The following is a 121896-nucleotide window of genomic DNA, read 5'->3' on the forward strand; positions in this document are numbered from 1 at the left end:
TATAACAATTTCGCGTTTCATGTTTCAAAAGACACTCAACTTTGTACTTTGGGTCGCTCCACTGAACATGACGTGAAAGCCTTGTCACCCGCAATGTTCTTGTTTGAAAGAATAAAGGAGTAACTTTTACATTTTAATACGTCTTGGTAATAAAAGCTTTGATGAACAATTCAGGCTGCGCTTTTTTATCGTAGTTTCTACGCCCACTATGCCAACATTCGTCTGACTGTGATAATTTACAAATGCAAAAATCTTTGAAAATGGTATTTTTTAACACATACTGGTATCTGATCTCCTACCTTCTCTAAGGTGATATCTGTGTAATGCAGAAAACAACATCAATATAGGGCTAGTACTCTCGTATTTTTGAAAACATAAATATAGTACTTAGATTTAAAGGAAAGATATTACATAAAAATCTTGTCTTGATTTTGTCTGTCTTCGTTATTTTTATCCGGTCTTGAATTCTTTTATTTAAACATGTTGGTGCAGGGGCTCCTATAATTCTTAGATGATACTACGAAGTATGAAAATACTACTAAAAAAAATTTAACAAAACAGAACCTACTTTAAAGAGACAAGAAATAAATTGAGTCGAAGACAAATATTTCTTCATTCAAATAGGCACATAGGTGGCACTTTTGATGCGTAAATTACATTACAAATATGTTCATACAAGTGAGACGATGGCGATAACTACATTCGTAAACTTTAAACAAAAGCTACGGGGGTTCCAATTGGCCCTCGTCTAAGAAGAAGCAATGTAAAATTTTGAAGGTCGGTGCTAAGTAAAATGTAAGATTTCTGAACTAGACATTCTTACCACCCGAATCACCTAGCGGTGCAACTTACCATGGCTGAAGTGGTTCGCAGATTAAAAAGACGGCATATATTAGATAGCCAAATGTGACACATGGGGGATCTTCCCAATGAGGAAGCAATCTTACCTTATCGCCATAACCACTTACAAAACATCTGCTCATAGTCCACCGACTGATTGCATGATCAACACAAAAATTTAAAAATAAAATATATTAAACTTATAAACGTTAAATTAGTTTTTGTTATGTCACTATTTTGAGATTTCGACCGTAAAGATGTCACGAAGCTTCTGTACACTGCAGAAGTTACCGGGTGCTATAAAATAAATCAGCTTCATTTACTATCCGTCATTTGCCACTTAGATACCTAATTAAATTAATTTCACGTTTACCTTCCATATTGGAGAAAAAGTAAAACACATTTTACTATTTAATTAAACTAGTAACAAATAAAGAATTTATTTTTAAACGGTCTGGAACTATGTACCTACCCGCCCGATTAGAAAAATATTATTATTCTGTGATTACAGAGGCAGATTTGGTGCCGAGCAAACGAATAACGCGGCGGCAGGCGGGCGATGCGACACGGGAGTATCGGAGTATTAGAAGTTTTACTTCCCGGGCATCTAGTAAAGCCATCGAGAGGGTCATGCCGTGGTGGTTTTTAGTTCGGGTGTATGACGAGTTGCATATAACCTCCGTCCTGCCCAAAAGGATGGAAGTTGCCATATAGCTTACTCTAAAAGGTAAAGGTGCGGGCGTGCAATGTGATACGGTGAGTCGGTTTATATAGTTGGATGGGTCAAGTTGTACGCAGGTCACGGAGAACAACTAGTATTTTATATAATAAAGCTAAAAGCTCTACTTTTAGCTTTATTATATAAAATACTACTTGTTCAAAATTCTAATTCAAATTCAAAATTTCTTTATGTAGGCCTATCACAGGCACTTATGAAGCGTTGAACATATATGTATATGTTTACATTATTGTAAGAGGATGGAGATAACTTCGTTCGCCAACTCAAACCTAAAGCTGCGAGGGTTCCAAACGCGCCCTGGTCAAAGCCAAAAACAAACTTAGCCGGGTAATTTTTTTTTATCACCATCTCACAGTTAATTAATATTAAGCTATGAAGTCAGGGTTATTTAAAAAAATCTCAGGTTTAATAAAATCATAAAATAGATTAATCTTTAAATAAGTATTATTAATAAGTTATTTTTATACGATATTTACCATCACCCATTTATTTGTTTAATTCTATTTTAGCAAAAGAAGGAATATTTAGTAAATGGAAAAGTGCTTTGAGCGGCCACATAATTTTAGCTCGTGTTTTGGATAGCATCGTTTCTGAAATCAAATTCGGTCATGTCACGCACTCATGTTACGATTTCTGGTTCACTATATAAAATCAAGCATTAACAAAATAATCAGTGATTTTTTATTTTATTACATCTAAAAATGATAACAGATAACAAAGAACAAGAAAACAATACTGTAAATTTGCATTAGAGATAATTTTGTTTTCGTGATATTTTCCGTCGAGATAACTTTTTTAATCGTGTACAGGGGATAACCACTTATTCCGAAATATGTTCAAGAATAACATATAATATGTTTTTCACCATGGAGAATAACGTAAATAGTTAATGTTTATGTTTAAAAAAAATATTCCACTATAAGTTAGCCCTTGACTGCAGTCTCGCCTGGTGGTAAAGGATGCTTCCTAAGATGGTAGCGGGCTAACCTGTTAGGGAGTGTTGCAATTATATTCAGCCTTTTATGCGTGATTGAGTAACAAACATCTACACATTCACAATATTAGAGGGATAGTAGAATCAACATTTAACGCTGACTTAGCGTAACCGCCCAAAAATGAAAAAAATGAAGATCTTCGTTTCAAAGCATTTTTTTTTTAAATATTTAAGCAGATTATTTTCTATGATTAAGTTAAATTATTATTTATTTAAATTTATGTAAAAGCAAAACTATTAGTGAAAGGATAAGAAGCCGCCTAAGAACCTACTGCCCTAGACTAATTGTTTCATGAATCAAACATACTTTTAAGCCTGATCAAAACCGTAGGGAGCCAATGTGCTGCAAAGATTCAGTTATTTATAGACGTGCCAAGTCTTTTATCCCCTCAAATTCGGTGAGACTTTCAATTCTACCGTCAATTATCATTTTGACTTACATTTTGTCTCATGATTATGATGAAATTGTATATTAATATTTATTATTATAATACTGAGTGTGTTTATACACATCAGCACGATCTGAGAGGATCTATTTATCTATGTCCATACAAGTGAATACAATATAAGGGTATGTCTGTGATTTAAAAGCATTGTAGCATTGTAGGTATACCTACACACTAACTTTGTGTTAAAATAAAACTTATAACTAGACTAATACTGCAAAGGTCATGCCCGCGTGCATATGCTGGCTGAATTTCGACGCTGCACAGCCAGGCTGATTCTTTGCTCAAAAAATGAGCCAACCCTTCTGTCACCAGACGAGGCAAGCAAGAATAATAGTATACTATAAAAGTTAGAAGAAAGTTTAAAAATAGTAAAGTAAGCGGTGATAGCAGTAATGGCTTCCTAGCCACTTCAGCCTGCCTTTTGGAACCGAGTTTGATCCCCGATACGCACCTCTGTCATTTCAAAGCTGTAATGTGCATTATATGCAATGAAATATTCCTAAATTAAGGATTAAGGAAAACATAGTAAGGAAACCTGCAGATTCCTTATCAAATTTGCATATCGCACTGTCTACGGTTTCTCATTATCCTTAGCCTATCCAAATTGTTATCGATCTGCTGAACACAGGGATTTGTCGGTCTTGCTTCACTTGGGTCCAGCACATACGACTCGTTTGATGTTGTCTGTTCACTTACTTCTATTAAGAGTTTTGCGTTAATGTGTATTTTTTACATTCCATGTTATAGGAAGGAGGATTTGACGATGAGGAAAATAAGGGGCTGGCTGAAAACCAGTGCTACATTGACTACTGAGGCCGCTCAATATTATATGAATGTGTGCCAATAAAAATGATTTTTCTTCCGTTCTTTATTTTTGCTCTAGGGTTACAAAAGCTACATTTACCGTTGTGAGGTCGCTACTCTATCCGTTTTTTTCCTTTTTATTATAATTGACTTTTTCTCGAAGTCATAACGTTCTTTATTCAAATTTACCTATACCGGGCTCTTTTAATGAGTGCGTATCGAGTGGAGATAATTTTCCATATTTATTAACTTGAAATTAAAGGTACTGAGATACTCAAATTTTCATTTTAGTTTATTGCATAAATGTCAACAATACGTTACCTTATGAAGAACCTAGCGACTTATCTGTTGCGATAACGTGAACGTTCGCCGAAGCCCGCATCATAACACTCAAGTGCCGCTTAGACTACAGGAAATATAGGGCATTGAATAGGACTGTAGCTAATGCCAGAGAAATAGTATTCAGTGTGAACTACACTAACTGAATTTACACTTCACTAATTTAGGGTCCTGAGGTTTTCCTCTTTATATCGGGTTGTCTAATCGGCACTGATGTCCTGTCTACACTTGGCCCGAATTATCTAATCTTTGCGTACCGTTTGCAGTCCGCGTGCCTGGGCGGGCGTCGGGCAAGGGGGGGACGCTTACGATTGGCCCGGTTCACCTCAGCTAAAGCCTTCAGTCTGCCTCCGACCGCCGTAGGGGGAGATTGCATGTCGCCCCGGCGCTGCACCATCCGTGTGACCTAACAACGCAAAATCTTCAATAAAATCGTGTGTGAAACCCAAATTTTCCCCATGTGTTTTGTTTATCCTCACCTGTGACGTCACTTTGCCTCGGCAACGCTGCAAATTACAACCGAAAAGTAACGAGGAACGCAATATTTGTGAATACATATTTTTCGGGAGAAGTAAGTACCTACGTAGAGTAAGATGTTTAATGTATTTGCGGTGGAACTAAGTTAAGCTTTGCATTATGTAATTGCTTTTATGTTATAACACTGTGACCCGTGTATGTCGTGTGATAAACATGCAAAAACGATCTATGTGATGCGTGAAGACTTATAATCAAAGTTATTCCGGTTGCACTCTTTTGCATACGGCTTCATCAGCCAGAATTCACTAATCCCTTTAACGAACAAAGAAACAAATACGTACTACTAACGACACCACATAAAGTACTAACCGTTCCGTAGTTTAAGAGTGACGAGCCCGCTAAACGTTTTCCGGTGAACAATTTTCTTGTACCTATGACTATAAAGTTGCAGATCGCTTCAACACGCAATATCTCCCGCGTTTATAAAATTCTTAAGAATTCGTAAAATAAAATAAATAACCACCTTTGAATCTCTCTATATATATACATTATGTTCAATGACTAGAACTTCGGTATAGCAAAAATATCTAAGATCAGAAGTGGGATGCCCTTTTGAATTTAGAACATCTTTACTTCAGCTCCAAACTTTTTGTTATTCTTACAAAAGTTTAAATTAAAAGCTGACCTTTACACTTTTAACGAAATATAAGATCAGTCGATTACGCTAGTAACGTTGTCGCATATCGGAAGCTAGCTTCTATATATATATATAATATATATTCTATTCTATAGCTCTATTCTGGCCTCGGTGAGTATTATTGTTGGAGAGTTGCAATATTTACGTAATTTAATTTGTATCATAAAAACGCTCGGGTATTAATTTCTCTGACTGATAACAAAAATAATACTCACCCAGGTAAGTTTGTTATGGGTTTTTTTACTTATCACCATTACTTTACAATAATGCGGAACATATTGGTAAGTATTAACACCTCAATAGTAGCCTTTAACCTAATTGAGTATAGAAGTTTTGAGTCATTTATCTTTAATTAATTACCCAAAATAATGATAAAAACCGCGCACTGGGCCAGCGTGGTGGACTATGGCCTTAACCTCTTCTCATTGTAGGAGGAGACCCGTGCTCTGTAGTGGACTGGTAATCGGATGATGTGATGATGATAATTAATGATAAAAAAGAAGTGCTGATACAACTTCCAAAGAAGGTTATTGCATTTTTTTAAAACACTTTTCAATGGTATTTTAAGAGGACACTTCCCACAGCTATGGAAAGTGTCACAAATCATAATGACACTGAAACCTGGCAAACCTCCTAATGACGTCATTCGTATAGGCCCATAAGCATACAACCAGCTGCATCAGAATTATTTTTCTGACAAGTTCTCATTTGACTAGCTACCTGTGTAACAGGACCTTATTACTAGGAATGTGAAGTTCATAATTTGATACTATTACACACTTACTGCATAGCTTTTGACGACCCCCTGTCGCAGCAGTGAGCGGTGGGTTTTAAGTGGGAGATCCCGGGTTCGATTCCCGGCGGGAGCAATTTGGGAACTTTATCTGAATATTTATACGCATCAAAAGTGCCACCTATGGGCCTACTTGAATAAAGATATTTTTGACTTTGACTTTATATTATTTCTGAATTTTCTCTGATCTGGTCGGTTGAGACGCTTCCGCCGTGTTTAGTTACCACCCGTTAAAGACGTGAACTAAGCAATTTTGTATTCCGGCGCGATGTCGCGTGGAAACCGATTAGTTGTATGACTACCGTACTCCCTAACAGGTTAGCCCGCTACCATCTTCGACTGCATAATAACTTACCACCAGGTGAGATTGCAGTCACGGGCTAACTTGTAGATGAATACAAATAAAAAAAAGATACGATGTCGCGTCGGAACCAAAATTCAAAATTGAAAATGCATTTATTTGAAACTGCACTTATAAGCACTTTTAAAACGTCAAGTATGTCTGTTTGAAGTGACTCTATCATCAGTCTGGAAAGCAGATTCTACCGAGAAGAGCCGGCAAGAAACTCAGTAATTGCTCTTTCCAACATCAACATTTACAATCATTTTTTTCTATCTAGCGGGAGATGAGAGTCATTAACAAATTCATCATATGCAGTAACCCCGCTGTATCAAATGTGTTAAATTGTTTCAATTTCTGCATTGATAGGTCCAGAATTACCTTAGGAATCATGTTGCAAAAGCGAAGCTAAACCGACGATATGCAGATATCACTAATTTATGTAATTTTCTAGTTAGTAGATAGTAAATATCTGCTTTTTGTTTATAAAAAGTAACTAATTATAAAGGTATTGCGAAGTAAGTAAACCTATTTGTTTAAACTTTTCACGAAGCGATTCGCGAGATCCAAGTTTAAATCTCGACAGTACAGCTCTTTTCTGTAGTATAAATTTCCTTTCAATATCTGAACCGATTAGGGCTATGTTTTATATCCATACTCCCTAACAGGTTACCCCACTGCCATCTGAGAAGGCAACATCATATACCGTATATTCATTTATAGGTGAAATTGCAGTCAAGGCCAACTTGTAGTGGAAAAAAGGGCCAGCTACATATACGACTTGTCGATAAGAGTTTTTAGTCATGTTTCTCTACCAAAACAAACAACTGATCGACGTGTAGGTAGTTACCTACGTAGGTACTTATTGTTTTTCCTTATATAATATCGGCTACCGGTCATTGTCCATTGTTTGGATTATGAAGACTCCTGCCATGAACTTGTTGGCTCTAGGTCCTTGTTCTTTTGACCTCGAAATCTTAATTACGCACGACATAAATTCATGCTCGTTTTCACTAAACCAAGGCATGGCCTAAATCGAACGCCTAATAATTTAGGCGATGCCTATCCTCCTTTCCTTTCCTTCCTTTAATATTATAAATGTGAATGTAAGTTTGTTTGTTACGCTTTCACGCAAACACTACTTAACCGATCCTCATGAAACTTTGTACAGATTTTCTTGGAAGTGTTAGAAGTAATATAGGATAGCTTAATGTCAGGATATTTATCCTGACATTAAGCTCGGTTCCTTTGGGAGAGGGGATGAAAGTTCTTGACGATTTTACATCATAACTCCGACAAATTATAACCGATTTAAATATTTTTGTACTATAGAGGTTATAATATGTGTTTAATTTATCCCAAACTTTGTGTAGATTTGAATGTGGCTGGAGATAGAGGACAGAACTCGTCGTTTAAGGCTTAGCGATACTGAATACTTTAATTTTTTTTAGAACTACAACTAAATTGAATGCCACATCAAAAAACAAAATCAAACGCAGACGAAGTCGCGGGCAACAGCTAGTAGAAAATAAAACGTTTCACAAAGTAAAGGTGATAACTATTGGTGGCAAGTTGTGTTGGATTTATTGTTCCGGGGCGATGTCGCGTTGAAACCATACTCCTTAACAGGGTAGCCCGCTACCATCTTAGACTGCATCATCACTTACCACATGGTGAGTTTATAGTCAAGGAATAGCTTTTAGTGAAATAAAAAAAAATGTATGCTTGGGAATCGTTGTAACTTAGTAGAACAAGGCAATGTCTAAATAAATCACGCCCAATCTCAAGGAGATTCCTTGGCATACATCAACCGTTCACCAATACTTGGTTATCAACCAAGATTTGGTGAAACGTGTTTGAAGTTATACTTCTTTTGGCGCGTTAGGGAAAAACGATGAGAGTAAATTTTTACGATGCGCGCGCATACCGTCACAAAAAACCGACACCCTGAAGTTAGCTATAAGGTTTGACAGTGTACACTTTAAATTGTCAAAGTCTGCGGGCGCATTCCGGTGATATAATTAATTCAATTTTATCAACTTTCTTCTACTATACAGTGCGGTATAATAAAATTTCAATGTATGAAATATCTTTTTTCTCTTAGTTTAGTTTTTTCTACAAACGTAGAATAAGGCGAGAGGTAAAATTTTCGAAAAGATTTTTATTTTGTTACGCCAAAGTATAACTTCTAACGCGTGTTAAAGTTCACACACGTTTTTTTTTCTATAGACAGGGTTTAGGCTGTAGTTCTTCATGCTTGCTTAGTGCGGATTGTTAGACTTCACACAACTTTCTAGGACGCTATGGAAAGACAAGCAGGTTTCCTCATATCTTTCTTCACCGTTAAAGTAATTGATATTTTTGATGAAATAAATATATTTTTTAAGATTCATTACCATCATAGGTCAGACATAGGTCTTTTGTAGAGAGTTCCAAAATCCACGGTCCTGGGCCGCTTGTTTCCAGATGCTCCCAGCGACTCGTTTGGTGTCTGTCCTCCTCGCTGGGGGCCGACCAACCCTGCGTTTACCTGTGCGGGGTCGCCATTCCAACACCTTTGAACCCCAACGTCCATAAGTTCTCCGAGCTATGTGCCCCGTCCATTTCCACTTCAGCTTTGCAAATAGCTGAGCTATGTCGGTAACTCTGGTTCTTCTACGGATCTCCTCATTTCTGATTTGATCACGTAGAGATACTCCCAACAATTAATTAATAAATAATATTTTTTTTAAGATTAGTGTTATAATATAGAATGCATATCGTCTGCGAGAAGATGGTACGTAAATCCTTTGTGGGCTAGAGTTTTAGTAGGCTCTCATAACACCTTAAGACTTATCCACGGGGTCCGGACACATTCCTCTGAACGGATTCGAATACCTTATGAGTAATTCTGCCTCGCCAATGAATCAATGTTATTCAGAGGGGAACGCTATCTAAAATGTTTATCACATTTTGGTGGAATGTGTCAGAAATAAATAAGAAAGACTTTTGTTTTCGCCCCATTACATTGTTCATTTGAGGGAATTAGGTATCTGTAACAATATAGTGGCTATCTAAGGAGGCTAGAAAACTTTATTTTATTTTATTTTTTCTTTAATTGGAAAACCAACAGTTGTAGATACTAAATAGTTAACAAATCGGTTGACTTAAAACTAATAACAGGTTTCCACAGATAAGTCTTATATAAACAAGTTTGTATTGTTCCCATTAAATATTAGAAGAATAAGAAGAAGCAACACTTCATTCAATCACTTCAGGAAAAGAAACATTAAGGAGTATAAAGTAAACAATGTAGACATGCAAAGGCGGCCAATCTCTTACAGGCAACATTTGTAGAAAGGACTTACAGCAAGAGAACGGGATAGTGCCAAGAGTGTTTTAATATTGTTATACATAAAAACCAAAAATGTACATAGATAATTTAAATAAATAAACGTAATATATATCTGTATATCTACGAAATATCAGTCTTCGTTCATGGAGTATTTTAAATCTTTCTCGAACGTAAGCCATTTTAAAACGAGGAATAAAATTCGGCTGTGCAAAAATATAAATTAAAACAAACCGCAAAATCCCCCTTTGCTATGTGCGTTAAAATATATAATAAATTAGATGCAGGTCTAAAAAAATCAACCAACGCGTTTTTTTTAAGAGAAATCTGGCGCATTAGCTGTGTACAAAATGTTTCTAGACAATATCCGAGTATCTGAATTCGAATTAAAATGATAGTATTTTGAAATTATTATGATAACATTGATATTAGCTGTATAATTTAATTAATAACTTTTCAATGCTTGCTCAGCAAGATTTTGCGGACATGCGTAATGATTGTTCTTGTTGTGCACTTTACATTTCGCTTGTTTAATAGTAGGAATATGGAGGAATGTTATTTTATAATAAGACCCTATGAAAGCTCATATTCAGCGAATAAAATTTCATTTCATTATATAAATATAAGATAAACATAATATATATTCGGCCATCCAAAGGGTCAATGCTGATGCATCTTAGGAACTGTGCCTCGCTGCGGTGGTTTCGAGGACGTTTTAGATTTTATTTAGTTTTTAAATAGTTTATTTTAGGTTATATTTATAATTTTATTTCAAACTGTTCTAAATAAATAAATACTCAGTATAAAAGTTTACCTATAAATATATAACATACGTAATATATAAAAGTAGATTTTAATACATAATTTACAAACTTTTAGGCTTTCAGTAACAAAGCTCGTCTAAAGAAGAACTGCCACAACGCTGAATGCCGTTAAGCAGAATAGACAGCTATGAAGGTCCGGTCTGAAAGGCGTGGGTGCCGGTGTATTTAGAGGTACATGCGGCTTATCGGCTACGCTTCAGATTAATGGGCACATGGTGGCACTTTATAGGAATTGTTTTTTGCATGCCCTACGAAGCCTTTCCCTGTTTAAAGGCGATATGGGCCTCCGTCAAATATTATTATTAATTTATTTATTATTAATCGAACAGCGTTACAAATTATTTGTGCTAAGAGTTTATCTTATTACTAAAATAAGGCCAAATCTAGATGACAAATCTATACTGTGACAATTAAGTAATATGTGCAAGTACAAAATACACAAAACAATCAGTTACGATATTCACAACAGCAAGAGTGTGAGTGGGTGTGTGTGTGCGTAAGTGTGTGCGTGTGTGTATGAGTGTGAAAATTATAAAATACATAAAATATGCATTAAACGTATAGGCTACAGACAACAGCCAAGTAAATGAATGTAGCTCCAACCCATAGATTATAGATTCAAACAACGTGTATAAACTCATTTATTAAGTTGTGGTCACAGTTGCTATGACATTGATCAAATCGTTCGTATACAGTTGTTTGGAAGCAATAAGCACCGCTTTCATTGACGGCCGACTGGCGCAGTGGGCAGCGACCCTACTTTTTGCCTCCAAGGTCGTGGGTTCGATGCCCACAACTGGAAAATGTTTGTGTGATGAACATAACTATTTTTCAGTTTCCAGGTGTTTATTTGTGGTATTTATGTATATTATTAATAAAAATGATCATCAATCATCTTAGTGCCCACAACACAAGCTACACTTACATTGTGATAGATGGGGATGTTTGTATTGTCCTAGTATATTTATATTTATATATATATGTATTTATATATATTTTTTTTATTGGATCATTAAACTGGTAACAACCAATGACGTTATCATGCGAATAACATAAATAAAAGAGAAAGACAGGAGATTGAAACCTACTAGAAATTACCATAGCATGCTTAATTAAAATAATCTAAAAGCTAATCAAATAACGAAGCAAAATTTAAAACTGAATACCTGCAATACTATACAAATAAAAGTGATGCTATAAAATTAAAACGGAAAATAAATTTATTTAAGCCATGTATTGCCATGTTTTTTGAATTTTCACAGTTGTTTCTGTAAGCATATATTTGCTTACACGAAAAATAGAACCATAGTTTTAGGTTTAAAGACATTTATTCCCATAAAAAGACCTAAGTCACTTACACAGGAAACTTAATTTTCTATAATAAATTAATACACTTCGCCATTAGATTAAACTAAATTCAATTTTCAAAACTATTATCTACTCATTCAATGTATTCGTCTTTAAATTTGTTGGTATTACTTAATATTTAAGAAGCTAATTTAGTTTTGAATAAATTGAATGAGTTTACATTTTTTATAAGTATAGGTATTTTATTATAAAATTTGACGCCTTCAAAGGTAAGGGATTTTTTACCATAATTTGGTCTAGTTCTAGGTAAGATAAGGAAACTGGCTCGACGAGTTTTATTTTCCTTTTTTGTGAAAGTGATATTTCTGTGGATTGTTTTGTTTATTGATTTTCTAATATATATATATAAATAAATAAATAAAATAAATATACTACGACAATACACACATCGCAACCTAGCCCCAAAGTTAGCGTAGCTTGTGTTATGGGTACTAAGATGACTGATAAACATTTTTATCAATTATATATACATAAATACTTAGAAAATACATATAAACACCCGGACACTGTAAAACATTCGTGTTCATCACACAAACATTTTCCGGTTGCGGGAATCGAACCCTCGGCCTTCGACTCAGAAAGCAGGGTCGCTGCCCACTGCGCCAATCGACCGTCCAATTAGTTGATAAAGAAACCCAACATTATTATTCTTTGGCTCAACACGGTCTCGAACTGTGGAGCTCTTGATCTGCATTTAATGCTTACAAACACACCAAAGTAGTATCGTAAGTTAGTTGAAATAACTTACGTTACTACGACCTAATTGATTTAGCACAAGCGCGGCGTTCGATGTTGACTTGACCTTTGCGAATTAATAAGAGGCAACGCGTCTGAGACGGGCAGGTAGCTACGAGTACGTACTCTGATTAATTGGTCTCATGCATTGCACGAGTAGGGTTGCCAATATCCGATTTCAAAGGGTTTCTAGCTTATAAGAGTGAATGAATGTATGACTATACTTTTATTGTACACCCCAGAAAAATATGGAAATTACTAATTCTATATATAGTTATATTATAAATGCGAAATTGTGTTTGTTTGTCTCGTTACTACTAAATTAATGAATGAATGAATACATTTTATTGTACACCCAAAAAAATATGGAAATTACTTATCCTATTTAACTAATATTATAAATGTGAAAGTGTGTGTGTTTGTCTTGTTACAGTGAAGGAATGAATGAATACATTTTTATTGTACACCCCAAAAATCCTAATTCTAACTAATATTATAAATGCGAAAGTGTGTTATATGTGATAAAGGAAGATCGACCAAACCTTCCTTTACGCCTTAACTAAGGAACCAATCGACATAGAGACATGACATAGAGTTAGGTGAATAGATGAAGAGTAACATAGACCTAATTAATTTTGCACTGATTAATTGGTATCATGCATTGCACGTGTAGGGTTGTCAATTACGATTTCAAAAGGTTTTTAGCTCGTTAGAGTGAATGAATGAACAGACTTTAATTGTACACCACATGACATACAGAAAATAGAATATAAACACGCTAACACAATGTATGCAAAGGTAGCCGGTTTATTATTGCTATAAAAAAGAAGTGAATCATTTCGAATGAGACACAAGGATTATGTGTAGATGATTAATCATTGTGGTTGTAACAGCGTAAGCCAGGCTTGTTAGCGAGCCTCGGTCCGAGGCTCTTCCCGAAAGAGTTTGAAACCTAGGGATCGATGAGGCGATGGGCTTGAAGGAACCTTGGCTCAGGCGACTATTGGAGTGACTGGGTTTCGGACAGTGATTAGTCCCCACGCCTCCGAGGTCGTGGTGTGTGCCCACGACCGGGTGATGTCGGAAGTCGCGGACCTCGTCTTCGCCGGCGAAGACGCTGTGCAGAGGTTGATTGTGTGTTCTGATAGGGAGCATTGTCAGTAGTAATCTGATCGTCAGGGTCATGAAGGACATGTTTAGGCGTCCTGTCAATGATAGTCGCGGGTTTGGTAAAAAAATGCCGCAACTATGAGGGGGTTTGGGGTGTCAGATGGACTAGTGTGCAAGTGTCAGTAACACAGTATAAAATTAAGGCAAGGCATGGGCCCATTGTTTAATAATAATAATAATAAATGCTTTCAATTCAGGCCAATAACCCATATGACAAAAATGACAAAAATGAAAACAAAAATACAAAAAATCCTGTGAAAGTAATACAAAAAAAAAAAAAAAAACAATAGTAAATTTAAAATTTAAATAAATATCCAACTACAATTACAAATTTCAAAAACTAAAAAATAAAATAATTAAGCTAAATCGCTTGGCGGCAGGTATTTTTCGTTATGGTATCTAGCCACGGCCGAAGCCTCCCACCAGACCTGACTATACAAAATTCAGAAATAATAAATTTTCAAAGTGCCTTGCTGGGGATCGAACACGGGACCTCCCTAAACCACAGCGCTCCCCGCTGAGCAAGGAAGGTCACAAAAATAAATATTATGAAGTAAGTAGATACGGAGAAATACTTTTTACGATCCACTCTATGTCGTATTGTTTCTATTCTATTGATTTTAACTGATACCATATCACCACTTGAGTCACAAGAACATCGTATTTATCTATAACTAAACATATATATGCCTGTATGAACACTGTTATCTAAAGACGTGAGTTTTTTGACCGAGCAAAGCGAGGTTTCCGTCTTTATCTGGTGAAATTTACACTATGAGAAATAAATTACGATATCAAGTTCACGAAAAATTTAAACCTTTTAACACCTATCCCATGACGGAAACAAAGTTATCTAGCATTCCCGTGGAGGAACCTACGAATACGAATATACGAATGAATAATTTTCCTGATCTGAAATAACACCGCAGAAAAGATAGCTAGAATAGATAGACAGATAGCCCAGTGCGGATTGGTGGACTCCACACACCTTTGAGAACATTATGGAGAGCTCTCAGGCATGCAGGTTTCCTCGCGAGGTTTTCCTTTAGCGTTAAAGCAAATGATATTTTAATTGCTTAAAACGCATGCATAACTTAGAAAAGCTAGAAGTTCGTGCTGGGATTCGAACTCGACCCCACGAAAGTGAAGTCGAGGTCCTACCTACTGTGCCATCACCGCTTCATAACCGTGACCGTTTCACAAAACTGCCATAGTCCCAGTGGCGTGCACTTCATACTAGATGCTCAAAAGAACTGCCTACCCTAAAATTTATATATAGCTCGTATAGGAGAAGATTTTTTGCCGTTTTATGCAATTATCCTGCTGTTTGCGCTGGCAAGAAACCCACTGCATAGTCCCTAACAGGTTCGCCCGTTACCATCTTAGACTGCATTATCGCTTACTTCCAGATAAAAATGCAGTCAAGGGTTAACTTGTAGGTGAACTGTTGAATTTCAACAGTTTTTGTCAAATTCTACTTGCCAGATTACAGTGACTTTCGAGCCGGTGGTAGAGTTACTAAAAATAGACAGTAGGTATGTTTTTTCGAAAGATGTTTTACACATACTTTTTACACGTAAATGACTGATATGATACTTCCAGATGAGAATGCAGTCAAAGGTTAACTTGTAGGAGAACTGTTGAATCTGACTTTCGAGCCGGTGGTAGAGTTACTAAAAATATATAGAATGTATTTTCTAAAGATGTTTTACACATACTTTTTATACGTAAATGACTGATATGATACTTCCAGATGAGAATGCAGTCAAAGGTTAACTTGTAGAAGAACTGTTGAATCTGACTTTCGAGCCGGTGGTAGAGTTACTAAAAATATATAGAATGTATTTTCTAAAGATGTTTTACACATACTTTTTATACGTAAATGACTGATATGATACTTCCAGATAAGAATGCAGTCAAAGGTTAACTTGTAGGAGAACTGTTGAATCTGACTTTCGAGCCGGTGGTAGAGTTACTAAAAATATATAGAATGTATTTTCTAAAGATGTTTTACACATACTTTTTATACGTAAATGACTGATATGATACTTCCAGATAAGAATGCAGTCAAAGGTTAACTTGTAGGAGAACTGTTGAATCTGACTTTCGAGCCGGTGGTAGAGTTACTAAAAATATATAGTATGTATTTTCTAAAGATGTTTTAAACATACTTTTTATACGTAAATGACTGATATGATACTTCCAGATGAGAATGCAGTCAAAGGTTAACTTGTAGGAGAACTGTTGAATCTGACTTTCGAGCCGGTGGTAGAGTTACTAAAAATAGACAGTATGTTTTTTCTAAAGATGTTTTACACATACTTTTTATACGTAAATGACTGATATGATACTTCCAGATGAGAATGTAGTTAAAAGTTAACTTGTAGGAGACCTGTTCAATTTCTTGTTCAATATAGATTACATTATAATAATAATATTATCTTTATTAAACAAAACATAAGTAATTATAAACAAAAAGTCGATATAAACAGTCGACTAACTAGAAACGGACGTAAATTAGTGATATCTGCATATCGTCTGAGAAAAGTACAGAAATCCTTTGTGGGGATGGGGATATGCTTTTATAACATGATACCGAAGGTAATATTAGATCTACCTTTACCTAAGTTTAAACAATATATTAATACACATTTAATAAATCGTGGTTACTACACGATTGATGAATTCCTAAACGACAAGGCTGCTTGGAAGCAGGCCACTCCGCTCCCATCTCTCAGAAAAATTCTAAAGATTGTTAAACTTTAAAATGATGTTGGAAAAGAGCAATCTGCTGAGTTTCTTGCCGGCTCTTCTCAGTGGAATCTGCCTTCCGAACCGGTGGTAGAGTCACTACAAACAGACTTGACGTTTCAAAAGTGCTTATTAATTAGGCTTACTTGAAATAAATGAATTTTGAATTTTGAATTTTTTGAATTACTGTAATCTGGCAAGTAGAATCTGACTTTCGAGCCAGCGGTAGAGTCACTAAAAATAGATAGTATGTTTTTCTGAAAGATGTTTTACACATACTTTTTATATGTAAATGACAATTAGAAGTACCTACCTTGTACTCACTTGTCCATTGTCGACGAACTTGTATCATTTCTTAGAGCTAATTCTCAAACGATTTACCTTGAGGAAATAAAAGGTAAAGTCAATTGATCCACATGGCACGTATGTAGTACAGTGTACAATCAAATTTGAACCTAGTGCTTTTAAAAAGAAACGTTAAATTCGCTCAGCTGTCGCCATGCTTCGTTTTGTTTTATATATTAACCAGCTTCAAATAAAAGAGGAGGTTTTATTCCTCGCTAAACCTAATGCCTAATGAAGCGGTGATAGCGCAGTGGGTAGCGGCTCGACTTCACTTTCGGGGGGCCAAGTTCGAATCCCAGCACGAAATTCTAACTTTTCTAAGTTATGTGCGTTTTAAGAATTTAAACATCTTTTGCTTTAACAGTGAAGGAAAACATCCTCAGGAAACCAGCATACCTGAGAGTTCTACATAATGTTTGTTGTATGTGGGGTCCACCAATCTCTACTGGGCCAACGTGGTGGACCAAGACCCTAACCCCTTCTCATTTTGGGAGGACCCGTGCCTTATAGTGGGCCTGTGGCGGCAAGAAACTCAGCAGTTTCTCTTTTCTTCAGGTTGGTGAGCTTTAACTACTACTTTACACCAGTGACAGTAACCGTGATCGATGGCTTAACGTGCTCTCTGAGGCAAGGTGGTTGGCACCACCGATTCCGTAACTCCGATCTGGTATTGAAAATTTCTTTACAGAGAATACACAATACCTATAATTTTAGCCCAACCCATGGTTCGAGTCCAGGACCCCGTGGTCCGTAGTTAAACATGCCAACCATCAAGACACATCTTTCTTACGTTCTTTATTTCTATCAATGTTAGCCGAATCGAGACGTGCCAAGGCAGGCCCCAAGCGTGACGTGTTCGCGCGCATCACATATTTATGATGCGTTTATGTGGATTTTATCGCTATCATGAGCTATAAACGTTTGTGCCAGATGCACGGAGCAGACTCATCGAATTATTCGATATATTACAGTTTAGATAAATATATATATATATATATATATATATATATACATACTCTAACGGCATCTAGCCCCAAAGTGGCTTGTGATGGTTAATAAGATGACTGGTGAATATTTTTATGAATAATATACATAAATACTTATAATACGCATATAAACACTCAGACACTGAAAAACAATCATGTTCATCACACAAACATTTTCCAGTTGTGGGAATCGAACCCACGGCCTTGGACTCAGAGAGCAGGGTCGCTGCCGACTGCGCCAATCGGTCGTCGATATAAAATTATTTTAGTAGTATATGTTATCTTCATAACAAGGCAAGAAAGATATTTCTATATCAAATTCCATTAAAATTCATTCACCTATTTTAGAAAATTTCATCAAGATCGGTTCAACGGTTGACCTGAATATAGGTAACTAACGAAGAAACCAACAAACAGACATATTTTCGTATTTATATTATTGTTATGGCCTAGATTTGCGGTTTCACCAGCTTTAACTAAGTGTCGCAACGAAATTTTATACGATTACGTAATTCATATTCGTTAACTCCCTTAACTTATATTTTTCATATCTTTTAAAGTATGCGTCCAAAGAACATGAAATAAAGTATTTTCTAGAAAATAAAATGAAATGTTCTGTAAAGATTAATATTTTATATGTCTAACAATGATGATTGAAAATCATCTTTTATTTAAAAAAAAATCGTTTGAAACTATTAAACGCGTTATTGTGGCTTTTTAGACCGGCTTCGCAAACTTTTTTTTTTTTTAATAAACTAAAGATTTTATTAGGCTTTAAAAACAGCTAGATCCGAGATAAAAAATAGCTTATGATCTAGTCCATAAACTATCTCTATGCAGAAAATCATACCAATCTGTTGGTTTGTTGCTGCGTGTTTGATAGACAAACCCGCTTTCGTTTTATTATATTAATAATTATCATAATATACCTAACATGAGGTTTCCTTATATTGATAGAATTCAGTGATAACATGTATTATACTTCGATAATATATATATATATATTCAATATATATTAAGGTATACTTTAAATATTTTAATATTAATTTAACGGCCCACTCTCAATAAAATCAATAAAATTAATTATTTTTTTGAATAAATTCTATACACGTGCTCGCCTAAGCTTCCGCGGGGCAAATACTAGAATATATTATTTGGAACAACATGAATATTTCTTCATCATCTTTCATCTCGTATGTCACCGAAGCCTATCTCTTAGGAGATAAATATTTAGAGCGTAGACCCCCTAATGCTGTTTAAATTAGGTTGGCGGGCTTAAACGATTAACGATAAACTACATTATTATCTGTGACGATTAGCGAAACCGACAGCTTAAAGTGCTCAAGACTTGGAGGTGGATACTGGGAAACGGCATTTTTTTTGTTTATTTGTTTATTGTTATTAGGTACACAAAACAGGTAATAACTAAAAGTAGATCTAAATATAATTAATAACAAGTTTTGTTCTAAGCTACAACCCAAAGTATGTGTACACAACTTGGAATTAAATTTAAAAAAAAGTAAAGATAAAATTAAAGTTGAAACAAAAAAGAAACACTTAAAAAATAATATATATATGATTTTCCTAAAGATTACTTATGTGGAATAGTGTCGTAGTAGTTATCCTTTTGTTAAAAATGTCCGTATTACGATTACTACTACTTAGTTATTATTTTCCGGAGTAGTCACCCTGCTCTGCCTAATCACGAACCTAGCTAGTCCAGAATCTGTCCAGTACCAAACAAAGACCTAATAAAATAATATAAGTAGTAATAGGAGTACCTAAGATTTCATAATAGAAGTCACTTAAATTTTGCATCCTACGTCCCCCCTTTGGGGCAACTCTCACACAACTCTTCTCCATTGCGACCTGTCTGTGGCCACGCGCTTATCTTCCGTTACACTCCAGGTATGGCCAATCTTATGCGCCTCTACTACGGTAGTTCGCCGCCAGGTTTGTTTTGGTCTTCCCCTTTAGAAGTCACTACTTTGTATAAAACATAGTCGCTTCCCCCTTTGTCTGTATATCCCTATATATACTTCCGTCTTTAAAACTAAGCAACGCATCTTGATTTTTTAAGTAGAAGGAATGATTCAAGAGTAAAGTTTATATGTATAAAACATGTATACTATAGTAGAGTATCACTAATCATATTTATTTATTTATTTCGTTAGATATATTAACGATACACTGTATTATCATTAAACATTTTAGATTATAGTTTATTGTCCGAGTACAGTTATCACTTACATGTATACACATCATTGAAGTAAGTCCGGTTAAAAATAATTAAATTAAGTTAAAAGCAAAAATAGTAAGAATAAAAAAAAAAAAAATTAAACAAATGAAAATAACGATTATAATTTAAAAAAATAATTTAAAAAATATTACTCTAAGTTCAATTTTGCCTTAAAGCTAAATAAAGTAAGGTATTAGAGGATACTAATGGTGTGACGTAAACGCCTTCTATATTGTTACTTGTGGCCAATACTTGGACCATCAAAGAGGATCTCGGGAAACGTCTAGAAGCATTCGAGATGTGGGCCTATCGAAATGCTGAAAATCAGTTGGTTGCAAGAGGAAGTCTTGGTTACAACATTAGAGAGTGGGCTGGGATCGCGAGTGCCGCCCAGCTGTTTAGCCTGGCGAGAGAAAAGGAAAATTATTAAAAAATGACGGCCAACCTATAGTTGGAGAGGCACCTAAAGAAGAAGAAGAAGAATGAGATGTCGTAAATAAACACATTTATTTTGCGCTAACATCGCAAACGCTGGCTGAATCCTACGAGATACACCAAATAATTGGCTACAAAGGCACACTACATGTAATAAGGCTCAGAGTCACTCAGCGGGCGATTGAAAGATGTAGGAGTATCTCTACGTGATCAAATCAGAAATGAGGAGATCCGTAGAAGAACTAGAGTTAATGAAATAGCTCAATGAGTCGCGAAGCTGAAGTGGGCAGGGCACATAGCTCGGAGTACTTGTGGATGTTGGAGTTCCAAGGAGTTGGAGTGGCAACCCCGCACCGACCGGCCAGGTGGACAGACGATATCAAACGAGTCGCGGAGAGTCGCTGGATACAAGCGGACCAGAATCGTGGAGTTTGGGGCGCCCTACAAAAGACCTCCAGTCCAGCGGTGGACGTCAATCGGTTGAATTGTTGTACTACAGTATTTTAGACCTCAAAAATATCTACAACAAAATCTGCGATGGTGTGTGTTTATCTCTTGGGAAAATTCACAATACACATTTTTTATCCTTTACTTTTTGCTCATTTACGAGTCGATTACAAGCAACACAGCTATGAAGAAAATTAAATATATTGTGCATTTAATAAAGATCAATACGGCTCTAGCATGTTATTTAAATGAATATAAGCGGTTGCAGCGGTACCGGCTGGGGGGCCGGCTGCGCGTGTTTATAAAAAACCATTGCACCCATGCGAAGCCGGGGCGGGTCGCTAATTAGTTATTAAAGTGAACCATGATTCCTTCTGTTCGGATTGTCCTCGAATCACTTCGGGGCTATGTGCGTTTTAATTGTGAAAACATTGTGAGGCTACCTGCATATCTGAGAGTGCCCCCAAATGTTTTCAAAGGCGAATCAGTCTAGCAATTCCCATTTGGCCAGCGTGGTGGACTGCGGCCAAAACCCTTCCCATTCAAAGATACATTTGCCCTGTCGTCGGCCGGAAATGGTCTCGTAATGATGAACGTCGATATAACAGGTTAACAAGCGTCAAAAAAAGGATAACTATTCATTCCACGTTATGCAACATTTATTAATAATACCCGTTTAGTACAACAATACGTTTGCATCGCTTGATATTGACCACTTTACTAATAAAAGTACGTACAGTGATTGCTTTTAAATATTTGATTCGTATCACGTTTAGATGCTCACGTGTGTACTCGTAGATTTGACTTTACGTGACCTCGAGTTGTGATCATATCTCGACAAGATATACAGACGGGATTACCCTCTATCTATATAGCTATCTGTGTACTTTGTGTGTCCTACTTTTGTAGTTTTCTATGCCGAAGACAATTTTTATTCATCCTATAGCCTATAACCGTTATAGGCTATAGGCCTCTCCCAATGGGAGAGTTTGCCCATAATCGCCGCGCTAGCTAGCTTGCTAGCGCGGCGATTATGGGCAAACGGGTTTGTGATCGTAGTTGAGTATATACAATGCTGGCCGCTTTCCGTTATTTAATCGCCTCGTATGACACCCGAGAGAAGAGGTGGTATGGACACCGGGCAGTTGTGTCCTTCGTGCTATACAAATGGGTTATAGATGAATGAATACTTTATAGTGTCTTTATAGACCGGTTTTTTAAATAAATTTATATCATTCGTCACAAAAAAAAAGTTACATAAAACATTTTAAATGCTTGTAGGTCAAACTCTTTAAATGACTATTTTTTATACAGAATTCGATAACGCACGTGCGCGAATAACCGGTAATTTTTTTTTTAAATAAAGGAAGGCTTTTTCAAATAAATAACTGACCGTATTGTGTGTAATTTTTTCGCATACCTTTACCATATTATTAGCTATCATTGCCCCGTGACTTGATCTGCTTCTGCAAGGACATATAATTTACCCCGTTGGTCTATTGGTTCGAAAGCATGTTCGATTATATATGGATCACGAGGTCCTAGAATCGATTCCCGGGTTGAGCTAAAAATTATTAGTTTAATTTTTTTTCTCTTTATATTACTCTTTAATGAGGTACAACAAATACATATGGCTTTTGTAGCTTTAAAAATTCATTTATTTCTTATACTTTTTAAACGTCGAGTCTGTGTGTTTGTAGTGACTCCACCACCGGTTTACAAGGTAGAATCTACCGAGAAGAACCCGGTCAGAAACTCAGTAGGACAAATCCGATTTTTTTTATACTAATAATTAACGGGCCAAGCCGGGATACGGTCTAGCTCACCTGATGATATGTGGAACACCGTCACCTATTAACAGAGAAAAACTTCGCAGGGTATTCGAAGTGTTGCTCTGGAAAGTGGCGCACTATGTCCATAAATCTGAGGCGTACGTGTTAAGCCTCATCATATCGACCCACTACAGGGCAAGGGTCTCCTCCCACAATGAGAAGAGATTAAGGCCGTAGTTCACCACGTTGGCTCAATGCGGATTGGTGGACACATACCTTTGAGAACATTATGTAGAACTCTTAGGCAAGTTTTACGATGTTTACCGTCCGTCGAAGCAAGTGAAATTTTTAATTTCTTAAAACGCACATAACTTAGAAAGGTTGCATGCTGGGATTGGAACTCGGCCCCCCGAACTCCTAGCCACTGTGCTATTACCGCTTCACCGCAGGTGCTAAGCCTCATGTGTCTGTTATAACACCGGCAACCACGTCCTCCAGATTTTAACCACACTAAATATATTAAATATGTATGGACACTACAAACAAACGTTCAAAACGGCACACGAAGACTGATATGAAAGCAGTATCGAAACTACAAATAATCGTATGAAACGGTGAAAATCCTGCGAGAATAGCTTAGGGGCCTCGTCGGTTCGTGCATCTGTGCGAGTTTATTATATATACTTGGTTTTTTGGTATTCTTAAATATCTTTTCCTACAAACGTAGAAAAAGGCGAGAAATGAAATTTTTAAAAAGATTTTTCTCTTGTTACGCCAATGCAGTATACACACACGTTTTTTTTAAATTATATTATTCATGTCATCTTAGTACCCATAACACAAGCTACACTTACTTTGGAGCTAGATGGCGATGTGTGTATCGTTGTGTATATTGTATTGTAGTATATTTAATTATTTTTATCATCTTTATCATGTCGGTCTCATCTACTTGAGCGTTTGAGTCCCCTTTGCTTTAATTTTGCACGTATAAGCCCACTCACGTTATTTCCGCTTACTGGTAAACCAGTAATGGGAATTTTTCCGCGATAGTTAGTTGCACTACAATGAATCAGACTAATGTTTAAGAATATGAGGAAAACGAATTGTGCCTAATATTCATTTATTATGACGGCACTGTGGCACATTGGGCAGCGACCCTGCTTTCTGAGTCCAAGGCCGTGGGTTCGATTCCCACAACTAAATAAATATACTACGACAATACACACATTGCCATCTAGCACTAAAGTAAGCGTAGCTTGTGTTATGGGTACTAAGATGACTGATGAATATTTTAATGAATAATAAACATAAATACTCAGAATATACATTTAACACACAGCCACTGAAAAACATTCATGCTCATCACACAAACATTTTCCAGTAGTGGGAATTGTACCCACGGCCTTGGGCTCAGAAAGCAGGACCCTGCTTACTGCGCCAGTCGGCCGTCAAATGTTTGTGTGATGAACATGAATGTTTTTCAGTGTCTCGGTGTTCATCTTTATATTATAAGTGTTTATGTATATTATTCATAAAAATATTAAAGAGGATGGATGAAAAAGTGAGGATGGATGGATGTATGTATGTATGTATCAAGTAAAATAATGACAACTTACTAACTCTGTATACCACGTAAAATAATAGTATGTACATAGCTAGCCTCGATGATTTAAATTATTTTAGCATCAGATCTATTCTAGCTTCTCGATTGACTCATACGCGGACGGAGTCGCGAGGGTCTGCTAGTTAATATATATAACATCGAGACTGTAGTCTTACAAGTGACATGGTGTTAGGAACAAGTACGTCGTCCAAATACGGATGAGGTAATCAGTATAATAGGCGGCCCGAGATGGCAATGCATATTGATAGCGGTTCACACGCCGTATCGTCTACATTATTTGTCTGCACACTTGTGCACTTTCGACTTATTGCGTGTGTTTAACAGATAGATAGATAGAAAGATAGATCTTTATTCGCATAATACACACGTTTACATAGATGTCATTTAAATATAAATTACGAAGTCACAGTGTATTGCCATTAGCCGGCGTACAAATATTACAAACAAATATATACATAGAATAAATTTCAACATCATCATCATCATTTTTAACCAATTGAGGTCCACTGCTGGACATAGGTCTTTTGTTGGGAGTTCCACAATATACGATCCTGGGCTCCAGCGGCTCCCAGCGACTCGCCTGATGTCAACCTCGTTGGGGGCCAACCTACGCTGCGTTTACCGGTGCGAGGTCACCATTCCAGCCCCTAAGACCCCAACGTCCAACGGTTCTCCGAGCTATGTGCCCTACCCATTGCCACTTCAGTATCGCGACTCGCTGAGCTGTGTCGGTAACTCTAGGTCTTCTACTAATCTCCTCATTTCTGATTTGATCACGTAGAGATACTCCTAGCATAGCTCTTTCCATCTCCCGCTGAGTGACTCTGAGCCTTCTCATGAGGCCTATAGAATAAATTTAAAAACATGCAATTTTAATACATTACAATAATACAATAAGGGACTACCCTTATTGTATTTTTTTACTCTAGTTATTACTAAATAACTAGAGTAAAAAAATATTAAAAAAAAACATAACATAAGTCAGAATAAAATAAAAATGATACAATTGTTTTTTGTCACATTGTCATCATCATCATCATATCAACCCATTACTGGCCCACTGCTGGGCATGGGTCTGCTCCCACAATGAGAAAGGGTTAGGACCGTAGTCCACCACGCTGACCTAGTGTGGATTAGTTGAAAGCTGCTTGTCAGAACTCTGTCACTTGAAAGCAGTACTCACAAATTGGATCAGTGCTTGCTAACGTGACAAATTAGATATAAGTTTTAATTAGATTAAGTTTACAATTAACGAAAGAACCGATGGCAAGATCGCTATTCCATTTTAAAGTATTCTTTGGTAACTCTGGCACCTGTGCATAACTCCTCATTTCAATTTGATCACGTAAAGATAAATATATAAATTTACAACGACAACACACACATCTAGCCTCACAGTAAGCGTAGCTCGCGTTATGGGTACTAAGATGACTGATGAATATTTTTATGAATAATGTACACAAATACTTATGATAATCATATGAACACCCAGACAATGAAAAACATACATGTTCATCGCACAAACATTTTCCAGTGGTGGGAATCGAACCCACGGCCTTGGACTCAGAAAGCAAGATTGGCCCACTGCGCCAATTAGCCGTGAAAGATACTCTGAGCATAGCTCTCTTTAACTTACAGCTTTATTATCAGGTTTTCGACTATATTTTAAATCCATATGTCATCACTGGCAACATACAGAATTTAAGACTTGGGTATTCAGTATTGCGTGTTGCCAGTAGGGTAGTTATAAGCTGAGAGTTGAGACCCACCTCACCGCTCCAAAGCAGGCTTGCGTTTGTTTTTGGGCATGTGTTGTTGTATTTGTGAGTATTTCTTAAGTGTCTTTACGAAGTTTCGAGTAAGATCGAACGATTTGATTTCGTTAAACAGTAATCCTGTCATCAGTTTATCATGATTTATTTATCTTTTTTTAGTGAATTTCGGCGCAATCGATATTATACGATACGACAATACGATATACGAGTACGATGTGGATACGATACGACGATACGATATACGTGTACGATGTGGCATAGTATGTATACACGATGACTTTTTTTTTCATCTTGCAATAATGGCCTAGTTAATCTGTCCAATGTTTCTACTCGTACTCGTTAAGTTAATTGTTTGGAGCTTAAGAGGCATCCTATATCGAGTGTAAGCGGCGCGGTGCGTGCTGGGGATCGAAACCGGTCCCCCGGAAAAGGAAGCCGGGGCCTTACCCACTAGCTAATCGCCACAACTCCAGCAGACATACATTCATTTTTTATCTTCATCTCACGAGGTTTTCAATTATAGATTAATTTTCCCGCGTTCAAACTCAACTTAATTCTGAATTCAGCATTTATTTAAAGTTGTGGTAAAGCGACTCGTCTCTGGAGATTTTATCGTTCCATTCATACTAAAGTGGCTAACTTACCATTTAAATTAAAGTGATATAGTTTTCAGTATTTTGACGGCGCTGTTTGGCGCAGTGGGCAGCGACCCTGCTTTCTGAGTCGAGGTTGTGGGTTCGATTCCCACAACTGGAAAATGTTTGTGTGATGAACATGCCTGTTTTTCAGTGTATGGGTGTTTATTTGTTTATTATAAGTATTTATGTATATTAAGTATATTTAAGGTCATAGTTACCAAATAAAGAATTATTTTTATTATTTTTATATACATATTTTGAAGTAAAAAGTTTTATCACCAAGGGTATTTGTATTTATATAGCAGTAAAATACTTTTGTGATTCATTCCAATTGGACATAATTTAAAAGTTATTGCGAGTTTGAAAAGTGTAAGGATTTTTTTTTATTGTTATTAGGTACACATAACAGGTAATAACTAAAAGTAGATCTAAATATAAGTATTAAAATGTTTTTTTTTTTTTTTGTTTTTATTACACCTAAACAAAACAGTTATTTTTAGAGATAACCTAAATCGAAAAGTTCTTTTTAAAAACTACATCATCATCATCATCACATCAACCCATTACCGGCCCACTACGTGGGAAGTGGTTAACGCCACCACGCTGGCCCAGTGCGGATTTGTGGACTCCACACTTCTTTGAAAACACTTCGTAGCACTATCAGGCATGCAGTTTTCCTCACGATGTCTTCCTTCACCGTCGAAGAAAGTGATATTTGGATTACTTAAAACGCACGTAACTTAGAAAAGTTAGAGATGCGTGCTGGGATTCGAACTTGGCCCCACGAAAGTAAGTCGAGCTCCCACCCAATGCGCTATCACTGATTCTATCACTGCTTAAAAACTACACCTGATAAAAAGTCAGAACTTTAAATATTATCTGTTGAAATGCACCTTAATTGAATTCCATTCATCTCCCGAATAAACTTTTCCTACAGGATAAACAAAAACAAACGCGGACGAAGCCAAGGGCCACCATTAGTACATATATATAAAAAGTAGGAATGAATAAATGAATGAATAAATAATTACACTTTTATTGTATACCACATAAAAATACAGGAAAAATAAAAAAAAAATAGTTTACACGATGTATACAATATGGCGGCCTTATCGCTACATATCGATCTCTTCCAGGCAACCGATGGCGTAAAACTCTACTCTGCATATAAATATATACAAAAATACTGTATATATAATAAACTTCTACACAATATTGTATATACATACTAATCTTAATATATATAAATCTCCTGTCACGATGTTTGTCCGCGATGGACTCCTAAACTACTTAACCGATTTTAAATTAAATTGGCACACCGTGAGCAGTCTGCTCCAACTTAAGAGATAGGATAGCTTAGATCTTTAATTATAGCCGCAATTTTATTTTATTGCAAATTATTTGTCTATAATTAATTGACAGTCACATGTTATATATATATATACTACTTTACTCATTTAAGGCTTAGCGATACTGAATACTTTAAAAACAAAATCTAACGCAGACGAAGTCGCGGGCAACAGCTAGTAATTAATATATATCTGTACAATGAATATTAATTATTAGGAATAATATTGTCAATCCCCAAACAAAACAATAGATAATAGGCTTTATTAATAAAAAGGACACAGTGTTATATATCTACTTGTACTATGTATGGAATACTTCATGGGCTGTTTTTTATTTATCAGTTATTTATCACTAGCGGTTGCTCTACAATTTCTGATTTCCCCTGGGATTAAGAAAATTTCCCCTGGCGGCCTATGCACGTCTGCAGAAAGCAAGCTGTTATTTATTAACTAACCGTTTCTCCCGTTCTTCATCCACTTTTATTAGGTTTTTACAAATCCCGTGGGAATAGTCTGTTTTCCTGGCACAAAAATAAGCATATGTTACTCTCTCTGTTCTCTCAACTTACTTTTTGCCAAAAATGTTAGAACTGATTGCTAAATCTATTTTTTTTTTATTTAGAATACTTTATTGCACAAGCTTAGAAACAATACGAGAAACAGACAAGAAAAGAAAAGAAAAAAAAAAAAATATATAACATATATATATATATCAGTTCTCCCCTGTAAAAACAAGACATGTTATTCTAGACCATATATTTAATGAAATGGTAAATGATAAGTAAAATTTTCTGGATAGAAAAATAATCATAACGTTACGTGTGAGTTTCGCTGGCTGGTTATGACAGAGCAAAACGTAATAATCGTTAGTCTTTTTTTAGCCTAGATAAAAATTCACAAATCACAGAATGACGAATCGCGTGAAAAAATAATGACAACAATCCCTATCCCTACTAATATTATAAATGTCAATGTAAGTTTGTTTGTTACGCTTTAACGCAAAAACTACTTAACCGATCCTCATGAAACTTTGTACACATATTCTTAGAAGTGTTAAAAGTAATATAGGATACTTTTTATCCCGACATTAAGCTCGGTTCCTTTGGGAGGGGGGATGAAAGTGTTTGACGATTTTACACCATAACTCCGACAAATTATAACCGATTTAAATTATTATTTTGTACATAGAGGTTGTAATATGTGTTTAATTTTGCCCAAACTTTGTGTAGATCTGATGAATGTGGTTGGAAATAGAGGACAGAACTCTTCAGCGGACAGCAGCAAACTCCTCATTTAAGGCTTAGCGATACTAAATACTTTTAATTTTTTAGAACTACAACTAAATTGAATGACAAAAAAACAAAATCAAACGCAGACGAAGTCGCGGGCAACAGCTAGTATTTATATAAAATTTAACTCCCAGAGGCTTTATACTGACTTAAATAACTCTTCCCAGGCTTTATATGTATACACGCTTTACAGACTTTGCCTGTAACATAATATTGTAGTCCTTTGAGTATTCAATGTAATTTTGGTCGTCTTGTCTGCCGAAACCTTCATAAATCGTTGCTAATGCGAAAGCTTTCCAAATCGCAGGAACCTCTACATTGTTAATCAAACCAAATATTCAAATCGTTGTATGTTAGTACTGAAAGTGGAAGTTAAACTATGTTAATTTAAATAAACCTACCTATAGAAGCCATTTTAAGCCGACTTAATAAAATGGAGATTGTTAATTCGACTGGATGTTTTTTTTTTGTATATTTGTTGTGAACTAGTATCACCCTTTTGAGTTTTTGATCCAATTTAATTAAAATGTACTTTACTACATTACTTACCGTAGAAAAATACCATAAAATTGCTATCTGTGGATGGCAGTTAGTAACGTTAGCTATTCGGAATCAAAAGATATACAACGTGTAAATAAAAACTGAAACAAAACTTCACTGGCTTTAGAGGTACATAATGTACTGTCCCTAAGATCTATCTGTGAAACCGAGAACCTAATATTTGAGTAACCCACTGCCATCGTTTTTACCGAAAGATATCAGACACAGCCCAACATCACATGCAAATTTATATAAAGTTACTCCCGTCACTTTATTAGATACGCGTCGCGTAGCGTAGGTACTATGCGCGTGTCGGTCTTTTATTTTCAATAGGGTTGTCATTAGTAAACACTTAGAAAAGTAAATATGCTTCTTTTTATTTAACATCTTTACAAGGTGATTCCTTGTGAAACATACTTATGCATTATTTTGTAATTCTGTTTTAAGTAGTATATACAGTCAGATAGATATAACACTTCAAAAGAATCTTAAGAAAACCTTTTATTACGACTCTTCTGGGCTATATCGTCTCTGCACGCCCTTCTGACAGTGTCAATATTTTACTCTTGTGATTATGAAATCGAATATTGATCCCCAAGTCTGCCGAATCTTACACAAATGGTTGCTTATGCTAAAGCTTTCACAATAACCTTTACTGTGCCGGTGTCGATCAAACCATATCTCCAAATCGGTAGTGCGACTACTGAATGACTTTTGACTTTGACTTTTGAATAGCAGCAATATTGGGTGCTTTATTATGCTAAATTTAGGGCTTAAATCAACTTACGTGAATAGCTGCTGGCAACTTTAGATATGTGAAATCACAAGTGAAAAATTAAAACGAAACTTAACAATGTTTCGCAATTCCTAGAAACATTATAACGACTTTCCTGGGCTGTTTTATCTTCGCACGCCCTTCACACTTTGTCCGTAACATGGTATTTTACCCCTTTGAGTATTAAATCGAGTTTTGGTCGTCACGTCTGCCGAATCCCACACAAGTCGTTGTTAATGCTAAAGCTTTCCAAATCGCAATCACCTCTACTTTGCCGGTGTCAATCAAACCATATCTCCAAATCTGTAGATGTGAATATTGAATAGCAGCAAGATTGGGTGCTTTATTATGCTAAATTAGGGTTCAAATCGAATTCCGAAGATGTCGGTTAACACCTTTGGTATAAGATTGGTATGCATAATTTAGTCATGCCAGATCTTATTACATTTAGGCTCAAGACACAATAAAACAACGTGACGCCGGACATCTTGATGTTTTAAATTCTAATTACATACAAAATACACGTTACGAAATTTGTTTACAGTTAAAGTTGTAAAAAACTAGGAATCAGCACATTGCATTACTTTATATAATAAAAAAAAATCCAGTAAGAAAATGTTTTCGTCCAATTTCTCTGCCACATACACGGGTCCGTAAACACAGAAACACGGATGTCCAAGAATGATTAGTTTTATTATGATTTACTGAACAAGAATAATTGCTTATAAAATTTATATCATATGTGTTAGACAGATTATTTAACTTGATGTTAGTGCACTCATATTATCCTGTAAGTGTTATACTAATAAAAAAAACATCATTTAAGTTTTGAAAGACTGGGTTTTTTGACATGTCGAGAATAGAGCATCGCCTCATAAGCGGAGCGTGAGGTGGTGGTGCAATTTGAGGAATGTATTGGCAAGGCATGTAAGATAGTCAAAGACAGTAAACAATTGTAAAAGATTTTTTAAATCTAATATAATGATTTTTTATAGCGAATGTAATTTATTTAAAACTAATTATTGGTCAAATAAGGTTTAACGGGATTGTACAAACCCTGTTCTATCAAGGTTTGTGTGTGGGATCGTTAAGCAATAAGACCGCCGTTATTTAATAAAATATTTTTTATTTTATTTTGTACAATAAAAACTTAGCGATCTTTCTAACTATCAACGTATTTAAAAGACCTGGGAAAATGTTTTTTTTTTTTTTAAACACACAGGCGCCAAACATACGCGCCCCTCAGACGACCGTTTCACGCTATATCTGTATAAGATAGTCTAGAAATATGAACGTAAATACAAGGAAATATAACTCATTTTCGAACACATTAAATGCTATATACCTATTTAAAAAACAGCAAGATGTCCATACAACTGCCGCGCCACGTCAATCCAGTGTGGCTCACACTTAAAGCATCCAGCTATGTCATTCGTTGGAGTCCATAGGATTTGGTCGGTTGGTTGCTTTTTAAATCGTTTGAAACATAAAAAGTGCCATTTATGGGTCAATAACGAAATATTTGACTTTGACTTAGAGTAAAAATCATTTTAAAAGGACAAAGTTTTAGGCGGATACTATTTTTTTTTGTGTATATAGACGAGCGATGGACTGCAATAACACCTGATGGTAAATGGAAAATGGAAGCTGGAAGGGCATTCCAGATCCTTGCGGTGCGATACAGAAACGAAGATGCAAAGCGCTTCGTACACGTTTGCGGTATGTCAACCACGGAACGGTGCCTCGCGGTTCGATGGTAAAAAGGGGGGGGGAGGGTGGAACTAGATCAAACACTCTCCGAAATATATCTTGTGTTACAGTAAATTTATAAATTGGGTAAATAATTAACTCTGGATAACTATAAATTTATATTTGCCAGATATTTTATTAAATTGATTAGGATTTTTACAAGAACGCTAATAATTATTATTTATTTAAAAAATAGCTTTCAAACAACAATAAAAAAAAATATTTGATCACTTACGGATCTGAGACGTGGTCGCTAACAATGGGCCTCATAAGAAGGCTCCGAGTCACTCAGCGGGCGATGGAAAGAGCTATGTTAGGAGTACCTCTATGCGATCAAATCAGAAATGAGGAGATCCGTAGAAGAACTACAGTAACTGACATAGCTCAACGAGTCGCGAAGCTGAAGTGGCAATGGGCGGGTTATATAGCTCGGAGAACCGATGGACGTTGGGCTTCCAAGATGTTAGCGTGGCAACCCCGCACCGGTAAGCGCAGCGTTGGTCGACCCCCAACCAAGTGGACAGACGACAAAAAAAGAGGCGCTGGATACAAGTGGCCCAGAATCGTGTATTATACGAGTATGTTTATGTGGTGTACAATAAAAGTGTATTCATTCATTCATTCATTCATGATGTCCATGAGTTGGTGGGTATTTTGATATAAATACGGGTGCATTTTCGATACACTTCAGTCCTACATGGACTCGAACGATGCAAAGTAAATGACCGAATAAATAAGTAATGGAACGGTGCAAGATTGTCGTAGTATATTTATTTATTTATTTAAAGGTACCACCCGGAGTCTTAGTCGTTTATCACTAGTTTAATATAGCCAAGATTATAAAATTTATTCGATATCCTACTAACAAAACGTTTTCCTTGCGAAGTGCTACGAAGCGACACGGGTCCTCTCATTGAAGATCAATGAGGTTTGAAAGTAGGGGATTTATGGAGACGAATGTGCGACAAACCTTTGTTTTATGGATATTGGATCAGATGAAGCGCATTTTGCCTCTTTGGTCTAGTAGTTAGCATTTTCTGCAGCATTTCAGGAGATCTTAGGGTTGATTTCCAGGTGGAGCAAAAAATTTGATATTGTTTTTATGTATAAGCTATATTACAGTACAGTTTTATTCAAAAACCATTCAGTGGTTTATGGCGTGAAAGGGTGGTATAAAGCAACCATACACACATACATTCATAACGTATAAGCACAGAATTAAGAACATACAGAAACCGTGTACACGATTGTGAGTTGGTTATAACAAAAAAAACCTGGCTAAGTTTGTTGTGGGCTCTTCTAAGACCAGGGCGCGCTTTGAACCCTCCTAGCCTTAGTTTTAAGTTAACGAATGCATTGTCACCATCACTAACCTTAGTGTTAACATGTTAAATGTATGAACGCTTCATAAGCGCCTGTGATACATGAATAAAACATTTTTGAATTTAAATTGAATTTGACCAATATTGAAGCATCAAAAACCACTCCACTTTAGTAGTGTTTCTCGAACAGGTTGTTGGTTCATTGCATTAAGCAGTTAAGATAAATTATTTTACGTCTAATGTTCTGAACTTTTACCATAAAATGGGAAAATTGGAAAAAGTTTATGAGCTAGCGACATTCCGCGGGATAACATGTGAGCCGTGCGCGGGGCGTTTCACTGTTTTTGGACACAATACACTGCATGCAATAATCGCTTAGTGAGGGTTCTGTATGTTTTTAATTCTTTGCTCGCTAAGAATCATCGTCATCATCATATCGACCCATTATCGGCCAACTACAGGGCACGGGTTTTTTCCCCACAATAAGAAGGGGTTAAGGCCGTAGTCCACCACGCTGGCCTGGTGTGGATGTGTGGCTAGCTAAGAATGGTACAATGAAAATATAAAATACTAGTCGAACCCGCGAATTTCATTTCGCCTTAATATTTTGCACATCACAATGTCTTTGTAAAGTAACTAAATACGTTCAGCTCATCTTACTCCGGATTAATGTAGCTCTCTACGGGCTACATCAACCGTTCTACGTTTATGGACAACATGACGTGCGCTGCCATTTGTGTTTAGTTAGTAATGAACGGCTATATATTGTTTTGATCTTGTTGATAAATATTATTTTATACTTATTGTCCTATTCCGGACTAACAGAAATCCAACAAATCAAAAATAATGAAAATCGGTCTATCCTTTACCAAGTTATAAATGGTGTAACTAACACGACTTTGTTTTATTTATATAGAACTAGCTGTCCCGGCGAACTTCGTACCGCGGATAGTTATTTTTTAAATGTTATATTTTAATACTTATTATCCTATTCCGGTGTAAGAGGAATCAAAAAAAAATCAAATATCATAAAAAAAGGTCCAGCCGTTCTTGAGATATAAATGGTGTAACTAGCACAACTTTCTTTTATATATATAGATTGGCAAGGTTAAGGTATATCACTCGTCAGCTAATTAAATTTGATATGGGTAACAATCTACTAACGTTGTCCCTCAAGCCACCCCACGAGCAGTTTGGTTTAACGTCATATATCACGGGAATTAATTACGGTTTGGAAAGTATCATCAAAGATTTATATATCCAATTATGAATATGAAACCTGCCCATTTGTCAAGCTACTAGCTGTTGCCCGCTACTTCGTCTGCGTATTTATTGTTTTTGACAATCCCACGGGACCATTTTATATTTACTGTGATAAAAAGTATCCTATGCCGTCTCCAAGGTGCAAGTTATCTTTATGAAAAATATGAGCTATAATATTAATATTAGTTTTTTATACAACTACTAGCTGTTGCCCGCGACTTCGTCTGCGTTTGATTTTGTTTTTTGATTTGGCATTCAATTTAGTTGTAGTTCTAAAAAAAATTGAAGTATTCAGTATCGCTAAGTCTTAAATGAGGCGTTTGCTGCTGACGGCTGAGGAGTTCTGTCCTCTATCTCCAACCACCTTCCGATCTACACAAAGTTTGGGCAAAATTACACCCATATTATAACCTCTTTAGTACAAAAATAATTATTTAAATCGGTTATAATTTGTAGGTGCAAAACGTCAAAGACTTTCATCCCCTCTCCCAAAAGAATCGAGCTTAATGTCGGGATAAAAAGTATCCTATATCACTTGTAACACTTCCAAGAATATGTGCATAACATTGCATTGCGGCACAGCCTTTTTTTTTTATTCCACTACAAGTTAGCCCTTGCAGTCTAACATGGTGGCGGGCTAACCTGTTAGGGAGTATGGTAGTCATACCCCCAATCAATTTCCACGCGACGTCGCACCGGAACACTGAATCGCTTAGTCTTTCATTTCTAAGTTATGTGCGTTTTAAGTAATTAATAAATTTATTGCTTCAACGGTGAAGGAAAACATCGTGAGGAAACCTGAGAATTCTCCATAATGTTCTCAAAGAAGTGATAAGTACACCAATCCGCACAGGCCCAGCGTCTGTCTCTCTCCTACTTGAGTGAGCGGTGCGTCCGCGTGGACAGCTTCTATACACTAATACATTTACATGTTTTCGGCAAGGATGAAGTGCAGTGAAAAGTGAATGTGGTGTCAATTGTTTATAGCAACGATAATATCTATCAAACAAATAAAATTAAAATTTTCTTTTGAAAAATGCAACCATTCCATCAGTATTTTCTTACGACGTTGTCACGTTCAACTAAGCCGTAACCACGTCAGTAAGTCGACTTTACAGACAACCAATTTTTTTTTGACTCAGTGATATCCCGTCGTCACCACGATCCATAACGTAATATCGACAAAACTACATACCCGTTTAAATATTTCTTAGTAATATTGTTAAATCACGAAAATCTTAGTTTAAAATCTATTTTAGTTATTCCCTGAAACTTCTATCCGTATTTAATAAATCTTTTACGTATAGTAGTCACATAACAATTATTCATTGTAAAGTCAACATGCTCCGGTTTCGGAGCGAAACGTGCGTAGAGGTTACATTGCCGAATATCTGTTTGGTGTGGAGTATAAGGATTGAAGTAATTATAAATTACACCATACAGATCCTCCTGCTGTTCACGGAGTATAGCAAATAAAGCTTAATTTTCATAATATTTTCATTAAATCATTTTTACTTTCGTTACTTGTGAAAGGTTAAAGGTTACACTACTCTACGCTCCTTGAGAGGCGAGCAAAATTGCACCGAGAAAATAAATAATAATAATAATAATAAATATACTACGACAATACACACATCGCCATCTAGCCCCTAAGTAAGCGTAGCTTGTGTTATGGGTACTGAGATAACTGATGAATAATTATATGAATAATATACGTAAATACTTATAATATATAGCACCCAGCGCTGTAAAACATTCATGTTTATCACACAAACATTGTCCAGTTGTGGGAATCGAACCCACGGCCTTGGCTCAGAAAGCAGGGTCGCTGCCCACTGCGCCAATCGGCCGTCAAAATGTACTTAGACAACCGCAGCTAGTTCGCGAAAAAGTTAAATAAGCATTAATCATAACTATTCCACAAGTCGATAGTGCTAACTGCAATATGAAGTTGTGACAGATTGACAAAGTTTGCTTTTACTAAATATTATTATGAGTACAGATCGTCGCAAGGGTTGTCACTCTGAGATCTGAGAGTACTTAACGAATTATAAAGTACAGGTATCAGATACAACTTATGCTTTAAATTTTGGTGTACTACTTAAAAGCTATGATAGCCCAGTGGGTAGGAGCTCGTGTCAACCAATCGACGTCCACTGCTGGACATAGGTCTTTTGTAGGGAGTTCCACAATACACGGTCCTGGGCCGCTTGCCTCCAGCGGCTCCCAGCGACTCGCCTGATGTCATCTGTCCACCACGTCGGGGGCCGACCTACGCTGCGTTTACCAGTACGGGGTCGCCATTCCAGCACCTTAAGACCCCAACGTCCATCGGTTCACTTTGCCACTTCAGCTTCGCGACTCGTCGAGACAAAAATTATATCCCTCGATTATATCCCCTGAAAAGGGATATAATTAACGTGTCCGTCTGCTAAAGCACGAGAACAGGGAATATAAGAAGTTTCCCCCGTTTATTATTACACATATATTATTTGGATATTATTTCCACTTGTGCGCCAGTACTCTGAGAGTTGATAAAGCTGTGAGAGAAGATACATTTTTTTCCTTTCTCCGGGAAGATAATTGTCTCGCGCAGAAGCGAATCTACTGATTTGATAATGGTTATTAAGTAATAACACCTAAGGTTATAATATATCCATAAAAATATAACAAAATTTCAAAACAATATGGACTGTAACAATATAAATATGAGAAGCAAAAATAAACTCGTTATGCAGTTTACTAGGCTACACAAATTTATTCAAGGGCAATTGTATAGTATTTTATAACAAATTACCAAATGAAATCTTTGAGATGTCTCTCAATAAGTTCAAAGTTTATATAATAATATAATAAATTAAAAATAATATATAACGTAAGCTTACAAAAAAATCCTATTATAATATTAAGGATTACTTAAACGATAAAAAAGCTTGGGTGTGAATTGCTCTAGTTTCATAGCTTAATATAAATTTAGAGAGAGAGAGATGGTGATAACAAAAAAATATATTAGTCGGCTAAGTTTGTTGTGGGCTCTTGTTGCCCTCGTAGCGTTTGGAACCCTCGTAGCTTTAGGTTTAAGTTTGCGAACGAAGTTATCACCATCCCCTTCATAAGTGCCTTTGATAGGCCTGCATGAATAAAGAAATTTTGAATTTGAATTTGAATTTGGCATATATAACAATTTAAACATTTGGACAACCTTATACTATTGGCGTATTGTTGACCCAAAAAGCGGTCGAACTGCGAGCCATATCAAAACATTTCGCACGGATCCTTTGATGTCCATTCTATTAGGGTAGCTTGTTATTTCAGTGCATCGGGATTTTCCGTCAATATTTATCGAAAATAATTCAAGCTATTGCCGAATTTAACCGTCGCATCTGACTGTTGTTGTGAAACTAAACGAATCTAAGAGCACGAACCGGTTTATTAACCGACATTCGAAACGATTTTGGCGTGGCGTGGGAAACCAGTGGCGTGCATAGAGGGCATGCACAGGGTATGCAGATGATCTAAAGTGAAGAAAATCTCCAGTACGAGTTTAAAAAAACTTAAGGATAGGCATTGTAAGAGCTATAAAAAGCCTACCCTTAAGTATTTATAACTCTATGTACATCACTGCCATAAACATTAGTGTAACATGTTAAATGTATGAACGCTTCATAATTGCCTGTAATAAGGTCTACATGAATAAAACATATTTGAATTTGAATTTGATTACATGTCTGCTATATATTTTCAACTGTTTCAACTACTGGCTGTCTCCCCGTTAACAAACTAGATAGCGCGACAAGAATCTGCATCGCGCTATCAAAGTATTCTCACATAAACGCGATATATGTCTTTGGAAATGCACTTGGCGACCTGGGCGGCCTGCTAAGCTTCTGGAGTGACCCAGTGAGGAACCGTAGCAGTGGCACTACGTACAACGGAAGGTTCCGGCCGACGGCCAAGTACGGAGACAATTCCAGGGAAAGAAGAAGATGTATTTAGAAAAAAATTATATAACTTCCAAAAGCGAATGGTTGGACTTCGGTCCCCGAGCATAAAGTGCAGGAAGGCAAACAGGAGACTCTGTTGTGTGCCGGTAATATGATGATAGTTATAATGACGAGGATATTCCTCGTTTTATAATTAACCAACAAAATTTGCCAAATTCCCGGAAGGGGATTGGGGGATTCTTATCTCGAAGGACCTAAATATGTTCAGTTTTACCAATAGTTACACAAATTCGGCAACAAGCAATAAAAATAACTACTCACAGTTACTGGAACGTCCAGGTTACGCAACAGTCTTCTTCCAGCTGATTGAGCACGGCACAACGCAAAACTAATGAAGAAAAGGACTTGAACTACGCCTAGAGCAATTCTTTTGTAATGGGTTTTGATTTTTGATGTCGTTACGAACGAACGTTGTTTCGAACAATAATGGCGATAGTCTATACGTTATCCGACCGCTAGGAGCGCTGTTGGTGCCTTGTGCTACCGGGCATTCAGCCAATCAGCGATCGCGGGAACGGAACCATAGTAAGCAGGAGTGAACTCAATATTACCAGTTGCAAAAATTTGTATAACTATGGTTTGAATACTGAACAGGGATCGAAACCTGGACTTAAACCTGCGCCAACCACTGCGCCAGAGGAGTGAGTGTAAGAGTTTTATTGAGTAATTTTTTTTTTTTATTCCACTACAAGTTAGCCCTTGACTTTATCTCACCTGTTGGTAAAGTACATGCAGTATAAGATGGTAACGGTCTAACCTGTTAGGGAGTATCCAGTGGTTAACGTGCGTGCAACAGTAGGAAAATTGCATAAAAAGGCAAAATCCTCCTCCTATACGCGTCATATATCAATTTTTAAGGTAACCAGTGTTTTTGTGCATATATGAAGTGCACGCCACTGGGAGTATATTAGTCACACCCCTAATCAGTTTCTACGCGACATCGCACCGGAACACTAAATCGCTTAGCGGCACGTCATTGTCGGTAAGGTGTTAACTAGCAACATCCAAAGCCTCACACCAGACCAGAGTAAATTCAGAAATTTTAAATTCCCAAATTGCACTTGCCAAGAATCGAACCCGCGACCTCCCACTTAAATTCACAGCGACCACCGTCGCGCCAGGAAGGTCGTCAAAAACTCGAGTACATTATGAATTAGTTATGATATCATGTTAAAGCATTAACTCGAAATTGCTTGCTCTGCGTGTGTAATTAACATCTCCGGCGGGATATAACTCCAATTACCCCCACGAGATTAATCCAGTACGTACAGCAAATATTTTAGCTGTTAGCTGAAGTACACGAGCTTCGTGTTAACTAAGTATACGAGATGAAACCCTATGAGTATCTGTAATCTGTGAATAAGTTGCTTTGCAAAGTTGAAAGCCGGTTTGCGCAGTGGGCAGCGTCCCTGCTTTCTGCGTCCAAGGCCGAGGGTTCTATTCCCACAACTGGAAATTGTTTGATGAACATGAATGTTTTTCAGTGTCTGGGTGTTTTATATTATAAGTATTTATGTGTATTTTATTCATAAAAATATTCATTAGTCATCTTAGTACTCATAACACAAGCTACGCTTTCTTCGGGGTTAGAAGGCGATATGTGTATTCTTGTAATATATTTATTTAAAAAAATGTTTAGGATTACTTAAACGATTAAAAAAAGCTTGGGTGTGAATTGCTCTAACTTCATATCTTAATATTATTTTTAGCCAGCGTTTTTCTGTCATTAAGTCAATAATAACAGAGCTTCGAAATGCACTTATAAAAAGGCATACGATTATATAACACTAGGCACATTTTTTTCATAGTATCCAAATAAAATAACACTCGGCTATGTTGATCGTGGGCTTCTTCTTAGACGAGAACGCGTTTGGAACCCAGTTAACTTTAGTTTTAAATTTACGAATATGGTTATCGCCATAATCTCACTACCGTGTACACATTTCTCATCAAAAGATCCATCTTTGGGAATACTTGAATAAATATATTTTTGAAAGGGCCTGGATCTGAAGGGCTGGATGCCTACAGCATCCAGGTCCGCTTTCATCTCTCACAAGATAAAAAAATTAATGTTAAAATGTAAAAGTTTCTTGCCGGCTTCTTCTCGGTAGAATCTGCCTTCCGAACCGGTGGTAGAGTCACTATACACAAACAGACTTGACGTTTCAAAAGCGCTTATATTAGGCCTACTTGAAATAAATGAATTTTGAATTTCTCGAATTACGGACAGGAGAGAACAAAGTTATAAGGATTCCTTTTTTGACATTTAGTCACTTGGCCACTGTGTACTATTCCAATTCGATGCTGCGTCAGTGTTGAAAGCGAAGTTGTTTAAAAATCTGGCGTCCTTCGGTCATTAACTCAATAGTAACAGAGCTACGAAACTCGCTAATAACAAGGCAAAGGGCGTTGGAAATTTTATTTCTTTTTTATTGCGTTGTTAAACGGCATCCCCTGGCACGTAAACACGAGTAATGATTTTAATTGAACTTCTAATGCCCTTACGTATGAGTGTTTTACACCCATTGGAGCAGCGTGATGCTCTCACAACTCTACAGTCGCCATAAGACTGATGTGAAAGGCATATACTAATTTCGGCATCGACGGTAGGAGAGCCGTAGCCGTAGCCGTAGCTTCATTGGATAAAGCGCTCAGGCCGCGATTTCCAGAGAGTCGCAGGTTCAAATCCTGTCGGTCCCGAAATTTTTTATATGTATTTCAAATTTATATAATATATAAAGCGTGATGCTCTTTCCGAGAGGAGGTCCAGCACTGGGACGCTAATGTGGTCGCTGTGAATGATAGCGATTATTTTAAGTAAAGGCTACCTTCATCAAAAACGCTCGCCCTGATTTATAAACAACTTCACTTTCAACGCTGACTCAGCGACGAATTTAAGTAGTAGGTACAGTGACCAAATATTTTCCATATTCAATCTATCCGTGATGTATAGATTGATAACATAGCAACCTCATTATTGTATTCAAACTCAAATTCAAAAATTTCTTTATTTATGTAAACCTATCATAGGCACTTATGAAGCGTTCATACACATATATTCACATTATTGTAAGAAGATGGTGATAACTTCGTTCGCCAACTTAAACCAACAGCTACGAGGGTTCCAAACGCGCCCTGGTCTAAGAGCCCACAACAAACTTAGCCGGATATTTTTTTTGTTATCACCATCTTACAGTAAATTAATATTAAGCTATGATGTTAGAGCGATTCACACCCAATCGTCATCATGAACCCATCCTCTGAGAATGAGAAATATTGAGACTGTAGTCCACCACACTGGCTAAGTGCGGATAAGTGGACTTCACACGTCTTCGAGGACATTATGGAGAATTGTCATGCGATTTCCTTCACCGTTAAAGAAGTGCTATTATGAAGATAAAGCTTAATTTGCTATACTCCGCGAAAAACGGGAGAATCTGTATGGTGTGATTTATAATTTTTTTAGTATTGTATAACTTCACACCAAGCTAATCTTCGGCAATGTTCCCTATACGCCGTTTCGGAGCATCCTCAGGAGATCCGGTGTTGGAGAGATACGAAACGTACGTAGAGGGTACATGGTTTGGAGTATAAAGATTGAAGAAATCATAAATTACACCGTACATGTTCTCCTGCTGTTCACGGAGTGTAGCGAATTAAGCTTTATTTTCATAATATATCATGGAATTCCGCCAAGTAGCGCCTGCTTCTATCCAACAAGTGCTATTCGTTTGCCTTAAGCGCCCATAACTCCGAAAAGTTAGGATCTCGTGCCGGGGATGCTCGAAAGAGAAGTCAAAGTCTCACACACAAGTGTACCACCGCGTTTTCCCCTCGTTTTACACCGTCATCAGCTTAACAGCGTTGCACTGCTGCCCACACGCCTCTTTTCTCAAAAAGGAGAGAGCGAGAGGTCTTCTAAGCTCTTTTCTCTGTCCTATGAGAGAATGTCATATTGCTTTTTAGGTAAGTAGCTGTTACCCGCTTTCTTCATCCGCGTTTATTACTGTTTTTAACAAATCTCGTGGGAACAGTTTATTTTCCTGTCGGTTACTCTCCGTCCATCTGGCAAGACAAAATTCCATAGAGTGCCTTGTTGTGCGGGGTGAGGTGGAAAGCACTAGAGCGCGCGGAAGGTCACCGATGCGATGGACTGATCCAATTTCAATTTGGTTAAACCATCTCTACCATCGAACTGCGATGTACCGAAAGAATCTGCACCGTTGCGTTGTTGAAATACCATCAACACGTACGAAGCGTTTTGCTTCTTCCTTTCTGATCTGCACCACAAAGGCCTGGAATGCCCTCCCATCTTCCGTCTTCCCCGATACCTATAATCTGGGTACCTTTAAATCAAAAGTGAATAAGTATCTTCTAGGCAAGCGCGCTCCATCTTAGGCTGCAACATCACTTACCATCAGGTGTGATTGCAGTAAAGAACTTGTCTGTATATTTAAAAAAAAAACCCGTTGTGGGTGACATGAGTGTACCAGGCTGTCAGCCAGTACCGAAAAGTAGCAAAATCTTGTGAAACGAACAACGTCAGCTTCAAACAGCGTCACTTCATGAGGACCACGACTCTGACAAGAGTGTAACGACAAAGAATAAAATAATCTCCGTCTTTTCAACTAAGTCTTTGCTAAACATCTAGTTTATAGGTAGCTGAGTTAGGACGTTAAGGATGGATAAACACACTTTCGCATTCATAATAAGGATAAAGATAAAGATTAGTCTCAAAGAATATTTGGTACGTATATAATTAGTTTATTGTTTGAGTGCCATTCCATCCATAGCTGGGCCCTAAAGGGATATACGATCCTATATCAGAAGTGTGATACGATATACGAAATTGCGATTGTATTTACAAGCGGAGTGAGTCGAGGCCGCGCAAACAACCCAACGTTACCCACCAATTACCCGATATTGTCTAGTTTATTTCTGGTTTGGGCCCGGCTTTGACGCAATGTCTCTGCGAGAAAGTCTCCATTGTCGCAACACGATTATTTTGACGTCCGATTAACGTTCAGAACACTTGGATATAACTATCGGGCAGATGCTACTTGGAAGTCCATGGTTTACAATTGAACAAATATGTATAGTGCAGTGGCGTGCATAGAGGGTATGCAGATGATATAAAATGAAGAAAATCTCCAGTACGAGTTATAAATATTAAAGGGTAGCTTTTTTTGTAATTTTACAAAGCCTATCCTTAAGTTTTTATAACTCTTACTAAATAAATAAATAAATAAATATACTACGACAATACACACATCGCCATCTAGCCCCAAAGTAAGCGTAGCTTGTGTTATGGGTACTGAGATAGCTGATGAATATTTTTTTTATGAATATAATACACATAAATACTTATAACCAGTGGCGTGCCTAGGGTTTTAAATTTGAGCAAGCCCAGTTACCTAAAGGACAAATTCAACTCGTCATGATCTCTAAGTCACCATTCTTTTTGTGTTAAATGACAAACCATATTAACAAATCTTTGAAAAACACTACGGTTAGGGTCAGCACGCGAATTATAAAGAAGTTTCTATGCAATGTTTGCCAAAATTAAAAAGTAATCATAGTAATCCCAAGTGTTTCTTTGAGTTCTGCTCTCTTTAATTCTTATGATGCCTGGTAATTTATGTCGTAACCAGCCGCGTTCCAACCATTATTTTCATTAGAAAAAAAATATGCAAAAATTTACCTGTTGTTCGCCAATTATTTTTTGATTTCGCCACAGAAACAATTTGCACACAAATTGAGCTCATATTTATCAATATTTACTATAATTTTTAAGAATACAAACCAGTAAAACCAAAGCACTATTCAACTCAAAAAAACAATAATAAACTCGAAATAAACTTCATTATTTTTGATTAGTAACTACTTAGTAGTTACTAATCAAAAATAATGAATCTGTCAAGTGTCAACTAGTTGTAACGCAAATAATAACACCCGTGAAGTTGTTTCAATTTGCTCGCAGGTCATCTTCTCTAACTTCAACTCGCAATCTGGCATTTGATCTCCATACTAAATTATTTGATAATCTAGATTGTCTCTGCTAAATACATTCAAATTTCTATGAGAGAGAGCAGTAAAATAAAAGCCCCATATAAGCAAATGAGTGTGAGCGAGACAAACCGGGACCTCCGATCGCGTACGAAGACACACGAAGAGCGCGATAGTGATAGTTCAGCGCGGCGCCGCGCCGTTCGGCCGTTTGCTACCACAGAGTCTACCTGCCAGAATAACGTAGTGCTTGCAGTAAAGTAGACAAAGAGTATATACATTATTGAGCAAAAGTTAAAACATTGTATTTATATCCTCTTTGCTATCAAGTTTTAATTATTTTGTTAATTTCATTTCGGAATAGTCGAGAAAAATTTAAAAGAGATATTTATTGTTACGCAAGCCCGGCTTTTCGGCTTGTATGGTAGTACCGCCACTGCTTATAACATACAGATAAACACCCAAACACTGAAAAACATTCATGTTCAGCACACAAACATTTTCCAGTTGTGGGAATCGAACCCACGACCTTGGACTCAGAAAGCAGGGTCGCTGTCCACTGCGCCACTCGGCCGTCAAACTCGTGATTTTCTTCATTTTATATCGTCTGCATACCTTGTGCATACCCGCTATGTACGCCACAGATATGGTGGTATCAATGTTTACTTCATCATCATCATCATCAGCCTATCTCAGTCCACTGCTGGACTAAGGCCTCTTCATTTGCACGCCATCTCGGTCTATTGCTGGTTAGCTGCATCCAGTTCTTCCCTACTGCCTTTACAATATCATCTCTCCATCGAGCTGGTGGTCGGCCAATGCTTCTGTGTCCAGTACGCGGTTGCCAATCCAGAATCACTCAACTCGGCTCCAATGTTTACTTAATTCGATTCAATTCAATTCAATTTATCTACTAGTTTCGCTCGAACACCGGGTCATGTTCAGGAGAAGTTGTCTACAAAAATACTTCTACTTCATTCTACATTCTTGGAAGATCTGTTTGTTTGGTGTAAAGATTGTAAAAAAAATGTAAACTGCAGTGTACAAATTTTCCAGGTATTCTTTTTAAATTAAGCTCAATGTTTATTACTAGTATATCTAAGGATATCGCAGGTAACGCCTGCTTCTATCCAATAAAGTTAACTGATACCCAAAACTTGAAAACAAATGCTACCTACTTATATGCGATATTGTCTCATATATTATGGTGGCACGGCATTGACTGAATGTGTCTGGGATCCACTTTCCAATATTTATTTTATCGTTCACTCCGTTAGATAAACGAAATCATATTTTCTTTACCATAAGCGTTAAAAAAAACAGCCAACCTACTTTTCTACCCCTACCATAAAAAGTAACAAAGCTTGCTTTTTCAGCACTAGTATATTACAAAACTAGCGATTCTCCGCGACTTTGTCCGCTTCGGTACAACTTCTTTACTTTCTAAATAAAATTTTCATCTCGCTTTTGCAGGCAAAACATCCCGATCTTCCGCGTCGCGTCACCTACCCGTGATATCGATACGTTTTCTCGAATCGATCATCAGGTGGTTTTAAATTACCTTTAATTATACGTTCCTATTTGAATTGTATTGTCATTGGAGCTTTGCCCTTAAAATAAGGACTAACAAAAAAATATACTTTCGCATTAATAATAATAATAGGGAAGCCGGATCAAAACGTTGGATCTATGAAAGATATGATCTTTAAAAATAAACTACAGCAGGTATTCAACATCCAATCTCGCTTTTTATGAAATGTTCAATTGATTTAAACTTTAAATTGGCAATTATTGTGAAATGGTTGAATGATTGTTAAAAGGTCACTTTTTTAATGGAGCGCTATGTGTTTTTACTGTTTACTGTTTATAATTTAAGCGTATTTTTTTATAGTTTGTTAAATTAATTATTTCCGTTCGTAAATTCACTAATTCTCAGGCTCCCACAAAATATCTCGCTGTAGCTGCAGCTGATGCTAAGTGGACGATTTTCATTTGGTCAATGAGAATCAGTTTAGTAGAAAAGGTTGTCTGGCAGACATCGCTATTAAGTGATAAGGACGCCTTAGAAAAGATAAATCTTTTTATAGTGTGTATCATGTACGTGTGTGTTTAGGAGAGAATATAATTATTACCATACACCTAAGCATAATCATGTACTTGTATTTATTTATTATACACCTTATACAAATAAGGTGTCTAAATAAATACTTACTAGCAATCTATCACATAGTAGCGATCTCAGCAATGTCCACAATTATTGTACGACGCACTTAGTATACATAAGAATAATAATAACATAATTATATAATATCCCTATCCCTGCTAATATTATAAATATCAATATAAGTTTGTTTGTTACGCTTTCACGCAATAACTACTCAACCGATCCTCATAAAACTTTGTACACATATTTTTGGAAGTGATAGAATTAATAAAGGATACTTTTTATTCCGACATTAAGCTCGGTTCCTTTGGGTGAGGGGATGAAAGTGTTTGACGATTTTACACCATAACTCTGACAAATTATAACCGATTTAAATAATTATTTTTGTACTGTAGAGATTATAATATGTGTTTAATAATTTTGCTCAAACTTTGTGTAGATCTGAATGTGGTTGGAGATTGAGGACAGAACTTCTCAGCGGACAGCAGCAAACCCCTCATTTAAGGTTTAGCGGTACTGAATACTTTAAATTTTAGAACTACAACTAAATTGAATGTCCCATCCAAAAACAAAATCAAACGCAGACAAAGTCGCGGGCAACATCAGTACAATATATATCACATAAATAACGAATATAAAAGTTTTTAATTTGACCTACGATATTTGAATTTATACATTTATTTCATGTCTAAATTCAAATATCGTAGTTTTAAATCAAAAACGACATTTCTTTGTAAAATACAAACTTAATTCTAAATAGTCCTACGATCGCAGGACGACGGGTGACGTCATTATAGATGACCGGTAACCGCTAACAATGGAAACAAACCATTTGCTATTGACCGACATCTTTATAAGGGCTGTAAGTGGCCTAATAACCATAAGACCGGCCATTTGTCCACGATAACGTCTACAGTATCTTCTATGATGTTTTAAAATTTAGTTCGTCTGGTGACCGTTAGCTTGCGCTTATTTAGCAAACGGCTAAGTCCATTTTGGTACCATGCTCATAAGTAAACAGTTGGATGGCTTATATTTTTCGCAAATATTATTATCTCGGACATGTAGGTTACCTCACGATGTTTTCCTGTACCTTTTAAGCAAGTGATATTTTAATAAATAAAACGCACATAACTTAGAGAAGTTAGAGGTGCGAACTGGATACCGTGGAACTCTGGTGACGTGTGTTTTATAATTTCTTCAATCTTTATACGCAAGTTTCGCTCAGACAATCGAGTATCCTCAGGAAATGTTGACTTTTTGACAATTTACAACTCCTCAGTAAGAAACCGTATATCTTAACTTTAAGTGATAAGGCTGCCTTTGCATCTTAATAGTATGTACTTTTGTCATTGTTTCCCATCGTATTGTTTCTTTTGGTTTTATTGCAATAACGTTATTCTTACTATATAGCAAAGGAAGATTAGTAACGAAGCTTTAATGCAATTACTAGTTTTATTTTTATTTAAACTCTTTATTTGTACACCACTACACGGTTAGGAAAATAAAGGACGAATAGAGAAAACACAAAAACTGAAGTATGAATGAATGAATGAATGAATACACTTTTATTGTACACCAAAGAAACAAAAAGTAGTTACAAAGATATAAATACAAATCAAGAGAGTACAATTTGGTGGCCTTATCGCTACATAGCGATTTCTTCCAGGCAACCAATGGCGTAAAAGGAAAAAACATAGAAAAGAGGTAGGTGGTGCAATGAATAAGATTTAAAAATTATACAAATATATAAATATAAATAAAATATATATATATATATATATATATATATATATATACATATAACTATAATATATATATATATATAAATATATTACATATAAATACAAATAAAATATATAACATAAATATCTATATAAATATATTACATATAACATCCCCAATTAGTATGAAATACATAAATAATTCAAATTACACACTTAAAATGATTCGCTTCAGCGTTGTTCGGCTGAAAGAGACAAATAATAATGATGAAGTATAAATATATATATAAAATAAATAAAAATAAAAATATATATAGTTTTAATATACATACAAACGGACAACCCGATTATCACACCACCCAGAAAAATCGCCACCTTGAAATACACACAAAAATTTCATCAAAATCGGTCCGCCTGTGTTAGAGGAATTGCGTGACAAACTCACGAACAGAAGATTAATGTATATTGCTATCGTTTTTAGTTTTTATATCACCACTTAAACCTTCCGTGTAGTCCCACTAATATTTCAAGACCTAAATTAGCTAAATCGGTCCAGCCGTTCTCGAGTTTTTGTGAAACTAATAAACAGATTTCATTTTTATTAAATTTTTAGAAATGAATAAAAACATACTTTGATTTCGATTCCTATTGTAGTATTGCGTAACTCTCCAGTAAAACACTTTAGTTCTTTTAATATACTGTATGTTTATCCTACTAATGCTATAAATGTGAAAGTGTGGATGTTTGTTACTCAATCACGCAAGAACGGCTGAACGGATTTGGATGAAATTTGGCATGCATGTAGCCTTTGACATGGAAAAGAACATAGGCTACCTTTTATCCCGATTCCTTTAGAAGTTCCTGAGGGAAAATTAAAAATTGTTTACGAGATTAGCCGCGGGCAGACAGCTTTGAAATTAGGTATGCATGTCACCTATGCTATGGAAAAGAACATGTACTTTCTATACCGATCTCTCAAATAGTTACCGTGTTAGGATTAAAAACTGTTAACGAGCGAAGTTTTAGACCTAATTATGTAGTCAACACAGACGAAGTCGCGGGCATAAGCTAGTTACTTAATATAGTTTTCTAATCGATAACAAGTTAGGGCGAGGGCACGAATAGTCGGCTGACAACAGCTTGTTATCAATGTCGTATTTTTGTAATGATACAGTGACAGTTGTCAATGTCAACTGTCACCAAAACCGTTTCGTTTCACTCTCATGTAACTATTTTTAATACAACTTAACTAGCGGCAAACGGTGTCCTATATACGTTGTATATGTATATGTATACACAACGTATATATATACAACAGAATATTTCATAAGGAAACACCCTATAAAAATATTAAATCCAAAGAAGCATATTTATTTTTCCATACACACGAATTCAAAACATTCTATGTGTCTACTTATGACAACCCTATTGAAGGTAAAAGACCGACACGCGCATAGTACATACGCTACGCGTCGTGTACTTTTCAAACTGACAGGAATCACATCTGATTTCTTTCAGTAAAAACTATGGCAGTGGTTTAGTATGACTCAAAAACTATTAGGTTTCAGTTTCCCCGATAAGTCTCAGGTACATAATGTACCTCCATAGCCTGTGAAGTATTTTCTCGGTTTTCATTTACATGTTGTATAAAGGTCGTAGTATGTATGCAAAGAGTGTCACTGATAACTTTCACTTTCCTTGCGATGTCGTGACAAGCTTACTTTATGGTGTTTTATTCCTAATGTGCTGACCACGGGGCATACACTAGGCGCGAAAAATCGCTCGGTGCGACTGGCGAAGCGTCCAGTCTCTAAACATCCTCATTGGCATATAACAGTTCACTGCTGGACCAAAGGCCTCTCCCAACAGGAGGGTTTTCCCATAGTCACAACTCTGGGCAAGTTGGTGATAGTGTACCCCACCTATTTGTTTTCTATTTAGTTTTCCTAATCCTAAGGTTGCGTGGCAGAGATCGCTACTTAGCGATAAGGCCGCCTTTTGTATCCTGCTTCATTCTTCGTGTGTTTGTTCTTTTTTTTTTGTTTCGTTTTTCTGAGTGGTGTACAAATAAAGAGTATAAATAAATACCGGTAGATTTTTAATTTTTTATTCAACTACTAGTTGACCCTGTAATCTCATCTGATGCTAACTTGGTTAAGTGATGATGCAGTCTAAAATGGTAATGGGCTAATCTGTAAGGGGTAAGGCGGTAAGATATTATGAAAATTAAGCTTAATTTGCTATACTCCGCGAACAACAGGAGAATCTGTGTGGTGAAATTTATAATTTCTTCAATCCTTATATTCCACACCAAACAGATCTTCGGCAATGTACCCTCTACGCACGTTTCACTCCGAAACCAGAGCATCCTCAAGAGATGTTGACTTTACAGTAAATAATTTTAAGGCAAATTAAGCTTAATTTTCATCATATATTATGGATCTCTGCAAAGTAACGCCTGTCGGTAGGGTGGTGACACGGCCGAAAACTGCTATCAGACTAGACTAGAGAAAATTCAGAAATTATAAATTGCCGCTGATTGGGATCGAACCCGGGACCTTTCGCTTTAACCACAGCGCTCACGGCTGCGCCAGGGAGGCCCGAGATGGTAGTAGTGGCACAGAATACGATACTGCCCGTTCTCCGTTATACTCCCTTTAGTCGTCTCGTACCGCACCTTCGGGAAGAAGAGGTTTGGTTACAACTGTATTCTGATCTGTCGTCACGTTGCTTAGTTTTGTGGTAATTAAATAATTGGGTTATTGGTGATTTTTCAATATGTCCGACGAATTGTCAGTAAATAAATAAATAAATAAATAAATAAATATGCTACGACAATACACACATCGCCATCTAGCCCCAAAGTAAGCGTAGCTTGTGTTATGGGTACTAAAATGACTGATGTATATTTTTATGAATAATATACAAAAATACTTAGAATATACATATAAACACCCAGACACTGAAAAACATTCATGCTCATCACACAAATATTTTCCAGTAGTGGGAATCGAACCCACGGCCTTGGGCTCAGAAAGCAGGGTCGCTGCAAACTGCGCCAATCGGTCGGCGGCAGTAGAAAGGAAATTCAAGAGTCTGACCCAATAAATCGTAATATATGTACTATACAACGTGTAACAGAATTTCTAAATACTGTTGAAGGGTGCATAAGGATATTTCATAAAGAATCAGCCTGTAAGAATATTAAATCAGAATAAGCATATTTATTTTTCCATACAAACTAATTCAGAACATTCCAAGTGTTCACTTATGACAACCCTATTGAAGATAAAAGAGCAACACGTGCATAGTACCTACGCTACGCGACGAGTACCTTATAAAGTAACAGGAGTCACATGAAATTTGCATATGTTAGGGTTGTATATAATTTCTTTTGGTAAAACTATAACAATGGTTTCTTAAATAAATAATTAAATAGTTCAAACAAACTAAAAAAACACGCTTGGTATAAAAAACTAAACTAATTTCTTTCTTTTAGTTTATTCATAATAGCGATTTTTTTCAGTTTTTCTTGATCTATTATTGTTATTAGAGCAAAATTAATCAGTAACCCATCCACCATTAAAGAGATAAAATTTTTTTTTTTATTCGGTGTGCCCGTCTCTCGAAATGCAAGTTCTAATTATTATTTAAAACAGGCCATTAAAAAGTAATAGCTAACGCCCTCTACCATCTAGTAGCTTAATGTTTTCTATGGAATTTGTTAGGTACGCGAACGCCATAGGTTTTTTACATTTGGGTCTAGATGGTGCTGTAGTAATTAGTAAAAAATCTTATTTTTTATAGTGAAAATTGGAATAATCTTTTCAGATTAGTGTATGGTCATCGGTCCTCGATATGACTACAAAGTTTAAAAGAAATCTGACCGTTTAAAGTGGGTCAAAATCGCGCCCAAAGAAGTCGGTTACAAACAAACATACAAGTGAAGCTAATATAAAGCGTGTAAAAACTATTATCGTTTTGGTTACAAAGATAAGTTTCAAGGATAGTAAATAGTGTACCTTCAAAACCTCTGAAGTATTATTTCGGTTTTTTTTACACTTTGTATAGCATATTCTATGTTTAAACGTCGCTACACTTTGTATAGCATATTCTTAGTTTAAAAGTTCATCAAAGTAGACAAGATATATTTAGGTTAAGTAACAACCTAATTAAGTAGGTAATCCCATTACCCGATTACCCAAATACATCAGTAGCCAAGAATAGCCAAAGAACTGTGCCCTTAATCGAAAAAGTGGCCTATTTTGTTAAACTTGAAGTTGGCAGACGTCACAAGGTGAGATAGCACTCGGGTAAGTTGTTCGTTGACTACCGCAAAGAACGCAGATATATCCTAGCGTTTTTTTTTTTTCACGCATGTGTAAATCGCGTTTATAAATCTGTTCATCATCATCATCATCATCACATCAATTACCGGCCCACTACAGAGCACGGGTCTCCTCCCACAGAGGAAGGGGGGTTAAGGCCGTAGTCCACCACGCTGGTCCAGTGCTAATAGGTGGACTCCACCTACCTATGAGAACATTATGTAGGACTCCGGCAAAGAGGTTTCCTCGCGATGTTCTTCGTTGATGCAAGTGATATTTTAATTACTTAAAACGCAGATAACTTATAAAAGTGAAGTCGAGCTTCTGCCCAATGCGCTATCACCGCTTCCGCTTATCAATCTGTTGATTAATACAAATTAAATTCGGGAGAATATTTTGTGCAGTAAGTAGTATAGCTCCATAAAAACTATCAAAAATCGCAAGCTTTATTCGCCGTGCGTGTTAGCTGAAATTCCATAAATACGCGGAATATAAATGGCGGGTATTAAAATCTCTTACAATAACCGCACGAACCGCATTTATACCTACTTGAAATGCTTATGACGTCTGTCGAGTAATTTATGCAAAACCAAAATTACTCTCCTACCTAGTAGTAGTATGGCTCTTCCGCACGCACCTGCACGAAATGTACGCGACTATTTTTATTTGCAATGACGTCTGAGCCCTCCAAGTGTACCTTTGGATGATCATCCCTCCCAATTTATCTTAGCCTCAGAAGTCAGAACTCAACCAAGCGAAGCTTACGCACTCTTCACTGGAAGGTTACGGTAACTATGCCAGTTAACAAGAACATATTATTACGGAGAAACAATTGAATTTTCATAATTAATAAAGAAATTCCACTCACCACTACTGTGGTGGACCTAGTTTAAAGCTAATTAGCTCTTGACCGCGCAAAAACGTGTGCTTGATTAGAAACTAAAAAATGTTGACATTTATTCATTCATTTCAAATTCCATGGCATGTACAGTCTATTTTTCCTAACTGTCTTAGAATAAACAATATTTTCTTTTGTTAATTTTTCGTGAAAAGTTTATTGGAAAATTATTAAGACAACTAGCCGTTGCCCACGTTCTTCGTCCGCATTTATAACGGTTTTTACAAATACCGTGTGAACGTTACCTACTTTCCTTTTATTTATTTATTTATACTCTTTATTTGAACAAAATCATAAATACAGAAGAATAAAAAAAAACACAGACAGAAGCAGTATACATAAAGCGGCCTGTTATTGTGATTAGTTAGGTTTATTTTAATTGTAATGGAACAGCGGAGTCTTCTGACACAGGGTTAGTAATATGTACTACTTTTAAAAGAAGACTTCAGCCATATATTGATACCACTTTCTTACCGAAATAAACTAATTTTACATTTTTTTTTGATGGTTTGTTTCAAGAATCATTTCGTAAATCGCTTGTGTCACATGCCCCTGTAAGCCCTTGCGGTTCATGCGGTAGTCAGCAACGAATTTAATCCATCAATTCAATAGGGTTAAAGAGCAACTTAAAAAGGTCAGGGTCAGATCTTTAATTACAACCTTACTCTAAACAAATCTATGATTAAATATCAAATCACAGTTAGAGGGAAATTCTATTTAGTATTTTCTGGCCTAGTATCGACAGCTGCAATAACTCGATTGCGCTGGCTCAATTACTCGTATTAACGCAAATGTACGGCGGCATACCTTGGGAAGCGCCGAGAGTCCTGGATCATCACTCCACTCAACTCCTGGGTTCAGGCCTCAACTTCAATAGAATACACGCTGCATTCTGCTAAAAACCTTACGCATGCACCCACCAATGCAATAAGGTTTGGGGGCTTAAAAGATTACTTCATTAACATACCTTCCATCAGACGAAACCAGAGAAAATTCTGAAGTGATAAATTCCCAAATTGACCCAGCCTGGAATTGAACCCGGGATCATCAGCTTACATAACCACAACGCTTACAACACCGAGGAGGTCGTCAAACCTTATTCTTCGTATCTATGGTAAAGCCATCGATCGCTAATAAAAAGGAAAGGCACATGTCTTGTCAACTTTTAAACCTTGTTAGCCTAGTGGTAAGAACTTGTGCTTTCCTTTCGGCAGAACGGATTTCAAATCCCGGCACTCACCTCTAACTTAGTTATGAACGTTTTTGTTTGAACAGAGATGAAAAACATCGTGATGAATCCTGCATGCCTTAGAGTTCTCCGTAACATTCTCAAAGGCGTGTGAAGTCTACCAATCTGCATTTGGCCAGCGTTGTGGACTACGGCCAAAATCATGTCCTATAGTCAGTAACGGGTTTATAATAACGTTCTGCTCCTAGACAAGCCATCTTTTAATTAAATGATATTGTACCCCATTCAGCACTTTCATAAAGAAACTTTTACGTACACAAAGATAGTTCAGAAAATAAACAAATTATGCCTCCATTAGTGAAGTCCTTCCATAAATTGCCCTGTAAACTGTCCAGCTATTTGCAACTAACAGCCGTTTATTTCAAGCCCTACAATCAGGGCTGCCACACGGTCACTTAACTGCAAGATAATTTATTAAACTTTTTTTTTCAACTGTAAAAAGAATTGTTGGCTTACAGCTCCAGTCAAAGCAATTTTATTTTAAGATGAGAATTTTATATAGTCATATAGAGTTTTACTTTATTTTCCCTTAAATAACGGATTAAATTCTAAAACACGAACGTCAACAATATCAAAATAATACTGTTATAACGTTTACTATATTTTCTTTGACTGCTATATGTGAATCCATCCGTGAAAAATTTAAAGATATAGGTATATTTACGGTAGCTTAAAAATTCAAATTTAAAAAAAAACATTTATTTCACTTTTGAATCGTCACAATATATTAATAACAATATAGTATTTGTGAGACGAAATATTACTCTTTATAAACAAAACTCGAAACATACCTTACTTTAATGGACATAAGTAAGTGGCATCTGCATATCGTTTTCGAAAAGTGCAGATAGTCATTTGTAGGATGATGAATTTGCACCTACCAATGCATTAAAATTTCTATGAGTGACATTTAACGATTCTGCTAAATGTATTAAAATTTGATTCACTATGAGTGAAAGCAGTTATAAAAAAGCCCCATATAAGCCATTGAGTGAGAGCGAGAAGAAGGCATTCCATCATTGCGTTTCCGAAATTCGGATATGCGATATCGATATAATTAATATACGCGCATGCGGCGCGCTGCATTCGGATTTCGGATACATGGAATATGGATAGGATACAAACAAAAAATATGACCTACCACATCTACAGTCATAGTGCTTGTATACTCATTGTCTATACACTACCGAGAAACGGTTAAAAAAACAGTGTTTATTTTCTCATTGCTATCAAGTATGAATTGCATTTTGTTATCCGGTATAAAAAGTAACGTATGAACATATCTCCAGGATGCAAACTACATATAATATATGTGCCAAGTTACTCGTATATCATAATCGTTGAAAAAGTTGTTTTGTTGAGTGAGTTGAATATAATCCCATCCAAAACATAATTTACTTAAAATTTATAGCCAAGGTGAATATGGGTGGTTGTCGGCTTCACCGACAAAAGAACTGAGATCTAAACGGGTGCCAAGTTCTGTAGATAGTCCTGAATTATATGTATAAGAACAAAACAACTTTTTTAATAACGTTGAGTTTTCAAACAAACAAACAAATAAGCAAACAGACAGACAGTTTCTACGTTCTCGTTAAAGGTGCGGCTAGTAAAATTGGGATCAAGAAATTACTAGAACAAAATTTGGATTAAATTTTGGGTTCAAATTACTTTGCATTAAAAGAATGATGATTTTAAATTGCTGATGTTGGAAAAGAGAGAGTTCCTTGGTGACTTCTTTTCGGTAGAATCTGCCGTCAGCACCGGTGTTAGAGACACTACAAACAGTTTGGCTTGACGTTTCACAACAGCTTGTAAAATATAGGGCCTAGTTAAAATAAATTAATGTGGAATTTCTTGGGAAGTAAATATAATTTTATCTTCATCATCAACAACCCAGGCCCACTTCAGGGCACGGGTCTCCTCTCGGAATAAGAGGGGTTTAGGGAGTAGTCTAGAAGCTGGCCAAGAGCGGATGGGTAGACTTCAGCCGTTGAGAACATTATGGAGAACTCTTAGACATGCAGGTTTCCTCAAGACGTTTTATTTCACCGTTAAAGCAAGTAGTATTTAAATTTCTTTAATTAAAACGCACATAACTCCGAAAAGTCAGTGGTGCGCGCCGGGGCTCGAACTCGGTCTCCACGAAAGAAAAGCCGAAGCCTTATCCACTAGGCTATACTTTTTTTTCTTCATAATAAATAATTTCTTTTGATCTGCATTTTTAGCTAGATCCTTTCACATTTGTTACTCTATACGCAATAGATGAACGTCCATTCGGCTAGGTCTTTTGTAGGGTTTTCTATATTCAACGGTTTTGTGCCGCTTGCGTCCAGCTGATCCCTGTAACCTTTCACCAATCGATTCTCACTGGGCAACTCTTATAACCTAACTTGTCTATGGTCCTTGAAACAATGTGTGGTATTTTGTGTTTGTATTATCATAGATATCACTTTCGTATGAAAATAAGTTGATTAAAAAACCAAATTTATATTTTTTTCATCTGTCAAATGTCAGTTTACAGGTTCCCTAAAATATACGATCCGCCGAATCGGCGTCGTTACGTTACACATCACATATAGGAGTTCTTGAAACGTTTTTTTCTCTAGGAATCACCTAAATCTCTGGGGTTCTCTAGTTAAGTTGATTCCTACGTTTAGTGAAATCGGGCGTTAATATCGTTTAATTTATGCAGGTGTACTATTGCTACGCTATCGAAGCGGTGATAGCCCAGTGGTTGAGACTTCGACTTCACTTTCGGGAGGCTGAGTTTGAATCCCAGCACCTCTAACTTTTCTAGGTTATGTAATTTTTTTTAAGCACTATCACTTGCTATAATGGCGAAGGAAAACATCGTGAGGAAACCTGCATGCCTGAGAGTTCTACATACTGTTCTCAAAGTCCACCAATCCGCACTGGGCCAGCGTGGTGGCCCGTAATGGGTTACTAATGATGATTGGAAGCAGGCCACTCCGCTCTCATCTCTCACAAAACAGAAAAATTCTAAAGATTGTTAAACTTTAAAATGATGTTGGAAAAGAGCAATGCTGCTGAGTTTCTTGCCGGCTCTTCTCAGTGGAATCTGTCTTCTGAACCGGTGGTAGAGTCACTACAAACAGACTTGACGTTTCATAAGTGCTTATTAATTAGGCCTACTTGAAATAAATGAATTTTTAATTTTGAATTTTTTGAATTTTGATGGTGATTATTGCTGTATGGTAAGCCGTGATGGCCTAGTAGTTAGCACTTCGCTCTCCCATTCGGGGGGACTGAGTTCGATTCCTGGCAAGCACCTTAAACTTGCATGCTATTATACTCAAATTAAATATAGATATAACTCTACCACCATCTACTTCTTAATGTTTTTTTTGTTGGCAACCCTGTCCTCCCCTTTTTAATATTCATGATCAAGCAAACACTTCTTATTTGACTCCATTTACGCATTATTTTTCTTATGCCCCTCCCATTACGGAAAATTTGGCGCGTGAATGTTTATTTTGCAACAGATGGCAATCTTATTCTAAAATTAGATTGAATCGTTGGGTATTGAATTGTTCTGATAAATATTAAGAGTATATAAGCCCAGAGTTAAGAAATTGGTGGTATCGAGAAACCTCGTGCCTCGAAGAGCACGTTAAGCCGTCCTTATTCGTGATGTGATATTTATCATTATAATTTTTCTACCATAAATTTTCCTATAAACACTCAAGAATATTAAATGATATAAAAAAACATTTTTTTTTTAAATCCATTAATCTTCTTCCGGGGCTTTTGAGTACCCAACCGATGTACAGTATTCATAAAAAAAAAAAAATTCATCAGTCATCTTAGCACCCATAATACAAGCTACGCTTACTTTGGCACTAGATGGCGATGTGTGCATTGTCATAATATATTTATTTATTTAAATTCAAAATTCATTTATTTCAAGTAGGCCTAATATAAGCACTTTTAGTAGTGACTCTACCACCGTTTATTTATTGCTGTATGTTTATCATACAGCAAAAGTCATGATGGCCTAGTGGTTAACAGATCGGCCTCCCTGTCTAAGGGACCGAGTTTGATCCCCACCACGCACCTGTAACTTTTCGGAGTTATGTTCGTATGTGTGCTACTTAAATCGAGGCCAAGCCACTTGCATATTTAGTGTACAATTATAGTAGAGCTATCAAAGATGAACGTCAAGCTAATATAATCGTAAGTCTGGAGAAACTTACTCGCAGCAGCAAACTTGTTAAAAGTTCAATCGAGCAATTAAACCGTCGTTAAGTTAGCGCAGTTATTGATCAGGTTATATTTAGTTCTCGGTCGTGCTACAATTATAAACCAAGAGCATTTCTAGCTATGGGTTGTTTCGCTTTATGAGCTTTTTATTAAAAATTCTTCTTCTTCTTTAGGTGCCTCTCCAACTAGTGAAGGTTGGCCGTCAGTTTTTGATACTTTTCCTTTTCTCTCGCGAGGCTAAACAGCTGGGCGGCACTCGCGATCCTTGTCCACTCCCTTATATTGCGCAACCAAGACTTCCTCTTGCGACCGATGCGTCTCTTTCCAGCAACTTTGCCCATCATTATCAGTTGCAGTAGCCTGTATCTATCATGCCGAAGCACATGCCCTAGATAAGCAACTTTTTTCTTTTTGACGGTCTTCCAAAGTTCGCGCTGACAACCAACTCGCAACAACACTTTATTAAAAATTAACTCACATTAACTCCAGCTGATTTATTAACTTTAAGATTCGAACAATATTGATTTCAATATTAAATGCAGTTTAGTTTATATTAAATCAAAATTTTCAATATTAAATACAGGAAAATATTTAAAAACAAACACGTTAACTTTTTTTATTTACATAGACTTTTTTAATACTGGATATAAGCAAGCGGAAATACATTACTTCCGATACAATGAAAATTTAATATAATTTATACTTCCTATCCTATCTTACTAATATTACAAATGCGAATGTTTCTATGGATGGACTGATTATTGTATGATTGCTACTTTTTCATAAAAACTACTGAAGGTATTTTACTTCAATTATAAAATTCAAAATTCATTTATTTCAAGTAGGCCTAATATAAGCACTTTTGAAAGGTCAAGTCTGTCTGTTTGTAGTGACTCTACCACCGGTTCGGAAGGCAGATTCTACCGAGAAGAAGCCGGCACGAAAACACAGCAGTTGCTCTTTTCCAACATAAACAAATAACATTTTTCTATCTTGTGAGAGATGAAAGCGGAGCCGGATGCTTCCAAGCAACCTTGTCATTAATAAATTCATCAATTGTATAGAAACCTCGCTGAAATAAATATGTTTCAACATATTCTTTAAATTAATTCATTGGTAGGTCCAAAATTACCTTAGGAATCATATTATAAAAGCGTATACTCAATCCCACAAATGACTTCTGCACCTTTCGCACGCGATATGCATTTGTCACTAATTTATGACCATTTATTGTAAGTCGACTGTTTATATCCACTTTTTGTTTATAAAGACTAATATGTTGTCTTACAAATACTATATTAATATAAATATATTTAACAGTAATATAGGTTACTAGTTGTACCCTGCCACGCCTCGCTGTGGCACATTGTGATTGAATGGTTGTGAAAAATAGATAAAAACAATCCTTGATGCGTATTATATCATGCTAAAATTTCAGCACGATCAGTGTAGAACTTTTTGAGTTTTTGAAGCGTACACAAACCAACATAACATTTTTATATATATAGATATGTGTTTTAGCACAAAAGATATCCCTCCTACTTCCAGAGGCAACCAGTATTCTTTGGAAATTATAGATAGTTGCAATCATTGACTGCAAATCTTACATAGACTCTTCCGCACTTAAAGTTTTAGTAGCACCTAGTAAAGCATTTTGTGGCCAAGCTTGTCCAGAAGAACTCCCATGCCTATTTAAGCTGCTAAGTTGCGTTCCAGTCCGAAGGGTGTCATTTCATAGGATGTGTTCCATGCATTCAAAGTGTTCCTCTGTTTATGTAACAAATTATGGTTTTTCACTAACCATTAGGTTACCACAGCTTGGTCCATCATTTATTACTATAAAAAACCTTTAGGATTTTATCAACAATTATAATTATATAAATAATTTTAACGCCCCACAATCTCCTCAAGGGCTAAAATTTTTCGAAATCTGATAGTAAGTGACCTTAATTTAACAAACATGAAACTTTTATTAAATTTTAAGACTGTGGGATTGATTGTTTTTAGTATAAATTTTTCATTCTTTTTCATTAGCACCCCCGTAACCGATTTTGTGATTTAAACTTCATTCAATACATTCTTGTTTGCTCGTAACATAGCCCAAAACAATTCTGTCAAACTTTCATGTCAAAAAAGTTAACATTCAAAATTTAGTTTTTTATGATTTTTTCTAATCATTAACGCCCCGACTATACACTTCGGAGATTTAACACTTATAAAAAAGTTAGCCTATCCATTAAGTCAATGTATCCTCTACATGGATGCAAAATTTCAATTCAATCGGATGTTCAGTTTAATAGTTTTAACGGAACAACCGTAAAAACTCTATAGATTTATATATTAGTATAGATACTCAGTGGCGTGCAACCGTTCTGGAGATTTTCTTCATTTTATATCATCTGCATACTCCGTGCATACCCTCTATGCACGCCATTGGTTATACTTAAATAAGAATAACACAGGCTTTTATTTATAAAGATATTGTGTCCTACGTATATTATAATTGCTAAAGTTTGTATAACTGGATGGATGGATGGAGTGACAAACTTAAACCAAATTCCGATCAGTGTTTTTTGCGTGAAAGATTAAGTTTACAGTAATATATGTTATACATAAGAATAAAACAGGCTTTTAAAATTCTTTGTGAAAAAAATCCTAAATAGATCAGATAGAAGATAGATCTCAGAATCCAGACTATTTTCCGACTAACTTGAAACTTATTGTTATACAATAACAATAAGTGGCGTGGCGTGCGCTGTAAAACTGTTTGGGATAGGCTAAGAAAATGTATATTAGGTTTATTTCTCGTAAGCAGTTCTACCTTTATCACGCAACAGCATATATCTATATTTTATCTGAAAGCCATTATAACCAAAATAGTAAACCAAAGTACTATATTTAATGAAATATTTCCCTAGGCCCAGTTTCCGTTATTTGTTTAATTATAACTTTAGGAACCAAGTTAATTTATTCATTTTTTGTTTCAGATATGATCAAACTCCATCTCCAAAGATGTCCAAATACACCAGAATAGTAAACAGACCCATCGGAATCAATAACTAAACTGCACCTGCCATGACATCCGAGGAACCCATCGATGTGGTCGCAAAGAAGGCTGAACCTAAGAAACCAAATGCAAACTTTCCCGATGACAATCCAGATACTAAAACTGACAAAAAACAAGAACACCTAATGCGTACGCATCAGCTTATGCATTTAGTGTATGAACTACCAGTTGAAATAGAAAGAGGCCCAGAAAACAACAATATGCTTAAGGAAAACCCGCCGATAACTATAGTTGAAATAACGGAACAGAATGGTTGTGAAACAGAATTAGGTAGTGCCAGGCAATGTGATAGTGATTATTACCAAGAATCTAGTCCCGATTTAGGCAATAAGGTCGTATACGACGTGTTAGAAACTAACGAACTGTTAATGCAATGTGCTGATGAGTTCAAGGAGGTGATAGACAGGACTTCTCCAGACGACACAACAGATGATGATTTGATAGAGTTAAAAGCGTTATTGGAAAGCAAGCCAAAGTTACTGGAGAGGTACATTAGGGAGTGTGCAAGTATAGATGAGGTGAATAGGCTACATAACATAACGTCATGTGGTTCATTGTCGCCGAGGCCACATCATGAGGCGAGGAGTACTTCGGTTACGTCAGACCTCTTCCAGTTATGGTTGTCTTCGTCGCCAGTTAAGGTGAGTTTATGTGATAATCGTTTTATTATGTCACGCTCCAAGGCCTCTGTAAATGCATAATGTAATTTTATTAAACTTACCGACCCAAGTGACAGTCACTTGGCAGTCACTTCACAGGTAGACCTGATTGTCTGTTACACTAAACAGTTTTTTTAGTTACTGTGAATGGGTGTGAAATGTATGACACAAAATCAATTTCTTTGCTTAGCTAACAACATCCCACAGGTAAAATTAACTCACTGACAGTGTATAGTCAGTACATATTTGAAAATTTAATGTATGTTCATAAAAAAATTTCAAATTTAAGAAAAAATGTGACTTCAATAATTTAAACATTAGAAGTAAGAATAAACTTACAATGCAATATACTAGGTTACATAAAATTCATAATTGCAAAAAATTGCAAACAATTCTACAATTCTACATACTAAACTGCCCATTGAAATCTTGGAGATGTCTCCTAAAAAGTTCAAAGTTTGTATTAAACGTAAGCTTATAGAATAGTCCTATATAGTATAAAGGACTACGTAATCGTTAAAAAGCTTGGGTGTGAATGATTGCTCTAACCAGGTTGCTCTTCTAATAATTTTGAATGACAATGTGAGATGGATTTTTTGCAAAAATAATAACCCCTTATCAATTTTTGATCTTAATTGCAGCTCCTACAAAATATGCTAATACAAATTTTGGTATTGTTAGCTAAGCGACGATTCCAGAGACAAATTTTGTTTGGAATAATGCAGTCTGAATCTATGATGGCCACACGTTTATGAGAATAGGTATATAAGTAAATAAATAAATATACTACGACAATACACACATCGCCACCTAGCCCCAAAGTAAGCGTAGTTTGTGTTATGGGTACTAAGATGACTGATGAATATTTTTATGAATAATATACATAAATACTTAGAATATACATATAAACACCCAGACACTGAAAAACATTTGAACCCAGCCCAGGCCAGGGTCGCAAACTGCGCCAACCGGCCGGATATCGCGATCTTTGTGTGTTTAAATTATATACATTATGGTATCTATTACATTTTAAATCATCAGTACTTACTACTGACAGATTTATTGAAGGTTTAAACAGATTAGTTAGAATGCCATAGTAGAAAATCACAACCGTGTCTCAACAATTAAGTAAACTGTTAAAGCTACTCAGAGTGATTTGCTAGTTACGAAATTTAATTACTATCAACAATAAGCTGCTGGCAATCCCGAATCTTATACCAATATATAAAGCTGAAGAGTTTGTTTGTTTACAAGAACGCGATGATATCAGGAACTTCTGGTCCGATTTGAAAAAAAAAACAGTGTTGGATAGCACAATTATCGAGGTAGGCTAAAGGCTAAATATATCTTCACGCTATGACCAATAGGAGCATAGCACTAATGAAAAATGTTCCAAAATCGGAGATTTTTCTCTTTTTGAGAGATACCGCTGCGTGCGCTGCGTATACGGTTAAAGTATCGATAAAATCATGTACTTTCATGTCATGTCCTTTAAAAGTTCTAAAAAAAGGTCTGCGATAGCATGTCTATCTTGTATGGTTGACCTATTATATCCAGGGGCGCGCACGTCATACACGCATAAAAGCACTGCATACCCTAAAATTTTTGTATGACTCATAAATACGAAGGATTTTTCCATTTTATGGCACCTTCCTTCTTATTATGCATACCCTGGTCAAAAACCCTGTGCACGCCACTAGGAATATACCCATATAGCCCAGTGATTCGTGGACTCTACACACCTTCTAGAACGTTATGTAGTACTCTTAGGCATGCATTCCTCACGATGTTTTCCTTCACCGTTGAAGCAAATGATATTTTAATTGCTAAAAAAATGCACATAGCTTATAAATGTTAGAGGTGCGCCCTGGGATAGGAACTCGGCACCCCGAAAGTAAATTAGAAGTTGCAGAATCTGGGCTATCACCACTTCAGCGCGACTGCACGGCGCATGAGCCGACTTAAAAAAATATTCGTATGTTGTCGCGGACTGTATTATAGAACTTCTAAGAAACAATTATTGCGACAATTTCGATATACTTACTGCATACTTCCGTCGTTCCGTCGGCGTTACGTTTACCGTTCACGCATCGCACGCATCAGAATCGCTCAAAAAGGATATTTTTTGCAGGTTTTGCCCGAGATTCCAATATAAATGAATCCTAGCTAGATCTATTTATCGCCTCCGAAACCCCCCCGTACTTATACATAAAATTTCATGAAAATCGATGGAGCCGATTCCGAGATTCCAATTACATATATACAAGAATTTCTCGTTTTGACGGCCGACTGGCGCAGTGGGCAGCGACCCTGCTTTCTGAGTCAAGGGCCGAGGGTTCGATTCCCCCCACAACTGGAAAATGTTTGTGTGATGCGTATAAGTGCCTGGGTGTTTATATGTTTTTTTTTTAAGTATTTATGTATATATAATTCATAAAAATATTCATCAGTCATCTTAGTACCCATAACACAAGCTACGCCTACTTTGGGGCTAGGTGGCGATGTGTGTATTGTTGTAGTATATTTATTATTTATTATTATTAAAGATATAAGATTAAACATATATAATCAGTGTCACAGCATGGTCGTTTTATATATTGTATTCGAAGCAACGCAACGCACTTATAAAGCTTTTACACTACCTAACTGAAAAAAAAATTGGTTGCCTGTAAAGTCAGTATACGGGCGAAAGTTTTACGTGACAACGACTTTGAGTGGTAAAATAATTTTAATGTGAATATTCATTCGTATAGTAGGAAGAAGGATGAAATAATAGTAACAATTTAAAACATTTATTTATATAAAGAATTATATTTAAAACATTAATTTATACAAAGAATCTCGCACTGAATTTCATATTAACAAAATTTTATTTTTACCTTTACACATTCATACGTATTTATATACAAATATACATACAATAACTTGCAATACATTTGCGTACAATGAAACAGCGTTTACTACAAAGGGACGCGTGCCTTTCACTTTTTATGTCTGTCTCTCTCGCTCTTAGGCGGGCGCGTGCCTCTCGCTCGCTCTCATTGTGAGCGCATAACGTGAGCGGAGCGTAACGCAGTTTCTTGAAGTGTCACCCGGCAAACCAATTTATAAGACGTTGTCACGTCAAAAGACACTGTAATGCTAAAAGCTATGACAGCTTATTTTAATTTTTGATTAGGTACTTTAGGTACCTACAATTAATATTATCTGTCACAGTAAGTGTTACTGGTATCTACATCGTATCGCCCTACTGCTCCTTACAATAATATGTAGTTGTGTGTTGTGGATTACATGTTAACTCAATTTTTTTTCTTTTTGTTAAGTTTAAGAGCTATTGTTGTAATATGTAATTGTTTTCTGTCCCAAATAAATAAAAAATAAAAAGTAATCATAAAGGCCCTTCAACCTCAAATTATTAATATTGCCGGGTGCGTACAAGTTTGCTTTAAGCTTTATGATTTTTAACATGATACCAAAGGTTATATTAAATCTATATACCTAAGTTTAATCGGTATCTTAAAACACGTTTAATCAATTGCGATTACTACACGATTGATGAATTTCTTAACGACGAGGCTGATTGGAAGCAGGTCGCTCAAATCTCATCTCTCATCTGTCACAAGATAGAAAAATTCTAAAGATTGTTAGACAGAAAAATGAGCAATCTTCTGAGTTCCTTCCCGACTCTTCTCGGTAGAATCCTTTCGTACTGGTGGAAGACTCAGTACAAACAAACTGATTTAACGTTTCAAAAGTGCTTATAAACTAGACCTACTTGAAATAAATTAATTTTGAATTTGAATCAGTATCCTTCGTAAAGAGATACATTGACGGCCCAGTGGCGCAGTGGGCAGCAACCCTGCTTTCTGAGTCCAAGGCCGTGGGTTCGATTCCCACAACTGGAGAATGTTTGTGTGATGAACATGAATGTTTTTCAGTTTCTGGGTGTTTATCTGTATATTATAAGTATTTATGTGTATAAAAAATATTCATCAGCTATCTCATAACACAAGCTACGCTTACTTTGGGGCTAGATGGCGATGTGTGTATTGTCGTAGTATATTTATTATTTATTGTTTCTTTTTAGATATATATAAATGTATCATTCAATATCTGATAACAAATAAACAGATCAAAGTTGTTATCATTATACGATAATGATTTACAACAAATTGTATAAAAAAAAAAGATAAACCGACTGAAATATCCCGTAAAAACTCTTTGTACGCATAAACACAACAAAATTGCAACCACCTTTTTTTTGAGCAATTAACATTTAAATTACGATGCAGAACTTTCAAAGGATTTCTTGCGTGAAAAACTCTACTATACATGAAATAAGTATTACTCAAGATGGCTAATTACGAAGAAGAAGAAGAAAAAGTCTTTATTGCACATACAATTATGATAGAAATACAATAACGTATGAAGATAAAACTTAGAATTTTCGTGGTTCAATCAACATTTTTTAAATATAAAAAATATTGTGGGATTTGTGGATATTTCGACCCAGTTGCATGGACGCGTCCCGTCGTGACCACCATTCAACTGAGTCGAAATATTGACAAATCCCATAATGGGTGTACCATATTTAAGAAATAACGTATTATCTTTAATGTCGTGTCACTAAAACTGGTCCATGCGTCAGTTGAACCTTTAGTTGTCGCTTATTTAGCCTAAAGGGTAAATAAGCCTTGCCTTGGCAATTTGGCACTTTGCCCATTGTCCATTTGTATGGCACTCGTTTTTTGCACTTATTTTAGTCTTTTTTGGGCCAATATTTACATAAACTATAATAAGCGGATACCAGCGACTCCGCCTGCGTAGTATTTTTGTATTTTATTTTAATAATATATAATAATAATATTTTGTTTATTGTTCAATAAAACATAGGTACGATTCACATTACATCTGCACAATAGGTATAACTTATATTAATGTTAAAATTAGCACGGATATACAGAAATCAACTGTCCCTAAGCTAGGTATAAACCTGTGTTATAGGCGACAGTGCTCTCCTTATAAATATGGCTCGTTTAAAACAAAAAGTAAAAAAATAAAGATATCAATTCGCAGGTAACGCTGGTAATCATATTTGTACTATGTTACATGTTTTGAACATATGTGTGTGTGTGTGTTTAGTATTTTATATCCTGTGAGTGAATTTTTCCGGCGATGTCTATGACCGTCGATAAGTAGGCAAAGCTAAAAGCAAATATGAGTCGACATAACTTGTAAAATTAAATACTGATCCAACTTTCATCCCCTATAGTCTTATTAGCCCTTCGGGGGTGTGTGGGGGGTGTGTAGTGTAGTGGTAAAATCGATCTCAAAGATTGCCTTTTTCCAACATCACCAAATTACATTTTAACATTCACTTTTCTTTCTTGTGAGAGATGACAGCAAAGACGGATGCTTCTAAGTTGAAATTCAACAATTTAATTTCTAGTGCATAAAATAAATTTTAACACATTATTAATTCCGTACGGTAGGATAGGATCCTACTTGGATGAATATATTTATAAAAGCATGGACATATGTCTATTTGGATGTATCAATGTATGGATATTTGTTACTGTTTCACAAAATACATTTGAGTGCAATTTTGAATGAATATTGATTTTATACTCTGGATTAACACATAGGCTACATTTTACCTCGGAACAATCAATGGTTCCCGAACGATTTGTAAAAAACTGAGTTTCACGTTTACGAAACTACGAACGGTTTATACGATCTCTACAAGCGATGTTGACCGCAATCAACGTAATCGCAATAAATAAAAATTAAACTCGACTCTGGAGCTATAGTTTCCAAACTATAGCTGCAGTTATACCTCGTTGATGTGCTATTTAGGTTTTCACAAATTTCACGAAAACCATTGGTTTTACCTACGCTACGGTAAAGTATGGCTACGGTAAAAAGTAGCCCAAATGTTAATTCAATGTATCAACTATTAACTATCTCACTGCAGATTTCAGTTAAATCCACTTAAAATTTTTGGGTGAAACAGTAATAAACAGCTATACAACCTCATAAACTTTCACGTTCATAATATTAGCACGATATACTCAATATATATTATTGAATAATATTATTATTGCAATATAGATAAGGTGTAGGTATTATGTAAATATATAATCCACTTACAACGCGGTGCTCCAGTAAAGCATCAGATATTGATAAAATAGTGTATGGAATACTCAAGAGGCTTTTAAACATTATCTGACGCTCGAGTGAACTGATGATATCCTATCTGTTTACCGGCGCGGCGCTTTCCTATATTGCTATGCCAATCAATAAAAGGCTTCTCTCACGTACATCAGTCATCGTCACGTCACGTAAAAGTTGTAGAACATTGGCTAAGGCGGCCGATTGACGCAGAGTGCAGTGACCCTGCTTTCTGAATCCAAAGCCGTGGGATCGATTCCCACAACTGGAAAATGTTTGTGTGATGAACATGAATGTTTTTCAGTGTCTGGGTGTTTATATGTGTATTATAATTATTTATGTATATTATTCATAAAAATATTCATCAGTCATCTAAGTACCAACAACACAAGCTACGCTTACTTTGGGGCTAGATAGCGATGTCTGAATTGTCGATTAGGTTAAGAGACGAAAAAATAAATTTTTAATCGATTTTTAAGGTTGAAATAATGAAATAGAGTTGTATTAAATGGTTGACGGAAAGCATCTTTTTTATCGTCCTCAGTTTGAAATGCCGCACAGTTGGATATAGGAGTTTTATCCCCTTTTATATAAGGTAATTAAAAAAGCCTTAGAGACTTTCTTTAACTTGTATATTTTGACGTCTTCCCATTGGCGACGTGACTGATGTATGTAGAAGAACCAGTATGGCTTTGGATAAGGCCAAAGGGCGTGGGTAATTTTAAAAATGTATTCTTGGAAGGTGTGATTTTGTAACGTAGTTCTTCTATGGTATGACATACTACGTCTGCCTGTGACTTGTGAGGTCACAATTTATGTTTACCGTTGAGAACACCCTTGAAACATTTATAATCATATGATATAAATGACAACTTTTTTCTGTTTGCCTTTTTGTTTGGTTTAACCATTGCATCGATCTAAGTGAATCTTGGGACAAGGGTGTTCAGCATCCTAGAAACGGTTATAATTTACTTTTATCCCGAAAAAATACTCAGGGACCGATCCGCGGAATAAAACTTAGAATCGATCAGAACATAAAATTTTGCACACAGATGCTCGCGTGTTGAATACGGACAGGATAATTTTTAGGCCCAGAAAAGGCAGGTACAATTTGGGAATTTATAATTTCTGAATTTTATCTGGTTTGGCTTCAGTCGTGGCTTGTTACCACTCAACCGACAAAGACATCCCGCCAAGTGGTTTAGCGTTCCGATATGAAGCCGTGAAGAAACCGTTTACTCCCTCACAGGTTAGCCCGCTATCGTAGACTGCATTATTACTTACCACCGAATGAGATTGCATTCATAGATTAGTAGACCTGAACACATCATTAAGAAGAACGCCCTTCAAACCGCAACACAGGACTACTGCTTAGCGGCAGAAATAATGCAGAATTAATTTCAAGAATACATCATCATATAAACCAATTACCCGCTGACTACAGCGAACTGGTCTCCTCTCTCAATGGGAAGCGGTTGAGGCCGAAGTCCACCATGCTTGCCCAGTGTGGATTTGTGGAATAAACACGCCTTTGAGAACATTATGGAGAACTCTCAGACATGCAGGTATCCTCACGATGTTTACCTTCACCGTTAAAGCAAGTGATATTTTTATTGCTCAAAATGCACAGAACTTAGAAAAGGTGCAACTTAGCTGGGATTTGAACTCAGCGCCCCGTAAGTGAAGTCGAAGTACTACCCACTGAGCTATCACCGCTTCGAAAACCCAAGAACAGTACAAGAGAAAATATTCCCTCGGGCGACGCAACGGGCATAGCTAGTTTAATATTTTACTGAGCGAAAGTACCAGGACCTTATGAAATGCAAGGTGGATATAAACGTGAAGATCGATCATATAATATGGAAGCGTCATGTGCGCTTTTGTTACGGAATTACGGCTGTTTACGGCACGGCTCCGTATCACGATACGGAGCCGTGCTGTAAACAGCCCCGAGCTTTTAATAGGATTACCTTTGTTGAGGATTACCTTTGGCCGGTGAATAACGCTTTTAGTTGGCAACTTTAATATTTAAAAAGCTTACTGTTTATTTTCATCTGTGACATCTATTTCTATTACCGCTGGATTGGTTACTGTCACATTGTTTTTGTATCCAGTTGATTGATGGCAATAATAGTATGCTCCGTTCCAGCTAGGGTTGTTTATTTTTTTTATTTATTTATACTCTTTATTTGCACACAAAAAAAATACAGAAGAAAAATTTAAAAAAAACAGACAGGCGGCCTTATCGCTTAGTAGCGATCTCTTCTAGGCAACCTTAGGATGAGGAAAACCAAAGGATAACAGACTGCAGGTTGTGCATAAGTACAAAAAAACATACAAATAACTACATACTAATACTTCAACTCAAATTGAGATTACACAAATAAAATAATACATAATAAATATTATACTATTACAAGTCGTCTTTGATGTAAATTATAGTGATTTTTGACAGCTTTCTTATACATATCAAGCGATTTAGACTGCCTTGTGTCGATTGGGAGCGCATTTCCCAGCTCTACGGCTTATACTGTAAACTATCTTAAATCGGATTGCACTCTCAGGGAACTTATCCTTAAGATAAGAAGGAGTTTTTAAATGAATTTAATATTATGTGTGGTGACGGCAGATCAGAGAACTATTGTCACCACACCTTATACCAAACCGCCCCCCAGATAGTTGATAGGTGTCTTACGAGACGGTTGGTTCATGGTTCTGTGCTTCTACTACCATGCGATCACCAACCCGTCAGCCCAGCTCGATGGTAATGGGAAAACCCTCCCGATAGGAGATGCATTAATACTAGAAGTGGACTATTATAGGGTATTGATGATTATATAAATATATACTTATTTACAATGGCGTGCACTTATTACATACACCAAAGCACTGCCTACCCTTTTTTTTTATTGGCGTGGTGGAAAAGCTTTATGGCTACCTCTGGCCTCGGGCACGACGGATTTGATGTGGGACTCCCTCCTTTGGTATACCCAAAGGGGGTATACCAAAACTGGAAACCACCACGGCATGTCCCTCTTGTTGGCTTTGTTATACGCCCGGGGAACAAGCACTGCGTACCCAAAACTTTTTACAGTAGGTGGGTTTTGCCTACCCTAAAATCTTTACAGAAGGTGGGTTTTGCCATTTTATGCCTGACACCTGATTTACGCTAAGTTATATAGTTGCGAGGCTATTTTTAGTTACGCTAATAACAAACCTGGCGCAGACTACGCAAGGCCTCATGTTATATTTTCATTGAAACACATTTGTAAAGCCGTACCTCGTTTTGAAACGGTTCAAAAGCTTGGCTCAGCTTACATAACTGGCATTTGGTTTAACCTACATAATAAATAGCTATAGTTTTTTGTGCGTTACCTTGTTATGACGATGAAGGAAAACATCGTGAGAAAACCTGCATGTCAGGAAATTCTTTATAACAATTGACGGCCGATTGGCGCAGTTTGCAGCGACCCTGCTTTCTGAGTCCAAGGCCGTGGGTTCGATTCCTACTACTGGAAAATATTTGTATGATCGTCGGTCGTCATTCTAAGAGACCCGTGCTCCGTTGAGAGACCTAATGGGTCAATAAAAGTAATAATAATTATAACACATCATCCTGAGTCTATTAATATCCCACCTGCTTGGCTTTTAGACATAGAACCTCTTTTCTGCTTTGAGGTTGGCGGGCTTAATATAACTTGTGGTCACCAAAACTTTTCCTCACGAGTTTTAAATAAAATATAATTTATTAGCCTAAAACTTAATCCAAAATCTTGATCTTGACTCTTCAACATAGAATATTTTTTATCCTGGAAAAAAACGGGGTTCGAAAAACCGAAACCAACGCGTATAACGTTGCGGATAAAGATTTTTTTTCCTTCACTAGTGTTGGAAAATTTCTTTGATCATTACTCAACCCGGGGAACCGGAATAAGAACAAAGCCAATAAGAGCGACATGCCATGGTGGTTTTTAGTTTGGGTATACTCCCTTTAAAGGATTTTCCACCACACAAAAAAAAAAAACGTGTGTGTACCTACGTACACGCGTTAGAAGTTATACTTCTTGGCGTAACAAGAAATCTTTTCAAAAATTTTATCTTTCGCCTTATTCTACGTTTGTAGAAAAAACTACACTATAGAAAAAAAGGTATTATTTGAATTATTGAAAGTCAACTGTCAAACCTTTTTTAGAAAAAACTAAAATGTTGTCGCTAGCTTACTTCATGGTGTCGGTTTTTTGTGGCGGTGTGTCTTTTACTCTCACCATTTTTCCCTAACGCGCCAAAAGAAGTATAACTATAAAAAAAAGGCTTTCTTATCGCGCTTGCTTGTGACTCGTGCGCAAAATACCGGCTAGAGTGTAACGACCAATATAGCACACTAGTATCATAACGTACTATAACATGTTCTTCACACATAAATAAATTGATTAATTCATGGATTAGTAACATGGTAATAATCTAGCATAACATACCTAGTTTCATTAACCTGTTATCACACCGGGAGATTTCTCACACGTTAACAAAAAAAGGTTTCCGTCCTGAAGAACCCGAGCGTAGTAAGAAGCTGGCTTTAGAAGATTAGCTTCGCTCGAATACAAAATGTTAATTAAGTTTAGTCATTAAGCCCGTTAAGGGATAACAAATGGTAGGCCATTTGTTCCGCCCTTTGTCATTATTAGCAGGGATTATAGTTTTATAGGACATGGCTCGCAGGGTTCGGTGGTTTTAAATAGCTTTTCTGTACCATTATATATAATATGTATATATATATATACATAATATATATGTTATTATATTTTGTACATTTTTTCCAACACCTGCTGGTGATTATCTCTGTGTATATATAAAGGAATGGAAGAGGTGACTGACTGACGGGCTAACTGACTAATAGCAATGCTTTCTGATTGGCTGACACTATTTAACTATTGGCTAAAATACGCATATTCAGTGAGACGTATAGAAATATTTATTTATTTTTTATTTACTTATTTATATTCTTATTCTAACACCTGTTAGTTATAACTAATAACTGTTACCCGAAATAGTAGTAGTAGTCATATCATTATCATCAATGACATTTTTTTTTTGGCTTGGTGGTATAGCTTTTTTGCTACCTTCGCTCCTTTACCTACAAAAGTCCACTTCTGGACTAACGACCTCTCCCAACGTGAAGGTTTGTTCATAATCACCACGCTGAGCAGACGGATTGGTGTTCGCAGCAGATGGTTTTAGTAGCACAGCGCGCTCCTGTCCGTTATCCGTTATATTCCCTTAGTCACCTCTTACGACACCAGTATCTAAATAAAACTTCCAACTTCTGAGGTAGATAATGATTGCAAATTTAATCATCATCATTATAAGTCTATTACCTCTCCTGCGTCTCCTGGTTTATAGTAGAAAAGGTTATTGAGTTTAAGTCCACCACTCTACTCTAATGCGTTGGCGGTAGCAGCGGACATGTTTGTTTAAATAGCCGGGACTGAAAGCGTAACATGATTTCCAAAGTACGGTAGTGAATAACGTAAATTTCCTAACTCCGAGAAGGCATGGAAAAATACAGAATACTTAAATCTTGTTATTGTCACATGACCATGTGAGAAAGTGGTGTTTGTTTTCTCTTTGGATGGAAATTGGTGGAGTTACCCAAACGCCCCGCGTTTTTGCTCCTTTCGCTAAAGAGGACACAAACACGAATGTATTTAGTGTAATATATTTTTTTTACTTTCTAAAAATATTAACAAGTATTGTCTTTAGATATATTGAGTGTATTAGAATTTTATTAAATCGTTGACCCATTGAAATATGAAGTTGTAACAGATAGGTATATTATACAAAGTCGCATAAAGGTTTAATTTTACTATTCCGCTTTGGTAGCCCTGAATAAATGTACCTTTGTACTAGTCGATATAAATAATAAATAATTAAATATACTTCGACAATACATACATCGCCATCCAGCCCCAAAGTAAGCGTAGCTTTTATCATGAATACTAAAATGACTGATGAATATTTTTTATGAATAATATACATAAATACTTATAATGTACAGATAAACACCCAGATAAAAACATCTATGTTCATCACACAAACATTTTCCAAGTTGGGAAATCCAACCCACGGCCTTAGATTCAGAAAGTAGGATATGGAAAGGCAATTAAACTAAAGCTGATTATTCATCATCACATCAACCCATAACCCGTCCACTACAGTTCACGGATCTCCTCCCACAATGAGAAGGGTTTAGGCCGTCATCATCATCATCAAATCAGCCGATTGACGTCCACTGCTGGACATAGGTATTTTGTAGAGCGTTCCAAACTCCACGATTCTGGGCCGCTTTTATCCAGCGGCTCCCCGCGACTCGCTTGATGTCGCCTGTCCACCTGGTTGGAGTCGATCTACGCTGCGTTTACCGTGCGGGGTTGAAACTCCAACATCTCCAACTCCATATTGGCCCAGTGTGGATTGGTGGACTTCACACGTCTTGAGAAAATTATGGAGTGCTCTCGGGCATGCACCTTTCCTCACGATGATTTTATTTAGTTAAAACGCAGTTAGTTATAGTTGCGTGCTGGGATTGGAACTCGGTCCCACGGAAATGAAGCTGAAGTTCCTAACCACTAGGCTATCACCGCCATTGCTGATCATTACTCTCTTGTAAAGCTTAAAGTACGCGTTATAGCTTCTATACAACTCTGTTCTTTCGCTAGAAAGGTCGCTAGACAGTCCCTGAAATAAAATCCCGCACCAAAGAAAGGTACATCAAAATAATTATATTTGAAGTGTAGCCATCTTCTCTAAGTACATAAAAGCTTTTTGTACAATGACTCTCTAAAACTTAAAAGCTGTGCGGAGTGCATGGGCACTCGATAGTGGATAGATAATAATATTAGACACTTTGCAGTTTTTAGGGTTCCTTACGGATGGTATGGGCGCAAATATTCACAAAACATTTTTAAAAAAACTTAATTTATTTATTTCTTGTATTCGTTTTTTATACCATGGTAGAGGAATAACCTGTTATATGCCAGTGATATTACATACCTCTAATTGTTTCCAACGCGACATTTTACCTGAATGTTACATCGCTAGTCGGTACATCTTTCTCGGTTGGGTGTTAACTAGCCACAAAATGAGAGCCTCCCACCAGGCCATACCAGCGAAAATTCAGAAAATCTCTCTTCGTCTTTTTAGTAAAATATATTTCCTCATTGCCCCTTCTCAAGACCTCCCAGCTCCCACTTATAAAACCACAGTGCTCACCACTGCACAGGGGAGGTCGATAAAAACTTAATCAGATTCTCTTTTATAAAACTACAATTTAAGTATAATCAATAGTGTGAGAGATAAAAGCCAATCCAACTGCTTCCTTACTAGTTTTCTTTTTAGTAAAATTCATTCAGACCTTGTGATTCGTAGTTCTAGTTATTAATTCGTTAGAGAGCGGTTAGATTAAAGCGTTCAACGCTTTGCGTTTTGTTCATACCAAACCGGAGGACTCTAGCCTATCGCTGAACTAGACAATGGAACAATCTTGGACTTTACCCTAACTCTTGTTTACTGCTGCGGCCCGGGTTAACTTTGTGGGGCGGCTATTTTCCCAGTAACCCGGGCGTTGTGAGGGTGCCAGCTCACAGGGCTCTAGGAGCGCTGGGGGCTTGGGGCGTAGCCCTGGATCCTATGAGGCAGGCGGCTGCAGCGGTGTTCGTTCATCAGGGTGTGAAGGAAAGATTAAATGGTTTTTTACTTGGCATATTTTAGTATGTATCGTATGTTATATATCTATACTATATCTTAATATATATAAATCTCCTGTCACGATGTTTGTCCGCGATGGACTCCTAAACTACTTAACCGATTTTAAATTAAATTGGCACATTGTGAGCAGTCTGCTCCAACTTAAGAGATAGGATAGCTTAGATATTTAATTATAGTCGCAATTTTATTTTATTGCAAATTATTTGTCTATAATTAATTGATAGTCACATGTACTCATTTAAGGCTTCGCAATACTGAATACGATAAAAACAAAATCAAACGCAGACGAAGTCGCGGGCAACAGCTAGTACTAATATATAAATCTATAGTTTTTTACGGTTGTTCCGTTAAAACTATTAAACTATACATCCGATTGTATTGAAATTTTGCATCCATGTAGAGGATACATTGGCTTAATGGATAGGCTAACTTTTTATAAGTTTTTTTTAGTTTTAAATCTCCGAAAACTAAATTTTGAATTTTAACTCTTTAAGACATGAAATTTGGACAGAATTTTTTCGGGCTATGTTATGAGCAAACAAGAATGTATTGAATGTTTAAATCACAAAATCGGTTACGGGGTGCTAATGAAAAAAATGAAAATTTTGTACTAAAATTCCCACAGACTTAAAATTTAATAAAAGTTTCATGTTTGTTAAATTAAGGTCACTTTCTATCAGATTTCGAAAAAATTTTGCCCTAGAGATTGTGGGGGCGTCAAAATTATTTATATAATTATAATTGTTGATAACAATCTGAAAGGTTTTTTTATAGTAATAAATGATGGACCAAGCTGTGGTAACCTAATGGTTAGTGAAAAACCATAATTTGTTACATAAAAAGAGGAACACTTTGAATGCCATGCAAGCAACACATCCTATGAAATGACACCCTTCGGACTGGAACGATGCTCAGCAGCTTAAATAGACATGGGGGTAGTAGGGACTTCCCTGGACAAGCTTGGCCACAAAATGCTTTAATAGGTACTACTCCTAAAACTTGAAGTGCGGAAGAGTCTATGTAAGATTTGCAGTCAATGATTGCAACTATCTATAATTTCCAAATAATACCGGTCGCCTCTGGAAGTAGGAGGGACATCTTTAGTGCTCAAACACATATCTATATATATATAAAAATGGTATGTTGGTTGTGGAAGCGTACACACGCTTCAAAAACTCAAAAAGTTCTGCAATGTTCGGGCTGAAATTTTAGCATGATATATAATACGCATCAAGGATTGTTTTTATCTATTTTTCTCAACCATTCAATCGCAATGTGCCACAGCGAAGCGTGGCAGGGTACAACTAGTGTATGTATATATTAGTTATATAAATATATAATAAAAATACACCCTTCCACCAATCGGTTTCCCTTGGTTTTCCTAATCCTAAGGTTCGTGGAAGAGATCGCTACTAAGCGTTAAGGCCGCCTTTTGTATCCTACTTCTTAAGTTTATTTTTGTTGTGTCCATTGTTGTGTTTCTATTTGTGGTGTAAAAATAAAGTGTATAAATAATAAATAAATAAATGTTTTGGAGTTTTATTAGCTGAGCACGATACTCCAGTAGTACTACTCATGGGATAAAATCTTCACAATATAACAGAGTAAGGGCATCAGTGTCCTTTGTATGTATGTCCTACTAACATCACCAACCCGTCTGCCCAGTGTGGTGATTATGGGTTATTAAACCCTTACGCTGGGTCCAATTTCGAGAAAGAGGTGAACCGCCGAATCCAACTCGGATGGGCAGCGTTCGGGAAACTTCGTGACATCTTCTCGTCCAAAATCCCTCAGTGCCTGAAGACTAAAGTCTTCGAACAGTGCGTGTTGCCAGTGATGACTTACGGAACTGAGACATGGCCGCTAATAGGCTTCATAAGAAGGCTCAGAGTCACTCAGCGGGCGATGGAGAGAGCTACGCTTGGAGTATCTCTACGTGATCGAATCAGAAATAAGGAGATCCGAAGAAGAACTAGAGTTACCGACATAGCTCAGCGAGTCGCGAAGCTGAAGTGGCAATGTGCACGGCACAAAGCTCGGAGAACCGATGGACGTTGGGGTCTTAAGGTGCTGGAATGGCGACCCCGCACCGGTAAACGCAGCGTAGGTCGGCCCCCCAACGAGGTGGACAGATGACATCAGGCGAGTCGCTGGGAGCCGCTGGAGGCAAGCGGCCCGGGACCATGTATTGTGGAACTCCCTTCAAAAGACCTATGTCCAGCAGTGGACGTCAATTGGTTGACATGATGATGATGATGATGATGGCTGGGTTTTTAGTCCAGCGGGACTAGAAGTAAAAATTATATCCCCCAGTTATATCCCCTGACAGGGTATATAATTAATGTGTCCACCTGCTAAAGCAGTTAACATAAAATAGTTTACCCCCGTTTATTAATACACATATATATCCTAAATATTTTTTTTTTTCCCGAAACGTTTTGAAGCCGTTATGTTAATGGTTCCTTTGTCGAACTGGGAATAATGTATGCGGAATACAAACACAAAATTACCTCAGAAGCACCGAACGCACGGTTTATCAATTAAAAAAAAATAAAACGTACAAAATTTTCCATTACGCAAATGAGAAATGCACAACGCTCCGAAAAGAAAATGCGATTTACGTAGCAACTCATTTCCTGTTGTTTCCGAACGAAGAGGCCCGGAAATTGACGGCGAAAGAGTCTTTTATATTTTTGGCACCAGACATTTTCCTATTGCTAAAATACAGTACAAATGTGTTTGAATAAACAGTGTCTTTATCATCGTTTCATATCGGTGGCCCAGTCTATCTGAAATCTTTCTGGGCGAGATACAAAATGTGTTTACTACATTCTACTGCATTTTGGTAGCAGTATAGCTTTTTGTGAGAGATGCTACTTGGCGGCAGTATTAAACTGCTGCCAAGTAGCTCTGGTACCTAGTAGTTCTGGTCTAAAGGTTGGTTGCTGTTGTCAACACAGGCTCATGAGGTTTAACACATTACGCCTCAGTTTAATGGACCCAGAGTGGTGCTTAGTGTTGATTGTATCATGGACTTTGCAAATTATTGCAATAATTATTTATAAAAAACCTGTGCAAAGCCAATGCAATTTTGTTTAGACAGCCGGTTGGCGCAGCGGGCAGCGACCCTGCTTTCTGAGTCCAAGGCCGTGGGTTCGATTCCCACAACTGAAAAATGAAAAATGTTTGTGTGATGAACATGGATGTTTATCTGTATATTATAAGTATTTATGTGTATTATATTCATAATAATACACATCAGCTATCTTAGTACCAATAACACAAGCTACGCTTACTTTGGGGCTAGATAGCGATGTGTGTACTGTCGTAGTATATTTATTTATTTATTAAAGAAATAATTTTCTTCGTTTGTATATATAGATTGATATTGGACTCCTTTCAAGTCAAATTCTTTCATTATATTTTAACTAGAAGTACCCGTACTAGAAGTTTAAAAATAGTTCGTGAACAAAGAGTTTCCACCAGATAAAAACTAGGTCTTTTTCTACAATGCTACTATCATTGTAGAAAAAGATTGACCGAGTAGGTATATTTATTTAATAAAATCTCAAGTTCTGATTAGCTAGTTTAGCGTTGCGGTACGATGTAACGTAGAAACCGATATCCCTAACAGGTTAGCCCGTTATTATATTGACTGCATCATCACTCATCAGCAGGTGAGAATAGAAAAAAATTAAAAAGAATCCGTGCTTGGAACGTAATAAATAAAATATGCAAAAATAACGAATTTCAATTTTTTGAAATTATTCTTAACAAGTTTTCTACTTTAAAAGTAGAAGCAGGAAAACCTTTTCCAGAAAAAAGCTATCTCATTGTCAAATGTCATGAAAATCGGTGCAGCAGTTGAGACGCAATTATGTAACGAAAAAATAGGAAACAGTCATTATCTAATGTATAGTTGGTTATTTGACGACCTCCTGGCACAACAAAGAGCGTTATGAATTTAAGTAGGAGGTCGGCAGAGGCAATTTAATAATTTATAATTTCTTAATTTTCTCTGGTCTGGTTTGGTGGGAGTCTTTGACCGTGGTTATTTACCCGTGCCGCTAAGAGATTTAGTAATCCGGTGCAATGTCGCGTAGAAACCAATTAGGGGTATGACTACCATACTCCCTAACAGGTTAGCCCGCTACCGTCTTAGGCTGCATCATCGAGAATGCCGACAAGGGCTAACTTGAAATAAAAAAAAATGTTTGATATTAATACTAGTTTTTTCTCGCGTTTTTCATCCGCTTTAATTACTGTTTTAATCAATTACCATTAAATTACGTACCATTAAACGTATACCATTAAATTATTTATAATCTTTATTAGGTAACATTGCTCTGGTTTTGCTGATAAAGGATCTTAAAGGCAGTGGCGTGCATTTCATACATGCACAAAAGCACTGCATATCCAAATTATTTTATATAAGTCGTGTTGGAGGGGAATTTTTCCATTTTATGCCATGTACCGGCTTTATGCATACCCTGGTCCAAAACCCCATGCCCGCCACTGCTTAAAGGATCACTTTCTGACCTGCACCTGTATTGTAGCAAACAAACTGCAATTTCTTTCCAGGAGGACAAGAAATGCAGTGGCACTAAAGTGCTGTTCAATGCAGAGAGGATAAATAAAACGCTTAGTATTCTACGTGATGCTCAATCTAAGCAGATACAAAATACATAAGCTTGTTTTACAATAATGTACTTATATCGTTCTTCAATGTTTATATAACATAACGAAGCCGTGGTTTTAAGTTTAATTTATGGGTTTTTTTTTATTCTGGTACTTAGACAATGTCATAATTTTTTACATATTATAACGTGATATGGTCTGAAGTGAAATTTATAGTTTTTGTTTACTAAGGTACTAGGGCTATCGTTTTTCTATGTCATACTGTAAAGTATTTTTTTTTTCCTGTACAAGTATTGTGTGTCATTGTAAAGTCAACATCGCCTGAGGATGCTCCGGTTTCGGAGCGAAACGTGCGTAGAGGGTACATTGCCGAAGATGAATGAATGAATGAATAAATGAATGAATGAATGAATGAATGAATGAATACACTTTAAATGCACACCACAGAGAAAATTTACAGAGATACAAATACATCAGATCAATAACGTAGAACGTACAATTTGGCGGCCTTATCGATAAATAGCGATCTCTTCCAGGCAACGAAAGAAATTCGAAAGGAATTCCAGGTAAAGAAAATGTATAGCAATTTGTTTGTTGAAATTAGTAGGTGGTACAACAAACATTAGTGAAATAATAGGATTATAAAGTAAATTAAAATATAATATATATTAAACATAACATATTAAAGATAAGTACAAAAATATAATATATATTCCATACATATATACAAACATACAATGCTCTACTATAAATACATAATTAAACAAATAAATAAATAAGATATAAGGATTGAAGAAATTATAAATTACACCATACAGTTACAGTAACTGCTTTTCGCGGAGTATAGCAAATTATGCTTCATTTTCATAATATATCATGGAATTCCGCAAAGTAACGCCTGCTTCTATCCAATATTTGGAAGAGAAAGTATCTTTTGTTAGTCTTATTTTTTATGTTTTTTTATGTCATTGGTAATTGGATGGTAAATGCAGCCTAAGGTGGAGCGCGTTTGCCAAGAAGATGCCAAATCACACTTGATTTGATTTGAATCACAAAAATCTTTTAGCACCTGCCAATATAAGTCAGGAGCTACGACATGGTTTTGTATTATAACGTGACCGTTTGGACAGAGCTTCACAAATACGTAGCGTAATGAATGCAATAAAAGACATTCATTTCGAATTCACTGGTTCAGCAGTTTTAAATGCGAAAGCGGCGAAAATCGATAAACTAATAACGAGAGTCATTTGATTATCTCGATGGAGCACTATTTCCATTTCTTTCGTAACCTAGTTTTTATTTGCATTCATTATAGCTGGTAATTTTTTAAGCCCCTACGTGAAAGAGGGTGTCATGTCAACCCGTTACCGGCCCACTACACGGCACGGGTCTCCTTCCACAATGAGAAGGGGTTAAGGCCGTAGTCCACCACGCTGGCCCAGTGCGGATTGGTGGACTCCACACAACTTTGAGAACATTATATAGAACTCTCAGGCATGCAGGTTTAATCACAGAAGTTTTCCTTCACCGTTGAAGCAAGTGATATTGTTATTTTATATTTTTTGTAAATATTCATGTTGGTTTGTTATTATAATCATGTGTTTACTAATTGGAATTATATTTAACCTAAATATAAAAAAGAACTGATTATTTAATTACTTAAAACGCACATAAGTTGGAAAAGTTAGAAGTGAAAATTAAATCAATTTAAAATCATGGACAAGACAGTGTCATTCGCATGTAGTTAATTGTATAAATAAACTACTGTGCAATCTCTAATAATATTATAAATGTGAATGTAAGTTTGTTTGTTTGTTTGTTTGTTTCATGCAAAAACTACTAAACCGATCATCACGAAACTTTGTACATATATTCCTGAAGGTATTAGAAGTAATATAGGATGCTTTTTATCCCGAAATTAAGCTCAGTTCTCTTGGGAGAGGGGACGAATATGTTTGACGATTTTACACCAGGCTTAGCTATCCTAAATACATAAAGTGCTGCCACTTCTATGAGGGACATGTCTTTCGAAAAAGAAAAACAAAAGCGGACGAAGTCGCGGGCAGCAGCTAGTGAGACTATAATTTCGACGCTCTTCATAATTGACTCTATATATTTTGACGGCCCATTGGCGCAGTTTGCAGCGACCCTGCTTTCTGAGTCAAAGGCCGTGGGTTCGATTCCCACGACTGGAAAGTGTTTGTGTGATGAACATGAAAGTTTTTCAGTGTCTGGGTGTTTATCTGTATATTATAAGTATTTTATGTATATTATTTATAAAAATATTCATCAGTTATCTTAGTACCCATAACACAAGCTACGCTTACTTTGGGGCTAGATTGCGATGTGTGTATTGTCGTAGTATATTTATTTATTATTTATTTATTTATAATTGCGACACAAAACCCAATGAAGCAATTTACTGTAAAACTTGGAAAAGTGCAGCGAAATTGAATGAAAAGAGCGTAATATTTCAAATGGATGGTTTTTATCGAGATAAAAAGTAGCTAAGAGCTTGTATGAAAAAAATGGCTCGTTTACAGAAATTTAATGAAACTCACGAACCATTTAATTAGTTTCATCCATGTCGAAGCTTTAAGTAATTAAAATGTCAAATAGGCACATATATGGCACTTTTGATGCGTACATTACATGTAAAAAATGACAATAATTCTTACACCTTTCCGTTTAGAATGAAGAGCTAAAAATGAAGGCACACAAATATCTCAGCATAATAAAATCGAATCTTGAATGCCACATTTGACTGCCCAATTTCCCTTGCGAAGAGTTTTCACATCAGCGAAAACTACTGAAAATGTGAAATGTGATAGCTCAAGTGTTTCTGAACGCGGGACAATATTATTTTTCTGGTGAAATTCGCTCGAATTCCAATTCCAACTTCCAATGACGTAACAGGTGTACGATTTCAATATTGCGAAGTGTTATTTTTTCGGGTTGCTTTGTGAAATAAGGATGCTTGATATAATGAACATAGAATATTAAAAATTATAAAAACCACCGAATTACGAGATAGTGTACATTATTTGACGCGGTGATAGCTCATTGGGTAGAAGCTCGACTTCACCTTCGGAGGACTGAGTTCGAATCCCAGCACGCACCTCTAACATTTGTATGTTATGTGCGTTTTAAGTAATTTTTGACGACCTCCGTGGTGAAACGGTGAGCGCTGTGAATTTAAGTAGGAGGTCCCGGGTTTGATACCCGGCAGGGGCACTTTGGGAATTTATAATTTCTGAATTTTCTATGGTCTTTTCTGGTGGGCGGCTTTGGCCGTGGCTAGTTACCACCATACCGACAAAGACGCGCCACTAAGCGATTTAGTGTTCCGGTGCGATGTCGCGTAGAAACCGATTAGGGGTATGACTATCATAGTCCCTAACAGTTTAGCCCGCTACCATCATAGACTGCATCATCACTTACCACCGGGTGGGACTACAGTCAAGGGCTAACTCGTAAAGGAATAAAAAAAAATGTACGCCTTGTTTCAACCGTAAAAGGGAACATCGTAAGAAACCTGCATGTCTAAGAGTCCTACGAAATGTTCTTAAAGGTGTGTGAAGTCCACCAATCCGCACTGGGCCAGCACGGTGGACTACGGCCTTCACCCTTTCTAATTGTGGGAGAAGACCCGTGACCTGTAGTTGGCCGGTGATGGGTTGATATGATGATGATGATATAAAATCCTTTGACTGCCATCGCATGCGGTGGTAAAAAATTATGATGCTAAAAAATAAGATATTAGCGTACTAACCAGATATAGGTGTGGTCGTTAAATTACACAACTAAGGCAAAAGATAAGGAACGCAAAGGAAGATACCTATACAGCCATCTATACCATATACCTACGCAATAATAACTGTCATTTATTCTAAAGCCTTAATGCCACCAAAGACAATTAAAAAGTATAAATTATTTTATTACGCAAGACTTCCTAAACAGAACATCGTGTGTCTTAATTACGTAACAGTTGGACAAATAGTTATTTTGCTCCAAAATTAAGGATTAACTGCTTAATCTAATTTTCGGACGTCGAAAATTTCAGTCGACCATAGGGTCGACTTCGTCGTCGTCCTAACTTTTAATTGGACTGAGTTATGATGCATAATATTATATAACGTATCTCAATGCCTCGTGCCCGCCAATTGGTACCCACGAGACTCTAATCGCAGACGAGGCTGACTATTAGGAAGGTGGTCTGATGATATAACACAGATAAAACAAACAGAGGAAAACACAGGAAAACATGGGCAAGCGCAGCTATGGACAGACAGTCCTGGCTACTCATGGAGGCTTTTACCGCCGGAGGCAGTCTTTACAACAAATATTGAATCGTAAATAGTTATAAGTAAAATTACTAGCCTAAACAGTCTATTGTATTAAGAATTTAAATATGTTAATTTAGTTTGAAAATTATTTCTATCATTTATTCTTTTTCATGTTTTTATTTTGATTTTTTTACAATGCTTTAAAAAATTAAAAAACACGATTAAATATTTATAAAAAATCATCCACCCTCCGCTTGCGGGGCTTTTGAATGCCCAAGCAAGCGGCGGTCAGGCCAGAGTGAGGAACCTCCTCACAATACGCGCCGTTTCAAGGACTATTGCCTTCTGTATCCGACCCTTGATCCAACAACCAAGCGAAAGCTTCTAAAGATGTTGGTCGAAGCTTTTCGCGTGAAGACCATTGACTGAAACGACGATCGGAACAATAACGGTCGACTCTCTGTCATATTATCTCACTGCCTCGTACGGATAAATAATAATTTCATCCTAGCGACTGCGCCACTTGTAATATCGGAAAAAAACTATGACTTTAAGAAGTTAAAGACTTGGTGAAAAAAGAGTGTATACTTCCGTTGGTTATTTTCACACTACAAAAAGACTTCAATGGTAATTATTCTTAGAATAAATACATATTTATTCTTCTAGATTACGTTATTTGTGTAATAAGGAAACCTTTGTATAAGCAGTAGCCTTTATATCCTTTACTCGTTGACCTGTTTATTCAGAGCCGAGCGTTTTAGCCTTTGACGTGCCTTTTCACGGCTCAGTGTTTGTCAAAGCTTACTATCGGAGGTCGGGTAGGCTCCCGACCTATGTACCCATGTTTTCGTTCAATGAAAAAAGTTAATCGTTTTATTCAGGAAAATACCTATCTAACTAGTTTGATTTCTATATGAATTTATTTATCTCTATTTATATTTATTTATCGATATCTATCTATATACTTATAATGAAGCTGAAGAGTTTTTAGGTTGCAGTTACTATTCTATTCCGATGGGGGTTAAATAGGGGATGAGAGTTTATAAGGAAATCCGTAATATTAAAGTTATTTTGAGTACACTTCTGACTGATAAACGACTAAGACACCGGGGGGTATCTTTGCATCGTTCGAGTCCAACTTGAACTTCGATACTTAGCCGCCATTTTTTTTTAATTCTACTACAAGTTAGCCCTTGACTGCAATCTCACTTGGAGTCTTGGTAAGTGATGATGCATCTTGGTGAGTAGCGGGCTAACTGTTTCGTGAGTTTGACAGTTATTAAGCCCATACCCCTAATCGGTTTCTACACATCTTTGGCAGGGTGGCAACTAGCCACCGGTGAAGTCCCCTAAAAGACCAGAGAAAAGAAAATGTTGAAATAATAAATTCCCAAATTGCTCTGCCGGGAATCCAATCCGGGACATCCAACTTAAAACCAAGGTCCAAGGAGGTCGTGAATTATTTTTTATTTATTTTATTTATTTATTTATTTATTTATTTCCAATAACTAAATATAAAAAACCGAAGTGGTCATAGCACATTGGGTAGGAGCTCTACTTCACTTTCGGGGGACCGAGTTCGAATCAGCACGCAACTCTAAATTTTTTTTAAGTTTTTTGCGTTATAAGTAATTCAAATATAACTTACTTTAACGGTGAAGGAAAACATCGTGAGGAAACCTGCATGCTTGAGAGTTCAACATAATGTAACGAAAGGTGTGTGGAGTCCACCAATCTGCATTGGGCAGCGTGGTGGTCTACAGCCAAAGTCAAAGTCAAATATTTCTTTATTCAAATAGGCACATAGATAGCACTTTTGATGCGTTATTATATACAAAATGTGTACATAGCAGTGAGTAGTGATGGCGATAACTACAATCGTAAAATTAAAACTAAAGCTACGAGGGTTCCAATCGCGCCCTGGTCTAAGAAGAAGCCCACAACAAACTTAGCCGGGTGTTCTTTTTGTTATAACCATCTCACATTGTCATTAGAAAATATTTAAGAAAAGCCTTTACCCCTATTGGGTTTTTGGGTTGATGTGATGATGATGATGATAAAAAAACCCTCAGGTTTTTAAGCCTTTTTTTTTGTTACAGAGATCGCGATCGCCCAGCAGTTCAGCACAACGGCAGCTCGAAGAGGCAGACCTGTTTATGGACCTCATCAAAGACGTAGCCAACGAATTGGATATTGATGTACTATGCCATAAGGTAACTTTTTTTTTTGGCCAGTACGTTACTGGCCACTGAGCCTGTCATCGCAGCCGTGGAGTTGTATAAATATTTTATGACCCAAGATATAAATCTACGTGCGGAACTGCGATACACGGTTTCCCGCAGCGTTCCAATTTGTAGGAACCCTGTTAGTAAGTGTATGACATCCGCCTTTGTATCGAGAACATCGCATCGGCTGGGTCTTAAAATGCTGAGAATTTTTTCCAACCTCACTGGCACGAGGGTGGTAATTTCTGAATCACCTCAGGTCTGGAGTGGGTGGAGGTTTTGGGCGTGGCTAGTTACCACTCTCCCCACAAAAACGTGCTGGTAACGTTACAGTAAAATGTCGCGTTGCTTTAGTTTGTCGGTGAAGTGAATCAGTAAGTTCAGCCTCTATATACTTAATATATTTTTTTTTTAATTTATATTCGAATCAAATTTTAATTTTTTCTAATTTTTTTTTTAAATTTAATAATTATGATTATTATTCATTGTAATTTTTAATTTAATTTTTTTTTTGTTTTGTCTTTTGATTTTATATTTTTTGACATGCCATTTGAATAAATTTATACTTTAATTTTAATCTATTATAAGAATAAAGTTAAAGTATAAATATTCTATATTAATAAATAATAATAAAATATAGATATTCTATGTAAAGTAATACTAATTGTTGTTTTAAATGTATTAATATGGGCTTTGCCTGAAATAAAGAAATTATTATTATTATTATTATTATAAAAAAGTTTTCACTTCAGAAAGGATTATACAGAAATTCGGTATGCCAACTGTAGTGTCGAAGAAGATAAGAGCCCTTGTTTCAACCTTGAAGCCGAAATTCTCCGGGCGTACACGATACAATTTGCATAATATTGATTATGACAACAAGAGAACCGCAAAGTTTCGCTAAAACACTAATAATTTGCTAAGCTTTTTATTCTCTTGAGAGGCAATCTTAATTTAAACTAAGAGCTACAGAATTATGTTAACGGCTGAATCTATGTAGATTTTGTTGACGGCCGACTGGCGCAGTGGGCAGCGACCCTGCTTTCTGAGTCCTAGGCCGTGGGTTCGATTCCCACTGCTGGAAAATGTTTGTGTGATGAACATGATTGTTTTTCAGTGTTTGGGTATTTATCTGTATATTATAAGTATTTATATGTATTATATTCATAAAAATATTCAACAGCTATCTTAGTACCCATAACACAAGCTACGCTTACTTTGGGGCTAGATGGTGATGTGTGTATTGTCGTAGTATATTTATTATTTATTTATTTATTATTTTATTTATCTATATATTATAAGTATTTATGTATATTTATCAGTCATCTTAGTACCCATAACACAAGCTACGCTTACTTTGGGGCTAGATGGTGATGTGTGTATTGTCGTAGTATATTTATTATTTATTTATTTATTTTTTTATTTATCTATATATTATAAGTATTTATGTATATTCATCAGTCATCTTAGTACCCATAACACAAGCTACGCTTACTTTGGGGCTAGATTATCGTGGGGTGTATTGTCGTAGTATATTTATTTATTTATTTAAAATGCCAGTGTGTTCGTTTGTGTTTTGGTGTTGACTAAATTGCGTTAAAATGATTAATAAAAATTTTTTGCACTTCACTCTATGCAAGATATGTGAACTACCTATAAAAGTTTTAGTAGCCCAGTGGGTAGGACTTCGACTTCATTTTCCGAGGGACGAGTTCGAATCCCAGCACCTCTAAGTTTTCTAAGTTATGTGCGTTTTAAGTAATTAAACTATCACTTACTTCAACGGTGAAGGAAAACATCGTGAGCTACGTTCCTGAGAGTTCTTCATAATGTTCTCAAAGGTGTGAAGTCCACCAATCCGCACTGGGCCAGCGTGGTGGACTACGGCTTTAACCCCTCCTCATTGTAGGAGAAGAACCTGCCCTGTAGCGAGCCGATAATGAGTTGATATGATGATGAAAAATTCATTGTTTTATTAATTAATTGTTTGTTAAACCAATCTTGATAAAGTTTTTCATAAAGGTAGCTTGAAATCGTTAGAACGAACATTTGAAAGTAGCCCAGGAGAACTATAGGCAAAATATAAAAAATTAAGACTAATAAATTAAAGTTTATTATGATCTTTGTGTTTTGATTGATCAGATGTTACCGAAAACTTCTTATAATGAGTTTTATGAGAGAATGATTAAAAAAACCCCAAAACAGGAAAGTGCTTTGTGCATAAGCTCTTAGACACGGTATAGTAATAAAGGCTCCCTGACAAATGAAATTGTTTTTTTCGTTCCACGGATTACCCTTATCCACCGCTTCACTATCCATTTTCTAAATTAATTTTGTACTCCAATCTTTATACTTAAGTATTTCGTAATCTTGCCTTTCCGAGCCAATATTTTTCGAGCGAATAGAAAATTAGTTGGAGAATAATGAAAACTGAGAATAATGAGTGCTCGCAAAACTATCCACTGTAACGCATTTTATGTCGAAAGCAATCTACGAATTAAAAGTAAATTATTAATCGTCACTATTAGGAACAGAATCAATATCTTTAAAAAAAAAAATTTCGATAAAACTTGCCCTTTGTATCATTATTCTGGATGTGTACTTTATGAGATATTTAAAATTAAAGTAAGTACAAAATCTGCGGCAGGCTCTATAAGCGTCAACGAATTAAAATAAATATACAACGACAATACGCACATCGCCATCATCGCTTGTGTTATGGGTACTAAGATAACTGATGAATAATTTCATGAATAATATACATTACTTACACTTTTAATATACATATAAACACCCAGACACTTCAATTCTTCACTTCACTTCAGACAAAACATTCAAGTTCATCACGAAAACATTATCCATTTGTGGGAATCGAACCCACGGCCTTGGACTCGGAAAGCAGGGTCGAAGGCGAAGTCAACCAATCCGCATTTGGCCAGGGTGGTAGCCTAGAGCTTTAGTAGAACTAGAGCATTCTTTGACAGATAGCAGCATTGCTTTATTCCAGTTTAAAAGGTTACAAGCAAATGAGGCCTAACACCCACGTCTCAGATTGATGGCAACTGGAAGGCATTTAACATGACGTTTTATCTCCTTACCTGTTACCAGTGGCGTGCACTTCATACATGCAGAAAAGCGCTACCTACGCTAACAGTTTCATATAAATGGCAACAGAGGAGGATTTTGATATTATATGTCATTTTACGACTTTATTTATTTAACTCTTTATTTGTACACCACTATTAAGTTAGGAAAATAAAAAAAAACAATAGAAATACAAAGACAGAAGTAGGCGTATAAAAGGCAGCCTTATCGCTTAGTAGCGATCTCTGCCAGGCAACCTTTGGATTAGGACAAGATAAGCGAAAGCGGACAGCGGTGTAAAATTATTATAAACCTACATTCAAATAGCTAAATACAAATAATTATAAACAAAATTGCACAAATAATAAAAATATAATAAATAAATATAAAAGTATAAACTAATATATATATACTCAATCATACACAAATACTTAAGAACATATATATATATATAGATAATAAAAATAAACAAAAACAAGGTACTAAAAGTCTGCTTTATGCTTAAAATTCCTGTGCACTCCACTGCTCTTACTATAAGAGGGCTTTTTGCTCGATCCGTCAATTATTATTATAAATTAATGGTAATGAGTTATAATGATGATTTTTAATCTTTTTCAGATCTTGGTGAACGTTTGTCTCTTGACAGCGGCCGACAGAGGCAGCCTGTTTCTAGCTAAAGGCACCCCAGCTAACCGGTACCTGCAAGCCAAACTGTTTGACGTCACCAGGGATACAGGTTAGTGAGTATTCTAGTATTTTCTATCTACCCTACAATCGAAGTCGAAGTCAAAAATTTTTTCATTCAAATAGGCTCTTTTGATGCGTACTTTACATGTAAAATTTAATATTGAGGTGAGTTGATGGCGATAACTAAATTTGTCAACAAAAACTAAAGCTACAAGATTCCCAAACGCGCCCTTATCTAAGAAGCCCACAACAAACTTGACGGCCGATTTGCGCAGTGGGCAGTGACCCTGCTTTCTGAGTCTAAGGCCGTGGGTTCGATTCCCACAACTGGAAAACGATTCTGTGATGAACATGAATGTTTTTCAGTGTCTGGATGTTTCTCTGTATTTTATAAGTATTTATGTATATTATTCTTAAAATTATTCATCAGTCATCTTAGTACCCATATCACAAGCTACGCTTACTTTGGGGTTATATGACGATGTGTGTAGTGTCGTAGTATATTTATTTATTTATTTTAACTTAGCCGGTTGCTTTTTTTTCATTGTCATTTAAAACTATTTAAGAAGAAAACTGGGTAGAGCAATAATTCACACCCAAGTTTGTTTATCGTTGACGTAGTTCTTAATGCTAAAATGGGGATTTTCTTTAAGCTTACTTTTAATACAAACTTTGAACTTTTTAAGAGACATCTCCAAGATATCAATTGGTAGTTTATTGTAGAATTCTATACAAGCTCTTAATCGTTGGAATAGAAGTCGATTTGTATCGTCCTAGCGCATTACCAGTGAAGTGTGAACTTAAAAATGGGAGGTCCCGGATTTTGTTCTTCTTTTGATTGTAAGGTAAGTAATTTAGGAGTATTAAAGGTACTGTTAGCCCACCAATTCTAATATTTTAAATATATATATATACATATATATATATATATATATATATATATATATATATACTAAATGTGCCCTGCGGCTTCGCCCGCATAATTTAGCGTTTAGCGTTTTTTCATATACTTTACAACAAATACTAAGAACATCCCATTTTAAAAAACAAACATCACAAATACGTTAAACGGTATCCCCTTCAAAAACATTTGCACTAGACAAAAACATTAACATGGATTTTACTTACTTTTGCATTTTTTTTAGCCAAAATTTTCTTCGTACTTTTGTTCCTACCCACAAAGTGAAGCAAATAAAACAGTAACTAGTGACGTCTAGACAGGCATTCTATGATTTATTTCGATAGGCCATCTCCCCCTTATGGCCATCTACCCCGGAATTACCCTAGACATATATGAGATTTTTTCATAAACATTTTTTTTTTACGTAATTTTTTTGAAAAGTATACTATATTATTTCTAATACCTCCAACAATATGTATAAAAAGTTTCATGAAGATCGGTTTAGTAGTTTTCGCGTGAAAGCGTAAAATACAAACTTAAATTCAAATTTATAATTTATTATAGTAGGGATATATTATATTATTTTACTTATTTTATTACTTATTTATTGCTCAACCTACCTCATATCTATGTTTTTTTTCGTTTTACGCCTTTGGTTGCCCCGAAGAAATCGCTATGTAACGATAAGGCCACCAAGTTGTAAACTCATGATCTAGTATTTTTATTTCTCTGTAACTACTTTTTTTTCTGGTGTGCAATAAAAGTGTATTCACTCATTTATTCATTCATTCAATCATTCAATTCCTGGGGTTGGCGCGCTTTTCACCCACACGCGTCTTTCACCTTGCTCAATAGGTATTGTCCTGCCGCGCTTATCGCAGTAGGTAAGCACTGGATTGGAAGATCATTCATACATAAGCATCACGTATGCTTATGCAAAATAGTAATACATAATTTCAAATGTTTATTTTCTATATTTATCTGGTTTGGTCTAATTTAGGAGACTTCGGCTGTGGCTAATACCCGCTAAACAATATATTAAAACACATTTAACAAATCGTGGTTACTACACAATTGATGAATTCCTTAACGACAAGGCTGCTTGGAAGCAGGCCACTCCGCTCTCATCTCTCACAAAACGGAAAAATTCTAAAGGTTGTTAAACTATAAAATGATGTTGGAAAAGAGCAATCTGCTGAGTTTCTTGCCGGCTCTTCTCAGTGAAATCTGCCTTACGAACCGGTGGTAGAGTAACTACAAACAGACTGACTTGACGTTTCAAAAGTGCTTATAAATTAGGTCTACTTGAAATAAATGAATTTTGAATTTTAAACAAAGGCGTCTAGCCAAGCGATTTAGAGTTAAGCCGATTGGGAGACTAGGTTACCGTTAGCCCGTTACCATCTTAGACTGCATCGTCAGTTACCACCAGGTGAGATGACAGTCAAGGGCCAACTTGTACTGGAATAAAAAAACCGTTTTCTCTTGAAAAGTAGTTAAAATAGTATTTCACAATAATCGGTTATCGTTTCGACGTATTGTACCATTTCGGCAGCGAATGATTTAATAGCGTTGGGAATTCATTTTCGATTGCACATTGTTTTTCAATACAATATTATGTTTACGTATTCGAAACTACAATAACTGTCCGTGTTTTTTTTATTCCGCTACGTGTTAGTTAGTTGACTGCAATCTCATCAGACAATGCAGTCTCAGATAAAATTCCCGAATTGCCGGCACCGGGGCTCGAACCTGGGACTTCCCACTTATAAGACCACGCAGTTCAGCATTGCGACAGGGAAGATACATATTTTACTGTGTGGTCTGCCAACTCCCTTTATTACCTTCGATTATAATTTTGATGGGCCTTTGTACAGCACCTTAAAGGCGCGTTCTCACATTACACAAGATTAATTTCAATGAATCATTAAAAATTATAGTGTATTGATTGTCGCCATATTATATTCATACTAGCTGTTGCCCGCGACTTCGTCTGCGTTTGATTTGTTTTTTTGGATGTGGCATTCAATTTAGTTGTATATCTAAAAATATGTGTATAGTATTCAGTATTGCTAAGCCTTAAATGAGGAGTTTGCTGCTGTCCGCTGAGGAGTTCTATCCTCTATCTTCAACCACATTCATCAGATCTACACAAAGTTTGGGCAAAATTAAATACATATTATAACCTCTATAGTTGAAAAATAATTATTTAAATCCGTTATAATGTGTCGGAGTTATGGTGTAAAATCGTCAAATACTTTAATCCACTCTCCAAAAGGAACCGAGCTTAATGTCGGAATAAAAAGTATTCTATATTACTTCTAACACTTCCAAGAATATGTGTACAAAGTTTCATGAGGATCGGTTAAGTAGTTTTCGCGTGAAAGCGTAACAAACAAACTTACATTCACATTTATAATATTAGTAGGGATAGGGATAGGGATAGGGATAGGGATTACTACTGTCTCGTTGGTCTAGTGGTTATTAGATTCGATTGCAGATTGCAGCTCGATCATCGTAGGTTCGATCCCCAATGACAAGGACGATGAATATTACTTATTGAGGTTTTCAATCAATAAATTCTTCGTACCAGTCCGGAGTTGGGCAATAGGCGGTGATTCACCCCGTGCCTCGGAGAGCACGTTAAGCTGTGGGTCCTGCTCTTGATATTTCCGGTCGTGTCGGAACCCCGTCGGATTATGAGAGTTAGGGAATAGAAAGTGCACCTGTGCTCTCGCACAGACTTGTGCACTAAATACAACAACAATTTCGAGTATTCCCTTCACGATCACTTATATTCGTTATGGACAATATCGTCTATAGTTCTAATATTTCCTCCAAGTGTAGCTGAAAACACTTTAATAAATATATACAAAAAAAAATTAGGTACACTTAAAAAACAAAAAAAATTAATGGCAATCGAAATCGAATCCCGCCATGTCACGCGCTCACTAGTGAAACTTTTCACCGCTATGGTGAATCAGTGCCTTAACAGAGATATATTTTTGTCTTTTTTTTTTCATTTGCCCCGTAGTCCGTAGTTTCCCGCAATCAATCTCACCCACACCCCGGTTTCTAGCTAAACCGCAAGTCTTTGTGGGTCGATCTAGACTAGACCTCAAAAATTATAAATTCCGAATTTGCCCCTGCCTTTCAGACACCCGGGACGTACCACTTAAACTACAACGCTTACCGCTCCGCCAGGGTGGTCGTCAACATATAAAATTAATGTAATTTACTGAGAACAGAATAAGTAAGTTAACACGAGTAACTAGAGAATATTTCCATCTCTGAGCGACGATTAAAAAAGCTTTTTCTCCATCTTTGATTAAATCCGCAAACTTTTTGCTGTAGAAGTAGGATAACTGTATTTAAATAAAAAAAATCGGGATATAATAAATACTAATAATACTTATAATTTCTAATTATAGCCACAGTAAATAAATTACTTATTTTTTTTCTCTGTTCTCTGGTTGTAGTATGTACTACAACCAGAGAACAGAGAAAAAAATACATAAATTTTGGACTATGTTCCTTTATTGCGGTTAACGGGTCACCTACTCAGTACCCTACTCTGTACCCTTGTTGTCTTCGAACACGGCTAGCATGGGCAGGAGACAATTATATCCCCGGGGAAACGATAAAAATGTATCTTCTCCCACAGCTTTATCAACTCTCAGATCACCAGCGCAGAAGTGGAAATAATATCCATATAATATATGTGTAACTAGCTGTTACCCGCGACTTCGTCTGCGTTTGATTTTGTTTTTTGATATGGCATTAAATTTAGTTGTAGATCTTGAAACAATTGAAGTATTCAGTATTGCGAAGCCTTAAATGAGGGGTTTGCTGCTGTCCTCTGAGGAGTTCTGTCCTCTATCTCCAACCACAGTTTAAGCAAAATTAAACACATATTATAACCCCTAAAGTACAAAAATAATTATTTAAATCGGTTATAATTTGTCGGAGTTATGGTGTAATATCGTCAAACACTCATCCCCTCTCCCAATGGAACCGAGCTTAATGTCGGGATAAAAAGTATCCCATATTACTTCTAACACTTCCAAGAATATGTGTACAAAGTTTCATGAGGATCGGTTAAGAAGTTTTTGCATGAAAGCGTAACAAACAAACTTACATTGACATTTATAATATTAGTAGGGAAAGGGATAATAAACGGGGGTACACTTCTCCTATTCCATGCTCCCATGCTTTAGCAGGTGGACACGACCGAAGTGCGTTTTATCACCATCACCTCACAATAATGTACGCAAATATGTATGAACGCTTCATAGGTAAAGGGCCTACAAAAAGAGTTTAAGTATAAAAATGGCGGCGTTGCTGCGTGAAGGTCGTAAAACAAACGAACCAAAAACTCACGCTTTCGTATTTATAATATTAGCATGTTTATTATCTCTGAAACCTAATATTCTGCCAACTCAATGAAGCAAATAAAATATTTAGATTGGCTTATGAAGATAAATCTATAAATTACATCGTGAGCTGGATGGGATTGAGTATGCTAATTTTAGGATTTTATTATATCAACTCAAACAAGCTTAGAAAAGCTTACAGATTAATATTTAAGATGCCAAAAACCGTATCTGCCGCCAAGCGGTTAAGCGTTCCGGTACGATGCCGTGTAGAAAACATGGGGGTTAGAACTATAACAGGTTAGCCCACAACCATCTTAGACTGCTTCTTAGCCCATCTTAGACTGCTATATCACTTTTTTTTTTTGTGAGATTGCAGTCATGCGCTTACTTGTGAAGGGAATAAAAAAAATGTAATAATCGAACACTAGGTCCTGGTTTCGATTTCAGGGTTGAGCCGTTTAGGTATCTCGTTTCTATCAAAAAAAATCCAGTACCATACTTGACTCTGAAAACTAGCTTCTGTCCGGTTATTGATAATAATCGTGGTAACCCGCCAGCCCGCATTGAAGCATGGTGGATCTAACCGATTTAAATAATTAGCTACTTACTTAATTTTTTTATATAAGAATACACAACTTAAAAATTTCAGTAGAATTAAACCTAAATTGAATGCCACATGTCTTCCGAAAAACAAAAACTTATATATGGGATTGAGATATATATATATATATATATATATATCTCAATCCCATGAAAACGACCTATGTTCCGTAATATGGCGATTAGTTTAAGAACGAAGACGAAGGCTAACTTCGTGTAGAGGTAATGCACCTACGCCTCATAATGTGGCACATTGCAGTTGCATTAATATTACTTTCTTATTTTATAAATATTTCATTTATTACAAAAGTAATAAATAAACGTAGTAAAACGTAGTAATAAATAAAAGTAATATTTAGAGATTTTCATATATATTTTTTATAAACTTGAATTTTTATTCACTTTGCTATTTACAATTGATCCATTTGAAAATAATGGAAATATATAATCCTAATTGATTATGATATTTGCCACCAGCTGGCGTATAAGTCAAGAAGCGTTACGTACGTACGTTTACGGAAGCGTTACCTCCGTCAGAAAAAAAACCCTAGCTACTCCCGAGTCGCGCCTAAAGAAGTTTAACTTCAAAAACCCCAGTTAAACAGGACAAATGGTTACCCTATCCAAGCGTAGGTAGCTACCAAACATCTGTAATATAATCCGAAAAGGAATAATATTTACAGAAGAAACAAAAGATAAACTTTTCGTATTGTTTATCCGGTCCCTAATGAAAAATTGCTGCAGGAACTTTTGCGTTTATTAGCATTTCTCTTGTTTTTCTCAAATGGCGCAGACATAGCTAAGTTTTAATTCTGGGAACATTTTGATCATTTATCTTGAACATCAATTAATATGGAAGTTTAAAATTAATGTTATTGGGGTTTGTGGGGTTTTTGCAAGGTATCCTGGCTGTACTTTATTCATAGGAAGCCAGAATGCTATTAGATTTTAAGTTAAAATAAGAGAAAAAGTAATTATTAATTTTCGTATAGGAAGCGATGGGGCTGACATTCTTATAGTTAAGAAAAGTCCCGAATAAACAAGGAATTAAAAAAAAACTCCTCCATAGGTTATATGCGAAGTGGCCTAAGGCTAAGGCTAAGGCTTAATTTTCGGAGTTACGTGCGTTTTAAGCAATTTAATTTCACTTGATATCTGTATTTGCTGGTGAAGAAAAACATCTTGAGGGAATTTGCATGCCTGAGAGTTATCCATAATATTGTCAAATGCGTGTGAAGTCAATTAAGAAGTAATCCGAAATTGGAATCCGGGGTGGACTACGGCCTAAACACTTCTCATTCCGAGTAAAACACCCGTGCCCTGTAGTAACCCGATAATGCTTTGATGATGATGACAAATTAAAGTCTTCATTAAAAATCTACTAAGAAATACTCTATAAAAATAAGACAGAAATGATTTTCAAAAAATTCATGTTTAGAAAAAACATGAATTTTTGGCTCTGATTAATTTTAGACTATTATTAACCATGTAGTTTCAACGAACACAAGATGTCATGATGAAAACAACAAAATATTGCAAAATATACAACATGGTTACAAATGCTGACACTGCGCATAATATAATTATTATGTATAATACATATTTATACATATAGTAACTAGCTTTTGCCCGCGGCTTCGCTCACGTTAAGTTTTATTTTTGATTTGTTAAATTTACTACAAAGGGTTAAAAAAAGATCTTGCTGCTTATAGAAAAATATGAACGGAAATTACTTAGAAAATCAGAAACTTTCATATAAATTTTGATCCCCTATGAAATACGTATTTCTTTATTATAAATCGAAAACCTAAAATCAAAGTTTAATTGATGTAGCTTGAAAAATAAATTGATAAATGAAGAATTTTTTACAAACTTTCATCCCATATTTAACCCTGATGGAATTTAAAAAAATCCTTTCCTAGCGGACGCCTACGTTGTAATAACTATCTGTGTGCAAAATTTCAGCCCAATCCGTCAAGTGGTTCGAGCTGTGTGTTGATAGATCAGTCAATCAGTCAGTCAGTCAGTGACCTTTGCCTTTTATATATTTTGATAATATACAAGTTATCAGCTGCTCAATAAATATTTTACGCAAAAAGGGTAGGTTAGGTATACTTTCGAAAATTTGTGCAGTTATGCTGATAATGCGTTTGGTGAAAATAATTGGTCATATACAATTACCAATCAAGTAATCGGTGAGTACTAAAGCAAAAATGATAACTTTTAGTTTTTTAATCGATGAAGTGCGTTTGAAATAAAAAAAAATATTTTCTAAGATTACGTTGACGAAACAGAGACAACTATTGCAATATCCTGTACAACCAATAGCTTGGACATGGTAATTATTAATGATATTATCACTCGCGTTTAGATGTAATTAATGTTTTAAAAGATAAAATTTAATTAAAAAAAAAATTAGGGATTTTTCATAAAATAAACTTCTTTCTAAAAATATAAGATAAAATTAAATTTATATTTAAACAAAAATGAATTAAAATATAACGATAATTGTAAATAAGAAATGTGAATAATAAATGATTAAATGTAGATTAAAATTGTAGCTATATTTAATTAAAAATCGATTAAAATAATTTCATGAAGCATAATCCGTAATTTAGTAATAATTTCCCGGTTAGTTGTCGTACTGAACATGCATCGTCGGTCAATCTCTTTTTCTACGTTGTCCATGAAATAAATTTGCAAAAATTGGGGATTTTCTTCAGGTACTGGGCGAAGTGAACCAATTTGATGGTATACTTGTCCTTGCACTTTAAATGTGGGCATAAAATGATTATATTTTACAATATTTGTTGCTCCAAACGATGTCATTTGAAAACAGGAGTTGTATTTTCTAATATGCTGAAGAAAATATAAATATAAATATAATATAAATCCTCCCTTTGCGTGGGCTAGATGGAAGACAAGGTATTCGGCAAATAACTTTTTATCTCGTGCGTGCAATGCTTTTAACAACAAATATTGTGAGACGGACATTTTTCATGTCAAAATTGGTACGTTTAGAAAATTTATTTTGACAAAGTACTATAGCTTTAAAGTTTTTGTTTTTCATTTTTGTTTTACTTACATTACTATTATATTTTCTTTTTTTTGTATAATAATTGCTTGCTAGGTACTTACTCCTAAGCAATTGTGGTTAATGTTATCGTGTTATATGTATAACCAAGTTGTGGAAACTTTATTGGTCTATGTGATACAAAAATACGGCATTACTTTTATGTATAATTATACTGTTTGTTTCCCTTTAAAAGCTAATAAATAAATAAATAAATAAATAAAATGTTCAGACTCCTTAGTAGTTCCATATACGTAGGTAAGAAGAGGTTCTGGTGGTTCAACCAGTGGTGGTAAATGAACTTTGCCGTTGGAGCAACACAAACCGGCAGTTTCTTTTTGAAACATCTTAGCGCGACAATGCGGACATACTACATTCATTGAACCAATGACCACATCGGGATGGATCTTGTAATCATATTTCTTAAAATCATTTTCTTTCGTAATTAAAGGCTGCTTTATTAAGATCGGTTTTAGTTCTTAACTGATTTTGTCTTAATCTTTGATCATCCAAACGTTGAGCTCGTTCGTCAGGTTTTTCGGCAGCTCTTGATGAAGACGCTCTTGATCGTAGGTCTGTAACTCGAACAACACGTTCACTATCTGTTTCATTAGCTCTCAAAGACGAAGCTCGAAGTCTGTTTGATTCTAATCGTGTTGTTTGTTGTTGCGGTGTTTCTGTAGTTCTTCTGGTTGCCTGTTGCTTCGTATTTCTCGTTGATCTTCCGATATTTGATTTTTTCCGTGGCATTGTAAATAATATTATTTGTGTAGCACCTGTTTTATCTATTTACATAAATAATTAATTAGTTAATTCTTTTCTATTTACAATTTAAATTAACTATTTATTATTATTAAAGTCTTGAGTATACTTACTAATTAAGAGTATTATTGACTTTCATTAAATTTCTTTTATTTTCTTATTTAATATAAGTTGTAAAATAACTCATTGAATTTAATGAGAAAACATTTTATTGCATTCATTGCCGCATATAAAATTTTGAATCAGTCGATCGCTATAGAACTTAATGCATTGAAGCGCTATATGATGGTGATATTTAATAACATGGACATCATATTTACATTCTCCGTGGAAAAATACATGGTCATACCAATTTTTATGACAATCGGTTGAACGGGGCGGAAGTCGATACTTGACAGCGCCGCCTGGTGGGGAGTTACATCAATGGACATAGCATGTTCGTTTTCTCAGTGGAAAAATACATGGTCATACCAATTTTTATGACAATCGGTTGAACGGTGCGGAAGTCGATACTTGACAGCGCCGCCTGGTGGGGAGTTACATCAATGGGCATAGCATATAAACCTTCTCCGTGAAAAAATACCAATTTTCATAATGATCGGTCAAATAGTTTCTGAGTTTATCGATGACATATATACAAACATCCTCTTTTATATATATAGATAATAAACTACAAACAGTTCGGTGACCTATTTGGGGCAACCGAGGGTTTTGTCTGCAATTATGGACGAAGTCATCATAACGAGAAGCTACCGGGAGTCCGGTAGCTTCTCGTTATGATCGCAGGCATGTAGTTTCCGGGTGTTCTCATCTTGCTAACGGCGAATACTTGCACAGACATAATCATTAATCAAGTAGCCAGAATAATTCATCATAAAATTGCTCTTCGGTATGGCCTTATCGATTTTGAGATGCCTTACTATAGGTACGACCCGGCGTCAGTTTTTGAAAATAGCCGTGCATTGCTCTACTGGAATCGAATGATTATCACTGACAGGTATATTACAGGCTAATAAACCTGATATAGTGCTTGTCGATCGATCAGTGCGCCGTGCAATAATTGTTGATATTACTATTCCACATGGCGATAATCTGGGGAAAGCTGAAAAGGAAAAAGTATCTAAAGATTTGGACCTTGCTCACGAGATTAACGCCATGTGGAATGTTAAGTCGACCGTTATTGTTCCTATCGTCGTTTCAGTAAATGGGCTTCTCGCGAACGCTTCGACCAACATCTTAAGTAGCTTTCGCTTGGTGGTTGGATCAAGGGTCGGATACAGAAGGCAGTAGTCCTTGAAACGGCGCGTATTGTGAGGAGACGGAGAACTCACTCTGGAGCCCTGACCGCCGGTTGCTTGGGCATTCAAAAGCCTCGCAAGCGGAGGGTGAATGTTTTTTCTTATAAATTTTTAATAGTGTTTTTTTTACTTTATTAAAAAAACAAATTATTTGGTAGGAATTAAAAAAAAAAAACAATAAATGATAGAAAATAAACTACATACTATGATGCTACGTAGTACATAAAAAATAGTTTTTTATGCAACTTTTAGAAAGAGGCAAGGATTTTGCCTGGCGTATGTCAGCAGGTAGGGAACCAGTCGAGTCCAAAATCTGATACAGTAAATCGTAAAAGAGTTAGTACTATAATATTTTGTACGACTGTACGGAACCTGTAGTTTGCCATCGCTGCAGTATGTAACTAGTTATTGTTATACATAGGGAGAAACAGGATACGATACAAAAGCGACGGTGTCTTTTATGTATGTTTAGTAACTCGTAGCTTGAAGCACCTTTATGACGCTTAACGCTGCAAAAAGTTGTGTCCAAAGTGTCTCTAGGTCAGTTGCAATAGGGCAGTAGAGTCCGCTCTACAGCTTAAACCATAACACTTGGGTATAATCGGTTTGGTTTTAAACTTAGTATGTAACTTTTTGGTGAGAATGGGATAGCTAGATCCTTCCCACGGGTTCAGATCACCCGAGAGAGAGAGAAACAATGAAAAAGGAGCGCAGAGTTAAAAAGAAAAGTATATAGGTACTCTGTATGTCTTTTAACCACTTTCAAATAAGGAAGTTTTTCTATTAGTAAAATGGAGAAACTTCCTTTTTTGCAAGCGGTTAAAACACATACAAAGTTTTAATGAAAGTATATCTCGCGAACTAGGTTAAGTGCAGTCTCAAATGAGCAGTTGAATAAAATCTCGAAAAAGATGGTGTTTGTGAGGGAAGTGCTCCTTTTCGCGTTTTCCCACAACTTCCGCTCAAATGCATATATATTTAATTGTTGCAGGTTTAAACATGTTGCTGATTTTATTATTAGTTTTCAATAATTAATTAAATATTAATAAGTTAAGGAAATTACAGTAATTTTTTAAACTCCGTATGAGATACCCGACTTTCAAGGCGCTTAGCTTTTTGACGACCTGGCGCAACGGTAAGCGCTGTGAATTTAAGTAGGAGGCCGCGGGTTCGATTCCCGAAAGGGGCCATTTGGGAATTTATAATTTCTGAATTTTCTCTGGTCTGGTCTTGTGGGAGGTTGTGACCGTGGCTAGTTACCACCCTACCGACAAAGACGTGCCACCAAGCAATTTAGGTTTCCGGTGCGATGTCGGGTAGAAACCGGTTAGGGGTACGACTACCATACTCCCTAAGTTAGCCCTTGACTTAATCTCACCTACGATGGTATTTGAGTATGCAGTCTAAGAGGGTAACGGGCTGACCAGTCTTGTTTAAACTAAACAGGCAATTGCTTTCCTAAAATAGATAAGCCCGCAAACTTTTTTTAAATTCCACTATGAATTATTTGTAAGTGTATTTTGAAGTGGTCATAAATAATAAATAATTGTGGGATAAAATAAACATTCTTGTTCCCGTTGTGAAATATCGCCTGCTGGAACATTAAAAAAAATCCGAGCGATTTTCAAAAAGCCGAGAAACTTACGGTAATTTCTATTCGTTTCCAGATCTCTACACAGCGCTACGGATAGCACAGACGCAGGAGATTAGAATCAACTTCGGCGTGGGAGTCGCCGGGTTGGCAGCTCAGACAAAACATCCTATTAACATTAAGAACGCGTATGCTGATCCCAGGTTGGTAAAGACTCTATCAATACAGCCGTAAACACAAAACACTTATTTAATTAACCATCATCAATAATGTAGGTACTGGGATTTTTAGGGTAGGGAAAGATTTTTCGATCAATAATTAATGTATTTACTGGTATTAGGTGCTTTTTTTTGTTTTTTTTTTGATTTTTTTGATTTTTTTTTGATAGTGAAAACGCCCCGTGCTTGTCTCTCTTCACCCCCGGGTGTTGCTAGCTTACAAACTTTTCCATATCCCTCATTTTACGGTAAACGTTTAGAACATTAAAGTAATAATTACTTTCAACTGGTAAATGGAATGGAGTGACTAAACGTCAGTTCGAGAAACACTGCTAAACTTTCTGTATGTTTTTAATTCTGTGAACAGAACAACTAACTAATAATGTACTAGTTTCGGAGTCCACTACAAAAACTTGCAAAAATGATTTTAAAGAATATTGAGCAGGTATAGTGTTTTATGAAATATTAGGCTCAATTTTGAGTACATAAATCACTGAAATATATTGACAGATCTAAAATTAGCGCTATACTTATCATAATGTTTGTATTCTCATTACCTTAATGGATATGAGAATCCAAACATTGATATGAGAAGAACTGGTATCCCACCATTGAAATGACTGACCTTAGGGTCGCACGAAGTCATGAAGCATCCGCTGAAGATGGCCACGGATGACGGAGGGGTTTAAGATAATGCAAATCAAAGGGGTGGTAAAAATTATAAGGAGTTTATAGTTACGTAGCCGCTTTTAATAGTTATTAACGAAACTGTTACGTTTTAGGTTTAACAGTGAAATTGACGCCCGAACGGGGTACAAAACGGACCTAATATTGTGCATGCCAATCTGCAACTACGAAGGCGATGTTGTTGGTGTCGCGCAGATTATTAACAAAACGGATGGTTAGTGAAGATGTTAATTGTTTTTTTCCACGCAGAAAGTGTCAAACTATTTGCATTTTTATAGATCTTTCAATCTTTTAAAATAAATTGGTATTGTTGTGTGTTGTCAATTTTTTGACGGCCGATTAGCGTAGCAGGCAGCGGACCTGCTTTCTGAGTCTAAGGCCGTGGGTTCATTTCCCACAGCTGGCAAATGTTTGTGTGATCAACATAAATGGTTTTTCAGTGTCTGGGTGTTCATCTATGTATTAAAAGTATTTATGTACATTAGTCATAAAAATATTTATCAGTTTTTTTAGTACCCATAACACAAGCTACGCTTACTTTGGGGCCAGATGGCGATGCGTGTACTGTCGTAGTGAAATTAAATAGTCGGTTTGTTCCATGTAAAGATAACAAAGGTTATTTTTTAAAACCGCAAGTACGTTTTCTTATCGCTTTTTCTGGACAAGGATGTGAACCGATGGTGTAAACAGTAGAAATATTTTAAGCAAGAGGTAGTAATGAATGAATATACCACGACAATATACAAATCTGATGAATATTTTTATGAATAATATACATAAATACTTATAATATACAGATAAACCCCCAGACACTGAAAATAATTCATGTTCATCACACAAGCATTTTCAGTTGTGGGAATCGACCCCCCGGGCTTGGACCCAGAAAGCAGGGCTATCAAAATAGTTATAACTAACTGTACACTTTTTTACAGGCTCCAAAGAGTTTTCACCTCGGGACGTAGAAGTATTTCGACGTTACCTCACGTTTTGTGGCATCGGAATACAGAACGCACAGCTGTTCGAATCATCGGTATTAGAATATAAAAGGAATCAAATACTCCTAGCGTTAGCAAGGAGTATATTTGAGGAGCAGAGCAATTTGGAATGTTTAGTTACCAAGATCATGACTGAAGCGAGAGAGCTTCTGAAGTGTGAACGATGTGCAGTTTTTATATTAGATACAGACCATTGTGAATCGGTAAGCAGAACAATATTAATTTGTCAATCAATAAAACGTGTCAAATTGCCTATAATAATAAAATTAATACGTATGTGCGTAGATTTGTTTCCTGGGATAAAGTCTAGCGTCACTCTAGCTTTTTATCTAAAACATGATGCAAAAAATCTGAATAAAAACCGATACACTACTCATATTAAAGTATGAAGTATGATTACATCCCATAACGGCGAGAGACTATTCTTATTATTATTGCCTTTAAAAATTAACTATCTTCCGCCTACCTGCTTGATTTGATTCAACAACCATCGGCGCAACTTTTGGGGGAGCGAGTTCGAATCCCACACTCTAAAAAAAAATTGGTTATTCCTAACAAGATAGTGATTGTTGTGATCAAGCATCTTGATTCCATACGAGCCTAACAAGAACATAGATACATCAAATAAGATGATAATAATTGTTTATCATAATTCAATGGACTGGGCAACTGTATTGCTCCTATTATTGTTACTTAACTAAGGCATATTCTTAACTGATTCAATTTACGTACTTGTTTAAGCTAAATAATTAAAAATGATCTAATCATACAAAGAAGTAAATAATAATATTAACAACGTATTTATTTGTTAGAATCAATGAACATACCTACGTTGTTAGCTCAATCTATAATGAACTTGCTGCTATAACTAATCAGCTTTTGTTGTTATGTTTATTATCATAATTGTTATAATTTATATAACGTCAACTAAGAGAAAATCTCTCTTAGTTGGCTTTCTTTTTTAGAGTGCAGCACGCACCTCTAACTTATGTGCGTATTAAAATATCACTTGCTTTAAGGAAAATATCGTGAGGATACTTGCATCCCTGAGAGTTTTCCATAATATGGAACGTGTACTCAATAACAAGCTCCTCTCATACCTAGAAGGAAACGATCTTATATCAGACCGACAGTATGGTTTCCGTAAGAACCGGTCTACTGGTGATCTTCTAGTGTATGCCACTCATACATGGGGCGAAGCCATTGAGAAACACGGTGAGGCACTTGCTGTCTCTCTGGATATCTCCAAGGCTTTTGATCGGGTCTGGCACGGCGGCCTTCTCAGTAAGCTTTCTGCTTACGGAATACCTGCTGGCCTTTGCAGCTGGATATCTGATTTTTTGAGGGAACGGTCTTTTCGAGTGGTTGTCGATGGCCACTCTTCTAACCTCATGGCTGTCAATGCCGGTGTTCCTCAGGGATCTGTCCTCTCCGCTACTCTCTTTCTGCTACACATCAACGATCTTTTGAATCCCAATCTTTTTGGGTACGCTGATGACAGCACCGTTACGGAGAGGTACTTGTCCAGCCCTAGGGCCAGTGCTAATGATATCCTTGAGCATAGAGAGTCCTTGGTGGAGCGTATTAACTTGACTCTAAAAGAGGTGTCTGATTGGGGTGACGCCAATTTGGTTAAGTTCAATGCTGCCAAGACGCAGTCGTGTTTATTTTCCGCAAAAAAGAGCCCTTTCACCTTGGCTCCCACTTTCCGGGGTGTATCCGTACCAATTAGCGACCATATTGAGCTCTTGGGTGTCAACATCTCATCCAATCTCAATTTTGGCAAATGCATCGAGTCCAAAGCCAAAGTGGCAGCTAAAAAACTTGGTATCCTCAATAAGGTTAGGCGGTACTTCACGCCAGGTCAACGCCTCGCACTGTACCAGGCTCAAGTGCGAACCTGCATGGAGTACTGTAGTCACCTGTGGGGTGGCTCTGCCAAGTACCAACTTGAAGCTTTGGATTCGGTGGATCGTCGCGCCAGGAGAATTATAGGCGACAATTCGTTAACGCAGGCGAAACTACATAGTCTCCAGCACCGACGCAATGTTGCCTGTTTATCGGTTTTTTACCGGATATACTTCGGTGAGTGTGCTCAGGAACTTCACAATCTTGTTCCCCCTTCCCCGTTTTACCACAGAACAGCGAGACACCGAGAGCGGTGGCATCCTTATGTGGTTGATATCCCATCAACACGCACGAAACGTTTTTTATCCACGTTTCTGATACGTGCCGCTAAGATGTGGAACGCCCTCCCGGTAACTGTGTTTCCTGCCACGTATAATTTAGGTACCTTCAAGGCTAGAGTGAATAGGCTTTTTCTAGGCAAGCGTGCTCCAACCTAGACCTCATCATTGCTTTCTAACGGGCATGATTGTCGTCAAACGCTGGCCTATCGTTAATAAAAAAAAAAAAAAAAAAAAAAAATATTCTCAAAGGTGTGACAAGTCCACCAATCCGCAATGGGCCAGCCAGGGCCTGGACTACGGCCTTAACCCCTCATTGTGGGAGTAGACCTGTACCCTGTAGAGGGCCGGTAATGGTTTAATATGTTGATGATGATCCCTGTTGTATGTTTTTGTAACAGAGTCATCTAGAAAGAATAGTACAAAGGCCCGGCGGGCGAAGAAGCGAAATACCAGCGTTACCCCCGCCTGCACCGACGCGGTTCCACACACTATTTGAACTGGGTGCCAAGCATACAAGGACCACGCTTACCCCCAGACATGATATCAAATCAACGCTGGCGTGCATCGCGCTTGCGGTAGGTAAAGTTTGGCTTTTTGCACGCTTTATGTATGTTTGTATGTTTGTAACCGACTTCTTTGGACGCTATTTTGACCCACGTTATACGGTTAGATTTCGTTCAAACTTTGTAGACATATCGAGGACCGATGACAATGCACTAATTTGAGAAGATTATTGATGTAACAACTTCGTTGGCTCCGTTACGCTACTCAAATATTCCGAAAGCTTACAGAACTCAAACTCAAACTATTCCTGTAATAAATTATCTCTTGAATGCCCCAGATGATTTTTTTGTACGCAGTTGCCCCTCGACTAGATTCACACGGGTTCCTACTTTATTTTAATTGAGGCCTCAAGGACAAAACTAACTTCCTGACATTTGTTTGGCTTTTTGATGTACTTACTTTGGTAGCCCAAAGGATATTGGATTACACATTCCTCTTTTGCCTGTCATGCAATCAAATGATATCTAGGTTTATAGCGATTATCATTTAGAAGCTAGACATGTTCCTTGATTATGCTGCATCTGTGATTGCCACAGTGTTACCCCTTCAAGAGTCTTAAACACGTTAAAGCAACAAAGTTGTGTGAACATTTTTGTATTCACCGATATAATATCAGAGGGTAAGCATGATCTTTGATCTAAATAAAAGGGTTTAAAATTAAAAAATAACCCTGAGTACTATATTTGCCTAATGCTTATGATTTTTAAATTTTTATTAAGCCTTATTATTCTTAGATGTTATCTTTTATTAGTTTGGTTTCGCATTTCCGAGACGTACTCAATGCACGATGTATTTCCCTCCAAGGAACGAGGTCTTACTTAAGAATTAACACCCGTTTTCTCTAGGAACCTAGAAATCGCCTTAATCTAGCTGATTCCTAGGAAAAAACGTTTGTCAAACTCTTATGTGATGTGTGACGACTTTAGGCGCCGTCTAAAGTTACGACACCGTGTCGTAAATTTTCGAGTACTCATAAAGTAACACTTGACAGATAAAAAAAATATAAATTGTTTTTTTTTTAAACATTTAAGTCCTGAAATCCATATAAAAAATTAACAATATGATAATAAAAACACAAAATACCACACCTTGTGGCAATTGTGGCAAGCACCATAGGCAAGTTAGGTTGTATTAGTTGCATAGTGAAAATGGATTGGTGAAAAGTAAATGTATGCTTAGGAATCTTCTTGAATTAAACATTACTTACTTAGGCATTGCCTTGTCCATCGTTAGTGAAAACGACATCTTCTCTAACTTAAGAAAGATGTTCTATTAACATCTTTCTTAAGTTAGAGAAGCTTCGAGCTTATTAGTCTATATTTAAAACGAATAAATAAATATACTACTACAATACACACATCGCCATCTAGGCATATAGTAAGCGTAGCTTGTGTTATGGTCATGGGTCAGGGTCGCTGCCCACTGCGCCAATGGGCCGTCTGTAGTAGTATATTTCATCATCATCATCATCACATCAACCGATAGACGTCCACTGCTGGACATAGGTCTTTTGTAGGGAGTTCCAAGTTCCACGATTCTGAGCCGCTTGGATCCAGCGGCTACCTGCGACGCGCTTAATGTCGTCTGTCCACCTCGTTGGGGGTCGACCAACGCTGCGCTTACCAGTACGAGGCTGCCATTCCAGCACCTTGGGACCCCAACGTCCATCCTTTCTCCGAACTATGTGCCCGGCCCATTGCCACTTTAGCTTCGCGACTCGTTGAGCTATGTCGGTAACTTTGGTTCTTCTACGAATCTCCACATTTCTGATTCGATCGCGTAGAGATACTCCGAGCATAGCTCTCTCCATCGCCCGCTGAGTGACTCTAAGCCTTCTTATGAGGCCAATAGTTAACGACCGGTAGTATATTTATTTATATTTAAAACAAGTTTTATCCTAGGTGGCCCAATCAAACAAAGCGCTTAACATCTCCGACGTAGATGAATGGCGGAAAGAGAATGGCATGGTGGTGGCAGATATTACAGCAGACGACGCAATCAACGTCAGTACAATGCTGTGTATGCCAATTGTTAATGCGAATAAGGACGTTATTGGTGTAGCTCAGTTGATTAATAAGGTAAGTAAAACTCCTTCATACTTAAAACAGAAGTTTACTTTTGTTAAATGGGAATCCGACTGCTGAGTGATATTTTTTTTTTAATGTGTGTGTAGTATTAGAATTTATGAGTAAGTAGTTTATTATAATTATTTTGTATATATATACATATATATTTTTAAACTTAAATAGGAACGGGTTGGTCCAACCCGTTCCTAACGTCAAAGGTTGTCTGGAAGAGATCGCTTTAGTGATAAGGCCGCCTTTGCACGCTCTATTTTATTTTCTAAGTTTCTTCTGTATTTGTGTTTAATTTGTATAAAATGTGTGTGTGCAATAAAGACTTCAAATAAACAAACAAACAAGTTAATGGTAAGCGATGATGCAGCCTAAGGTGTTAGCGGGCTAACCTGTTAGGGAGTATGGCAGTAATACCACTAATCGGTTTCTACGCGACATCGCACCGGAACACTAAATCGCTTAGCGGCACGTCTTTGTCGTTAAGATGCTAACTTTTTACGGCCAAAGCCTCCAAACCAGAAAAAAATAGCCAAAGCTATATTATGTTTTCAGGAAAACGGATCTCAGTTTTCTGACGGAGACATATCAATATTCGAAGCATTTGCAATATTCTGCGGTCTTGGCATCCACAACACACAGATGTATGAAAACGCTTGCAAACTGATGGCTAAGCAGAAGGTAAAGCAAAGTTTCATATTGTTTATTCAGGAGTTAAGTATAAGTGGTAAAAAAGTAGGTCCAACATGTGCACTAAAGATCCAAGTACAAATTTAACTTTATTTTTGTACTTTTAATTTACTATGATCAAACTATTTTGAATCATTACACTTCAAATTCAAATTCAAATTCAAATTCATTTATTTCAAGTAGGACTACTTTATAAGCACTTTTGAAACGTCAAGTATGTATGTTTGTGTGACTCTACCACCGTTTCGGAAAGCAGATTCTACCGAGAAGAGCCGGCAAGAAACTCAGTAGTTGCTCTTCTACAAATTTAACTCTATTTGTGTACTATTAATTTACTATGATCTAACACATTTGGAATATTACGCTTTACGAAATTGGGCACGTTTATAAGCTTTAATCTCACTTAATCGGTGATAGCCCAGTGGGTGGGACTTCATCTTCACTTTCGGGGGAGCGTGTTCGAATCCCAGCACGCACCTCTAACTTTTCTACGTTTTCTGCTTTTTAAACAATTAAAATGTCACTTGTTTCAACGGTAAAAGAAAGCATCGTGGGGAAACCTCCATACCTGCATACAATGTTCTCAAAGGTGTGTGAAGTCCGCACTGAGCCAGCGTGGTGGACTACGGCCTTAACCCCTTCTCATTGTGGGAGGAGACTCGTGCCGTGTAGTGGGCCGGTAATGGGTTGATATGATGATAATGAAACTCACTCACCTAATTTTTTTTCCAGGTAGCTCTAGAATGCCTGTCTTACCACGCGACAGCGTCTACCGACGATACCAGCAGACTATGCCAAGATGTCATACCGTCAGCGGAGATTTACAATCTGTACAGTTTTCATTTTCATGGTAGGTATGATATTCTCCAGTGACGTGCATAGGCTTTGCAGATGATATAAAATGAAGAATATTTCTTCGACCTAGAACAGTCTTCGATCCTAACGTCGAAGGAAAAAAGGAAGGAACACAATTATAAAAAAATAAAAAAAAAGAATATTTCTTGTCCGAGTTAAAAGAACGTGTGAGCCGTGTGACGCGTGGCAGATGTGAAACATCGAAATTGTTTTCTGTAAGTTATTGCATAATGAAAAGATTACAATTACAAATTACAAATTTGTTCCGCAAATAAAAAAAAAAATACAACCAAAAGGATAACCAATCTTTTTTGTAAGTCCGTTAATATTGACTTTTTAATTACAAAATTAATATTCATTTCTATTGTTACATACGAAGTACACAAATTCTATCATATAGCGTGGCGATGCGTCGCCACGGCCTGTGTCGCCACGCCAAAAATCAGGTTTACCCTCCGCCTATAGATGTTTCACATCAAAAAAACTTAAGGATAGACATTGTAAGAGTTATTAAAAGTCTACCCATAAGTATTTATGACTCGTATGGAGATTTTCTTCATTTTATATCATCTGCATACCCTGTGCATACCCTCTATGCACGCCACTGATATTCAATAAACTTAAAACTAAAGCTACGAGGGTTCCAAACGCGTCCTGGTCTAAGAAGAAGCCCACAACAAACTTAGACCCGGCTGTTTTTTTTTATCACCATCTCACAATGTCATTTTAAATTATTAGAAGAGCAATCTGGTTAGTGCAATAATTTACACCCAAGCTTTTTTATCGATTACGTAGTACTTTATACTATAATAGGACTTTTCTATAAGCTTACGTTTAATACAAACTTTGAACTTTTTAAGAGACATCTCCAAGATGTGAATTGGTAGTTTATTGTAGAATTGTATGCAATTTCCTTTTATTATACTCAGCCTTAATTATACTCAGCCTCGTCATTTCACTATCAACCACAACCGACCCACATCAGGGCTTGGGTTTAAGCTATGTAACAGTTTACACGTACACTTATGCTAAGCTTTGTTGCGGTCCCTAGCGTATCCCAAGCTCACTCTTACTTACCTTCATTCGGAAACTCTATTTCTTCTACCATCCTCTTATTTCTGATATGTTCTCCCAAAGGCTTCTCTACTTGACCCTTTGAGCTTTCTTATGAGGCTCATAGCGACAGCAAATACACACACATTGAACTTCACAACGCGCTTTCCAGGGCGGGCTTAAAATTCCAGCACCTTGCGATCCTAACGTCCATCCGTGCTACGTTTACAAGTATCATTCTATCCTGTCAGAAATGAAAGAGGAGCGACTCGATCTTGTCATTATGGTCTCAAGTAGAAACTATTACTGAATAATAAAGTTGTCTTATGATTTTCTTTAGATTTCGACCTTTCCGATGAAGATACATGCAGAGCGACATTGCGGATGTTCCTACAATGTAACCTTGTTGAGAAGTTTCATATACCTTACGATGTAAGTACTTAATTGTTCTTCTTAAATATTCTCTGACTCTTTGCTGAGAGACAGAATAGTTAAGTAACAACAAACAACAACAACAATTATTCATTGTATAGTCAACATCTCCTAAAGATGCTCCGGTTCGGAGCGAAACGTGCGTAGAGGGTACATTGTCGAATTGCTGTTTGGTGTGGAGTATAAGGATTGAAGAAATTATAAATTACACCATACAGATTCTCCTGCTTTTCGCAAAGTATAGAAAACTAAGCTTAATTTTTATTATATGTTATAATAAGTTATGTTTATTCAGTACGAGCTATAAAAACGTAAGGGTAGGCTTTTCATAACTTTACAAAGCCTATCCTTAAGTTTTTATAACTCACAGAGATTTTTAGAATTTTCTATAATCTGCATACATTTTGCATACACTCTACGCACTGTCTGAACCTACCGTTTATCTCCCATTAAAACATTTATTCCTATGCTTTAAACAAATATGTACTCTAAACTCTTGTAATTGGGAAACATTTCGGTATTACGAGTATGTTATACTTGTTATTTTGAGAGTAGGTTATTCAATCAGTCGTAATGTGAATACCTTCCGTTTTAAGGTATTGTTTGATAACCGTCCAAAAGAGGTGATTTCTTCTGATTTATGTTGAACGTGTAGTGCTTACACCATTGATATATAAGCTCGATGCGTCGGTGAAGCATCACATGGTTAAATTTACGAAATATACTTTCACAGGTCCTTTGCAGATGGACATTAAGCGTAAAGAAGAATTACCGCCCAGTCAAATACCATAACTGGAGGCATGCTCTCAACGTGGCACAAACCATGTTTGCGATGTTGAAGACGGGGAAAATGGAGCGATTTATGTCCGACCTTGAGATTCTAGGTCTGTTAGTTGCTTGTCTATGCCACGATCTAGACCACAGAGGGACTAACAATGCGTTCCAAACGAAGACGGAGAGTCCACTAGCGATACTATATTCGACTTCGACGATGGAACATCACCATTTTGACCAGTGCGTCATGATTTTAAACAGCGAAAGCAATAATATTTTTCAGGTAAGATTGATCAGTTCTGGAAATCTGTATACTTAAATAAAGCAATGGAGTTCGTTTTCTTGTTTCCGTTTGGTTCAACGCACACATTTTCTCTGCAAGTCTTATTTATTTCTTTACTAGCTTTTACCCGCGGCTTCGCTCGTGTGGTAATTTGAAAAACTTTGCGAGGAGGAATGGGACACCGATCATGAATACATAACATTGCACTATTTCAGGACGCTTTTGTAAACAATGTTGTACCTCTGCGTATTTTCCCATAGGACCTTTGCTTTTTTCCGGGATAAGAAAGTAGCCAATGACACTCTGCGGCGCATAAATTATCTCTATGCAAAAATTCACATCAGTCCGTTGCTCTGTAGCTGCGTTATTGATGGTAAAACAAACACAGTATATATATTATATTTTTGTACATATCTTTAATATGTACTATGTTATATTTTTATTTTATGTTAATTTAGTTTAAAATCCTTATGTTTCACTAATGTTAGTTGTACCACCTACTAATTTCGTATAGCATTTTCTTGTATGCCTTTGGTTGCCTGGAAGAGATCGTTATTTAGCGATAAGGCCGCCAAATTGTACGTTCTACCTTATTGAGCTGTTGTATTTGTATATCTGTAAATTTTCTCTGTGGTGTACAGTAAAATTGTATTCATTCACTCATTCATTCACAATTTCGCATTTATAATATTAGTATGGATTGCGTGCAAAGGCGGTCTTATTGCCAATGCAATCAATGCAAAATAAAAACATAAAACAAATTTTAACTCAGCTCAGCAGGTGTCTTAACCTAATCTCTGCCCCGGCATCCGCAATATTTTTTTGCAAACATCCACGTATAAAGGCAACTTAGCCATCATAACAGCGCTCGTTAAAGTTCATTTTATTGCAGGCCTTATCTCCGTGTGATTATAAGAATGTAATGCGGGTAGTAGAAACGGCGATTCTATCAACAGACCTAGCCATGTACTTCAAGAAGAAATCAAAGTTCCTAGAATTAGTTGAAAATGGAGAGTTCGATTGGCAAAGTCAGGAGAAGAAAGAATGTAAGTTGCGGTGGTTTCGAGGACGTTTTAGATTTTATTTAGTTTTTAAATAGTTTATTTTAGGTTATAGTTATGTACTAAATAAAGTTGGCAAATAGCTATATAATAAATGTGTAAGTTTATCTGTTAAATTCCCTTTATAACAACAAAAAGACAAACTAATACATTATAAATTCATTTATTGTCTGGTCTGTTGGGAAGCTTTGCCCATGACTAGTTAAAACCCTACTGCCAAAGACGTGCGCAAAGGGTTTAACGTACCAGCACGGTATCTCTTATTAGCCATGCCATGCCGTTATTTATTCACCCCTTAAATATTTTTATAATTTTTGTTATAGTGTTTTTACCTACACTTGGAGAAAATATCAAATTTTAAATATTAAAGTGCCTATAAAAAATTTCAAACGGCATATTTATAATAAATTCAGCATTGCGTCTGTGGGATGAGAGCCGTAGCTTAGTAGTAAAGCGCTCAGACCGTGACTTGTCGGTTCAGAAATTCTTATATGCACTTTCAAATTTATAAAATTGGCTTTAATACTCATATATCTGCAGCACCCGCTAACAAATAAGACTGAATCATCACTTCCCACCAGGTGAGATAACAGTCAAGGGAAAACTTGTGGAGAATTATAAAAAAAGATCCTTTTGAGATCACTTTTCATATTCCTAAAATATTTCAAACTATTTGTTTGCCTTATAGTGCTTTGCGGTATGATGATGACGGCATGCGACGTATCAGCGATAGCGAAGCCCTGGGAGGTACAGCATAAGATCGCCAAACTAGTTGCCGATGAATTCTTCGACCAGGGAGATCTGGAAAAGTTGCAGCTAAACCAGCAGCCAATAGCTATGATGGACAGGTGATTTTTTATTTAACTTTGGAATGACACGTCTCTAAATATCAGAAGCTCAGTTATATTATCTAGCTTCAGTGAATTGGCTTAAATATTAATAAATATATAAATAATCATACCATCCATTCCTGATTCTATAGTCCATCTTACTTTGACGATAGGAAGTTTGATATGAAAAAACGCATCCTCGATTGGAAGAGAGCAAACCTTGTACTAAACGGCATCGGCCGTAGCTTAGGGAGAAAGCGATCAGGCCGCGATAGCCCGATATAGAGTTTGGTGTGCAAAAACGACTCCTCAATCAGGAGCACGCAAATCTTGTACTAATTGGCACCGGTGGTATGCCAACCGTAGCTAAGTGTGAAAGCGCTCAGGCTACGATTGCCCATTCCATTCAGGTCCACTTTACTTTGACAATACAGTTTGTTATGCGAAAACGACTCTTCGATTAGGAGCGAGCGAATGTTGTTCTAATCGGCATCAGTGGTATGCAAACCGTAGCTTAGTGAGAAAGTGCTCAGGCCGCGATTGCCAGGGCAGCAGGTTCAAATCTTGTGGGTTCCGTAATTTTTATAAGCATTTTAAAAAATTTTAAATTCCTTTCTAGGGAGAAAAAAGACGAACTGCCGCAAATGCAAGTTGGCTTCATAGACATGATCTGCCTACCATTATACAAGGTGCTTTCGGACACTTTCCCTTGGATTCAGCCGTTGTACACCGGTACCATGGAGAACAGACAGCGGTGGCAGGACTTGGCGGAGAAAGTTGAGATGGGCCTGACTTGGATAGACCACGACACCATTGATAAGCCTATAGAAGAATTCACAGGTCTGTTACCTAATCTTTCCTGTCTGTTTAAAAACTTCAACTATTCAAAACTTTTAAAACCACTGTAATTTTTCCTACGTAAAATGTTAGTAGGTAACTACCATTTTTATCCCGAATAACAATGATCATTAAAAATTTACCAGATATTTTGTGTGTTATTTATTTATGATATATATTTTTTGCCTTATATTATATCATATTAACATATTAAGCTTCTAAAACTCATTGTAAGCGGTGACAGCTCAGTGGAGAGGACTTCGTATTCACTTTCGGGGGGCCAAGTTCGATTCCCGCACCTCTAAGGTTTCGGTGTGCTTTTTAAGCAATTAAAGACATTTATTCCCATAAAAAGACCTTAGTAACTTACATAGGAAACTTAATTTTCTATAATAAATGAATACACTTAGCCATTAGACTAAACTAAATTCAATTTTACTATTATCTACTCATTCCATGTCTTTAAATTTATTGGTAATTCTTAATATATAAGAAGCTAATTTAGTTTTGAATACATTGAATGACGCCTGCTTCTATCGAATATCCTGTATTTACTATTGCAGCATCAAACGAACCTATCAAAGATGTAGAGTTCACAGTGACAACGTTAAACTGTGCGAGGCCAGTATCCGACACAGCCAGCATGATGGTGGTCAAACCCATTAAACCATACTTCCATTCCCTTAGAAGAGGGAAGAGTGGAAGCGTTACATCCCGGCCTGCTAGGAGTAAACTTACTAGGTAAGTTTTGGACTTGCGTGCTATCTAAAGAGTGCCATCTAGTAACAGTACTGTGAAACATTACTGTCACTATATGTCGAACTTTCAATTCCATACAAACTGGCGATTTAGGTACTAACTTTTCCAGCAGTAGTTAAGCGATGGCCACCTAGTTTCTCCATACAAAACATGCTATGAGTTGAAAACTGCCGCTATCAAATTATGCGTTTGTATGAAGTTGGCCACTTGTTTGAAAAGTTAGTAAATCAGGCAGTAGGTATAAATAATCTTTGGCTGAGTCTTTCTAACGTTTCGTGACGAGGCTAAAATACTATTTATTTATTTTTTGTTATTAATTTACCACTGACATATAATTGTAACGGCAGAACTTGGGGCTTAGGGAAGATTACCAGGGCTAGGTTGTAGTGATTAAAAAAATCAAATTAAAAAAAAAACAGTGAGACCCCTGGCAGTCATATAATCGGAGTGAACTCAAAGTTTCCTCCAGATCCCTCTACGCGGCGCCAAGCTCGCGCGACGAGCGCGCTCCGCTGACGGGGAAGCCGACGACCCGCGACCACAGCACGGTGACGACGCCGGAGGAGCAGACGCCGCTGCCGCCCAAGCAGAAACATAAAGGACGGTGGGTATACTAGCCTCTGTCATGAGCATAAAGTGGGTCAATTTGTTTCTATACTCATTGACAGTACTTGCGCGCAAGTAGCTGGCCTACCGAGCCGGAGTTGCGGGCAGGTATGATAGGATAATGCAATATCAAAAACCCTTTGAACTGGTAACCAAAATGAAGGTTTCTCTTTTAAATACCATATCTTAACCAGAATTTGTATGATGAAGTATCAAAATGTACATATCTGCGGAAATGTATCTATCTAAAGAGTGCCATCTAGTAACAGATTAATTAATTTAATTAATTCAATTAATTCAAGGGCAGAATTACATAAAATATGTTTGTTTTTTTAATAGCACGCAAGTCCAAAACTTACCTAGTAAGTTTACTCCTAGCAGGCCGGGATGTAACGCTTCATTTTAATTTCTATTTTATGTAATTCTGCACAGAAGTACGAATTTGTATTAATTCTATTTAAATTTCCAAAGATCTGGCGTTAATTAATTAAATTAATTTATTAATTAGTTAATTAATTAAATTAATTCAAGGGCAGAATTACATAAAATATGTTTGTTTTTGCCCTGGACAATTTTATCTTACCTTTTCTGTTCATAGGATTGGCACAAGATAAATTACATTAAAATATTAGTATAATAAATAAGTTATATCGAAAAAATACTACTTACCTAAAAAAAACAGGCTGTTTTTCTGTCAGACTTTTGTTACTTCGAGATGTTTTTTGAGAACTTTTTTTTCGTTTTCAGGTTATGCCATATGTTGTGACGGTTAAGTTTCAACTGGTAAGTTTGTGGAGAATCCTTATATTAAACAGATTTATTCTCAACCTTTTAATGTCCAAACTGTTGGGCAACCATTAGGGACGACCTCCATTCCCTGATGATCCTTTATAAGGTCATCTGTCCAACGGGCAGTATAAAGGTAGCTGGAAGCGGCTGGATAAAAACCCGGAGAATCGTGTGTGGTGGTGCGCTCTCGGAAAGGCAGTGGCTATGTCCAGCAGTGTACCTATGCTAGCGGGCTATTAGCTAATATTGTTATCGCCATCATCTCACTAACGTGTACACATTTTACATGTTATCTGGGTATACTTGAATTAAGATATTTTTGACTTTGACTTTGACTTTTGACTGACCAACTTCAGTTGGGTAAAGGTTTTCTCTATGCCTCTCTCTCTCTCCATAAGAATAGAGAGAGAGAGGCATAGAGAAAACCTTACGAGCACATGCAGTTTTCTCTATCATAAAAGAGTCTAAAGAACTTTTATTCCAATTATTATTAAATTCATTTTCGTCATTAAATAAAATATAATAAAAACGATTTAAGCTATTTTTATAATTGTATTAAATGAGACGATGAGATGTTGTTTTATTTATTTCAGGAGTAGTCAGAACAGTACAGACAAACAGGACAAAGTGAAACCGTCCAAATCAATCGACTAACCAGATACGGAAGAAGAAAACGCGTTGAATGAATGACTTTCTTAAATAGTGTTGTTTCTTCGAGGTTATTAGACTATTATCTGTTTCGGGCAAAGTGACTAGCCGGGCAATGTTCATAACAGGTGAATAGAGTACAACTTTTGGAAAAAAAAATATTTAAAAATATTTCCATTGCCATTATGAATAATGCGCGACTCATTACTTTGCCCTTAACTACTAACTATCTACTGTTAGAACGGACCTACTTATTAGGAATAAAGTAGAATTTTTAACGTCTGATTGAGAAAAAATCGCCTGATTTTCGGGTAGAACTAAACTTTTTTAATTTTACCTTTTTTTTAATTAGGTACCTATATTATTATTATACCTTAATATAGGTACCTATATTACGTTTTTATTACTCTTTGCAGTAGAAACGTCTTAGAGCAAACACGGGTAGCTCTCAAACACGGCACTTTACGAATTTCTCCAAAAAAAAACCTAAACGATATAAACTAGCTAATGTGGAAAATATTTTTGTATCTATATCTATATTTTATTAATTTTAGGTGTCATTTTTTATTTTATTACTTG

General features: G+C 36.4%; 1 protein-coding gene across 1 annotated transcript; it reads left to right on the top strand.

Moving 5' to 3' along the window:
- Window positions 1-4533: 4533 nt before the first annotated feature.
- LOC120634352 (cGMP-specific 3',5'-cyclic phosphodiesterase-like) lies at window positions 4534-121621 on the top strand. Its single transcript, XM_039904864.1, has 20 exons — window positions 4534-4736; window positions 62781-63501; window positions 88475-88588; window positions 92303-92420; window positions 105049-105175; window positions 105973-106091; window positions 106810-107075; window positions 109460-109636; window positions 111527-111703; window positions 112256-112381; window positions 113123-113240; window positions 114639-114730; window positions 115464-115787; window positions 116680-116833; window positions 117537-117696; window positions 118298-118518; window positions 119079-119256; window positions 119744-119878; window positions 120628-120663; window positions 121263-121621. Exons 2-19 carry the CDS (start codon window positions 62869-62871, stop codon window positions 120644-120646), a joined length of 3258 nt encoding a protein of 1085 aa, XP_039760798.1. The 5' UTR covers window positions 4534-4736; window positions 62781-62868; the 3' UTR covers window positions 120647-120663; window positions 121263-121621.
- The last annotated feature ends 275 nt before the right edge of the window (window positions 121622-121896 follow it).

The sequence above is a fragment of the Pararge aegeria genome, chromosome 23 (assembly GCF_905163445.1).
Source record: "Pararge aegeria chromosome 23, ilParAegt1.1, whole genome shotgun sequence".
Classification (NCBI taxonomy): Eukaryota; Metazoa; Arthropoda; class Insecta; order Lepidoptera; family Nymphalidae; genus Pararge; species Pararge aegeria.

Bases quoted from the DNA above. Each gene is read 5' to 3' on its own strand.
- LOC120634352 (XM_039904864.1), top strand. From the start codon at position 62,869: ATGACATCCGAGGAACCCATCGATGTGGTCGCAAAGAAGGCTGAACCT. The intron at 105,176-105,972 runs GTTGGTAAAGAC...GTTACGTTTTAG, and splicing joins AACGCGTATGCTGATCCCAG to GTTTAACAGTGAAATTGACG. The intron at 119,257-119,743 runs GTAAGTTTTGGA...AGTTTCCTCCAG, and splicing joins GCTAGGAGTAAACTTACTAG to ATCCCTCTACGCGGCGCCAA.